Source organism: Pagrus major, chromosome 7, assembly GCF_040436345.1.
Source record: "Pagrus major chromosome 7, Pma_NU_1.0".
NCBI classification, from domain to species: Eukaryota; Metazoa; Chordata; class Actinopteri; order Spariformes; family Sparidae; genus Pagrus; species Pagrus major.
The window spans coordinates 17,477,850-17,609,981 of NC_133221.1; the positions used below are offsets into that span (position 1 = coordinate 17,477,850).

At 42.2% G+C, this 132,132-nt stretch overlaps 6 protein-coding genes across 6 annotated transcripts in view; 3 read left to right on the forward strand and 3 right to left on the reverse strand.

Moving 5' to 3' along the window:
* The window catches only part of c1ql4a (complement component 1, q subcomponent-like 4), a 9,534-nt gene extending 4,745 nt beyond the window's left edge, over positions 1-4,789 (reverse strand). Inside the window, exon 1 of the mRNA XM_073470702.1 lies at positions 4,247-4,789. Within this exon, the coding sequence (XP_073326803.1) occupies positions 4,247-4,783 (537 nt within the window). The 5' untranslated portion in view covers positions 4,784-4,789. The remainder of the gene's footprint in view (positions 1-4,246) is intronic.
* Positions 4,790-25,163: 20,374 nt separating this feature from the next.
* Positions 25,164-29,062, forward strand: tmem9 (transmembrane protein 9). Its single transcript, XM_073470863.1, has 6 exons — positions 25,164-25,276; positions 25,455-25,600; positions 26,279-26,370; positions 26,751-26,859; positions 27,211-27,342; positions 27,431-29,062. The coding sequence occupies exons 2-6, from the start codon at positions 25,508-25,510 to the stop codon at positions 27,566-27,568; spliced, it is 564 nt and encodes a 187-aa protein (XP_073326964.1). The 5' UTR covers positions 25,164-25,276; positions 25,455-25,507; the 3' UTR covers positions 27,569-29,062.
* Positions 29,063-30,998: 1,936 nt separating this feature from the next.
* On the forward strand, positions 30,999-55,592 carry LOC140999426 (dihydropyridine-sensitive L-type skeletal muscle calcium channel subunit alpha-1-like). The gene is made up of 45 exons (XM_073469796.1): positions 30,999-31,180; positions 33,161-33,266; positions 35,641-35,780; positions 36,281-36,414; positions 36,555-36,707; positions 36,817-37,022; positions 37,189-37,292; positions 37,388-37,533; positions 37,618-37,699; positions 37,785-37,945; positions 38,050-38,275; positions 38,373-38,580; positions 38,731-38,851; positions 39,416-39,530; positions 39,622-39,721; positions 39,807-39,876; positions 40,238-40,370; positions 40,472-40,601; positions 40,690-40,749; positions 41,384-41,490; positions 41,623-41,710; positions 46,195-46,302; positions 46,428-46,480; positions 46,566-46,712; positions 46,961-47,162; positions 47,264-47,422; positions 48,921-49,031; positions 49,119-49,202; positions 49,897-49,944; positions 50,457-50,483; positions 50,577-50,702; positions 50,789-50,854; positions 50,976-51,067; positions 51,146-51,305; positions 51,414-51,541; positions 51,676-51,772; positions 52,027-52,129; positions 52,242-52,343; positions 52,427-52,560; positions 52,872-52,997; positions 53,185-53,396; positions 53,478-53,536; positions 53,639-53,685; positions 54,216-54,290; positions 55,109-55,592. The coding sequence occupies exons 1-45, from the start codon at positions 30,999-31,001 to the stop codon at positions 55,418-55,420; spliced, it is 5,550 nt and encodes a 1,849-aa protein (XP_073325897.1). The 3' UTR covers positions 55,421-55,592.
* Positions 55,593-57,055: 1,463 nt separating this feature from the next.
* On the reverse strand, positions 57,056-67,693 carry smc1a (structural maintenance of chromosomes 1A). The gene is made up of 26 exons (XM_073469846.1): positions 67,293-67,693; positions 66,468-66,656; positions 65,888-66,000; positions 65,231-65,434; positions 64,610-64,848; positions 64,258-64,516; positions 63,969-64,109; positions 63,790-63,872; positions 63,584-63,683; positions 63,110-63,217; positions 62,786-62,971; positions 62,132-62,311; positions 61,875-62,021; positions 61,626-61,763; positions 61,414-61,530; positions 61,221-61,327; positions 60,989-61,130; positions 60,739-60,884; positions 60,474-60,627; positions 60,274-60,381; positions 59,914-60,070; positions 59,638-59,792; positions 59,323-59,474; positions 59,143-59,212; positions 58,926-59,036; positions 57,056-57,927 (listed from the first exon to the last, which is right to left on the reverse strand). Exons 1-26 carry the CDS (start codon positions 67,399-67,401, stop codon positions 57,847-57,849), a joined length of 3,696 nt encoding a protein of 1,231 aa, XP_073325947.1. The 5' UTR covers positions 67,402-67,693; the 3' UTR covers positions 57,056-57,846.
* An 800-nt stretch (positions 67,694-68,493) lies between these two features.
* Positions 68,494-72,667, forward strand: ribc1 (RIB43A domain with coiled-coils 1). Its single transcript, XM_073469413.1, has 7 exons — positions 68,494-68,692; positions 68,829-69,046; positions 69,162-69,276; positions 69,557-69,675; positions 70,265-70,501; positions 72,252-72,418; positions 72,586-72,667. Exons 1-7 carry the CDS (start codon positions 68,494-68,496, stop codon positions 72,665-72,667), a joined length of 1,137 nt encoding a protein of 378 aa, XP_073325514.1.
* A 1,344-nt stretch (positions 72,668-74,011) lies between these two features.
* l1cama (L1 cell adhesion molecule, paralog a) lies at positions 74,012-93,467 on the reverse strand. Its single transcript, XM_073470382.1, has 26 exons — positions 93,288-93,467; positions 90,265-90,376; positions 89,570-89,772; positions 88,469-88,591; positions 87,878-88,048; positions 86,220-86,334; positions 85,691-85,875; positions 85,224-85,355; positions 84,980-85,126; positions 84,770-84,881; positions 82,866-83,026; positions 82,612-82,771; positions 82,076-82,200; positions 81,841-81,942; positions 81,246-81,443; positions 81,088-81,158; positions 80,772-80,997; positions 80,559-80,674; positions 79,296-79,512; positions 78,838-78,960; positions 78,392-78,568; positions 78,188-78,301; positions 77,933-78,082; positions 77,409-77,540; positions 76,383-76,455; positions 74,012-75,789 (listed from the first exon to the last, which is right to left on the reverse strand). Exons 1-26 carry the CDS (start codon positions 93,415-93,417, stop codon positions 75,546-75,548), a joined length of 3,819 nt encoding a protein of 1,272 aa, XP_073326483.1. The 5' UTR covers positions 93,418-93,467; the 3' UTR covers positions 74,012-75,545.
* Between the last annotated feature and the right edge of the window lie 38,665 nt (positions 93,468-132,132).

The window sequence follows — 132,132 nt, forward strand, 5'->3', positions numbered from 1 at the left end:
AACCGTACCTTAGATTGCTATTACCTGCCATTCAGTATTACAGTCTGTAGTCTGCTGCACTGTAATGGTGAAAGGGATGAACCTTTTTTAATTTCTGGTTCATCAGAGGCGCAATATGATATCTTATTTTGATCTCTTACGGACTAAAAATACAACATTTGACTTGTCTTCACCGAGCACATTCTGCCATGTATCTAGCTCTTTCTTTCCCCTCGCTCTGAGGCTAATTATATTTCACCTGTAGCATATCTATGTCTCCAAACTGGGGGAGTTAATACAGGTACTGGTCATTACAGCAAGTGATGACATTTTAACACCACAGTGTGAAAGAGCTTGACCTTTAAATGAGCTATTAAAATAGTCTATGACAGGTAAAAAAAAAACAAGGGAGAGATTAAATGGGAGCTGAGCCAGGATCTATTTGTCTACACTGTATTGAGATTACATATATACATATACAGCTCACATAATACTTAATGAGGGTAAAGGGGGAAGTTCTGTGGGGTGTACATGCATGACGTATTACCACCCTTCAACGCATAGAGCATGCCGCCATTAGCAGACTGTGTTATTAACATTTGAAGCTGGAATATTAAGTAGGACACAGCTCATATATCCTCGACAGTGAATTAAGTATAGAGTAATTACACACATTTATAAGAGCAGTGACACAGATGAGAAGTGCATTTATAATCATTTATATTTAAAGAAATCAATATTCAATCATTAAAATTGTAATATGTTACATTTCTGCATTAAAATGTCCAAAAAAATGACTTTCGTTGTATATTTTGTTGACTTGTGTATTTAGATTATCCTAAACATTACTAACAGTGTTCAAAGCGAGAGAAACCAGTAATTTTGCCCACGGTTGCCTTTCGCTTTAACTTCTGGGAGAGAGTCAGAGTGTGAGAAAGAACGTCAGCGAACGAGACTAAACACAACGTGAAACAACATGTTCTCACTTCTAACTCGTCAAATTCAATAGCTTGGTCAGTGGCCTCAAGCGTCAAACTGTGACACTGATCTACCCCTCTAGCTTCTGTTTTGCACCTGACAAGCTCCGCAGTCAAGTTAGCACTTATACTTTATATGCAATATTTCAGTGAGACTTTCAAAATAAATGCTCTGTGGTCAAGTAAGCTACGATATATAATAAACAATGTCAGGTTAGACTTTTAATATAAAGTGTCCTGACAAACAGTTTGCATAATATGACATATCATGACTTTTTAAATGTTATTAACATTGTCAAAAGGTCGCAGTTTAGTAAAAAACCCAACAGATAACTATTGGGTTAGGCTGAGGCAAAATCAACTACTTGATTAGGATTAAAGGGGCACTATGTTGTTTTGGAGAAGAAATTCAAACTCGGAATTTTAGTATTTACAATTTTAACTGAAATGAACAAGCTTTTCTCAGAGGAAACAAATGTCCCCAGAACTCCCTTTGAAGCTAGAATGTATTTAGTTTGTTAGGCATAAATCCATCAATAAAGATTTTTCTCTTCTGATTAAAATCTCTACCCCAAAACTACAAAATGCATCTTCAAGCAAAATAAACATTACTTGGTAAGGATTAGTCGAAATAAACTACTTAGTTAGGATTAAGCAAAATAAACTACTTGGGTAGGGTAATGCAAAAACAAAAAATGCTTGGTTAGGGTTATGAAAAGGGCAAAAGTGGTGTAACATATGTAACGTGACATCACCTATGACATCAGTTATGTAATTTACTAATGTTCATTTACTTATGTAACATACAAGTTAAACATTTTCTTCACTGGTGGTCATAAACACGACATAAACCCCAGTTTCTGGAGGGAAAGCCCCATGATTAATAATAATACATAATATTTACATATTGTGTCTTTAAGAATCATAAGAATATAATATGGATTCATCATCTTATCAAATTTGGCAACCTGTGCCTTGTGTTTCATAACAAGAAAATGGTGTCACAGCGTTGAGCAATCATTCGCATCATACATTGTGATTGTACTGTAAGTCCATTACAGTCTTATTACAAATATGGAAGCAACTGAAGTGTGACCCCCTTCAATCACAAATCCTGACTGAAGCCCTGTCATGCGGCAATGATTTGTGAAAGTTAGATTGAGGTGTGAGCAGGTAGGCTTTACAGAGAGGGGATTTAGTGAAGGTAATAGGTATCGGATCTATAGGAATCCCATGGAAGCCCTGTCACAGTCAGCACATCCTCCTGAGATCTTATACCACACTCGTCACATGACACAGTCACAGTCCAACAGCCGATGCAGTGTTAACAAGGACTTACACATCAGAAACTCCCAGAGGAAATCAACTGGTGTCCACGATTAATTCATTTACTGCTTTCAAACCGTTTCTCTCTGCACTTTGGTGCAGTCTATAAACCAGTTTTGTCTCTCTTTCTGGCCAGCCTTGATCACTTGTCAAGCCGAGACGTTTTGAGTAGGTGTCCATTGGTCATCGCGCCTGATCTCATCCTGGCCTTCACCAGCAGCCTCCCTGATGCCTCGTCTACCAGCCCACTGTCTCCACACCTCCATTAAGTCATCCATCTTCCTCCGCTCCACCCCTGATCTCCCCATCAACTCACTTGTCTTGTTTTGCTCCCCCACTTTCACTGTCTCTCCAAGTGGACGTCTCGGTATGCCCCCGTCATGTCGAGTCTCTTGTGTTTCATTCATTCTCGCTGAATCTGTCTGCGAGTCCTGAATCTTTTTGGACTGGCTGCCTAACAAAACCAAGGTTACAAATGACCTTATCTGTTGAGGTGTAAAAGTTACAACACAAGCGTAAAAGAGAAAGTGGCAAATTTGTGGCTGTGGCTTAAGAAAAACCCAACAGGCAGAGAAAATCTCCAATAAAGCCTCAGCACCTACGGCGAGGGTAAAACAGCCCATTTGGTTCTACAATCAGGAATGCAACTTGTGCGACATACTGCCCATTTAGTAAACTCCAGCCACTGACTGACAGATAGAGTGCTCACCTGCCTCAGGGCTTCAATAACTCCAAATATGATCAGGCATTCGGCAGCACTTCATTTACACTCCACTTTCATCTAACATAAGCTCTGTTTGGGTACATCCCTGTGAGGTGAGAGCTCTATCTACCACAACTTTAAGGAGGCCACCTGACAGGCGTCAGACGGACCTGGGTGAAGTTAAATGATTGAGTTGAGTGAAAAGATAATTAATGGAGAATCAATGAACAAGCTTGGGAGGGGTTAGGAGAGGAAAGTAAGGCGGGTGTTCAGGGATCTAATCTAAGGTGTGTAAATTATTAAGCAGACTAAGATGACTTGAATGACAATATAGGACATTAGGCTGGCAGCCTTAAACACATATTCACCAAGCATAAGCAATCAAACGATAATTAGTGAAGAACGACTTTAAACATTTCATCTAAACTCGCCATCTAAATCAACCGTATTTGCGGTCGTGTTGATGAACCAGCACAGCATGTCTGAGCCTACATTAGCCAGTGTGCACTTGTTTAGACAGTCCTTGGCGCACTGCATGTCTGGAGAGTAAGGTCTGAGACGAGAGCATTTGCATTTAAGGTCCTTGATGAATGAATGAATGCGAAAAGCAACTTGAAGAATGTTTCCTGAATTTGGAGTCCTCTGATGAAATCCCTGTGATTTATCCCACCTCTCCTCTTCCACTTCCCCCCATCAGCCCCTCTGTCTTTAATTAGTGTCTGGGGAATGAGGGAGTGGATGAGTGGACTGTCAATTTTACATTCATTATTTATTTAGCTGAGGTGTAAACTGACTGGTCCGCGCACTGACAGACATTTCTCCGGTGCTCTTTTGCACTTGTGTTTAGGCGATAATCAAGCTCTGTGTATGATACTTACTAATTAGACTGTTCCTTTTGGTGGCAGCGGCGGCGATGGCTGCATTCTGCCACTTGTCATTTAGCGACAGCACATGTGGAAATGCAAATATCTGTAGCTGTGATTTTGGGCTGTATAGCATGAATATCCCTTAATGAGGAGAAAGAGTGCTATTTCATTCTTTGGTTGTCATGTTGCCACATGCTAAGTGGAATGTGCTCTGAATCTGAAGAGCTCAATGCAACAGAGGTGAGTGTGAGTCAATGGTAGCACAGAATGGTTAAAAAAAAAGATCCGTTGCATGGTCGTGTGTGCGCATACATACAAACACATACATACAGTACAGACCCTCCTCTGTCGGCACATGTTCATGCATGCACATACTCACACATACGTTTACTTACCAGTCCGTTCTTCTTCAGGTCTGCCCACATGCTGGTCCCATCACCCCCTCTCATTAGAACATGGTAGGTGAAGAAGTAGATGCCAGGCAGAGGACAGGTGAACTTGCCAGTGCTGGGCTCGTAGTAGTTACCTACATTGGTCACCACATCATCAAATTTCAGTATTTCACTCCCCTCGTGCTGCTTACGTAGGCCCGCATAAAAGGCGATTTTGGGAGTGTAGAGCGAGGGAGAATAGCCACCAGGACCTGGACCTGGGGGCCCCTGTGGCCCTGGTTTGCCAGGAGGTCCCTGTTCTCCTTGAGGGCCAGGGCTCCCTGGAGGCCCACGTATCCCTGACTTTATCTTCTTCCCAGAAGGATCCTGGGGCAGTGGAGATACAGCTGTCAACTCCTGGCCAGGCTGAGACGTACTGTGGGGGTCACATACCATCCTGCAGGTTCCCAGCATTTCGTAATGGCTCCCTGCATTTCCGGTGTTCCTCCCTTTGGTTGTGTGGACCAGCAAGGGAATGGCCACCAACAGTATTAGAACCATGGCCACACCTACAGCAGCTCCAATGACACGTTTCCTGCGGCTGAGCCGCGAGGCGGCCAGCGTCAGGAAGTCCTCTTCCCCCTTGGCTGGAATAGTGCCGGCCAGGATGAAGCTTCTCAGAGAACCAGTATGGTATGAAAAGGTGAAGAGGGATGTGGGGAGGAGTGGAGGGAAAACAGTGTATCACTGGGCTAAGTATGAGAGAGAGAACGAAAATGGCAGTAAGGTAGCCAGGAGGGAAATAACTGGATCCTAGAGAAACAATAAAGATGTCCAACGGACCAGGAGCAAGATTTAAAATGAGGCCTTTACACACCACAGCGTTTAAGAAAATAAACACAAAAATCTGGACGTGTCAGATTTGTGGTGACACACTACAAAAAACATAATCTATCTGAGCAGTTAGATCCGTTCACCTTTTTGACTTCCTCTGTTGTCCTCCAGTCAGTTTAATTTTCAGCATCAGACAGAAACCATGACTGGCACTGAGAGGGCTGGTGTGAGAGCAGAGCTTATTAAAAGTGTGCTGGAATGGGGGCTGATGTCAAATTCAGCTCATTGAGGGGAAAGTGGAGGGGTTGTTTGTTTGCTTGCAGAGTGATTTACAGCTTTTTCAAAGAGAAAAATCTTTTTTCGCGTCCCCCCCTTCGAAGCACAGGACCTCACTTCATGTGGACGTCTCACTTAAACCCATGACTGCAAGTGACAAAAGTTCATCAGAGATCTTATCCTGACACAACCATGTTATGACTCCACACTTCTATCTTGTTTCCACCGTCCACAATAAAAATGAACCGTTTTCAGGAACACTGTTAACCTGGATGTGCTTTTGATAGATTCCTCCACCTCTTTATATCTGGAAAGATGAGCAAAGAGAGCAAAGGCACTCAATTACTGATTTGGCTTATTTACCACTATTATATACTATGTAACTGTAGTGTTAAGGTAGAGAGGATTTATTGAAATGAAATTATAAAGATAAATATTGAACGAATATTTGCACAAATAAATAATATAATATTTTTTTCTAAAAATAAGATAAATAATTATTTACATTTTTTCACAGGTGACACACGTAAATTGCGTAAAACGTGTATCTACAGTGCGCCAAAAGCATGTTTCTGCTTAAATTAGATCCGTTACAAGAAACAGAAAAAGTCAAATAAAAACTCACCATCGCCTCTTTATAATCCGAATTATTTTTTGAGAGGATAAAATTCTTCTGTGTATCGGCTCAGTCCGCGTCCCACCAACAAAATGACTGAAGGACTTTGGACCGCCGGAGTGCCAAATGGAGAGACGGGGAGCCGACGGGCGAGCAGGAGATGCCAGGAAAGTGATGAGAGTTTCTTAATCAGCGCTTAATCCCCCTCTTTTCTCTCCAGGTGGTAAATGGAGTTTGAACGGCGCTTACTTCAGAGGAAATGAAGCCTGTTAAAATACCTGCTGGAGCACTTTTTGACGCACTTCCAAATGAGGGACGCGCGGCAGTCTGACGCTCCCATTCAGAGCGGCTGTGTCCACTGTACCGCTTATCGCAGTGTTTGGTCCATGGGCAGTCCTAGTCGACACCTGTTAGAGCTCTCTCTCTCTCCCTCTCCCTCCCCCCACCCCCCTTTTCTCTCTCTCTCTCTCCCCCCTCTCTCTCTCTCACTCCTTTACATCATACAAGCATTTTATTTTTTATGTTTTATTTTGCTGTAATAAAAAACTGCAGTCCAAAGCTAAATTTATAGATTTTGATACTCAGTGACAGCCTATAACGAGGGCTAACATCCACTCCTGACTTTGTATTCTATCAAATTTGTCAGCCACATCAAATAGTGAATGCATTTCACTGTGAGCTGATACAAATTAGGGCCAGACTGCACTGATGCCTCCCATCTGGGTCTTGTTAGCCTGACATTCACCTGTTGTTAGAGGCAAACTCTTTGCAAGCGAAATGTTTGATAAAGCGCTGCGAAACGAAGGCAGATGTTTTCATCTTCGGCTGTGTGTCGGGGAAGAGAGGACAGAGGAGAGTGACTAAGTAAAAGCTGCCTCAGCATGATGTGTGAGGAATGGAGAGGAGACACTAAATGTTCCCCTGACCATTGTCTGTGTGTGTGACTCGCATCCCACAGCTATAAAGCCTCATTAGTGAGACACCCTGCCCCACACATTGTGTTGCTCTTTTCCCTTCACCTAAAACCTCACACACAAACACATCCAAGTCTGAACTCTGGTCTACACACATGCACACAGGCACATGTATAGAGATATGCAGGTGTACATAGACAATGAGTTGTTGCACCGTAATGGGACGCCATGTTTTGTATTCTTGGATCAACGTGTTCTCACTGTCACAATAAGAGAAGGGAAATAATGTGCAGCCATGCTGGCTTCAATTATGCTCCGATTTTTGTCACATTTACTCGTTAACAACTTCCATTTCAGAAACATCTTTAGCTCATATCATTGTTTCCTTGGAGTCACCTGTCTGACAGGCACAATCGCAGATCAGCGTGTTTAAACTTTAATGGCCGAAGCAGTGGGAACAAGGGGAATAGGTCTACATTCACTATTGATGACTCTCTTTTCATCAACCACCACCTCCACGACCTCTCTCTCCTCAGATATGATGACCACCGTCTGGCAATGTAGGGATCATCCGACCTGAGCCCCACCAGACATGGAAGAGACGGATAATCACCGAGTTTTAAGGTGGTTTTCCAAGGATGGCTTGGATTTAGAGGGAAATTGAGGCGGAGAGGAGCGTGAGGTTTGGGGACCTGTGATATTTCCGTTGGGAGATGTTGGTGAAGCTGAGCAGGGCGGGGACGAGTTTAAGTGCTGTGTCAGTCCCAGTTTGCAGGTCAGTCTGTCTGGCCCTCTAGAACAGTGCTCAGAGGTCCCGAGCAGCATGGGGCAGATAATCATTGCCAACAGTCAGAGGCAATATGCTCAGGATTGGATTTTTAAAGCCTGTTAAAATATTACTGAGGTGATTAATATTGAAATATGCGCATGTCTTTCAGCTGTCTGTCTCCCTCTCTCCCTATTATCTTCTTGATTTGTTCCCCTTAGTATTCACTCTAAACTTAAACTCCACTCTGACGCATTATGTTGATGAAATGTGTCTTTTTATTCAGTATAATTGCTTTATCATGTCACTTGCTCTGACTTCACTGTGAATCACAGACTCCACTGTCACCATAGGAGAATCAGTACTGGGCTGTTTGAGTTATTAGTTTGTTCAATAATTAATTTCATATATTATGATACACCAAGAATAAATCTCTGTCTTTTTTGCACACGGCTGCATATTCGAGCTTGAGCTTTTCTCTCCTCTGTTCTGTGTAAACAAGCAAGAGAGGAGCAGGAACTTATTTATGGCTACATTACTCATGTTATATTTCTCTTCTGCTGTGGCTGGTTGGTCTGCATAGATTCTTAAAGACAAACTAATTCTTCAGTTCAGCCGTTCACAGCAACATTTTAAGGTGCACCGTGTAGTTCTGGGGAAGACATTTTAATCAGAAATGAAAGATCTTCATTGACTGATTTTTTTTATGCCGAAACAAACTAAATAAACAAACAAACTCTCTTTGTTTTTAATCCATGAACTGACCTTAAGGGACAACACTGTTTCATACAGTTTAATTTTGTTTATATGTGGCGGGCCTTTTTTGGCTTCAAACTGTGTTCTGGGGACCTTATTTTCCTCAGATCAGAGATCAGCTTGTTTATTCAGTTATAGAAAAAATGAATATTTCTGAGTTTGTATTATTACCTCATTAATATTGTAAGGATTAAAATTCTGAGTTGAAATTTCTTCTCCAAAACTACACAGTGCCCCTTTAAATAACTTATATGTATTTTCTTTTACATTATTAAAAGTGAAATATGTAAGAATTGGGCACCTTGAATTCATACTGCCAATAAATAGGGGCGACATATCGCCAGAATAACTGCTAACTGCTGCTACCTGTGTTCTTTTTATACATCCATGACTGTAGCTACTGTTAGCTTGTTAGCTCAGTTAGCGAAACAGCTAGCCGGACTACCAGGGCAGTGTTGGTTTTTACACCACTAGCACAGGAGCATTGGACCACTGGGAGAAATAGGTTTTCAGGCCCAGGGCTAGCTGATTAGCATGCTAACTTCAGTAGATATCTCTTCAACACAATACATAGACGTCTTTGGAATAAAGTCAAAATTGTTATTTCTTCACAGTCAGTTAATATGTTTGTTAATTTTTGGATGTTTTGGACTAAAATTCTTACAAGTCGCTGCTTTGAATGCCTGGCACAAAGTAAACCAAGAGTGTCTTGCAAGCAGAGCAGTAATTGGTGGAACAATCTCTGCTATCTTAGTCAGTGACATCTGTCACGTGTCATATACTTCTATAATGTGACATATTGTGTTTTGTTTTGAGATAGTGGCGCCGTCACACAATCCACACCAGTGCAGGGAGTGTGACCAACACATACTACTGAGCATCAGCTCTGAGGGATGATGACATATCGTCCCCAGGAGGCACGTAGCAGCCGGAGGGCCGTCACTCCCCAGGGACCTCTGCTCACGTCTTCCACAGTTAACACTGACAGGAATCGAGCTATCAAGCTCCCATTCTTTGCCATGTAGATTACTCTCTTGTAAATCAATTTGGAGGTCATTAGGGATATAAAGAGGTGATTTGGAGCAAGTCTTAAACCCAAACAGATGCTGGAGGAAGATACCCTCACTGCTACATTTACAGTCATGTCTGTACATGAAAATTATCATGTGAATGTAAAGCAGTGATACAGCCGTGCTTGTATTTGGTTTGACCCTTGAAAATAAGGCTGCTGTCGGATATATCATGCAGTAAACAGGAAAAGAAATGGAGGTCTTGTATCACAGAGAATATTTCACATTTTTGGCGAGATAACTCAAAGATGAAAATGAAGTTTGTTTATTCAGGCTCACTAGCCCATGTGTCATATTGTTGTTGCACTCTGACATGAAATGCATTATTTTTCCTCTGACTTACCTGAGCATGTGTGTTTACTGTACTGTGTAGATTTGTAAGCAGAGTGCACTGGTGTGGATGTGTCTACATCCTGGTGCTGTGCTGTTTCATTAGGCTCTGATTATGGGGCCTGATGCAGAGTGACAGTGTGCAGATTGAGTTGCACAGCCACTCTAATTCTCTCTATTAATAACAACCCTCCACACTGCTGTCCTGAACCACGTTTATTAATCACAATTTGTCATCTGTCCGATGCTCCACCCTCTCCTTCTCCCCCTCTCTCAGCCTCCCTCTCTGTAGCTGTGTTCTCCTCCTCCTCCCTCCCTCCCAGCAGGGCCAGTTATCCTCTGCACCTCCTCCCACCCCTCACCCCGGCTCCGTTCGCCTTCAGCTCAGAGACATGGTCCAGCATACAGAGGGATGTTCTCGCTCTCCTCCCTCACACACTCTCTCCTGCTCGCTCACTTTAACTGCACTCTGGAAGGAGTCTGATTAATCAAAAGCTCTCCAGCTTTAATTGGCCAAATAATACTTAACAACTCGGATTGTGTGGACTGTTTTGGTAATAATCTAAAGAAGATTTATTACAATAAATTATAATAAAACAAACATTGATTTGCAATTACAGAATAGTTATGCTTGAACACATATAAACCTTTCACAATGTAATGCATCATTATAGAGATGTTTAACCATTCACTATGATAGCATGCAGTGGCCTTTTGGAACACATTGATTCTTTTTTTTTTTTTTTTTGCATTAATCCAGCCATCCCGAATTTCTATGTACACAAGATGCTGACATTAAATCAATATGTATGCTGGCATATGCACGCCGTATTATTGCATTATTGGTGACAAAATATTCCCATAACTAAAATTACATTTCTGCTCATGTCTCAGTCAAACGGCCCTTGACCCCACTCAGAAAGATGATTTATGAGTCAGCCAGTCCCCTAGGTCCTGTTCTGCCACTCCACTTTCCAAGCTGCGTTAATGCTTATCATATTGACACTTTTAGGATATTCATTTAAACTGAACTGCGATCTCACCTCACAGCAGAACTTTTCCGAGTCTGATTGTTCACTGCTCTAAAAGCCAACTCTCTCCACAGCCCCTATCACACAGAATCAGGGTCCCTCTACTGTTTTCTTTTAGCAGAACGGGTGTTTGGGGGAAACAGAGGCGATTTTCATGTGCAAATGTCAGTCAGTCCGCTCCCAGCAATCACAGGCCCGTCTTCTCCAGAGATCGGGGCTTGAGACACAGCCTGAATAATTTAGCAGCTCTGTGCCACCGTGCTTTAGGGTCGCAACCTTCTAAAGTGATGACAGAAAGATGTTGGCTGACTTCCCCTACCATTCACTCCCATTACCACTTATTTACCGTTCCTGATTCCAGGCAGACAAAGCAGAAGGCCACGCTGGGGGGAGAAAAAATCATCACCGCTGTATAAACTGCGTCATAAAGCAGAGCACAACCAAACAATGACATTTTCACAGCATCCCCCAAGTCGGTGGCGATCCCCTCCTGCCCCGCGCCGTGAAATAAACACACGCCGCACACATGATCACCCAAACCAGCAGTCACAGACAAAAGAGATGATGGACACACACACAGAAGAAAGGTCGAGGAGTGACACACAGCAGGGACAGATGTCAGAGCAAAAACCCTACCGATGTTTGAAAGGTGTGGATTAAGATTCAGATAGTGCTGGAGGGGGAAAAAAACAGATCTTCTATTTCAAAGGAGATGAGATTACAGTGGTTTTCAAGGTATGACAAGAGAAAGCACGAAGACCTAGAGGACAGAGTGAAAGAAATTGATCTGTCCTTGCGTACAGACACACTCTACATTTCTATCATTCAGAGGGAGACAGACAGCGCTTGCTTGGTCTGACAAGGGTGGTCATCACTCGTCTGCAGCGGGGCTCTGACAGCAACATGACGAGGATGAATGGACTGGCCAGCTATCCCAACCAAGACACATGCTGCTGGAGAAATTATACATTAATCTGGCTCATAATTTCTTTCAGTCATGATCAAGTACTTCACTTCTCTCACACATGTATTTTTTTGGCCAGATATCAAGCAATCCAGAACATGTATGTCAAATGTCACTGATCCACATAGTATCACAGCAGTTTGTGAAGTTGACACGACATAAAAACAAGTCCCCATCTACTTCAGCTGTTTAGCAGAATGCTGCAACGCTGTTTGGCCGTGAAGCTCCAGAAATGTTTTGTGGACTACAAAACTTTACCTGACTTTCCATCCACATCGGGGGGGAGTAGATAATGTCTGAATTTCCATATTTGGGTGAACTTTTCCTTTAAGTTGTCTGCGAGACTAGAAAAGCTCTGTATAAATGCAGTCCAATTACCATTTGTGACTCTCAGCACGACTATCTTTGGTGAATGAAAAAAACTACATATATAAAAGGCGCTAGAGTTGCAGGGAGCTCCAGGACTGTCACAATGGAATCCAAAGGTTTACATCCGGTCTGTAGTTAGGTTTAGGCAACAAAAGCTAGATTTTTTCAGTTTGTGAAGTAGTGAGGAAATTTAATCTTAAGGATGCGTGCACATGGACATGACTTTTATACTTGTTCTGACTGTCATGAAAAAAATTGACAATGCACCCAATTCCTATAGATCACATCACGTCAGTATCTCACAAACTGCTGTGATACTGGTTTGTTTATTTCTAATGTCACTCATATGTAACCTTTACACCAATAATGTGACATTTTTTCATCCTGCAGAATTCATATCCAGCGAAAAAAATGGCATTGATCTGTGGTCTTTATAAAATGGCACAGGTGGCAATCCAAGACACAGAGTCTCCAGAGTAGCTACAGGAGGATATTATTGGAATGTAAGGAAACAGCAGTGAATTGTGTATTAGTGATGCAGTGGGACGTTCCCATGGAGATGTCAATTCGGATAGCCTATTAGCGCCGCCGGTGAGATGCAGCATCGCTAAGAAACACTGGGAGGAATGAACGACACGTCCTGTTCTTCCCCTCAACCTGTCCCTCTAACCTCTTGTCATGCATCGCAGAGATACAGTCAGTCAAGACAAACCTGGTCTGGTCAAACTGCATTTATGAAGAGTGTCAGTGGGCATGTGGTTTGACCTCGAGTCACAGGAATGCATTACAAGGGCAGGTAGAGGGGAAGGGAGGACGCGAGAGATCCCTCTGAATTATTAAGAGTGATTATTTGGTGACTTATGGTTGGTGGCTGTCAGCTACGGCATGATAAATTGTGCCAAGCAAGAATTACACTTTCTCATTTCTCCGCTGTCTATTTATCTGCCTTTCTCCGCCTGACCACCTCTTCTCTACCGTACACTCATCCCTCTACCTCCCCTGTCCTTGTACTGGCAGGTTCTCAGACTAACTTTTGGGGCAGCATGTCCTCAAAAGTCCTGTAATGAAGCAGCGTTTATGATGATTATAGTGTTGATTGTATGCTTTTTAAGCAGTGCTGGTGGCATGGCTCTGTGGATGGAACACAGGTCTAAGTCTAAATTTCTTTGTCACCATCATTTACAGGAAAGCAAGAATCAGGACTATGTACCCTGACTATACTGTCTAACTTGATGAGCCACTTCATCGTACAACAGTCTGTAAGGGAAAAGAAACACAATCAGAGCAAATAAGTGAAATCAAAGGGTTATTTTTTGAGAAATCAGAAAAAAATGATTCACCGGAGATATGGAGATGCTTGAAAACATGAGTTTTCAGTAAATGATGGACGACAGGAGGCCAGGGAGGTAAGGTCATTCCACCTTCAGGGACCCAGCAGGAAGAAGAGTGGTGACCATGTGGAAAGATGTGCAGGCAAAGGAGAACTAAATGGCCGGCAGTGACCAGTGCATAGCCCTGGCCTTGAGGTACAGGAGTTTGGGCTCTCAGTATTTTAAGTCTAACCACAAACAGCCTGCAGCAGCCAGTGAAGAGGCTGCAAGAGGAGGGGGAACGAGGGTAATTTGGTGAGGATGAAAATGAGGCAGCAGCATCATTCTGAATGAGCAGCGGGGGCTGGAAGAAGTGTTTTGGAAGGAGTAGGAGGAGGGAGTTGCAAGGGAAATGATTAAAGCTTGAACGTGGAGCTGGGTTGAGTGTAGTGCACATTGTAGGTGGAGATCACTTAGAGAATACATAAACTGATGGATGATGAGTGGACACACGGCGCGGGGACAATCTTGACTTTGGTTGAGCCCATTAAAGCTTAGAACTCGTCTCTCAAAGAATAACAATCTCTCAAGAACATGAAGTTTGGGGTTCTTCAAGACTTGTCATGGTGCATCTTATCGTCTTGTGTGGCTTTGTTTTCCTTTTTGTTGTGCACGTACCAGGAGACCCATTTCCCCATTTCTAATTGACATTCCCAGTTGCATAATGTTTCTAACTGACTGATCAGGTATCAGAGATGGAGTTCTTTGTGTAAATGCAGTTTGAATAATTCATACAGGGCTGTCAGAGAGAGAGAGAAGGGGCATTTTGGAAATCAGCTCGCTAGGCCCCTGACCATGAATAATTGATCTGAACTGATTAAAATTTGCCGTGATTACCCCTCACCTCCCCAACAGATAAACTGTGCCACACCTGTGTTTGCTGTCTCTTCACTTATTCTCCCCTTTCTTCCCCTTCTTCTCACTCAAACATGTTTCAATTAACCGCTCGCTGTCTCACAGTGTGGAGGAAGGTACGACGCTTCGACTTTGTTTGCCATTTCATATTGTCAATTGGATTTCCAGCAACAAGCTGAATTTCGTCTCTTTCATGTGCATTCACAGGCGCGCTCAAGCCGAATTCAGTTCATTAAATGCTCTGTTTGTATTCAGAAAACAGTATTGTGCTACTGTTCTCCATGTCCCCGATGAAAAATACAATTAATCTATGCTCTTACTGCTATTCCAAATATTAGACCTTGATTAGCTGATATTGCTGCAAAACATTGCTTCTCCTGTTCACGCCTCAGGCATCCTCAGACAGCGGTAGACTCAAACACAACTGCAATTGCAAACAGAATACTGTCTGATAAGTTGCATCACTTTAGGAAACTGTGCTACCTTAACCAACCTGTCCCCACTCACTGCACATTTGCACATCAGATAACACGCATGCACACACACACAAAGCGGGCTCGTTCTGCATTGAGATCGCTTCTCACTTCTCTTAACCTTCAAAGTCCAACTAAGGATGGCACTTAGACCTGTGCTCCAGAGCCGGAGAAAGAAAAGCGTGACAGAGAGCGACTTGAAGGAAGGGAGAGGGAAGGAGCGGGAGGAAGTGCGGGAGAGTGACAGCTAATGACAGTAGCTACAAGCTGTGACCTTTAGAGCGATCACACAAGCATGACGAACCAGGCTCAAGGTGACAGAGAAGCGGGCTACTTTGGAAGAGGATGTTACGGACAACAAAGCTTTGTGTGTCTCTGGTTTAGCAGCCATGGTGCAGCAGTGGTAATGGAGATTATAGGTACACAGGTGATCAATACTACTGTCATTTCTGTCACAGAACAGTGGTTAACTATGTAACCATGTGCAGTTAAGATAGTGTGTAAGTGCACTTAAAGATAATAGGGTCACTCAGCAGTAACATTATTTACCTTTTTAACCATTAAATATCCAGGAAGGTCAAATGTGAACACTCATGCTTTGCATCACTATCCACATATACAGTCTTTTTCTGTTCGCCTCGCTCAAGAGTACATTGACAGCAGTTGCAGAGCAGAAAATGTTTTGTCATTAGATTTGCCTTCGAATCAGAAACTTTGCATTTTCTAAGATCTGAATGAGTGGTTTTGCATGTTTAATGTCTTTGGCCACTAGACCCCATTGTGACGTCATCTTAATGGCACAGTGATGCCATGGCTTTTACAGAGAAACCCACTGATGGAGTCTCAACACTGGTGGTGGCGAAGGAGTGAAGAGTGATGCTAACCAGGATTTCTGATGAGCACAATGTAAGGACCCCTGCACGCTGGATGTGATGACGACTGGAGGTGAATGGTGTGGAGGAGGGTCTGTCGATTTGTTTGAAATTACAGCTGACAGCAGCAAAATGAAGAACATCAACACATTACAGACAATAAAACAGGTTGCTCATTACATTTTGAATGTTTAACCCAGCTACCCCTAAACTCCCATTCCTACCCCCACACCCCTCTCTTCATCTCTCTCTCATTCACCAACCAACAGGACAGTGATACCTACACAGGCAGAGCATCCTTGGATTGAATATCTTTCTAGTTAGATATCAGTCTGTCCACATTCAAATTTTGTTTAGTTGTTCATAATTGACTTGATAATTGACTCCAAAGTCAGTGAATACTTGAGATATCATGAGGAGGTTTCCAATGCTGTGCTACAGTAGACTGGAACAGTTTTAAACTTTGACAGCAATAAAATGATCATGGGGGTCATGGCAAAATATGACAGCTTTAACTGAAAGAGGGGAATGCCTAAGGTCAGCTTGGAGCAATAAGTGAGCATGAAGATTCAACTTCATCCTGATTCAACTTCCAATAAGCTGCATATAGCATAGTTTACAATATTTCTGACCATTTTCTAAAGATTTTTTGGATTGATCTTTCCAGGCACCCATTGTTTTCCACAAATATCATTATTCTACAAAAAATATCGATGTGCTGAATCTTTAGATTTGCATCATATGGAAATCCATCACTGTGGGCCACCTGTCACCCCTCTTTTTTATCAGAGGTATTGTTGTGTAGAGATACATCTGCATGTAAGGACTCTACAGCCCAATAGCAGCTCTGTACTTAGGCACAGGGGTGCTTTAGGCTAAACGCTAATGTCAGCATGCTAACAAGCTCACAATGACAATGCTAGCAAATGACGCAAAGCAGGTGTAATGTTAATCACGTTTGGTAGGATTAATAGGACAGATTACACTAGGCAGACTGCATTTTGGGGCCCCTCATACATACAATTTTTACAAAAATGTATTTAACTGCCACATGATTATTATGCTCATTAATTTGGTTAGGTTGTATTTTACCTTGTCTATTATTATCTTTATTTCAGTATTCAAGCACAGTTGGTTAGTCATGCCTTTTTAGAAATGTATGGATGGCATTGCTTAGAATGCCTGTGTTTAGATCCATCCAACACTGACAAACTTTTGATGTAGGACATGACCAAGTGTAAACCCACCATGACATCACCCATTAGTTTGTAGACTATTGTTTTGTAGCCTCAGGTTTGACATTATGGCCGCCACCATCTTGTTTTGTTTTGGAACCAGAAATGACCATATTTGGTAAAGAGGCTGGAGATGGGGAGGACTTCCTGTTTTGATCTGACTGAGAATGTGAAGTCATGCCTGGTAGCAACTTGTCAACCACAAGGTAGCCGCGCCCTCATGCAAGCCCTGCTTTATCGTCTCTTGTACTCAAAATGGGAGATCAATTTACAAAATGAACATCATGTTGTTTTAGAGAAGACGTAAAATTAGCAATTGAGGCCATAAAGTCATTAAGAAAATATTTACTCAGTTAATGAATGAGTAGGGTCATCTTCTCATAAGCTTATTTTAAATTGGGCTCCTTTTTGCCAGCAGTGGAGGCGATTAGGAAGAATGCAGGTTTAAGGCAGTTCAGCAATGGCTTCATTTTATTTTATACAGTCATGGACATTACCAAATTTTCCATTTTCTCCTACACACCAGACTTATTCATTAATATTACCTCTGTCAGAAAAGTAAGTTTTTCAAGTCGAAGTTTGTAAAACAATCACAAAATGTATGGCATGCTTTAGAAATGCTTGGCATTGATGTAAATTACTGTATATTCAATATGTAGTTAATGGTGTAATACACAAAAAGGTGGTCCTCTTGTGTTCAGTCAGTCCACATGTCACAGTGGACTCACATCAGCAGGTCTAGGTCATGTTTAGGTCAACACATGACTATGAGAATTAATGCTTCAGCCTCAAGAAGAAGTCATCAGTACTCTCAGGTCCAGTCTGAGAATAGGCGGTGCACACAGTAAACCCATTGATCTACAGGTTTTTTGAAAAAAAATGTGGGGGGAGGGAAAAAGGAGGTGTACTGGGAGGATGTGTCCAGTCCAGGTCCCTGGTGGAGGTTTTCAAGTGGCTGGCCGCTGTGTCTGTCCTGTCAGCCCTGAGCAAACACCCCAGCCTAAAAAGGAAGAAGGGGAAAAAAACTCGCAGCTAGCATCACACACGGCTGGCCAGGGCCTCACTAGCAGTCCACTTGTCTGCTCTCCCCTCCGCAGAGCCTTCACAAGAGATGGGAGGAATACTAAGAGAGCAGGCATAGATTTTCTGCTGGGGGGAGTGGAGGAAGAGAGGGAAGGCTGTTGGAGGGTGGTGGGGTTGACTGCCCACATCAAACTCCCCTCCTTTTCTCTCACCCCTCTCCCTTTCTCCTCCTCTCCTTCTCATCTGCCTGGCTCTGGAGGGACCCTCTGTTTGTCAGCCAGGCAGTGGAGCGTCTCCCTCTAACCCCACCTCCTCCTGGTTTTCTGTCTTTTTCCTTTTCTTTCTCGGTTTCTCTCTTTCTCAAAACGTCCACCTCTCTCCTGCTCTGTTTTCCTTATCTTTTCACAATCCCTGTTTCTCCCTTTACTCAGGTCTGTTAAACAGTATCTTCTGTCTTTAAGGGAGAGTCTATTGATGAAGACAATAAAGGCCCGAGACACGCATATGATTGAGTGTGTGGGGTAGCTTTGCTCTACAAAGCAGTGGGAGAGATGACGGGATTAATATGATTCAAAGAAATTTACCAACGATGTTGTTAAGAAAAATGTTGTGAATTACTGATAGCAAGTCGGCGAATGAGAGAAACTGAGATTGACTCGCCGTAAAAAATCAATTCAAGGTCTGTGCAGCATTTCAAACATTATATGATTTTAAATGTTGCTTCATTATACTAATATATTGCACTGCAATGCACTGCAGGTGTGTCCTTGTGTAGCCTTGTAGCTTTTGTGAATTCCTACTTAAAGGGGAATTCCATCGATTTTATACATCAAAGTCTGTTTACTTGTCTCGGGGAGGACTATGTGAGAAAAGTTGTATAAAGCTTTTTGTGGCACCAGAGGGAGAAGTGTGAAATCTGATAAAGTGCCTCAAAAGAAGTCACTTGAGTCGCACTAGTTGGGGACTGCAAGTCTAAAAATGAGAGAAATCTAGAGTTGTACCAGACCTCTGCAGCCTTGAGGCTACATCAGCCACTACTAGCATAACACAGCCAAATCTCCGACCACACTGTCAATGGTCAAGTTGCATTGTGGGTAATGTAAGCAGTGGGTTTTTCACAAAGAAGATGACTGTATGAAGTAAAACTTTGGTACCGTTGCATTTATTTTATATATTTTCAATGCTGAATTGGTGGTGGGGTCCAGTGTGTAGGATGTAGAGGGGGATAATTGGAATATAATATTCATTATTATGTTTTCATTCATGTATAATGAATCTGAAACTAAGAACCGTTGTGTTTTCCCTGCATCAGTCTGAACCTCTTTCATCTACAGAGGGAGCAGGTCCTCTTTCAAATATATTCAGCTGCAGCACAAACGTAAAGAACGAACATGAAGGAAGTAGGAGAAAGTTAAACTTCTAAATATGGTGTTTTGCAGGGGTCACAAAAATGTCATTTTCCAAAACAAAACAATCTACAATATGCCATCACACCGCTAATGACGCATTTTGTTATTTAGCCCTGGTGGCATCTTGCCATGCAGATAGTTTTTGTTGAATTTCCCCAGCTTTTGAGATATTTGTCGTTCAGTTTTCTGCTGCTACCCCGGGACAACTGAGGTGAATGGAATTTTGTTTGTGATGCACTCAGTGTTAAAAAACAGTCGCTGTCACTGCAGATGAGCCACAGACCGATCAACTGTTTTTTTTAAAGGACTATTTCTTCAATGCGAAGTAATTCTGAGGAAAACTGTTTATTTTTTTATTATTACATTTTATTAGCACCAAAAACAAAATGTATTTTTCTTCCACTTTAGAAGGGGGAGCCAGAAGATGGATAGCTAAAATCCTAAAAATAGAGGAAACTGAGAGAATATGTTGTTTTTTCATAATTTGGGTAAAACAATTCTTCTAATTTCAGCCTCTTTTCATTTCCTAATCTGAACTAAAACCTCATTATCTCCCAGGAAGACATCCCTTCCCTCAGTCCACCCTCACCTTTCTTCCTCTCTTTCTTCACTGCCCACCCCCTTTACTCTTCTTTCTGCTCCCCTGCCTCCTTTTTGCTCCAGACGTGTGCCAAGATTAGAGGCAGAACGTAGGGCTTTATTGATTTCTGAAGCTGTGAGATGACAAGTTTGGTCTCAGATCTCCCTGTTTACATCTGATTCCCTGCAAGCTGCTTGTGGTCTCAGAGAAAGGGAGACAATAAGAGACAAAAAGCACCAATATTCCCCTCGCCTGAAGGAGATGGTGTCATGTTATTCTGCACTGCTGCATGTACGGGCATGTACACTCTATATCTTCTGTGTCTTCAACGTAAAATTCTTTAGGGTTGTGTTTGTGAAAGTGCCAGGGGCGAGTCCATTGTGGCACACCACCGAGCTGCCAGGTCAGATTGTAGCAAACGCTGAAATGGACGACGGTGAGTTGCAGTGGCGTTTGGAGGAGGAGGTCCCTGCTGATAGAATCCATCACGCCTGCAGATGTGGCCTGCAGCTGGGGCAGGTGGATCAGAAACTGCCACAACAATGGCAGATAAGAGTGAGGAGGTGTTCATCGACTAGATCACCGCGACTCAACACCATCCCATTAAAGAAAAGCCCCTCCACCCTCACTATAGACAGGAGAAACTGTGGCTGAGGTCCGTCTCAGAGGGATTAGATTTGACAACGTTTACAGATCCGTCATCATTTTGTCAGACAAACCCCTGAATCCGTGTGACCTTTGACCACTGAGCTCGTTTCCCCTTATTCTTTGAGACATCCGACATGCAAAGACGTGTCACATACATTACAACGGTTATATGGGCCTGTTTTGGTGCGACATACACGACAAGCGTGCATCGGTTTTGTTCTGCTCACCGTGTCGATCAGCCAGGTGTGTGGCATTTTTCTCCTTAAGGATTCTATGCATCACTGGATGTATAAATCAGCCTTACATCAGACGCTGGTGTCACTGAAATGTGGACATTAACGGCTGACAGTCTATTGACTGGCCTGCCAAGCCTTGTTAAACCAACTGGCAGCTTTTTCCGAGACCAAAGCACACAACGCATCCTTTTATACCAACAACAAGCTTCCTTCCTCCCCTGCAGCTATTTATCTACCTTTCAATTCATGTCACCTTTCATTTCTCGCTATTGTTTTCAGCTGTCTTCTCTCATGACCCCTGGTCTCTCTTGAAAGAAGCATGTGGATTTCTGGCAGCTGACTGGCGTTTTTTTTCCCCCTACCAATATGCCACGATTCTATGATTAGCCTATTAAGGTCTCTTTGAAGCCTTCCTGCATCTCTCTAAACATCTGGGGCAACATCAAAGATCACACATTACAGGGGGGCAGAGTTCAACTGGGAGCCACTGCGATTCAAGCATCATCTCTTCTTTTCCCTTTTCCCCTCTTCTTCAGGGGTCTTGTTTCTGCACAGTGCGACTAAAGGAGAAGGATAGTGAGCAGGGATGGGGGAAACGGGAGGAGGAGGAGGAGGAGGCAGCTTCTCTTCCTGCGTTTGTGTCCATCATGTGTCATGGCCGCTCTTGGCTTTCATGTTCTGTCTGGCTGAGTCTCCTGCTCCAGCAGTCTCTGTTTCCTCGCTGAAAATCTGTGTCCCTCAGAGGCAGGAGACGCGCTCTCTCCTCTGCATCCATTTCAGCTCAGCTCAGCTCAGTGTAGCTGGGCTCTGCGCTCACCTTGCTGACACCAGCTCCTCAGCAGACACCTCTTCCCTGCATGGGCTCAGCTGGCTGACAGGCAGCTGTCCGTCTGGATAAAGCCGGAGAGGACACACACACTGTAGTATGCAGTCACCATCACTGCCTACTTTCCTAACACCTTTGCTATTGCCCCCTCTTTGATTTACACTCTTCTTTTGGAGGCATCTCGCGCTACCTCCCCAAAAGAAACTGTACCTAAAGTGACATCAGGTGATGTTTTTCTTACACAGGTTATACTTTTTATGTATTTTGTAGTTTCATTCTTGTTCATTGTTTGTTTTTTACTTTACAAAATACCCTCTTCACCCTTTCATCCTGCTTTATGCTAACGTAGAATAATTATCCTCGCTACATCTCAAGTGTGGCTAATTGTTGAGTCTAATATAGCAGACTTTGACTCAAAAAACACTCGAGTCTGTGTTTGATTACCACGGGAAGGAAAATTCAGTCGCAGGGGCCCAAAACAAGCCAGCAGCTGATGAAGACAAATGTGCAAACACATGTTGGCAGAATTGCTTTTTGGTTGAGCGTGATCGGCTACGCTCAGGAGGGCGGAACCAGGAGTTGTGATTTATAGTTTTGTGCTGTCCCTGGACCACCACTGTCTGCTGCCTCCCACTACTGTAATTACCATGTGTGTCTATTAGAATAGTCCTGCTGCCCACAATGCATCACCTCAGCCGAGAGGAGAGGAGAGTTAGCACTCGCCCAGAGATAGTCTTGTTATTCAAACGGTGTTCTCTACAAAAGCATGATACACAGGCAGAGTGGAAAGCAAAAATACACTGCAGATGATGTGATAAAGGTCAAAAAGAACAATGCTGAAAGGTTGAGGGGTGTATTGAAAGAGGGTGTCTTCCTTCAAGAGGACATGTATGACTTTATTTGGATGCTTAACCATATAAAAATGTTAGCTATAGTATAAATCCACAATCATTCATACTTAAAGCCGTCCAGCCTTTTTGTACTCTGTCATGAATGGAATTGACTTAATAATTTCAACAAACAAGTTGTTTTTATATGTTTTTTTAAGCAGCCTCACCTGTGGATTTCACAACATATTCAACCATGTTTTACATCACATGTCCTCCTACATCCCTGCTGACCGCTTCAAAGTCTGCTGGTCTGGATTCAGTTTGCTTTGCCTTGGGCTTAATAGCATCTCCTAGTGGGCAAACTGCCCGCTGTTTTCAGTCCCATGAAAATTAATGCTTTGAATAATGCGATTCAGTCAATACCTTCAGGTAACCTGACAAATAAGAGAACTTGACATCTTCTGAGCTTGTTTATAAGTTGGATTTCTCTGCAGTGTTTCCATTATGGATCATTTTCCTTCGCTGTTTTGTAGTCAGAATGTGTACTCAGTCCACTTCCCACAGACTTTGTCAAAACATTTGTAGCCGTCTGCATCAATTACAGTTTTGTTTAGAGCTAATAACCCGTTTTCCATAAGATAACTCAGATCCTTTTCTTTCTCAAATGAATAATATTTGTTTTGTCTACCTAAGAGGAACTGTATCACCTTTTTTTCTTCTTCATGCGAGCTCTGAACCGATAATGAGACCTGGCACTGAGCTCTGGCCAGTGTCATTTATGCTGTAATTGGCCTGAGGGTGTAAAGGGCAGCCATGCATCAGAGAAGGCAGAAAACTAAGTGGCTTACAATGACAGGACTGAGAGGATGAAATACAAGTAGAGGACTCGCATAAGTCACAAACTGGGAGAGTTTATGAGCTGGTTTATGATAAGGCACGCATTATGGCTACAAATATACATGATGATTATTACATAGATTAATAAATGCATGATTGACTTTTTTCATGCCATACCATCAAAGTGCTATTCCACAAGGGACACACTCACTCACACTCACACTTTCTTAATGTACTTGTTTTAACTAAATAATCTCAATGCAAAAGTTTATTTCTTATTTTGAAAAATGTAATTATTAAATTACTAGTCTTATTTTTCTTCTATGATGTGCACATCATTTTAAGATTTCAATATCACTGCAAGAGCTGCTTAAGAGGTATTGGCGGACTCAGGATGTTTGAGGGGCAGGGGCGAAAAAAATAAAAAAGGGCACCAGCTGTACGCGGTGGGGCACCAGCAAGTAGAAAGGTCACTGAGGGCACCCTAGAGGGCACTTTATCATGTCTTATCTGCCATAGGGGCATCCAAGAGGAACATGAACATAGGCGCACCAGAGGGTACAAAAAAAAGCATCTTATATCCAGATGTAAGAGAAAAGTACAAACTAAACTCCTATTACTAAATAACAAAATCTATATTTATCCCATTATTGAAGTTTCCTTTCAAAATTCAAAGCATGTTTTTCCATATGTATTGTTGATATAGTCTGGCGAAAGGTAGTTTGTTTGAACCAATAAATATCTTATATACCTCAATGGAATCTGCTCACATATTTTGTAAACTTGTAATCCCGATATATTACTCCAGAACATATATACAATAAATAAGATGTTGTTTAACATGGTTGAATCAAGGGTCACGGGAATGATTGAGGTTACACGGAGGATGGGGTTGTGTTGTTCACACTGATATCATCGCTCATTAGAGAAATAAACATGGTCTCAATTGATCTCTGTGACCACAAGCTCAAGTGGTTTCAGCTGAATTTGTGAGCCATTGATTTCTATGGCTTATTAAAGGTACGAGTATCTTATTGTACAGAAAGATGTGAAAGCAGGATTACCGGGAAATAGAGGTATTGATTGGGTCAAGAAGCTGCAGGCATTTCAAATTCCACCAGAGAGACAGGATTTGACATAAGAATGGTGTTGACTGAAAGATATGGGAAAATATTCTGATGAGTCATTCCTGTGTTTAAAGATGTGTTAAAAACACAGGATATTGATGTTTTGTTATTGTAAATAAATGGGGTTGTTCAGACCACAGCCAGCAGTGTAGCACATAAATCTGGGCCTTGTACATACTGCATGGGGCCTCAGTGAGACCCCTTCTCCTTCTAACACCTTTTCAAGTCTGCACAAAAAAACTGAATCAACACGTGTATCTGCAGTGGTTATAAATTGAATCAGTAATGAAGCATTTATAACACATCTAAGACAGTCTGCATAATCTAAAATCACATCATCTTACTTTATAATTACTTCTGTCATGTTTTTTTAGGTCTTAGGTCCTAGCCATAAGACAAAGAAGGAATATCATTTTATTTATATTTTATTGTATTTCCAGTACTACCTATGTCGGGACCACTGTTCCCCTCACTGCTACGCCTCTTCATATAACAATACATCATACTTTATTGCGTTATCATATGTTGTGTATGTAAACTATCAGTCTGTAAAGTTACTTGTGACTATAGCTGTGAAATAACATGGAGTAAAAGGTTTTAATTTAAATTCTTATCTCTGTTTCTGTTTTTTTGTCCAGTAGGTGGCAGTGTCGCTACATGCTCCGTCCTGCATCATGACGTGTGACAACCCGGAAGTTGGAAGCCCAATATTCATATGTGCGATCTTTTATCCCTAAAACAGCTAGCTGGTGCGCAGCTACATCCTGCATGCATAGCAAAAACAAACATTTGACCTACTATTACAACGTACGTAAAGTATTCTGCTTGTTTTGTATTACCAAAAGGCTCGTTTTTAGTTTTAGTGTTGTCGCAGTGAAGTTTTTTGTGTCGCTTGTTTCCTTGCTAGCTAGCTAGCTAGCTAACCGCTATCTCTGTTATTAAACTGAGAGACGTAACGTTACTTGTTGTTGTTGTGTCTTGACAGAGCATTGCGGGTGGCCTTGCATCCGTCGAGCAGATCTTCTTGCCAGAGGGAAAATGTCGTCTGGCAGGGGAGGATCATGGACCTTTGCTGGAGCTGCAGTAGTGGCCTTGTTGCTGCTGGATGTTGTTGATTTTGCCCAGACGAAGGTAAAACATACACGCAGCCCAAAACCTGATAGATACAGGCATTTGTCCTATAACTGAATCCCTTTGTCAAAGGAACTTAAAAATTAAGTTATAAATCTGTCTGAAAGACTGGACTAACACTTCTTGTCATTGTAATACATTTACTTGTTTGATTTGTGTAAAGATTAGCAGTAACTTTGTAGGTGTTTATTTCTATTTTCTTTTTTTTTTGGGTGTGTTTATGAATACGAAATTTGTTTGATTTAATTTGAATTGAGTAAAACTGAGAGCAAGAGTTCTTATTGTATCGAAACATTAATGTAAACTGAGGTTTGATATTATCAGAAATAAGTTTCTACAGTTTCATACGCAGACCAAAACAAATGCACCAACTTTCCTCTGCAGTTCCCTGCAAAAAGTACCCTTCATATTTAAGTCTTTTTTAAGTTTCTGTCAGTGATAATTGGCTTGATTTAAATGGATATATATTTCTAAAACCGTGTCCTTTCAGAGCTGTTGTGTTTTTTTAAGCTGGAATAACTGGAACTTTATGTACATGCCTTGTTTTTGTTGTATAACTCAGTTTTTTTAATAAGGAGGAAATAAAGGTTGATGCCATTGGACAATGGATAGCTGAGCTATAATATTAAATCAGCAGTTGGTCTCACATCGATGCCATTTATTTTTTTACTATTACAGAACTTTGAGGATGTTCGCTGCAAGTGCATCTGCCCGCCATACAGAAACATCTCTGGCCACATATATAACAGAAATGTCTCCCAGAAGGATTGGTAAGAGAAACACGTTATCTAGACTTTAAGTCAGCTTCATCTTGTTTTTGCCTTGTAAAGTAGCATAAGTAATAATTCATCAATTATTGCGGGTCATGAGGGGAGTGTAGCCAATCCCAGCTGACATTGTGCATGAGTCACATAGAGACGGACAACCATTCATGCTGACATTCACACCTACAGGCAATTTAGGGTTACCAATTAACCTAACCCGCATGTCTTTGGACTTTGGTAGAAACCTATGCAGGGGAAGGGAAGCTGGTCAGCAGGTTCAAACCCAGAACTTTCTTGCTATGAACAGTGCCACCCACCTGTGACTGTGTAGAAGTAAAGACCTTGTATTTGTGAAAACATGTCTAACCCACTGATGTATTTTCCAGTAACTGCCTCCATGTAGTGGAGCCCATGCCGGTGCCCGGCCATGATGTGGAAGCGTACTGCCTGTTGTGTGAGTGCAAGTACGAGGAACGGAGTAGCAACACCATCAAGGTACTACTGACTTTATTTGGGTTTTAGTCTGACTTTTGGCAGCGTATGTTATTCAGTCTTATATGAGTCACACTAAACAAGATTAACAGGGTTGCTGTAATTTGAGTCATCATGAAATCTCTAAAGTTTGTCTGCTCAATCAAAAGAAATATAAACTGTGAGAGAAATGTATAACAGTGTCAGTGTTAACAGTTGATGTAACATTTGCTTCTTCCGGCACACATTACTGAAGAAATAGAGAAATTGACTTTCTGTTAATATTTTCACAATCTTTCATATCTAGAATTTTTAGTTTTAACATCCAACAATTTTAGTATTTCTAAATGTTTTTTTTTCCATTCTGTGTCCCAGGTAACCATTATCATTTACCTGTCTGTTGTTGGCGCACTGCTGCTCTACATGCTGTTCCTGCTCCTGGTAGATCCTCTAATCCGCAAACATGACCCGTACACGCAGCCACTGCACAATGAGGAGGACTCTGAGGTAACCATTCAAACACATGCATTTATTTAATTTCATATGAATGTGATGTCCTTGAATTAATTTTTAGTTTTTGTATGTGTGTGTTCAGGAGATGCGTCCGCCAGTGGACCCCCAGGCCAGAGGAAACACAGTGCTGGAGCGGGTCGAGGGAGCACAGCAGCGCTGGAAAAAGCAGGTCCAGGAACAGCGCAAGACTGTTTTTGACCGCCACAAGATGCTTAGTTAAACCTTACGGGTGACCTCAGACCAGGGTTAGAGTAGTTACCTTCTCTGGGCTCAGTGCACTTACACTGTCACCAGCTGCACTATCACTAACCTCTTCGTCACTGCTGTGCACTGCACCCTCTGAATAAATATTTCCTCACTAAGAAACATTTAAACATTTTGATCTAACAAGCAGATGTTTTTAATTTATCATATGTAAGACTTGAGGCTTAGTTGCAGTTGTGAAAGAAACTGCATGTTTTCACACTATTAACTGCTAAAAATCATCTCAATCATTTCAGCAATTTTCAATGCAACAGATTTTGAATGTCTTGATACAATTAGAACCCTTTTCATCAATTAGTCAGACTGTGAATAGCTTTTACGCTTCTGTGTGACAGTTTTTCCTGTTTGCTTTTGCAAAATTGGTATAATATTAAGTTGTTTTTTTTGTGATATAATTTATAACGTTGCCTCAGGACAGGTAAACTTTATGTATGTGAATTGTCAATTTAGGTTAGAAATGGTACCCTACCTGTGCTATTGCCAAGCATTGCACCTCTTTACAAGTTTAGATCTAATAATAATTTATTTCTAATAATTATTATTATCATGTATTTTTCCCCCTAATGCTGTGAATAGTAACCTGGGCATAATTAGTATCATTTGCACTCGTAGAGATATTAAAGGATTATACATTTTGTTTTTTGTCATTTTAAAGCTTTTACATTGCTTCCTTTAAGATAGCCCAAACATGTGCCTTCTACTGTTTCTCTCCTTGTGTTGGCTAAATGTGTTACAACAAACTTCAGTGCAAAACTTGGCTCTTAAGTGTTAAAGATTCAGAGCTTGTAAAACATAACCCATACTTACAGAAAGGTCTACCAATACATTTTGGCAAGAATATTGTATATCAATTAGTAGCTGTAAATTAACTGAAATCTTTTATCTTGAATCTGATCAGTGGAAGCTGATTGGAAAACAGTTCTGTGAGGTAGGCACAAGGCCACATTTGTGTCCAGTACTTTGCAGTTTGATGGAACATACTTTCCCATGCAAAGAGAGAAATGGAGAACGGGGCATTAACAGAGCTTTAAAGCTGTCCTCAGTTGAGTCCAATCTCTGCCACTGGAGAATGTCCTAAATCAGTAAAGCTGCTGATAATGCGGTTAAGTGTGGCAGGATCGGGATGCCTCATGGCTTTGAAGTGCAGTGTGCGTCGTTATATGTCAGTGAGTGTTCCCCCTCACATCCGACTACTGAAGCTCCAGTTATTAATACGATAAAGAGAGGATCACTGACTCACATTACCTCATGCACAACATGAAGTACTGAATTTTATTTGTCCGTAATGGATCGTTTTTATCACTGAAGTGTTTTTGATTGATTTATAAATATAATTTGATATCACTGGTATCAATGTTTTGTAATTATATTTAACTCCAGGCTAACTGGAGTTTTGCACTGCACGTGTCTGTACATTCAGCTTGATGTGAAATAAAAAGACCAAAATATTCTGGTTGAGTACAAAATGTTTTTTTTTTCATTCCTTCGGATGTTTGGGAGTATTATTTTGTTTGGCACTAGGGGGCGACAGAGTACACAGTATGTAGGCTCACAGTTTGCACACAGAAACGCCTCATCAAAGTTATCCTCACGTTTGATGTGGTGTTCAGCTTGTGGGAAAACCTTTCAACAATTTCACCTCTGTCCTATGGAAGATTATGTTGTTCATATGAAAAGTCTTAAACTGTTGGTTCCCTTACACTTCACACTATCCACCTTAATCTGTTTAGGGCTAGTTCATTTTTTTTAATTTCTTGACTTTGATTTGCATTTTGTAGTGATCATGTGAGCGTATTGTGCTATCGTTTTCTAAAAATCAGTGGTACATAGGAATGATTCTATGCACATTTTAACAAAGCCCCAAATCCGATATTAATTTAATTAAATATCAGTTGGATTAATTTGGAATTTTTGTATTTTCTATATTGTGACGCACACTGGAAACACTTAACTTCCATACCTTCTATTTAACTTGAAATAGCACTACATAAACGTTTAACAAATGATTTATAATGCATTATAATGTTTTTACCAGACGTGGACATATTTAAAGGTGTATTGTGAAGGATTTAAGGGGCTCTATTGGCCCAAATTGAATTCAATATTCATGAACATGTTTTCATGAGTGTATAATCACTTGTGTTTTTGTTGCCTTAGAATGAACCTTTGATATCTAGAGAGGGAGCGGGCCCTTTTCCACAGAGGCAGCCATTTTACACCGCCATCTTTCTACTGTAGCCCAGAACAAACCAACCAAACACTGGCTCTAGAGAGGGCTATTTGCGTTTTTCGTTGTTGTTGTTGTCGTTTTGTTTTGTTAGCGCCCACCACAGGGGAGGGTGAGATGAGGGGTGTCCAGTTGGTTAGCTATACATGCCACAAAATCTTACACACTGGACCTTTAACTGTTTATTAATATACACTGTTTATCAGCAGTTATAGCTTCTGCTATGAAAACATATTTTATAATTACAACAGTGTTTTACTAATTGTCATTCAACACAGGAGTTATAGGCAGTATTAAATACATAAATACTTATATCTGCTTACAACTACATAATAGTGTGTTATAGACCATTTAACTAATGTTTATATACTGCCTCTAAATGTGTAATTGGAGAAGTTACTGTGAAGTGTTACCAACCACCTCACCCTGCCTTAAATTTCTTTCATGAAGGATTCACATGGAGAAAAATGCCCCACATGTAAACACACTGTGAAGGTTTGCTCCTGCAGTGAATATTTCCACCTGCACAATGTCACAACGAAGGCAGACACAGCAGTGTGTCTTCTCTGCTCCTTATTTTGACACAGTTTAGGTTTCAACACCAGTGTGCAGCAGCAGAGCAGCTGAGTCTGTTTTGAAAGGAACTGCAGGTTCAGGGGCTTAGTGGTGATATTCTACTAGTGTAAGACCCCCAAACTGTTTCTCTCACCTTCTTTGTGCTCTCATATGCCACTGCTGCCCTGCCCCAACCCCCCTTTGATCCCATTTACTCCCATCTTCAACCTTCTACTCCCCCCCTCTTAACCATCCCCAAGCATGGCCTGTCACTGGTACACAATCTAAATTTAAACTGCAGCAGGGCCAACTGCTCCTCTAGCTTCTCTGGGCTCCTGTTATTTTTCCCTACTGAGGGGGCTTTTTCTGTCAGAGGCCCTCAGCCAGGAGGAGAGGCCTGTGGCTCTGTGTGTGTGGGACTGAGTCAGAGGAAGAGGAGCAGAGGGGAGAGAGGGTGGCGAAGGAGCGCATGAGGGATCAGCAGGTCTGGAACCTAGAGAGGGCCTTCACAACGGGGAGCTATACCTTGCCTCAGTTTGGGATTATACAGTGAGAGGACACATTTCTACAGGACTGGGAGCTTGTCTCAGGTGGAGGCTTCGAGATGGCGTCCAACGCAGAAGCCAAGCCGGTCATCATGAATGAGGAGGAACTGAAGAGGAAGCAGAGGGAGAAGCTGAAGAAGCTGCAGGCCACAGGGGGCAACCCTCGACCTGCGAGATCCCTCTTCTTCTTCACCCTGAAAAATCCCTTCCGCAAGGCTTGCATCAACATTGTGGAGTGGAAGTATCCTTTATATTACACAAACACTCCTACATTACACTTTGATCTATTAAGTGTTCCTCAAAACATGCCCTTTAAGAAGTACTTTACTCTTAAAGGAAGGTATTATACAGTTATTACAGCAGCTGGCCTCTGGTTAAGACAGCTACAGAAATAAGGTGTCTGCAGGCCTGTAAATTATCAGCCATGTAGTTCACCTGTGGCAGGCTAAGTCTCTTTTAAATCTGTTGTAAGGCGATCCCTGTAGTGTTAAGACATTTGTTATGTATTTGGCAGCCCTGTGTCAAAGTCAGTCATGTCAGTTTGTAGCCTTCATATTTTCACCTGTGGAGCTTCTTAAGCTTATCTGTGTACATCTGGCCAACAGAAACAATTAATGGAGCCACCTCCTGGCATCCTGATAGCTGACATTCTGCTTTTAATGTGGAAAGAGCCACGCTGAAATGCTGTCACTCTTTGAGGCTTGACGCATGAACACAAGGCAGGCTGCTGAGTGATGTTATGGAACCTATGGGGAGTTTCCTGCTTTTAGCCTGACGTCCATTCCTAGATAATATACATATGTTACACCCAAAGAACCATCTAGGCATATCTATCCAGTGACAACAGACATATCTTCACAAAATGGTTACAGAGTTGAACAGTGAATGAGAATTTTATAACGTTATTGTAGTTTTACTGAACAGTTGTGTCCATATGCTCTGGCAGGTCATGGGTTTTTTTACTGCAGCAGTTTAATCACATTGGTATGTGATTCTGTAACACGGGGGATGTGTGCTGTATTTAGAGCCAAATTAGAGAAAAATGGACAGAACCTCTTTAATCCTCCTTATTTTACTTATTTTAATTCTACCAGTGCTCACAAATTGTAGAATTAAAAAAAAAATATCCAAGCATCTTTTTTTCCTGATGAGCGGTCTGTGTTTAAATGGTTTGGTCATATTCTTGGGCCGTGCAGCTGTCCCGCGGCATCACAGGGAGACATGATGCTGACCAGGCAGGGGAATTTCTTTGAGAGAGCCCCCTATGGATGAGAATGAAGCAGCACAGCAGACAAGATTACATTCAGTGTGACTGCTTTGCTGGCTACCCAATGGGCTGTTATAGGGATGATGTTTCAGGCAGCATTAACAGGCACTGACCAATGTTAGCTTTGTAGAGCTGTGTGATTTATTCAATTGATTTTATCACAAGAAGAGGCACGGATAAAGAAATTGACAAATGATTTAAGTGTTTCTTACCCTTCTATTGTTAATATTAACTAGACATGTACTCAGTGTTGTAAAAAGTACCCAAAAGTCATACTTGAGTAAAAGTAAAGATATCGTGTTAAAATATTACTTTGGTAAAAGTGAAAGTCACCCACACGAATAGTACTCAAGTTAAACTGCCTGATATGACATGTACTTAAGTATTAAAAGTAATTTTCTGGCAATAAGTGTACAACTGTAAAAGTAAATTATACATGTGTTGACCTGTACGTATAAATTGTACACTTAGTGTTGACTTGCCGTTGGCGTTACCATCAGTGGCCTTTTCAATTTTGCCAATTATCGGATCTAATATTCAGCATTTTTCTGATTATCAGAATCAATGTTTTTTTTTGTTGTCAGATTGCAGATAAAATCATTTAAAAATGTCTCTGCTTTGGCTCTAATGCAGCATGCAAACTGTAAAGTAACTAGTAACTAAAGATATCAAGTAAATTTAGTGAAAAGTACAACATTTACCTCCAAAATGTAGTGAAGTGGAAGTATAAAGTGACTTCAAAGTTAGAATGCTGTTGTACAAGTACCTCAAAGCTGTACTTAAGTACAGTACTTGAGTAAATGTTCTTAGTTACGTTCTGTCACTGCATGTACTGCTACATGATAACTCAGATATTATCATCATAAATTATTCCAGGTTGATTAATGTTTCGTTTGGGGGTAACTGCATCAGTCCTCCTCATGTGTTGTTATGATCCTGAGTTTCCTTGTCCAGAACCTTTGAGATCATCATCTTATTGACCATCTTTGCAAATTGTATCGCTTTGGCTGTGTTCCTGCCCATGCCTGAGGAAGACAGTAATAACACCAACACTAACTTGGTGAGTATAAACACATACCTTTTTTTTTTTTTTATGTATGACTCAGAATGTGGTATTGGCATTTGTTGGTCATGCTTGGTCTTTTGTTTCAACATGACCAGGCAATAGACAACTGTGCAGCTCTGTCCAATGAATTAATGTGACTGCTTTGAGCCAGCAACGTCAGTCACTTTATAGCTAAGTGTTTCAGCTGGTCAGCCGAGTGCCAAGCCCCATTTAAATACCTCCAGACACAACTCAGTTCTTTATTTGGAGTCCCATCTGTGTCTGCAGAGGAACAGTCTGTCAAACAATGTGCTATTAGTTTATCCTCTAACTGTTATAAGTTTATCCTTCTCTGACCAGCAACTGGCTGTTAGGGAAGATAACTGTACAAAAGCATGATATGATGTGTGTAAATTACAAAGATGTTAAATCAGAAATGTCTTTAATGGCTAAAATCGCTTTAAAGCAACACTATGTAACTTCCTTTAGAATGATGGTTTTTTGTTGAGTCTCTTTCTATCCATCCATCCATCCATTACCCATATATCATCTGCAGGGGTGGAGTCAATCAAAGCTAACATTATGCGAGGGGCGGGGTCCATTAGTCTCAGGGTCTTTGGCTTTCGGACCCGAACGTGAACCCACAGTGTTGGTATTTGACGATGTGGGAATGAGACTCAACAATAAACTACCTTCCTCCAGTTACGTAGCGTTGCTTTAATGTCTGTTTTTATGAATTTGTGCTTGGATTGAAATGCCTCTCAAACAGGTTGAAATATACAAGCTACTGAAACTGAGCTCTTTTTTGCTACATCAAAAATTGAGTAGGGTTTCATGACTCCTTTCAGTCTAGATAGCAGATGATTCACAATCTCTCTCCGGTGCAGATGTTCGACCCCTGGATGCTTCTGCTATTATATTTCAGCCTCACAGGTGGTGCGTGTTTACACTGCTGTGAGGACGTGGATAGGAGAGTGTGTTATAGCTTGGGGACCAAATGAAACGACTCAGGGATTGTCAAACTGTGAACTTGTGGTGTAGTGAGAAACAGATATGTTTGCTCTTGCAGAGTGTACACATCCTGCCAATGTCTAGATATTTGAGGTTGTATTGACATTGGGTGTTATGATATTGAGGAGGCTCGTTGTGTGAGACTTGATATGTGGATCTCTGACAACTCAAATGTCAATATATAACACCATCTGTAGCTAGCCATCGCCTGCTTTCCAACATTCAGTCAATAAACTCAACACATCAGTAGGTTAAAGCTATCAGTCTTGTTGGTGCCCAGCTGATTGACCTGCACCCCGCAGAATTTGATCAAGTCAGTTCAGGTATCTGGACCTGAAACTGACCCCATTTGTGTGATATCTTTGCTTTGGCCATGCTCACCAGCCTCCCAGCCAAATCCTTCTTACTTCTCACTGCACCATTCCTCAGAGGTGAGCAGTGTAAGAAGAGCAGGTCAGCTTCGCCCCCCTTCCCCCGTTGCTGTTAGAAGTAGGTCGGCACAGAGAGCGTCACTCACCCGACTGACGCAGGTGGATGCATGTCGCCTCATGTAACCACTCATAGGTTCATAAAATATGATGGTTTGTAACATTGATACGCTGCAACGTTGTTGCCCCACTTAGTTTCATTTCATTTCTTCTTACTTGCAAGTTTGGCCTTGGAGGTTGTAATTGATCAGCGGTTTTGAGTCTGCTGCTGGATGGTTGAGCCAAACATTACTGACCTGATTTGTTCAAAAGGACCAAACAGCCAATCAGATATAATCTATAGTATACTACGCCTCAAATGAACTCTCTCGATGATACCTGTGACTCCATCATATTGTCCTCATATTACAGCCTCTACTCGTACATCATCTGTATTTACAACTGTAATTAAGAGCGAAAGCAGAAGTAGTCTCTCTATTGATGACAATTTCAAGCTGCTTTTGTATGCAAATATGTGCGTTGGACTGTTTTGATGGCACCTCATGTTTTCTCTGAAAATATCAACACTGATTATAAAAACACAGATTCAACCACACTGATCTTTATATGTTTACCACCTCTGAAATAATTACATTTTCTGCAAACGTCTGCGTCGTACAGTGTGACAAGGCTCTTACTTGTTCAATTGTGGCTCAATTTATTTCATTAATCACAATGTGACTCATGGGCCACCCATCTGTTCAAACCTTATGAGGTCATGTTTAATCTGCAAGAGGTTGTAAAAGCTAATGAGTTCATCTAATACCAGCAACATCTGTTGCTTTTCCCCAGAGGGGCTGCTTAAATGCCAAAGTTGTCATTTACTCCAATTATTCCATATTCTACTAGAGAATCAAACCTGAAGGTGGTGAGGTTTAAAAAATGAAATTTGTTTGTTTGTCTTTCTGCAGGAGAGCTTGGAGTACATCTTCCTGATCATATTCACGTTAGAGTGCTTTCTGAAGATAGTGGCGTACGGGCTCGTGTTCCATGAAGGCGCCTATTTACGGAACTGTTGGAACATATTGGACTTTGTCATCGTCTTCATGGGGTAAGACGAGCTCAGAGCTGCAGCAAAGGACACAGCTTCCCACTGAGCACATCTAAGAAATGACCACTGACACTTAAAGGTTCATCATGTAGCAATCTACATAATTAGCAGTTAACAGTTTGGACATTATGCTAATCAGCTAGCCCCGGCCCATCCTGGTCCAAAGCTCTAATTTTAGCGGTGTAAACACCAACACTCCCCTGGTGCCCCAAGCTCCCAGTCTGAACTGCTAGCTGCATGATAAACTGAGCTAACCGCAGCTAGAGTTAGCAACTGTTATTGTTATTCTGGTGATATGCTGGCCCCTTATTTGTTTTATGTATGAATTCAACGGGATGCCAATTCTTACATATTGCACCTTTACATTTTAAGTGTTGAAAATGTAATATCTGACAATCGTATCAAAACTGGAATAGTGTTCTGCTGAATGCCCATTTTGAAATGCTCAGTTAAGCTATTGTGGGGGTAGACAGTTATGGTTCTCTAATCTTTTCCTACAGTCTCTTCACCTTTGCCTTGGATACCATCAATAAGATAGCAGGAGTGCCAATGGAGAAAGGTGGAGGGTTTGACATGAAGGCACTGAGAGCCTTCAGAGTGCTGCGGCCCTTACGTCTTGTCTCTGGAGTCCCCAGTAAGAGCCTAAAAAACCCTGTATTTATGTTACACTGGAAATATTGTACAGTATATGTCAAGAACGCTTTCTGGAGACGCCGCTGAGAAAATGTTTGCCAGGTTTTTGTTGTAATGTTTGGTTTTACTGTTCCTGTTCAGGCCTGCAGGTGGTGATGAACTCCATCCTCAAAGCCATGCTGCCGCTGCTGCACATCGCCCTGCTGGTCTTTCTGCTGGTCACCATCTATGCCATCATGGGACTGGAGCTCTTCAAGTGCAAAATGCACAAGACCTGCTATTACACTGGCACAAGTATGCATAAATATGTTGTCAGTTATAGTCATACCTAATATATTATCTGTTATAAATCCCTTAAGCTAAATTCAAAAAATGATATTCATCTCTTCTCTTTGGCCCACAGATATCTACTCCACAGCAGAAGGTGAGCTGCCCGCTCCCTGCGCTCAGGCTGGTAACGGACGTCGCTGCTTGATCAACGGCTCTGAGTGTCGGCCAAACTGGGAAGGTCCCAACAACGGCATCACCCACTTTGATAACATTGGCTTTGCCATGCTGACAGTCTACCAGTGTATCACCATGGAGGGCTGGACCAAAGTGCTCTATTGGGTCAGTGACTGCCTGAACATCACCTCAGTTGTTTTTCAGTTTCAGGGTTGGGGAATTGTGCTCATGCCATCAAAACCTTTACATTTGTCTACATTTAAGGTATTTATTGTATATTTATTGTGAGTATATAGTACACTTAATATAATACATTGTTTCTGTCTCTCAGGTTAATGATGCTATAGGAAATGAATGGCCCTGGATCTACTTTGTTCCCCTCATTCTGATCGGCTCCTTCTTCGTGCTCAATCTCGTTCTGGGTGTGCTCAGTGGGTAAGACAACTAAAATCTTCTGTTCCTTCACCTATCTCTTAACATGAACAAACTTAAAAAATAATCACATGTGCTATGTAACTCTTTGCCCTCAGAGAGTTTACCAAAGAGCGAGAGAAGGCCAGGTCACGTGGAGAGTTCCAGAAGTTGCGAGAGCGTCAGCAGCTGGATGAAGACCTGCACGGCTACATGGAGTGGATCACTCACGCTGAAGTCCTGGATGCCGACCGAGAGGGCAAAGGTCAGCGCTGTGAAGTGGTCACCTCAGCACCGAACCAATGTGGAGATACTGTTGACTTACACCTGTTATTCTCTTGTATAACAGGACTCCTGCCTTTGACCAGTGGAGATTCAGACACAGACAGCCTGTATGACCTGGAAGGCAAGAGTCGAATTGTCTACTACTAGTGAGTCTGCTGTAAATGCGTAAATGTTTACATGCAATATTCACCGCCACTTGGCACATTAAGGCAGGGTTATTTTTCTGTTTAGCCGCCTGGCCCGTCGCTGGAACCGTTTCTTCAGGATGAAGTGTCTGGTGTATGTGAAAACAAAGGGCTTTTACTGGCTAGTCATGTTCCTCGTCTTCCTCAACACCCTGACCATAGCAACAGAGCACCACCATCAGTCTGACGCGCTCACTTCCCTACAAGGTTGGTGATGAATACATATATAACTGTAACCATTGTTGTTTATACATTAAATTATTTCACTCCCAACTTCATCCATTCATCTCTCTCCTCTCATATCTTCACAGATGTGGCCAGTCGTGTCCTGCTGGTGCTGTTTATCATAGAGATGTTTGTGAAGATGTATGCGCTGGGTCCCAGAGCATATTTCATGTCTCTGTTTAACCGTTTTGACTTCTTTGTGGTCCTGTGCGGCATCCTGGAGATGATTATGTTTTCTGCAGGAGCCGTGGCTCCCCTGGGTTTCTCTGTTCTCAGGTGTATCCGACTGCTGAGGATCCTCAAAGTCACAAAGTAAGTCATGTCCCCGTCAAAGGATCATGTCGTATGAAATTAGTTGTAGTATGATTTAATGTCATTTAACAGCTCTCTTCTTCCAACCGTTTTGCAGGTACTGGACCTCCTTGAGTAATCTTGTGGCCTCTCTCCTCAACTCTGTGCGCTCCATCGCCTCCCTGCTCCTTCTTCTCTTCCTCTTCATTGTCATTTTCTCGCTCCTGGGCATGCAGGTGTTTGGGGGGAAATTCAACTTTTCTGACCACAGACCCAGACGCAGTAACTTTGACAACTTCCCTCAGGCCCTCATCAGTGTGTTTCAGGTGAGGCTGGACACGGATTCATAAATACAGCACTATCAGCAATGTCTGTTTTGAGTTTTTTCCTGATTTTCTGGATCTATGCAGCATATCTACCCCATCCTTTTATAGCTCACATGAATGAATCATTTTTAACACTTGACTATCTCTCAGATCCTAACAGGAGAGGACTGGACCGCCATCATGTACAATGGCATTATGGCTTATGGAGGGCCTGAGATTCCTGGCATCCTGGTCTCCATCTACTTTATTGTCCTCTTTGTTTGTGGAAACTGTATCCTTCAAATACACTTATAATGTCATCAAGGATTCAACAAGGTAACGAGTTTAAAGCCTTGTTAGCTGCTCTAGGATTTAGATAGTCCATCAGATCTGCTGTTTTAATTTCTTTTTTGTTTTGAAGTACTTGTTTAGGTGTACCGTTTATGTTTGTATGATTTATTCTTTCTGCATTTTGTTTGGTATTTGTATGTAAAGAGTGTGAATAATGTAATTTTTTTTATTTCTGATATTTTTTAAAAAAAGCAGCTCTGCACATCCGGACCACATAGGCACAGCTGTACTTTCAATTAAATGCTAATATCACCGTGCTCACATGCTAGCAACAACAATGCTAACACCCTGATTTTTAGCAGGTATAATGTTTATCCTGTTTACCATCTCAGATTAGCATGTTAGCAAGCTAACATTTGCTAATTGGCACAACATAATGTACAGTTGAGGCTAATTGAAGTGGATTTTAATCTGATAATAATAATCAAATTTGTACAAAAGAAAAATTGTAAACATAACAATAATGTTTAATAAAACTTAAAGTTTTCCTGAGCTCGGACGTCAGACATCCTCCTCAATGTCTTCTTGGCGATCGCCGTCGACAACCTGGCAGAGGCTGAGAGTCTGACTTCAGCTCAGAAGGAAAAGGCGGAAGAGAAGATGAGGAGAAAGCTACTTCGGTAATGAAAAAAATGCCAAAAGTCTGAGATGATCTACTCTGTCTCCTCATATTTAAACTCTACTCCATTCCCTGCCTCTCTTACCCTCCAGGTCCAAAATGCCTGACAAGACTGATGAGGAGAGGGAGAGGATAGCTAAGAAACTGGCAGAGCAAAGAGCCAAGGTGGAGAACATGCCCACCACAGCCAAGGTTAGCTTTGTTTCTGATTACATATCACACTCAGTAAAGTTTCAGGAAAGTCGCTATGATACATTTATATTGTTTTCTTTTTCAGCTTAAAATTGACGAGTTTGAGTCCAATGTCAATGAAGTGAAAGACCCATTCCCACCTGATGACTTCCCAGGTAACACAAAAACTGTCCAAACCTGAACTTTCCTCGAACATCTCCAACTCTTAAACCTCCCACATTTATCAGTTGAAGCAGAAGGAGGTCTCTGATTGCAGGAGTTCATATTCATTACACTGGCTTACCAGGGCGGCTGTGTTGGATATGTTACAGTATAAGTATAGTGACCCCTTATTATTATTAGACTCAGCCGATTACCTGAGCCAAGTTTATAACAGAGTCTAAAGTTAGGCTGTTTTCACACTACTCTGGTGACTACCATATAAAGTCTACAACAGGAGATTTCATGCTCTAACATAACTACTAGCAGTGAATAAATCTGTCATTACACTATAGTATTTTCCCCCCCACATCATAGGTGATGATGAGGAGGAAGAGCCTGAAATCCCCATCAGCCCTCGGCCCCGACCAATGGCCGACCTGCAGCTGAAAGAAGAAGCCGTTCCTTTGCCTGAAGCCAGCTCCTTTTTCATTTTTGGCCCTCAGAACAAGTAGGAACCAGACATACCAGTGTGTGTTTCAGTGTTTTCTCATACTGTGTCATGATAACGTAACAGTGACGGTATCTCCTTGCATATCCATCTGTATTCAGGTTCCGTAAGCTGTGCTACAAGATCATCAACGCCTCATCCTTCACCAACTTAATCCTTCTCTTCATCCTGCTCTCCTCCATCTCCCTGGCAGCTGAGGACCCCATCGACCCCAAGTCCTACAGAAACCAGGTGACAACCATGTCTACCACTTCACATTGGACATTAACTGTTGACAGAAGGCCACATTTGATAACAACTCTTTGTGCTTTTCCTGCAGATCTTGGCCTATGCTGACATCGTCTTCACAACTGTGTTCACCATTGAGATTGTACTGAAGGTAATGTGCTGTTTTGCCATAATTGGGTTTGTCAAGATACTAGATAACAGATATTGGTATTTTTGTCCTGAAGCTAATGATAAACATTGTTTTCTGATATTTTATGTTTTTAGATTTGATCATTTTATAGCAGATATGACATAAAACTAAACAACTCAGTCTCTAATGTTATTGTTGGCAGAGAAAATGCCTCTGAAACAGCATTATGAGGAACAGGCAACTAAAGTCTTTGCTCATAATAATGAAAATGTTTTATGAGGGGTAGAAGTATGCCTGAGCAGGACGTGACAGGTTTTCTTTGCAGGTCTTACATATTTCCACTGAGAACATCAAGGAATTGCTGCAAGCCTCCTTAATTTGCATTGATAGTAGCTATTGCCCTGCTACATTACAAACACTAAACTTAGTGATATGTGTTTCAGCACTGCTGGAAGAAAAGTCATGACATTTAGGGCTGCAACTAGCAATTATTTTTTAATGATTGATCTGTCCGTCATCTTCTTGGTTAACAGACGAATCATTTGGTCAAAAAATGTCAGAAAAAAGTAAAAAATGTCCGTCATAGTTTTTTGTTTTTTCTGAAGATATTCGGTTTAAACGTGCACTATGTACTCTTGTTGTATCTCACTGACAGATGACAGTATATGGAGCATTCATGCACGAGGGCTCCTTCTGCCGTAACTCCTTCAACATCCTGGATCTGATTGTGGTTGGAGTCTCGCTGCTTTCTATGGGAATGGAGTGAGTGAACATTTTGAGATTGCCGTATCAGATGTAGAACATCCCTAATCTTATTTTTTGTCCAAAATTGCAAAAAACACTGTTTTTCCAGATGCTCATATCAGGACTGCTTTTGTCATGTGTTACATGCAGATCCAGTGCTATCTCCGTGGTGAAGATTCTCAGGGTGCTGAGGGTGCTGAGGCCTCTCAGGGCCATCAACAGAGCCAAGGGGTTAAAGGTACAAAATAGGCATGAATACAGTTATACCCCCTCCACTGAGGAGGAAGTAAACAGATCGTTTACTTAAGTAAAACTATCGATACAATATGTTGGACATGTTTCAGTTTCTTGAAGATGTTTCACCTCTCATCCAAGAAGCCTCTTGAAACGCATCCAGTTGCCTACGATACAGCACTTGGTATTGATATAATAATGTACAAATATTTAATTACCAGGCATTAGCAGGCATACCTGTAGTCAAAGACCTACCTAGGTAAAACAAAAAAAGTATTATGAGCAAAATTACTCAAGTGTCCTGGAGCAAAAATGTCCTCCTTAACTGGATTGTAAATACTGATGCATTAATGTTTTGATGTTGTAGCTTGTTGATGTGAAGGAAGTTTACCTTGTACTACTTAAGTTTATTTGTTCCCAACCAGGGAGTCGGGCCCCTCCAAAGGGTGACAAGATAAATCTGAGGGGTTGTGATATGATACATGGGAGAGGAAAGAAAAACTACACAAATGTGTGTTCATTTTTCATATTTTTTATGTAGGGAAGAGTGTAATGTCCATGACCCTCTTTTGATTCCTAAAGTCTGGAACGAGAACTGAAATCAAAAAGTCTCAGAGGACTATGTATCACCTTTAAAGTCCTTGTAAACTTGTCCTTTCAAGAAAGAGAAATAAGGAATGTGAATCTCCTTAGGCTTGTGTTCTGGAGAAATTAGATTAATGTCAATTTAAAGTGTCCAAATGTATCAGTCTGTTAATATAACTCATTTGAACAATCCGACTTCAGTTAAATTCGGCATGGTTTAGGCCATTATTAGAGTTACTGACAGTTCTTGGCTGCGGCAGAGACGGCTGCTCTGTGGCCCTGGTTGAAAACAGGATGATGTTGCTTCTGGGCTTATTCAATATCTTTGTACAAGGACGGTGGACTGTGTCTATAACTTTGGGTAGGCACTTCTTGTTTTGTGGTAAAACAGCCTGACATATTTTGACCACCTCCATTTGCACCTGCTGGCTCTCTATCTTCTCTAGTTCACCATTAAGCCAGAGATTCAGCATCAAGAGCACCTCTTCGGATATGTAATGAATTTCCAGGATGTCAGAGTGCTTTTTCTTTCTGTGTAAAGTTGCTCAAAATTAGTTTTTCGTGGAGTTGATTTCCTCACAGACTGAGCGGATTTGCCTTGGATGAGTAATTCCAAGTGTTGAGAAGTCGCACAAGAGTGGAAACAAAGTCAGGAGAGTTGTCAGTATTGGGTTTTCCCTTCTTGCTCGGGGGTGGCAGAGTTGGATCACACTGAACTTCAGTTCATCACTTGCAGTATAGTCATGGCAGTTGTCCATTAGGGCATTGCAGCTAGCTCCTGAATTCCTACTAGAGAGGGATGTAGCATTCTTAGCAAACTTTTCTGCGTTGGGTCAGGGTTAGGGGTTAGGCTTGGCTTCGGGAGTGTGTTCACAGTGCCATCTTGGGATCTGCCCCCCTTTTCTCAGATACAGTTCTCCCATTCAAGTGTAACTACCTTTTCTTTAAAATTTCACGCTAAGGCTGCGACAGATATAGGAGCAAGTTCATGCGAGGGGCAGCAGTAAAGTCCTTGTAGAGCGTACACGGGGAGGTTTGTTAGAGGTCTCATAACACAAAGCTGATAAGCTGTGACACAAACTGAAAATCTTTGTGATTATTGGAATAACAATAGTTTCATGCAATGATACATTTATTTACAGGGCAATGCAGCACACAGTCAGATAGATAACTGCACTCCATCCTAATCCCATCCTCCATCCTCATTGGAGAATTGTAGAGATGGACGAGGGGCAGCATACTCTGCCATATTGGGGAGTCCAGACACCACACAGCAGCTCAAGGCACTGCGTGATATCGCCATGTCACAAACATCAGTCGACATCGTAGCACTCGACGCCATGGGTGGTGGTGCAGCCGTTGAAGCCCCCGACCACAAACAGGCAGTCATTGATCACTGCAATACCGAAGTTACTGTGGGGGTTCAACACTTGACTTCACCAGTTTGTTGTCAGTGACACTGTCCATGATGTATCCTGGACTCATCAAAGCGAGCCTGACCTACACAGAGACATGAAGGTTAGAATTAAATTGTCTAAAATGCAGCTCAAGAGAATTGTTCATCACTCACTTACTTTGGACAAAAGCAGAGAGATGTATTCTCTGCGTTCCTCAGGTTTGTAGGCGATCCACTGAATGATAGCTTCAAATACCTCCTTCTCCTGTTTCACATTCTCAATGATTTTAGCAAGGTCCTGCATAGAGAGCAGCAGGAACTCCTCGGAGGTGGCAGCAACCTCCTTAAAGTGATCGAGCATGAAGCGGTAGGCCTTGTGTTTCAGTTCGGGGTTGTAGTAGACGTCTGTGAACCACCAGATGCCGATGCAGTTCTGTGGGGCCAGCTGCTCCTCCAGGAAGTCACTGCAGACTTGCATGATGCCCTCTACATTGAATTGGTCAGCTGCAATAAAAAGCTCCTGTATATTCTCTTGTGTCACAGGAACAAAGCCAGTGTAGGCAAACTCGATGATGAGCTTCATCATTTCAGGTGACACGTTGGGAATGTCAAAGACCTGACAGTCTGTGGTTGACCTGCAGGCGAAGAGTGCTCTGTGGGCCAGGAAGGAGGCACAGAGAAGGGATTTCTACAGTTGTGCTCAACGTGTGCAGAAAGTGAACTTAGTGCAACATCATTGTAAAATGTATCTTGGTTCATACAACTTTGTTTCACCAACTGGTTTCTCCATGAATCAGTTTGTCTCATTAATATTGGGTTATGTTGCAGGTTTTAACCCCTTCAGCTGTTTTTCTACTTATTCAAAGAGTGTAAATTCATTAACACTTGATAATAAGCGGCTCACCTGAAGTACGGACTGCAGTCACAGAGGATGGTCTTGTGTGCTTGAAATTCAACGCCGTCCACTCTGATCACCGTGTCACAAAGATGCTGGAGCTCATGAAGCGCAGACTCCATCTTTGCTCTTCAATATGAGATCTTGAAATCTTGAAATCTTGGGTGCAGGTGTCTCTCCTGACTCTCAGTATGTGTCTCTAGTTGTCTGTGAGGGTTGTCAACAAGTTATTGTCATGACAACAGTCCAGAATTGTTATGTTATGTTGTGTTATGTTGTGTAATGTTATGTTATTAGATATTGATTGACAGCTGGGGTCGGTACGTCTGAAAAACCGTCAAGTCCAGGTTAGATTTTGAAAGTATCCAGCCAGTAAGCCCCGCCCCCCGCACTCAGGCCTCTCTCCAACGCCGCTCCCCCCGAACCGAACGCGCACTTTCCGAAAACTGCCGACGGAGTCCGAGTCGTCACGAAGCGGTGCATCGTTTTCATCACAGCCTCTAACTACAAGTCACTACCTCATGATTCAATCACCTGTAAGTAAACACCTCATATTATCATATAGAACGTAAACAACCAACACAGCCATTGCTAGCACTGACAGCTGTCAAGCTAGCTTTGTTAGCATTCAGACATTGTTTTGAAAGTGTGTTTTGATGTTGTAACTTGATATGATACTATGATAACGTTAGACATGGCAAAGCTAAAACATCAAGATTAGTGGTGGGACTGCTACAAGTGATTTTTGTTACCCTCAGTGGTTCACAGACGAACATGAATATTGTATTGGACTCATGATGATACATGTTTTGCATGTTAGAGCTTCCACAATGAGAGCATCCTTGACTCTGATGACGAGGACACGCCAGAGCGGAGCACGTCATCACGTCAGAGAGGACGACAGGAGAGAGACCAGCAGTGGACGTGGGAGAGCGACAGGTCAAGGAGCAGGTGTTCATTTTGTGTTTTGGTGCATAACAACAAACACAGTAAGGAGAAAAATGTAAAGAAAGATAAAAAGCTGAAAAAAAGGTCATATAAACTGGGACATCTGTAGAGTTTTGTCCAGGAATGTCTAAAGTATTGACCATTGAAAGTGTATATGTTCACAGTATGCTGAGGACAGTCTGACAGACTGCCGTTCTGTATTTACTCCTTGTTTTGTATTATCTCTAACTTGTTTGAATAAAGTCTTGAAAATGACAAACGCCTTTTCTTTACACTTCCAGCATAAACACCCGACCCATTACAGCTCTTACACTTTACGTGCTGCACTAATAATAACAACTGAATTAGATAAGACTCTGTTTATTAAATTTTTTGGAACATGTGTAAATAAATAACACAACAAAAATAGTATACCTTTTATCGTTTAGACAATATACAGTACAATTAGCATAAACAACTATATACTGGAAGGATGTCCAGAGGTTTCTTGGCTGATTATAAACACAGGTCAGTGTTGGCCAACAGGTCAGGCTGTTGATGTCGGTGCTGTCTCAATCCTCTACTGATCCTCTACTGATGTAGTCAAGTAAAAATATAAAGTCGCGAAAAATGGAAATTCTCACAGTATTAAGTGGCCATTTGTTTTGTTTGTCTTTACCGACAGCACGTGGTCCAGTGTGTGTTTGTGGCCATCAAAACCATCGGCAACATCGTCCTGGTCACCATGCTGCTGAATTTCATGTTTGCCTGTATAGGAGTGCAACTCTTCAAGGTGAGTTTTGATGTTGACACCATATGTAGTGTGATACTTTAATATTTCCAGATGAATCTGCTGTAACATAGAGGCCTTGCTACTAAAGCATTAAATGTGTCACTGATCCTTCCCCCCTCCTACAGGGTAAATTCTACAGCTGCACAGATGTGTCCAAAACGACTGAGGAGGAATGCCAGTAAGACAAGCGTCATTCACACGTCATAGATTTGAATCCATCAAAAAGGTGTTTTAAAGTGACCGTTCTCTGGGTCTGCTTTCAGGGGATACTTCTGGAAGCACATGGATAATTCTCTACAAGACACAGTGTTGGCGAGGAGAGAATGGCTCAACAGTGACTTCAACTTTGACAATGTGCTCTATGGCATGCTGGCTCTCTTCACTGTTTCCACATTTGAGGGCTGGCCAAAGTAAGCAATCAATTTTGATTTGATAAATTGCATTTTTGTCATCCTGTCTGTCTGATTGAGTTAAAAGACAGAACATCTTATTATGTGGATATTGAGTCGGCAAGTAATTACATTATTTTGAGCCAGAGATGGTAAAAGAGGCAATATATCCTTTTTAATCTGCTGAATTATACTTTTCATCTCTACAAATTAGCCTTATTGTATCTCTGATCTTTGATCTTTGTCCTGCCAATTTCCCAATTTCCCAGACTGCTATACAAAGCCATTGATTCAGATGAAGAAGACCAAGGTCCTGTCTTCAACAACCGCGTGGATGTCTCCATCTTCTTCATCATCTACATCATCCTCATCGCCTTCTTCATGATGAACATCTTTGTGGGCTTTGTCATCGTCACTTTCCAGGAGCAGGGCGAGGAGGAGTATAAGGACTGTGAGCTGGACAAGAACCAGGTACATGGAGACCCTTAGTGAATCTAAATCTAAAACATGTCGCTCAAATGCAGAATGACTCATCATTATGTTTTTTAACCCACTGTCTGCCTCCCTTTCAGCGTCAGTGTGTGCAGTACGCTCTGAAGGCTCGTCCTCTGAGGTGCTACATCCCCAAAAACCCCTACCAGTACAGAGTCTGGTACATTGTCACATCCTGCTACTTCGAGTACCTCATGTTCTTCCTAATTATGCTCAACACCTTGTGTCTGGGGATGCAGGTATGCAAATTAAAGCCGTCTTGTAATTTAAAGACACTGAGATTGTATTGAGGCCGCTGACGGACAAATTCAGTGTCAATATTCAGTATCTTTTGAGAGAAGAAGAGTTCAGTGTTTGTCACAGCATTTAATTAACGATCAAGTGGAAACTTTGAAACTTTATTTAAAATACGGGACATTATGACTTTCTGGCAAAATCCCAGACTAATTAATGTTGGTGAGGATTAGGAGCGCATTAATGCAGGGTGCCCTACATAATTCTTTGTCACTTAATTTACTAAACTTAACTTTGCATATAAATTTTAGCTATGGTAAGAGAGGACTGGACAATACATTTAGTGGATGAGATCCAATTGTTAAGTGTCAATATTGGCTGGATTTGATTATTATTGAGGGCTAATCTGTTTTATTACAATTTGGATCTTACAACCCCGATTCCCAAAAAGTTGGGACACTGTGTAAGTCAAACATAATGTGATCATTTTATCATCCGTGTGAACATATACTCAATTGAAAATAGTACAAATACAGTATATTTAATTAAATTTACCTCATCAACTTTATTGAATACTAATACAGACTAGAGCAAAGCATCTGATGAACACATGTTTGTAATACTCACCAAGGTAATTGTGACTTAAAAGTTTGATAATGGGCCAAAGCTACAACCAAAATAAGACCTAAATTATAATAAACAGGCCCTTTTCTTTATCAACTTCTTACTTTAAGTGCTGGGATCCTACATAAGCAAACTGATCTCTGCCAAAGTTAGAGCAGTTTTTGTTATTTCACATAAAAAAGAATTCTGTATTCCTTCTTTTTTTATTTTTAAGTTTGTGCTCTCTTCATTGGTTTGAAGTGGGTGGGTGCGACATCATGCATTTCAACACATGAATCGGGTTCAGCAACATTTGAATCAGAATGTGATGACAGTTGGTGGGTTTGTTTTGTCTCCGTCAATCAGATCTTATCAAAACACACCCACACAGCCGCGATGAAGGAGAATAGTGAATTTCTGGGTGGTTAAACTCTTCATAAATAATAGCTACAGATGTTGTTTTGACTCTGAAGTTGCGTCTTCGGTCATGAATATTTAACATTATGGGGGAAAACTTGAGACTTGGGTCTTCAAGGGCTTTAAGTCAGTAAATTACTCGACTGTTTAAGATAAGATAAGATAAGATAAACCTTTATTGATCCCCTGGAGGAGAAATTCATTTTGACACAAGGGAACAAAACAGTGTGCAAACAAAACAAAAAGTAGCAGCACGAGGTAGGAATTGACTAAGAGAAACATAAAATTGAATATAATACAAATATACTCAAATAAATAAGATTAATATAGAATAGAAATGCTAAATATACTAGATGAATCTGTGTGCATATACCTTTTGCAAAGTTCATGTTATATGTAATTATCCTTCTTAAAACTACATCTTCTAATAATACTACAGTTGTAACATGTTGAGATTAATATTCACTTTCCACTTCGAAACAGCACTGCAACCAGTCGGACCACGTGACCAAGCTGTCAGACACTCTGAACTTGATCTTCACCGTGCTCTTCACTGTGGAGATGATTCTCAAGCTCATGGCCTTCAAAGCGAGGGTAAGCACTCTAATGTTTGCTTTTCAAGCGGTTCTCCATCCAGTCTAGCGTCCTCTTGTCGCAGCAATGCTTTACCTCTCTGTGCAGGGCTACTTTGGGGACCCTTGGAACGTGTTTGACTTCATTATCGTCATCGGTAGCGTTGTTGATGTGATCCTGAGTGAAGTCGATGTGAGTACATATCATTAAACATTATTTAAATCAATCCGAATGAATTCCTGAGATATCAGATTATCATTGCAGGTGCTGTGTATGGAAGTCCATGGCGTTGTCTTAATGAGACATTCCCAATCGATAGTGTGATTTTAACTGAAGTGATTACATGTGTTTATTCAATGCTCTGACCCAGAAGCATACAATCGTGGCCCAACAGCTGATTGGTGCTAGCTCACAGGACATGGTCAGTACTGTTGTTGGCCCTCTCTCACCCTCCTCAGTGCTTTGTCCAATCTCAGACGAGCCATTTTCATCAACAAACCACCAAACTGTTCATTATTCCAACAATGATCCATAACAATATTTCAGTAATATTCTATTATGTTCTGTTTTCTGCGTGTTGTCCAAGCACTTTTAAAAAGAGCACTATATTAATTAAGGATTTTGGGTTTTTTTATGCTAAAGCTACACAAACTCAATATTTTCTCTTTGTCAGTGACAGTTTCTTTCCTGACATTGTTGCACTGCATTGTCCTCATCCTTTTCATCCATAAACACAAGCTTTTAGCAAATTCAGTTTTCTCCGTCCAAAGCCTATTTCACTCATATTCTTCTTCTTCTTCTTTTGCCTCCTTTTCTTCTTCTTAATCCCTCTCAACTCCTCCGTCCTCCATGCACCTCACCTCACTCATCTGTCTACTCTCCACAGACTGCCCTGGCCTCCAGTGGAGGACTGTACTGTCTCCATGGCTGTGCTGTAAATATCTGATCTCCACTGCACTGCACTGCTGCATGAGCCTTGCTGTGAGAGCACTCCACTATGTTCTCTACTAACCTTGTAGCGCTGCTGTACTGAACCGTGTGTGGCCTTAAACTGCTGGAGAAACATCCGTGTTTCTACTGTCTGATCTTATAGAGCGAGTGTAAGATTACAAATTACACTACTTGACTTAATGGTGGCTGGATTGGCTGAAAAATGTTAATGTTAGATGTTGTCTATTAAGTGTGTTTATATTGTTTATTTGGCATGAGTTATAAATAGCAGCTGTTCTTCTAGTTTTCAGCAACTAAGACCTGGAGGCTTTGTAACTCAAAGGTGGAACAATGTCTCTAATATTAACCCTATTTTGTGATTTAAATCAAACCTTAATAACATTTAACAGCTGATCAATGTTATGTCTGCTATGTGCCCCTTGTTAGTGATATGGTAACTTCGGTCATATACAGCTCATGTAACCACACTATCATCTTTTCATGTTCTTTGTGCAGGAGACGAATCCTATGCAAGCAATTGCGGTAAGACTTAAACATTCCCAGGATTAAAACCGGCAGTGTTTTTATTATTTTAAGTTTTATTGTCCTCAAATCCTCCGGTTCTTTTCGCTGTAGGCGTCTGAAAATGCCTCAGTTTCCATCACGTTCTTCCGACTCTTCCGTGTCATGCGTCTGGTCAAGCTGCTGAACCGTTCTGAGGGCATCCGTAACCTGCTGTGGACCTTTATCAAGTCCTTCCAGGTCTGTCGCACATCATCATTTTCACTCTTTTTATCCTGACTTTTTACACACTTTGAATGAGTTGACTGTTTGGTTTGTTTCTACAGGCTCTTCCTCACGTGGCTCTGCTCATCGTGATGCTTTTCTTTATCTATGCTGTCATCGGGATGCAGGTACAGTATTTAATACATTTTCTGTATTAAAACATTGTAAACTCTTGAAGATTGTAATTTGTTTCTGCTGAGACTAAGTTTTTGTATTTGTATTTTGACTGAGATTGTAACAACCTTTCAGATCTTTGGAAAGGTAGCATTAGTGGACGGCACCCAAATCAACCGCAACAACAACTTCCAGACATTCCCTCAGGCTGTTCTGATGTTATTCCGGTGAGTCTCTGAGCCAGGATCATTGGTCAAAATTACTGGTTGCAAAAACTGAGCTAAGATCTCCCTTTACGTATCCAGATGTGCTACTGGAGAGGCATGGCAGGAGGTCATGATGGCTTCGATGTATGGGAAGAAGTGTGACCCCAAGTCTGACTTCCTGCCAGGAGAGGAGTTTACCTGCGGGTCCAACTTTGCTGTCTTCTACTTCCTCAGCTTCTACTGTCTCTGTGCCTTCCTGGTGAGCAGCATCAGGAAGTCGAAATTTATTCTTTAGCTGCATTATTATCTGTTGTTAAATTCCAGTGATCATCATACGACAAAATTAATTTTTCTCTGCCTACTTCAGATCCTCAACCTGTTCGTAGCTGTCATCATGGACAACTTTGATTATCTGACCCGTGATTGGTCTCTTCTTGGTCCGCACCATCTGGATGAGTTTAAGAAGATCTGGGCTGAATATGACCCTGAAGCCACGTAAGCCTAAGCACCGCTCATGAAACTTTACTCCCTCTATTTTATTTATGCTCATACCACACAGGAACTAGGTCAGATTTAAGTGGGTGCCCTCAGACATATTATGAGTATAAGATGTTTCTCTGATCTAACAGGGGGAGAATTAAACATCTGGACGTGGTGACGCTGCTGCGAAGCCTCCAGCCTCCACTGGGCTTTGGCAAGTTCTGTCCTCATCGTGCTGCGTGCAAGGTACATAAACAGGGTCAATGACATTGACAAAAATATATACATATATATATATATATATATATATATATATATATATATATATATATATATATATATATATATATATATATACATATATATATATATATATATATATATATATATATATATATATACACACATATATATAAATACAGATGATGATAAAAGACAGAGAATGCCCTAAAAAGGGCAAAAAAATAAAAACTCAATTTCTCTCTGCTTCCCGTCCGTAGCGTTTGGTCGGTATGAACATGCCTCTCAACAGTGACGGCACTGTCACCTTCAATGCCACCCTGTTTGCTCTGGTCAGGACAGCCCTCAAGATCAAAACAGAAGGTGCAGACATTCAAAACTTGCATGGATTACAAGTCATATTGTGACATTTGAGTTTGCTTCAACGTTATGATACTGTAATTCCATTAAAATCTTAATTAACTTCTCTGACCAGGTAACTTTGAGCAGGCCAACGAGGAGCTGAGAGCCATTATAAAGCAAATCTGGAAACGCACCAGTATGAAACTGTTGGACCAGGTCATCCCCCCTATAGGAGGTGAGTCTAGTAGTTGAATTGTACCTTTGTAAAATAATCAGTTTTTTCTCCCACTGAGAGCGTTGTGACACGTCTGGTTATAGATGATGAAGTGACTGTGGGGAAGTTCTACTCCACCTTCCTGCTCCAGGACCACTTCCGTAAGTTCTTGAAGCGTCAGGAGGAGTACTATGGCTACCGGCCCTCTAAGAAGAGCGCCTCGGGCCCGGAGATCCAGGTGAGCAGTCAGAATGGGGTCAAAACCAAATGATGTTAAAATTATAGCATAATAATTTGATCGCTCAGAAATACTCCAGAGGGATGTCGAGCATTTTTCATAATAACTAATATAATAATAATACTCTTATTACGTAAATAAATCAATGTGTATCAGCAAGTTTAACAAAATCACATAACTTACTTTTCCCTAAGTGTAACACCTCCTGCATTTCTTACACCAGTACTCAGCTTCATCTTTCCTCTCCTTGTGAACACGGCGCTATGGTGCCTTTGCGCTACATTTTTTTCACACTTACTGTCTTTTTTCAGGCGGGCCTGAGGAGCATAGATGAAGAGGCGGCTCCGGAGATGCACAGAGCCATTTCAGGAGACCTGCAGAACGAGGAAGAGATGGACAGAGCTATGGAGGAGAGTGGAGAGGAAATCATTTACCATGTGAGAACCACTTTGTGTAAATTGAAATAACAGATAAAAACAAACAAACAGCGTATTCATGCACATATTCTGCGTTATCATTGTTAGGAAATCTTGTCACTCTAGTTTAATTGAAACTTATTTTTGGATTGAATGAGTAGGAGTGATTGGTCAATATGTAGACTAATACTGGACTCTACATTTCCAGCGTACACATGGTCTGTTTGGTAACCGGGTGGACTCCTTCACCAGCGAGCCCGCCAACGCGCAGTCCCAACAGATGGCCCAACAGCGGCCCCTCCAGTTCTCTGAGAGCCAGCCTGAGTCTCCACCAAACTCCTCCGGCTTGGAGCCCACGACTGAATTTTTCCCCACAGTCCCGCCAAGAAGTAACACTAACAACAACGCCTTCGCCTTCGAGTGAGAGCCCAACGCACACCTATTTATAAAGGACATGTGTGTGAACATAGGTGATGGGTGACAGTTGTTATTGTCTTTCAGGTTTGACAGAGAAGGCAGTCCTGGAGAGTTTTATAATTCCAGTGAGGATGCAGAGCCAGGTAATCAATCAATCAATCAATCAATCAAACTTTATTTGTGTAACACCTTTTATACAGATTAGTGCAACTTCATTATTGTATTCTTTATTGACCCTTGTTTAGGCAACATGCGCTCCTGGAACTTCACAGTGAGAACAGACAAAACACAGGTAATATTTTATCAGAATCAGAATCAGAATCAGAAATCCTTTATTTGTCCCGCAAATGGGGAAATTCCTTAGTCACAGCAGCCAAAGGACAGTATCACACTTAAACAATAATAAAAAGTAAAAAATAAACAATATAATAGAGATAAGAAATAGAATTAACTCGTATATACATAGTATTTACAATATGAACTTGGTATTTACAATATGACATAGTATTTATAATATGAACAGTGTAAGTATAAGCAGTTTGGTATTTTTATTTACAAACATTAAATAATAAATATGGGTATTAAAAAATTGTCCAATTAGTGCAAACCAGAAAGTGTGTGGATATGTGTAGAGTTTAGTATTGCACAGTGCACATGTGAGGTCTACTGGGAGCAGTGCTGGTTGTACAGTCTGACAGCAGCAGGAAGGAAGGACCTGCGATACCTCTCATCTCACTCTCACTCTCACTCATCCAGTGAAAATGATGCTAAAAAAAACAAACATGTACAGACAAGACATGGAGGCTTATCTTTTCTTTGCAGTTCCCTTATGACCCTGACTACGGTGACAATCAGAGTCAGAGCTCCCATACTGCAGCCGACCAGCTCGTCCATGAGGTAAGCAAGAAGGATCTCAGACCGTCCACCTCTTTAATCACACACTAATTAATTCCGACCTCTATCAGCAGGAAATGTCCTGATGGCCACTGTCAGATCTGTCATAGAGGGTGATAATAAACAGAACTCCTTCACCAATACCAGGCTCATTTCCTGGACACAAATTAAGCCTGCCCTGAATTGAACCGCATTAATTTGTCCTGAAAGAGTGAACACAGTTAGGTTCTAGTTTTGCTTTGTTTGAGAACTGAGTGCATTAAATTTGAGAGCTACAACATCACATAATTAGCTGCTGTATGAACACTGATTTATGACTGAATCTGTGGATTTCTTAGTGTTTTTCCAATACTTTCAAACTCACTTTGGCCACTTGCTGATGCCGATACAGATATATGCACATGTATTTTTCCACCTAATTGCAGATAAACACTAAGTCTCTACGGAAACCCTGAGGGGCAAGTAAGAATAGTTTTTTTCTGGTGATCCATTATCCAAGTCCAACCAGAAAATAATTTGGATCAGACTTAGAAAAATGGACCACCACAAAAAAAAAACATTCATGATTAGGTCTAGTCTTATCGTGATGGTCCTGCTGGTAGATGCAGACATACAATGCTTGTCAAGATCAATATATTCTTTGGGCAAAATAAATCATGTTTAATCATGTTAAAGCCTGTCATATCGGCCGAAATGTTCATTTGGGGGTCATTTTAAAGACTTTATTGGCTGATATTGATGATGTGCCGATATTATCGTACATCCCTAATAACAAGAAACTCTACTATTTGTGATGAACTGCATGTTGTTTTCTTTTCCAGGCTCTAGTAACAGGCGGTATGGCCTCCCTGGCCAGAGACCCCGGCTTTGTCTCAGTGGCTAAAGAGCAAATGGCTGATGCCATTCGCACATCTGTGGACGATTTGGAGAGCGTGGCTCAGGGCATCCTCGGTGAACGCCCCGACAGTGTCGCCTCTGTGAAGAAGAGACGTCCCATCCCAGTCCCTCCTCCCGTCTCTGCCGCGGCAGCACCACAATCAGGCCAGCCAGATCCGGCCGTGAGGAGAAAGAGACGTCCAATCCCAAAGATTCCCTCCGTACAGGAGGCGGCTGAGGCCGACTCCAAAGTTTAGAGGTTGAGTTTACATTACTGTGATATTTTTTTGACACTTGCAGGTGGCTCCACCTCACCTCACTTTACCAAGCTTGTGACAATCTGTATCTACTAGCCTGTCTCAAGGCAGGTTGGCTCAGGTTTAATATATTGTCAAGTGTGGTTGAAACTTAACCAAGGAGAAACAATACATCTGATGATGAAACATCCTCTTAATCTTCAGATTTATCGAAACTAATAAAAACACAAACTCGTCTCATAGCCAACAGATTGACGCACTTCTTTCTTTGTAGCGTTTGTTGAGGTTATGCATTCCATATGACTTATGGGACAACCATGTGAGTGAGCTGAGTGTCTTACTGAAGCCTCACTGAAGGAGGCAGGAAAGTGACTGAAATGACTCACTGAACATACGAGGCAGGCAGCTGTCGTTAGTGTGCTGCTGTTCAGTGAGGACAATGAGAAAGGACTCCACTTTGAGGAGACGATGACTGAGTTTCTGTGTATCCAGGCCCAGAAAAGTTCAACTGAGTATTCAGTTCACACTCTTAAAAGGGCTCTGGTGCTATGATGAGAATGAAAGTTCAAGCATTTATTTCTTTGTTGGTAAAGCAGCGTCCTCTGACAGTTCGGACCTGCTGTCTTTATTACTGAGGTTTCCTCCTGCTCACCCTCTGCTCCCATGTGCAGTTGGTATCAGCATTTTTTTTTAAAGAGGAAACGTCTTTTTTTTTATTTTGGACAGGTGACCTATAAAATAATGATCTAATGATTTAGCTTTGTTCAATTTAGTCATACTGTAGTCAAGCAGTGCATGTGATCTTTTACCAAGTCACTTTAAGTCATGCTGCTGCTGCAGGTTTTATGTGTTTTTCATTTACATGAAGATGTCAAACCTTTTGAGTTAGGGACACTTTGCTCGACCCGTACAGTTTATGTCTCTTCAGCATACCTGGAGTATGGTGGATTTAGCTTTATAGCTCACCTGGGCTTAAAAGAAATTGTATTCATAACTGCACAGGCATAATTAATTGCAAATGGTTTCATGTTTTGTGCCTGAATGCAAACAGTGACAGGCCTTTTTTTTTTTTTTTACATTATCTTCTGATCAGCCTGTTGCTGTCATACAAACATTATGTTCCAAGGTTTCTGAGATAGTTTGAGCAAACTTTATAGCTCAACCTCTCACCTCGAGCCACTTCTGAATCTGTGCCATTATGGCTGTCACAGTGGTGTTTTCACCATGGCAAAAGAAATAAATCATCCAAACATTCATTTTTCTGTGTTAGTTTTCTTTCTGCTGGTAAACCACAGGTGGACATCCGACAACACAGGTGAGTTTGCTGCAGGAAATAATCCAAACTAATGATAGAAATGCCTGGAAAGTTGGGGCAGACGGAGCCTTGATGAGAGGGTAGATGCATGCTTCAGATGCTCCCCCCTGCAGGAGTTAGTGTGAAAACTGAGAGCCTCTATAAATAGTCTTGCCTAGCAAAGCACAGACTCCCCCTTATGGAATGGAAACTAAAGCAGCAACATACATGCTGCATTAGAAGTTTAAACTAAAGGGAAGGAAGTGCCTTAAAACTGATGCACAGAGGGGACAGAGCATTCTTTAGTTACTAATTAATAAAAGTAAACAAAATAAAGGAGCTTAAATAATTCAGATTTTATTTATTGAAGCAGAGCAATCAATAAAACAGACTTGACAGAAAAGTCTCATGTTGAGTTTTTGATTCACCTAATGCCGATTCAGAATATCACTCCACGAATATAAAGAGACGGTCGTTATTGAAATAGAAATAATTTCCTGATGACAGTTTTGACAAAGCTCCATGATCTCATTTTAGCACCGCCAGCTGCAGCTAACTAGTGGCTTTATTTAGCTATCACACATGGGAATGTATCCACCATACTGTAACAACAGTGCCCTGATTAAGCTTTTAAAAAAAAAAGGTAGCACATGAAAATTGCAAATACATTTTTAGTACACACAACAGAGGACAAGCAAAGGCTTTAAAGCACACCAGGAGGACCATGAACAGTATAAAAGCTCTGAGAATACTTGCTTCGACACATTTCATCATGTGATACAAATTCTACAGTCTGTTAAAAAGGTTGGATTCCCTCTCATCTTCACGATTAAAATTATTTTTTATTGATTATTATAATCACTCTTAAATGGCCAAATTGAGAAAGGGCTGGTTTATATAAATGTACATACATCCTTGGTTGTCGCAGTCTATAAAGAACAACCCCCCACAACTAAAAAAGAAATCTCACTAATCCACTACTCTAGCATATTCAAAAAAATACATAATCATTAAAAAACAATAGGAAAAAATAACATGTGGGACCTACTGAGTACATGACCTGTGACTACAGAATACGTTAGCAATCAAGAGAGAGTCACTGATGAACTTTCCAGTGTTTGGAGTGCTCGTCTTATTCGTTTGGATTTGGATTGGCATCAGGATACTGAGAGAGGTCAAACGTGAGCACTTTGCTGATGACACAATCTCCTTGCTGTGAGTGGAAAAAGAAAGAGAGAAAGAAAATCACTTAATACTTTAATCTTACGTACAGCAGATGTGCATTTATTTAACAGCTCAAGACGCTTTGTTGTTACTAGCAAGTTTCTGATGGATTCTGACAGGATCAGGCATGTTTGAAATTAGATCTTCCAAATAGGACTTAAAACTTAAAACCTATTCTAAAAGTTTTCTGCAGAATTAAAAGGTAGTTTTTCCTCACAACTTTGGGTCTCTGTTTATTAAAGCGTATGATCTTCACCTGCTCTATATGAGAAGCGTCAGGAAATAACTTTTGTTGTGATTCGGCACAACATAAATAAAACTGACTTGACTATTCTAAGACTAGATTTTTATTACCACATAGAATTCAATTTAATACCCTTTCCAAAGTCATATCCATCATGGAATGAAAGGAAATAAAACGAAATAAGACCCATTACTTATTAAAACTATATGAATATATTAACATTTACATCATTTACATTACTTCCCAGCTGTCTATAACAACATAAGTTATATAATAATCAATTAACAAGACCTCGACCCAAAGAAGTGTCAGAAATTTGATGGAGGGATTAACCTATTTAAAAATCCTTAATTAAAGTTAATTTAAGTTTTGGCTGAAAACAGCTACGCTACAGTAGGTCTGGTGATGCTGACAGAACACAAAAAGGATTTAACACCCTTCTGCAAGCAAAAATCCACCGTCACACCAGTCTCATTTATACTTATAGCCTGCAACTACATAAAAAAAAAAAAAAACCCTCATGACTAATGTTACTGCCTGTTACAGGCAAGAAAATATATTGATATAATAAACAATAAATGCATTAAAATATTCAAGACTTTGTAAACGTTAACATCGTTTTAATACCCTCAGAGACCTGCAGATATCCTAACATATACACTCGTCAAAGCTTCATGGCTGCAACTTATTGAGTTATTTTTTTTTTTTGGCTGTATTTTGTATGACAATATTAAGAAACACACCTCTGGATAAACACCGATGAGCGAGTCTGCCTTGGTGTAGAATTCCTCCTTCAGAGAGATGACAATGGCCTGGAAGTTCTGCACTGACTGGTCTTTGATGTAATTGGCCACCTTGAGGGTACAGAGGGATGTATGAGTTGTAGTTTGTTTGTATTTAATGTGCAGCGTTGACTAAAAAAGCACAAGACACTGAATCAAACATCATCTGTGAACGGACCTTGCCAATGTTAGTGTTGTCCAGAGCAGCGTCAATCTCATCCAGGACAAAGAAGGGGGCGGGTTTGTAGCTAGAGATGACAATAAACAATATTTAAACATTGAATAACTTTAAAGCAATGCAAATAAACACTTCTGTGACTTCTCTTGAGACTTTTTTTTATTTACTCAGTTGTTTTACCTGTGAATAGCAAAGAGCAGTGCCAGAGCTGCAACAGTCTTCTCTCCTCCAGATAAGTTGTCCATGGGTCTAAACCTCTTTCCTGGAGCCACACAGTTATAGTTGATGCCGTCCAGATACGGCTCCTCTGGGTTTTCTGGGCCCAGGAAAGCCTACAGGGGAGGGACACATTAAATGTAAAAGGTTTCGCTCTTGATAAATAAAAGCATTATTTTTAATACTTTAAAAATAAAGTTGGTACATGAGCTATGAACGCACTGAAATGGACTGAATTTATGCAGATTATTGAAAAAGGAAAAAAACACTGAGGGATACCTGAGCACTGCTGTTGCGTGAGAGGGCCTTGTAGATCTCATCAATGTTGGTGGCCACAGACTCGAAGCAGGTATTGAAACGATCGAACCTCTCCTTCTTGATCTGCTCAAAGGCCTGTTTCGCCTTCTTGGCTCTCTTACGAGCGGCCTCGAACTCTGAGGGAAGACAGAAACAAATCCATGAGATTATTACAAATGTAGAAAGGTGCTGTAAAACTGCATCCCTTCCTTTATTCCTCATTTAATCCCAGCCTCTACCATTATTCTGTCATCTCACCGTCACTGGTCTCTTGGAACTTGTCTCTGACACTCTCGAGCTTCTCCATGGCTTTCATGTTGGGTGCGCTGATCCTCTGCAGGATACTCTGCTGCTCGTTCAGACGCTGCTGCAGTGTGTTTGTCTCCGCCTTGATCTCTTCTTCTGACAGTGCATCCTTTAGGAAGTCAAACAGGATTATATACGTTTTAAGTGTACTTCATAAGCATATTTTAACCATAGATGTCATATCTTTGCTGAAAATGTCTCTTCTTCTGCTTTTGTGTATTGTTTAACATTTCCAACTCTAAAAAAAATGATGGGAGGATGTCAAGTTGGACTGTTTAAATGTAAGGCATTGGTGCGCTGTGTTCAAACTACCTTAAGGTCTTCAGACAGGTTGCTGTAGTCGATCTCTATGAGAGCCTCTTTAGCGAGAACAGTGCTGGACGTCCTCTGGCTGCTCGACTCATCATTCTGGGAGCTCCCCTGGAAAGACAAAACAAAAGAAGGATGATTATTTTCGGTTTCAGTCCCACTGGTATAAAAGTTGGACCCTGTATTAGCGTGTTTGTGTGTACCTCTCCCTGGCTGATATCATCCATTGTTCCAGAGCGTAGAGGCAACCTGATGTCCTGCATTTTGCAGGCTTGCAGCAAGTTGTGACGGTCACTGCGCTTCTGCTCCAGTTTGGTCTCGATGGCTGTCACCTCTTTCTGGAGCTGAGTCAACTCTCTGGAACGTAGAAAAATATTTTTTTTTAGTACAAAACAACTCTTTGGTAATATTTAGATTTACATGTCATGAGAATTATTGAAGTTTGTGTGTGTATTTGCAGCCACTGACTTGTTGGCACCACCCAGTTTTTTGCGGATCTCCTCCATCTCGTGGTTCTTATCATTGACTTCTGATTTCTTGGTGAGGTGCTGGTTCTTTAGGTCCTGTAGCTGGGCCATCGTCTCATCAATGATCTTCATGTGTCTGTGCTCCTCCTACAGGAAGAAAGATGACAAAAAGACAAAAAAGTGAGCGATAACTTGATGTGAAAACGGAGGACAAAATACATACGTTTTTATCCTTCACTTGATGGTTTCACCTTCTTGAGTCGCTCTATTTCAGCCTCGTCCTTCTTGACAGTCTGCTCCCACATCATGACTTTCTCCTGGTCCTCCTTCAGCTGATTCTTCTCATAGTCTACCTGGATACCCAGACGGGTCTTCTGGGTCTCGAACTCAAGACTGCAGCAAAAAGAGGCATGTCCTGTTAGACTACACCTGCAACAAGTTAACTAACAATGTGTATAAGAACTGACTTATTGCTAAACTCACCGCTTCTTGGCGATCTCATTCTGCCTCTTGACCTTCTCCTCCTCAAACTCTCTGATGTTCCTCACTCCAATCTCCTTACAGAACTCAATAAACACCTCATCCTCCACCTTGAAAACAAACACATTTATATCAATATTACTGAAATGCAACATAGAAGTGCTTCTAAATGGACCTCGCTTTGTGTCAGTCTCACCAGGTTCATGCGGTCTCGCAGGTCAGTGATCTCCCTCTCGCGGGACTGGATGATCCTCTTGATGTCGTTGATGCGAGGGCCAAAGTTCGCCAACTCGCTCTCTAGCTTAGATTTCTCCTGCATGACACAAATGAAACAGGTTTTAGAGCAACAGTCGCCACAGAAATAATGAACAGAGAAGAGGACAACACTGAGGTGTAACCAGGCTGTACCTGCATGTTGAGGGAGAGGTGGCGGGTTTTTGTCTGTTCAAGATCACTCTGGGAGTACTTGAGTCTCATCTGAAGACCATGGGCCTGAGACTGCACCTGACGCAGCTCAGCCTCCTTCCTCTTGGCTTTCATTTGCTCCTACAAAGAAAAACAAGTAGACGTGGTTGTGAGTTTTCCTTGATTGACAATCCATCAAAGTTTAGCCAAAACCACAATCTGCTTAATCGAGGTATTTGTAATTTAAGTTACCTTGAGCTCTTCTGTGAGTTTTTCTTTCTTTTCCTTGAGCTTGTCTACTGCCTTCTCATCCCAGCGCCTGGCCTTGGCCTTCAGGTCACTGGCTCCTCCAGAGATGACACCAGACTTCTGGAACAAAGTGCCGTCCAGGGCTACCGTCTAGACACAAGGACAAAAGGAGAGGTTAGGTGGGGAAATAGACAAAATTCACACCTACCAAATATCCAATCCTTCCATCTTCAGTCAATGACCTAAATGAAGTGAAGTACCTTGTGTCTGTATGGCCCTCCAAAAGCAATCCTTCGTGCATCCTCCACGTTCTCACAGACCAGGGCGTTGCCACATGCATATTGGAGGGCTTTCTTGATGTGGGGAGGTTCATAGCGAATGACATCGATGACCAGTTTGGCTCCTCGCAGCTCTCTCAGTTTCTCGTCTGTTGGTTTCACCTTTGATAAGACAAAAAAACAATTAGGGAATATTTTAAAATAAAGCTATTTAAAATTCCCTTTGAGTTTACATTTTTTGTGTGTGTGTGTGTGTGTGCTGCATTACAGCAGAAAAACTGCTGCCTGATATTGAGCAAGAAATTAATAGCTTAAGATAAGTGGCTGTCAAAGCTTGTTAACAAACACTCAAATTGCTGGTATTTCAATTAGTAGCTCTGAAATGGACTAATACAAATTATGTGGATGTTCATCAGCAGTGACAGACTGATTAAAGATGCTTTAAGGCAAATTCAATCTTGCTGTTATTGTAATTGACAAATGTAGTTCCACTTGAATGGAACACTTCTGACATAAACCTCTTCTTTATGGAGTTTGTTTAAATTTGACATTTTCATTTTTCATTTAGTGATAGTCAAGACTAACACTCCAAAAGACTTTCAAGTAGTGCTTGTATCTATACTTTCTATTATTCACCTCGAGATAGTCGAGAGGAAGGAAGGTCTCAGGCTCTCCTCTCTGCTCCTTGATGTACTGAATACAATCTCTGCCAGTCTTCTCCGAGTCGACAATGATGGCATCCATGTTTTTGCCCAACACTTTGGTCACAGCGATCTGATACTTCTTCTGAGTGGGCTGGCACAGGTCGATTAGACGGCCATACTGAAGAAAGAGAGAGCAGCATTTTTTTTTTTTTTTTTACTCATCCAAAATTCTGAGTTTATTGAATACATTTACTAAATGTAGCGAGCATAAGAACGTTAGACACTATTGCACTGAATACTGCCACCGTTGCCTTACCACAGAGCCAGGGTAGAGTCTTTTGATGCTCTCCATGATCTCGGCCTTGCGCTGCTGGCGACTGTTCTCCTGCCTGTCGATTCTGGCATCTCCCAGCTGCTCCATTACCTACAGCAAAAGCCAATAATAATGGGATTCGTTATGGACTATTTCACAGCTGACATTTTCACTTGTCAAACACTAATAACATTAACAACAGGGAGTGCCAAAGCCATTCCCCAGTATTGTGCATGCTGGCCCACTGGCATGGATTACTGGCACACCTACCCATCATTTATTTTATTAGTCACGCGGGTGCTTTTCCCCGATATGTGACATTTTCTGCAAATGTCTATTGATTCACATGAAGAAATTTAGTTTTCAGCTTCTCACTTCCAGGAACAGGTTAGCTATAGATGCTCCATGCAAACATAAACTCAAGTACTTCCAGAGAAGCATCTCTAACAACTACAGCACACAGATACTATTGAGTACCTGGTTTAGCTCCATGTTGATTTCATCAATTCTCCTCTTGGCCATTTCCACCTCCTCCGTCAGCTCCTCCTCCATGCGCTTCTGCTCATCAAGTGACTGCCTGAGGGATAACAAGACAAAAGTGTGTGAATATAGTGAGAGTATAATGGAGATCAATAAGCTCAACACAGGTCTGTACAAACAGTGCAAAGATGAGAGCAGCATACCTGCTGGTGGAAATATAATCCTCTAACTTCTCAATACGTTTCTGGTTTTCCTCAATTTCACGGATCTTCTGTTTGATTTTGGCCTGGAGAGAAACGACAGGATAAATGGTTGTATGAATTCACATCAGTTAGAATCGATTTATTGGCACAGGCAGACTTGCCATGATTATCTTATTTACCTCCGTCTCTACTTTCTTCCTCTCCTCCAAGTCGAGGCGATCCTGGTCGGCCTTCTGGTCGCGGTTGAACTTCTCCAGCTCCTGTGCCAGTGTGGCAGCACGTTTACTGGCCTCCTCCTTCAAACGATGGTACTGCTTGACCTGGAGACAAAGATGACACATGTACATTTACATTTTTGTTCACATGCCAGTATTTCAGTTTGATCAACGAAATCAAATCCTGTAAATAATATATTACTCAAAATGAATAGAGGAGCTCTTAAATGTGTACAATATTCTGACATCAGACCTGGTTTTCCTCCAGGGTGAGGTCCTGGCCCTGGCTCTGTGCCTCCTCCTCCATGCGCTCCTCAAACTCCTGCTTGGCTAACTCCACCGCCTTCATCTCTTTATCCAGCTCATCCATGTCCCCCTTACGTTTCTTGTACATCTTCTGGGCATTTTGCAATGATTTACGCGCTGCCTCAAGCTTCTTGATCTTGTGTGAGGTGTTCTCTTTAGCCTTGATGTACTGCGGCCTCTTCTGGTTCAACTCAGAGTCTTTTTCTCTGTGGGCAGAGTCAAGTGTTTAACAAAGCGCTCAGTTTTAAAAAGCATTAGCTTCACAGCAGGTCAGTAAGTGAGCTGTGATTGTCTCTTACTTGATTTCTTTCTCAATGGTCTGCTGCTCCCTCATCAGTCTACCCAGCTCCTTTTTCTTGTCCTTCAGCTCCTCCTCCACATGGTCCATCTTTTTACGATCCTTATCAATCTCCTTGTTCCGCTGTCCCAGCTCTTTGTTCAGCTTCTCGATCTCAGTCTCGTTGTGGTACAGCTTGAAGAGCTGCAACTGAACGCTGGCCCTGGCCACTTCGTCTTTCAGACGCTGGTAACGCTCCGCCTGGTGGAATAATCGGAAGAGAGAGAAAGATAGCGTGATGAAGTACACTTTTTTGTATACTGGTCTTTATTTACCCAGGAAAGTTTCAAAACAATAAAAATAAGTAACAGACAAATACTGCATTTCATTGTCTCAGTACAGTGCAGTGACAGTGAAGGTGAATCTAATATACTAACATAAAAATAACACAAAATATGCAGTAAGTCATGTTTTTTGTAGGATCCTGCTGCAGACCATTACCCTGTGAGGCACAATGAATATACTTTAAACTTAAGGAGCAAAAGTTATATGAAAGCACTTAATTTCGAATCCAAACAGGACACAAGTAGATAGAAATGTAATTCCAGAGATACTGTATTTAGACTGAGCGCAGAGTACATACCTCCTCTTTCTCTTGCTTGGCTTCTTTTCGCTCAGCAGCAATGTTTTTCTTACGATGGTAATTGAACTGCGTGTCCTCCTCTGCTTTCACCATCTCCTTCTTCCTGCGGTCGTACTCCTGGGCCAGCTCTCCAGAACGAGAGATTTCCTCAAACAGAGCGGTACGCTCCTTTGGGTTCTTCATGGCGATAGACTCCACAGCTCCCTAGTGGGAAAATAAGCAGAGAATAAAACAGGGGGTGCCAATAGGGACTGCAAACAGCATCTTACCAGATTTTAATTTAATTGCACCAGGAAAGTGATATTTTCGGTCTCTGCTCTAACTGGCTGAGTCACATTTCCATCTGTGATGCCCACTGAAGGCACCTATATGGATACAATAACCACACTCCAAAGTGTACTGGCATAAGAGAAAACAAAGCAAGCCTTAATTGTCAGTGATTCATATTTTCAATTTGACATTAAGCCTTTATTACATTTGTGCAATTTTCATTTAACACATGCAATAGCACAGTAAAATCATGCAGAACAACACCTCTAAACTGTACTGAGATTACTGCAAAGCAAAATCGTCTACCCTGTGGCCTAGTACAGAAGCATTAAAGAACATTAATGAATACATTTCTCTTAGAAGAGATTATTAGGATTTCAGTCTCACCTGGAAGACCAAGAAGTTCCTAGCCTTGATCAAAATACCAAGTTTTTCGAGCTCTTCACTGTATTCTGGCAAGCTCACCACCTTGCTGTTGATGCGGTACTCAGAAGAGGAACCTGAAACACACAATGTATGCACATTAAAAGAGATAAAACATTATAAACATATGATTATCAAAACCACATACAAGATGCTGCATGGCTGTATGGTTTATTGTCATTACAAAATACAGGGTTGTACGATGAAATCCATGTAAAGATGCCTCATTTTCAAAACAAGAGTACTTGCAGGGTTTTAAGGCAATGTTTAAAAATATTTAACACTCGTGATTGTGCAGCTATACTTGAAAATATGAGCTTACAGGAGCACTCACTGACATTAGAACAATTTATTATGTGTTGCATTACTTCCAATTCAATTCCCTGAACTTAGATAAACTGGAAAGCACACTGGATACATGAACAGCAAAGTTAATGCCTTTTAATTGCTGATTCAAGTGACAGAAGTTAATAGAACAATATTTACGAGTTAATACAGTAACTGAATCATATAATGTAGTATGACTTTGAATGGCTGTTCATACCAATGATGACCCTTGTGAAGGAGCGCTCCTCTCCGTTATCCTCCTGGTACACCATGCTGACAAAGGCTCTGTTGGCAGCTGGCTTCCCTACGGGTGCTCCATGGATTAGATCCTTCAGAGTCTTCACACGCAGGTTGCTGGTCTTCTCTGCCAGCACGAAGCTGATGGCATCCATAAGGTTGGACTTTCCTATAACAACAGCATTCAGATTTATATTAGATTTCTATGCAACTTTAACATGAGACTACAGCATACAGGTTTAAGTTATCAGTTTATCGAGTGCACTGTACAATCTAAGTTGAACTTCATGACCTTTATAATGAATAGGTTTCAGTTAAATTCATTGTTTGTTCAGTTTGTTCTTTGGTCAAAGTGGTGCCGGTTCACATCAGATCATTTAAAGGGTGTCGTTAGTTGTGACGTTTCATTGTAAAGCACGTTGGACATAACCCATCTGTGATTACCTGGATGATAAACTATAACTTTGCTCGAAAAAAAGAAGCTGTGTGATATTAAACCTTTACTCAAAGTCATGTGCACAACAAATCATTTGATCTGCACACATACAACATTGCTGGTTTATAGTCACAAACCATAACACAACTAACATTGAAATAAATATCAGAATTCAGAACGGTAACGTTGCATTATTCTTGGAGTAGGTTGTCAAAACGCTGTCAGATGCACCACAAACATAAACTGCATGTGTAAAGTCAAATGTGTCTAGACAGCGGAGCATTGCTGTACTGTTTACCGCTAGGCACTGCTAGCAAGCAGCCTGCATTTTCCTTTAGCCGTGAGCTAATATTTGCAATCATAACATACCAGATCCATTGGGTCCGATGATTGCAGTAAACTTATGAAAAGGTCCAATGATCTGTCTTCCCTTATATGACTTGAAGTTTTCGATCTCTATCAGCTTTAAATACCCCATCTTCGTTTCGTTGTGCAGCTGTTTTGCAAAGAAAACTGCACTGAATATTAGCCAGCTAGTAAAATTTTAGCTAGCTAATGCTAACAACCGATGTCTACCGGACAAGCTAGCTCAAAGACGAAGCATGCACGCAAAGGAATGAACCCCTCTGTTCAGTCTGTTGCTGGCCTATGCACAAGTAACATTATGAAGTGCATATTTAGTTTAATAATCTAAGTATCTTCATAATCGTAATCAGAAAAATGCGATGCGGCGGTGACAACAATGCGCCATTTTACAATCCGACAGGAAGACCTTCGAGCGCGCGAGACACGAAACCCCACGGTTTATCGCGAGAACTCATGGAGGGTTAGGCTTTTTTTTACGAGCCCCCCTCGTTTGTGCCCCATATTTCATCAATAACATTAAAGTATGTATGTAAACAATACATTATTTTCATTTCAAGAGCCTTTTTAGACATGTGCACCACTCGCTGTTGGGATTTATGTTAAATAAATCCTGCAGCGGCAAATTGAGATGTTGCCATGGTTACCAAGGGCCTTCAAACACAACAGGACTCGAATAGCGACACAGCTTCATTGACTGAAGTGATACTTGGACCGAAAACCCCCCAAATAAAGTGATATCATTTATCCACATCTAACGTCAGAGGTAAGTGCTGCTTTGAAAAACCTCCATCCCTTTTTTCTATCATCTTTCATTGTTTATTCATCATCTTGTTGCCTGTAGAGTTGATTTCACTGTCATTTGCTTTGATTATACTTTCTGCCAGTTGTTTATTTTCTCTGTAAAAAGGACGAAATAAAAATTAAATCATCCATCAAGTCAGTCGCTTTAAGAGTCAGTGCAGCCTCGCCAGGTTTTGGTGTGATGTTGTCAGGTCATGATAGGATCAAATTTTCCAATAACTGAATAAACAAGCTGTTCTCAGAGGAAAAAAAGGTCCCAGACCAAACCAAAACAGTATGAAATTGTGTTGTCCTTTAAGGTCAGTTTGTTTATTATTTATAGAATAATTTCTTTCCACAAGCCATAATAACCAGGGCTGTTATGTTGTGTCTCCCCTCTTTAGGCTCATTTGAACTTGAGAAAATGTACAAATTGGATTTGCCTGTAGACCAGACCGAAGAGAAGGCTGTGGAGAGGCGAAGGTCTGCAGAGACTACGCGGAAGGCCCGGATCTTCAACACCCGGCATCGTGTGATGGGCATTGACGTTGATGCTCTCAACCAACAGGTCCAGGAGAAAAAGCATCAGCAGAACATGGAGATGCAACGGGACAAAGCTTTTGGTAACCTACATGAGATGAGAGCCAGGGAGGGGTCAGAATTAACAGGGAATACTGAGTCCCCTATGAGAATACTGTCTCCATTTATGAAATTACCTTTAATGAGCATTGATTTCTATTTATTTTCTTTAAATCGCAGATAAGCTGCGAAAGTATCACAATGATGTTCTGCTGCAGCAACACATTAATGAAGAAGAGAAGAGGGCAGCTTTGCACACTGACCTGACCCAGTATTGGGCCACTCATCAGCATGTGGAGGACTCTCGAGATGCTGATCTCAAGTGTGGCCTGAAGGGGGCATTCAGCATCACGATTCCAGAGGGCGAGCTGGGGCCTGCCAGTATGCAGATCTTTCAGGTAGGCATGGTGCAACGGGCAGGTGCATCAAAGACCAGTGAAACAAAATCTAGCGAATGGTTGAAATGAATATTCACACCACCTCCTGAGCACTGTGTCTTTGTTTCATGTACAGGGAGAGGGAACTGGAGAGGAGCAAAAGAGGAGAGAACAAATGGAGATAACAGAAAGAGATCTGCGAGCACAGAAGGAATTAAATGAGAGAAAGCACATGGGAGACAAGCACAGAGGTGAAAAGAGACGGGCACACACACCATGATCGCTGATGAGCTAACATGCTGTACCCTATAGCCTCTGTAAATCACACACATGCTTCATGCTTCCCTGCACAAACAATCACACACTCCTACGCACAGCCCTTACTGCCAGGTGGCATTGATGGATGCTCATCCCTGAGAACCGTTATGCATGTGCGAGTGTGTCGTTGAAGAGCTTTGTACAATGGGTAATGGCTGTTGCAGGTGTGAAAAACACACAGTAGCTGATTTCCAACACGTGTGTGTGTTACAGAGGTGCTTGTGAGCAAAGAGCTGGTGCTTCAGGACCTTAGGGGGGTTCAGCTGCAGGCACTCGAGGAGGATTGTAAGAAGGCTGCCCTCATCGCGCTCGCCAACTACAATCGAGCTCTGGTACAGTACATGCATGTGCACACACAGATGGACACTCAGATGCACACACATGCCACCCGCTGATGTGGAGGCTCAAAGCAAAATCCAATGGGGGTTGGAGCTCTCACGTGGTGTTCTCAGGTGGGACTGTGGAATTAAAATCGCTAATTGAAAATGTTAAGTGATGCGTGCACACACACTTGCTGCAGGAAGGCAGCCATCATATTAGTTGGTACCAAGCAACTGGATGGTTAAACTGCTTTGATGTATGCGTGGGCCCTGTCTGTTTTTTAGAAGCAGCCATTTAGCTCTCCCTTTCATTTGCCTGAATGCACTCAGCTGAAGCCTCCACTGGGAGGCATCATTATAAATCCTTCAGGTCATGCTATTTTTCATGACAATTATGTGGTTTCTCTAATAACCACTCACATGCGCAATGCACAAGCAAATAACACTGAGTGAGTGGATCTCTCAGGGGGACGTTCACCATATGGCTGAGTCTTGCCTCTATGCTAGAAGTAACATATTAGAGAATACTTTTCTAATCATCGAGGGCATGTTCAATCAACTGTCTGTGGATCAGTGTAACCACTTCCTGTCCCCCCCACAGGCTACAGAGCAGGCAGAGACACTGAAGGAGCAGCGCAGGAGGGAGGAAAGGGAGAATGTTGCGGAACTGCTGCACACACTGACGTCCGACATGATGACAGAGTGTGCAGAGGCAGCGGAGAGAGAGGTGGGAGGAGGGAGGCCGCCCCGGGTCCTCATAGACAGGTGGAAGGGGATGAGTCCTGAACAGCTGAGCGCCATCCACAGGGAGAGAGAAGAACAGCGTCTTCAGAGACAGGTACTGGTGTCACTTTATAAAAGACAATGCAACTTCCACACACTCACCTCTCACTCTGCTTTACTTCAGTTCTTCCTTTTTTGCCAATTTCCTTTCAAACTCACAATAAGGGATGTTAAAGGTGCAATATGTAAGAATTTAAGTGTTAAATGTTCAAAAATTGACTAAAAACTACTGACAGAATGTGAAGAAATAAGTGGTTTGACATTATGTCAAAAGACGTCTGTTGTTTTGTAGAGATATTTACTGAATTTAGCATGCTAACCAGCTAGCCCCAGCCCGTCTTTTCTCGTAATAACACTCCCTGCTCCCAGTCCAGACCAAAAGCTGCACAGCTAACTGAGCTAACTGAGCTAACTAGCCAACAGCAGCTACAGTTAGCATCAGTTAGTGGTTAATCTGGTATTATGCTGCCCCATACTTGTTTGGAGTATGAATTCAAGAGGTGGACGATTATACATATTGGCCTTTTAATGATCAATCATTAATCAATTAATTGCTGTAAAGAATTGAACCAATTTAAAATGTTTTAACTGACGATCGTGACGGGAGAAAATATTAATTAAAATTCAAGCGATTTGTCATTTTAAAAATACAGAAAACATTCTATACAAACTAATACTATGACATTTGAGCCATTTAGTAGCCTCCATATGGGTTGGATTTTGTTGGCAGTTGTGAATAGCGACAGATGGCATCATTATTTTGTGTAATTTATTTAATCATTCAATTAACTTCTTGTTTACTTAATCTGTTCTTTTAACTCCCAATGTAGCCTACTCTGATTTCCCATCAGAGATCATGTCAGTGGTTAAAACAGTTTTCTAATGGAAAATATGAACATAATTCATATGTTATTAACAATTAACCCAAAAGGGATTTTTATGGCAGCTGACTATCAATTAAAGAAACTGCTAAAAATTTGTATCCCTACATGCAACTACTCAAAATTGGAGCATAAATTGGTGACAAATTAAAGGACAAACTAGCAAACAGTGTCTTAGCAAGGTGTAAGGCCAGAACAGCTTCAGTGCAGCATTCACTGACCTGTATGGATCTGAATGTATTTTGTGTCTCCACTAATTTATTCAGGTTTTTCCTTCAATTTGTCATCCATGTCTATGATTATTTGTGAAACTGTCCTCACAGGTTGCATACGTCTAAAGGTTGTGACCAAAGGGGTATTATGGATGCACAATATTGGATTTTTGCCAATGCTGATACTGATATATGCACATTTTTTTACACCTAATTGATAACAGAACATCAAGTCTGCATTGCTATTCAAAATGTTAACATTCACTGGCAAAATAAGAAAACTATTTAGTTTAACGGTTTGCAACACATGCTCATAATTAAAGTTTCATCTTGTAGGCCTGTCCTACATGTATGAGTAGCAATGTTCATTTCTGGCCATTGCCGCTATCTCATTTTGAAGCCTTTATTGGCCATTACTGACACCATGCCAATATTATTGTGCATCCCTAGTATTATCCCCTCTTAGATTGTTTTAAAGGTTTTTTTTCTTCTTCTTTTTTTTACTGAAGTACCAGAAAAAATAGTTTTGTGTTGCAGAAATATGATTCATCCTATTAACCATGTTGGCACCCCTCAACTTTATCATGCAACCTTTTTGCCAGGTCCGTGGGTTTGGAAGAAAACTTTTAAAAATATTTTTTAAACCCGGTATCCCACATGACAAATCTTCTCAGGTTTTGTATTGAGACCTTTTTTATTTTTGCATCTTCAGAGACAACGTGATGCTGAGAAGGCTCAGGATGCAGCCAGGGAACTCCAGCTTCTGAGGCTGACCAGAGAAGCAGAGGAGGAGGAGAGGAGAGCAGCAGAGCTCAGGAGAGAGAAGAGGATTCAGACAGACCGTTATAACGTGCAGCTGGCCAGAGAGCAGCAGGCATAGTGAGTACAGCACACAGACATACTTACACCAACTATTCAGGCAGTAGTCAGCACATGTATTTTGGGAGAAGGTGATTTAGTACTCTTCGGTAGAATTCAGTTTCAAATAAGCATTTTTTGGAAATAGTTACTCACCATGTGTTTATTTGTGTCTCTGTCTGCCCCAGTCAGGAGTACCTGAACAAGAAGCTCTACACCAACAAACCCACCAAGAGCTACTTTAATCAATTTAACACCAGCTCCCGCTGACCACCGCAAACCTTACACAGGCTTATCCTCCTGTGACAATGTGCTAATAAAATCTATTGATTGTTGTACTCACACGGAATGTGAATTGAATCCTGAGTGATCAATACTTCCTGCTTACAACAGGCACATATGCATTGATTTTATTGGCGGATACTGATGACAACAAAGTAACCCTTTTTGATACAGATTGTTCCACGTACTTTATTTTTCAGTCATATATCCAGTTACAGTGGTAGAATCATAATGCAGTTACAGTTATATTGGCCCCATGTGTGGTATAAATCCACCCAACGACATCCGACATGTTGTTCACCCCATGATACATATAGATACCACCAGTTCCATTGTGCTAATTGTGCACCCCACACACCACCCACACCATCTACACTCCGGCAGTGACAATCACTCCCTTCCTCCCCTATGTTCTCTCCCTCCCGTCCCATTCAGGCATTGTTGTTTTAAATCTGCTTGTCTGAGTTCTGAAGAAGCTTCTCTAAACAAACCAATCCACTTTTTTAATAGGTTTTTATCTTTTCACTATAAAAGGGGGGGGGGGGGGGGGGGCAGCAGTGGAAAAGCAAAGGCCAGCATCCTCAGCTTTCCCCTCGACACATGAAAAGCAAAGAGTGAGTGGCAGTCGAGTGAGTATCTGTGTGTGTGCACTCATTCCTCATTCAAAGCTAACATTTGCCCCGAACACTGACAAACACAGATGTTTAGCAGCAGATAGTCAAGTTAGAATATTGGCATATTTTGTGTCATTCACCGCTCCTGTATGAAAATAGATTTATTTTTTTAAAAGCTTTATTTGTCCTGAGTGTGTCTGAATAACCAACAACAGGGAGCTTACACACACCTGCTTCACTGCCATCGGCCTTTTTAGACGTCCCGTATACTTTACCTCAGGGACTGTCAGGTGATGTTTGGCCAGTGTCAAGCTTTTATTTGAACAGAGAGAACTGAGGCAGCAACGTTGCATATAGGTACTCCCTGTGGTATGCACAAACTGACCTGCTGCATCCCCGCCTCTCATGACTGCATCAGACAAAAACTCCACAGATATTCACTGCGCTGCAATGCATCGCTGGATGGTTATGGGCATGAACGCAATCTTAGCTTTCATTGTAATGTAACTACTACTATCACTAAATGACACTAATGTACAAGTTTTTTTTTTCTTCAAATGTTTGCAAACATCTACAGAACAAATGTGGATTTTTTTTCTCCCTTTTTTATTTTATTTTTTCCTCAACTATGAACTATTTTTGCTAAAACAGCCAAATCTCACTGCAATCGTTAGTCAAAAACGGAAAGTTTGAATTCATAGCAACAGTACAAAGAAGAAAAATGCAACATTTTTAAATTAGGTGGTTTCAAACCTGCACATTTTCACATTTTTTATATCAAACATGGTTGGGTTCATCAAAACAACTGTAAGGGTTGTATTTACATTCTGTGGGGGGGAAAACGGGCCTTACAGGTCTTTTCATAACCACTGTTATCTCTCCGGTACCTTGAAGCTCAAAATTGTGTTAATCAGTAGCATGTAAATACAATTTACATGCCCATCTTTAAAAAGAATACATTCTCTGTGTTTGATGTAAATACCAACTGCTTGTCTTTATTATACATCATCACGCCTGTCTGCAGTATACACTTGCATTGATGAGTGTCTGAAAATAAAACCATGAGAGTTTCCACTCTCTGATCTGTAAATATACATAAATACTGCTCCCTCAAACAGTTTGTGTGGTATGAGATGGACAGGTATGAAAAGATTGTTAATTAGAGACAACAATGTTTTTAATACAGTGTAGAAAGAGACAAGGACAGATACAGAAAGCTACACATAGGTCTCGACACAAAAAATTACAATATCATCTCCAATAATGACATTACACTTCTGGTGGGAAGGCGAGAGAGTAATGACATCGATCTGGTGCTCTATGCAGACCCAGCAGGCACAGGAACTTAGAAGGAGCATGTACATATCTATAATACTGTATTATGGCTAAATAGATAGATGTAGATGCAGCTATATACACCAGATGCTACTCAGCATTTTCACAGCAAGTTCCCATAATGCATCCAATGTTATAGTAAGAAACTTGGCTTCACTTAGTTTCAATTAAAACAACTTTTATCTATGAAATGTGTCAATAAAGAGAAGGTTTTTTCCAATAAATGGTGTAGAAAACAATATGAAAAAGTGATGATATAAATAAAAGATAACAAAAGGATGTTTTGTATTCAAACTCATTTGTAAAAAATAATAAAAAATGTCACTGGCGAGTACAATCTTAGACATCGAATGGCGTTAGACGTACAAAACACGTGCGAAATCATATAAGGCATGATAAATATCTAAGATTCAAGACTTTTTACAGCAGCGTGTGCCGCCTGTTTCCCCACACTAGGCTCTACCATCATCCTCCTCCTTCAATGCACGACTCTGCATCTCTATAGGACCACACCTACGATCCCTCCGATATGTCTACCTGTACAACATTCTGTCTTTATCTTTCTATAGAGTTGTTAGCGGAGAGAGAAACAAAAGAGAGGAAAGGGAGAGAAATGAATGTTAGTCATTAAGCTCTGCTGTAAACCACACAGGTAAAGGAGGGTGAGGGGGGTCAAAGGACATCATCAGGTCAGTCAGACTTGTATCACATTGTCCACTACTTTGGACACTCCTTTGGTCAAAAAAGTCCGGTCGATCAGATGACGGCCAGGTCCATCTGAATAGTCAATATATTGATTGTGTATTGGTCGTTAAACTACGGATCAGCGAGTCAGTAGGGAACAGGAGCATATGGGCACGTATGTGTTGACATGTTTTGGTCTGATGGTTCCCCGGCGGATGGTGGGGGTTAGGGGGTTAATCGAGGATGGTGACTGAGTTGGGCATGCCATTGGTGGCTGGAGTGATGGTGGTGGGGTTGAGCGGGGAGTTGTCTCCTGGCCCCTCGCTGGGCCGACTGAACTGGCTGGCCAGGGACTCGTCCATGTTGAGCTCCGTGGTGATGGCGCTGCTGCCGTTGTAGTCCAGGTTGTCCTCGCTGCATAGCTTGCTCTCCTCGCCCAGGGACGGCAGGCTGGCAGTGCGCTTCTCCTCGAGGTCACTGAGAGCACGGAAGGGGTCAAAGCAAGACATATTATGAAAAGGCATGCTAGAATATGAGAACGGCAACAGTTTTAACAGTATAATTGCAACTTTGAAGTCATTTTTAAGTTTTAGAATGTGAAAAATTACTGATTTTCTTGATTCTTACATTATAATTAAATTGATTATTTTTGGGTTTGGCAAAATAAGACTTTTCATGACAGCACGTTGAGCTACAGGATATTTTGATTGCCATTTTTCAGTTTCTAATGTTCTATAGACAAATCGTTTACAGCAGATTAATCAATAACAAAAGTAACACATTTCACCATGATTATACCAACTGATACAGGGGAGTCAGACGGTACGTTAGGCTTTGGGATAATAAATGAGCTGGTTTGGGATAGCAAATCACAGCACAGCATACCTTTCTAGAGATCTGCAAAGCAGGGGCAGGCATTGGGGAGAAGAGGGACAATGAAAGGAACACAAAGGGTTAGGAAAACCAAACAGTGCCGAGGGAGTCAGGGCTGTGCTAGGAATCAGAATAGAAATGATCCGCAGAAACATAATGTAACACTGAAAGAGACGACGTGCATTCAGATGACAAACCTGTACTCTCCAAAAGTCTCATCCTTCATAGGCCGCGCTTCTGAGTCCATCGGCCCCTCTTCTTTATCTTTCACTGAGGAGGAGATTATTGGATTTTATTATCAGGAAGATCTCATCCATGTTTCTCTCTAAGCCACTGTCTCAGACATGGATAATGACATTCTGTCGCACGGCGAGATAACACCAAGTGGAAAAAAGAAGATAAAAAGATTTGGCCTGATCTGTAGACAGAACCTGTTGAGCGTAATAACTACAGCTATGAAAATTACTGTTAAAATACAAAACAATTTAATAATTAATTAGTCAGAATGGTCGTATTTATTATTCAATTAATCCTTGCTTTTAGCACAGACAATAAGGTTTACTTTAAAAGGAGCCAGCCACGTGTTTCTCTCTCAGGAGGAAAGAGATAAAAGGCTGGTGCTTTTCTCTGACCAGGCAGACGGTGGCCTGCAGGCTGCAGTTTCTCCTGTGGTTTGTGATTAATATTTTGAAGTCCTTTTCGGGGCAAAGCCTCTCTTTTTTATTATCACAGTAAGGAAGAGCAGGCTTCGAGGTATGTTTCACTACATGTTTGATGTGACGGCTGCAAGGAGGAAAGTTGGGCCAGTGAAAACCGGCCAATTATTTGAAGTTGAAGCCACTGTATGGATCACACCGGGAGCTGTTTGGGCAGAATTTTAAACATGGTGCAATCTTATTTAATTCTTTCCAGTAATAATAATCTTGTTTACTGCGGTGCATTACTGTAAGTGCTTGGCTTCTATTTCTACCGCAGTGTCGTTTTCATTATCAGACAGCTTTATGGCTCCAGACAGCCCAATGTTACCCACAGAGCTTGTTTAGAGCGTGACTCAGCAGTAGTCTAACATTGTATTGTTCCTGGAAACAGCCTTAGAAGGACGACCGGGTATAGGACATTCATAAAAAGAAAAAAAAGAAAGCTGTATAAGGCCTCAGCCATTTTGTATTCATCAACAGTTGAGTAATCTCTACTGATGAATGCTTAACATTCATAGCACTTGCCTGAATATTTCCCCCCTTTACTCCTCTTGATGAAGCAGAGGATGAGGAGTATAAGCAGCAGCAGCACGATGGCGCTCACAACACCAATGAACCAGCCCTGCGTGGCAAAGCTTGGCTGCATCTCTGTCACACCTTCAGTGGGGAAAAAAAAGAGGGAGAAGGAAAGAAGAGCGGGTACATTTTTTGTTTTGGTGGAAACAGGATGAAAAGGGTAGGATAAAAAAAGGAGTAGAATCTGGAGCAAAGAGACAGCGCATTATGCAGCCTGACAGGGTGGCATTTCACTTGGGAACCAAAGAATACAGCACAATACGGCAAACAAACACGAGTAATGGATCATTTCATATGGCTAACCAAGCTCTCTTTTTTTACATAAGTCTTTGAAAGCACTTCACAGGCAGTGGAGAGAACTGCAAGACACTCTCAGTAGGATCAGGCTTTATATTTAGAAGTGGGAAGCCCAGAGGAGAGAGCAGAGAAGATGAAAGGAGAGAAGTTGAATGAAGGCAGAGTGCTCGGAGTACCTGTTCCGTCTGTCTTGATGTTGGTGTCCCAGAAGGTGTTGTTGTTGTAGGTGAAGCGTAGATGATAATGAGAGCCCGGAGTCAGGCCCTGGAGTTCGTAGAAAGACTGTGAGGAGTTCACCTTCTCCGTCATCTTCCATTTACTGCCATCTGCAGAGACATGAACCATGATTGACTTTTCATCGTTTAGGATCGTTAAACTATTCCCATGATGGACTAAAAGATTGAATGTAATGAGGTTTTAGTGTACCGTACCATCTTTCTTGAGGTAGTGCACCTGGAAGCTAACATTCCTGTGTCTCTTCTTAGCCACCCAGCTGAGGTTGACTGAGTTTTCCCCCACAGACAGGCTGATGTTGGCAGGAGGCGCTGCAAGAAATTCAGTCAGAGCAATCAAACTCTTGATTTAGTGTGACTTGGTCCTCTAGGTGTCAGATCTGTGATGGTGAAGCTTTGTACCTCCGTCAAGTGTGGTGGCACCCTCCCTCTTGATGGGCTCTCCATCCCCTGCAGCAGTGCGGCCCCTCAGGTAGAAGCGGTAGTGGCTGTTGCGGTCCAGGCCCTTCAGGGTGAGGTGGGTGACCACGTGGTCGTCTATTGTCTCCACCTGCATGGGGCTGTCATCACTCTCCACAACTGACCACAGCACCGCCAAAAAAACACTCAATCACTACTTGATCTTCAACACATCGTTATGGGTGACATATGACTGACTGATGAGCATCATTAGGAGGCTTTGCTTTTGACATTTTTCTAGTCTTATTGATTTAGCTGGAAATGTATCGTGTGGTGTCATTCGCACTACTGATGTTTCTACTGATGTCTTTGTTGACACACTTATTAAAGAGAAGAATTTATGTGCCCGATATTATATTTTTTGGGATGAGGGTGTAAACGATGCTCACTCTGTTGGTACTGCAGAAGATATCCAATGAGGAGTCCATTGGGCTCGCCAGGAGGCGTCCAGACGAGGGTCATTTCTGTCTCTGAGGGGCTGTCCAGCATCAGGGACATAGGAGGACCAGGAACTAGCAGAAAACAACAGGCCTGATTAAAATGCTCTTGGCTTAAAAAATCACTACTGTCACCCATATTCCCCCAACATCTGGCTGCTCAATATTATCTAGCTCTGCCTCAATTTCACCCTCCTTCCATTTACTGCCATTCTCTGGATCTCAGTGTCATTTCCTCTGTTGTAACCCACCATCCACCCCTCCTCCCTCCCTCCCTCCCATCTTGCTCCATCTTTGTCTCTTCCTGTCTCTAATTAAATCTCTTCACCCACTTTATCTATCACCTCCCACCATTTGTCGCCCACATCCCTCTTCCACTCACGATTTTTCCCACTCTTTCTCATTCTCACCTCCCTCATGAGTCTTGAAGGACAGCGTCTCAGAGGGGGGTCCCTCTCCCTTGCTGTTGAATACAGTGACGGCCAGGGCATAGTGGGAGTATGGTCTGAGATCGCTGATCACCTTCCTCTCCTCATTGGCTCCAGTCTCAACCACCACGGTGCTCTCCGGCTCCCTGGCCCTCCGGTTTCTGTGGTGGGCCCTTGAGCCGGTTCTGGTCAAGTAGATCTGGAACAGAGAAAGCATTTGAAATTTTAAACATGTTTCCTACAAGTCTTACACTTAAATGCCCAATATGTCATTTCTGCCTCTAGGGGTCTCGAGTCAGGTGCAGAACCAGACCTTCTGGAGGAATAAACACCCGGAATCACACCGGACTCTGCTCTGATCCAGAGCCATTTACCAATGGGAGGAGAACTGAGAGAAGACTTTTATAGACTAAAAAGTGAATTAATCTTCAATCCCATTTATCAACCTGACTGCAGCAGCAATCCGCCGCGGTGACCTCCATTGCCGGGTGTTTATGTACAGTGATGTTGACTGCCGACTGCAGCTGAAGGGGAAATGTACTACACGAACGAAATCAACACCCTCTGCGTGTGCCGTTGCTTGCTAGATAGTGGCTAGTGTACAGTAAAGTAATCTGGCTGTTTGGGGCAAGTGAACACTCACACGAGGCCGCTCTGCTGGTGGTGAACACACCATTTAACAACCAAATGTATCTGTTGTGATTCAGGCAGACATTTTCAGAGGAGGGGTGATATAAAATTTATTCATGTTTAGTCTCGTTCTCGTTCGACTCTTGGTGGAAGTTATAGTGACAAGAAACCGAATGAAACACGTGATCTTGAGTAAACTGGATTTCTCTGAGTTTGAACAATGCTGGAAACATTTAGTATAATGTAAGCACACATGTCAACAATATATATAACTAAGGTCTGGTCGTTTTAATGCAGAATTGTTGAGTGATGTAGTCACACGTGAACCAACATTTTCCTATGATTGCATTAAAACTGAGTTTGCTAAAAGCTGTTTGAAAGGTATATAGAGTATGGTTTTGAATGGAACATGCATCAAAGAGAAGAGAAGCGGTAGGACTGGAGTATGGTGAGATCATCTAAAATGAAAGAAGGCTTTATTCTTCACAACCTTGAAACTAGAGAGAACTCTGAACCTCGCTTCTGCCTCTGCTCCAAACCCAGCGTATGTATTATTCATGAAGACAGGGGCTGAATATGTTATTCAAAACAACAGAGGAGATACAGCATCAGTACCTTGTACCCCTGCAGGTGTCCTCTGACCGTCTCTTTCTCCACTGCTGCCCAGGTCACTCTGATGGTAGTGCTGTTTATAAGTACAACACCCACGTCCATGGGAGCCTCCAATGGAACTGAGAGACAATGACAGACAGGATGAGTGAGATGTGAGAAAGAATACCAAGCGAAATATTTCCAGAAAAAGAAGAAGAGGAGATGTTTTTATTTTACCATCTTCTCCTGAGTAGCCAATGACGGGGTCTGGCTCAGGTCCCTCCCCTTTCTCATTGACAGCCTGAACTTTGATCTCAAAGGCAGAAAAGTTGCCGATGTCACTGACTGTGAATGGTGGTGCTGTTGTGTAGTTGGTGTGCCAGTTAGGCCCGCTGCCCACCACTCGCCTCCACAGCACCCGGTACTTGAAGTCAGGTCCATTGAAGTTACGTTTGTCCATTTCCTGCAGAGATGGGAAGAGCACCCAATAAGGTCCAAAAACATTTTATAAATATATTTTTTGATGAATTGTACATTCAGGTAACAGATGTACCTCCCAGGTGATGACCAGAGTGTCTGGGTCTGTGGACTCACTCCTCACATCTTCAGGGTTACTGTCTGGAACTGTGATTGGAAACAAGTTCAGTGTAGAGCATTGTTTGTGCATTCATTGAGACTGAAAGCTTGTGGTTACGAAACACTAGCTCTTACCTTCAGCAGGTGTGTTGTGGGTTTCAGATGGCTTGCTAGGGTCACTCTTGCCCACATCATTGATGGCAATGACCCGGAAACGGTAGGACATGTAGGGCCACAGAGGGAGGCTAGCACGCTTCTTATTTCCTGCGACTCTCTTCAGCTCTTCCCAGCCTCTCTCCTTTGAACCTTGGTCCTCAAACTCGACCACATACTCTGTGGAGAAAGAAAGAGAGAGTCAGGGAGGGATGGGGGAGAGAGGAGGTAAACAAAAACGAAGCAAGCGAAACATAAATAAATAATGGGTGACACTTTGAGCTTTACGAAGGTCTGATGCTGCAGATCAAATTATAAAACAGAGCAGCCTTTCATTTTGCCAGAGGGAGATAAATGATATGGGTTTGTTGCTCTGAGTGTTGGAATTAGACGAAGATGAAAAGTTCTGTGTTTGCATTTATGTGTGTGTCAGTGAATATCCTCCTCACTTCTTGGCACCAGTGTAAAAGTCCAGAGAAATTAAACATTTTCTCAAAAATCAAATCCATCTCAAAGCATGAAGCAGACAGGTGTGTGCAGATTTGTGGGTATCTATGTTTCTGTGTCTGTACTGAACCTAGCACGGCGCTGTTGTGGTCGTCTCCAGGAGTCCAGCTGAGGGTGACTGCACGATGCTTAGCATCAGTGATCTGGAGGAGGGCGGGAGGGTCTGGACGATCTGAAGGAGACGAGAATGACATTGTTACTACGACAACATGCACATTACAAGTTTAAACAAGTATAATTTTTAGAAAAAAATACAAAAAAAATGACTGAACAGTTTTGCAAAAATTCCGTTTTTGTGATCTTACCACATAAAGTGAGGGTGTTGCTGGCTTCAGCCATGTCCAGCTTAGTGATGACCTGACATGTGTACACGCCCTCATCATTTTCGCCCACATTGGCTATTATCAGGTCCGGTCCTTCAAATGTGTATCTGAGGACAAAGGGTCATCATTGTTATCCTCATAAATTGTGATCATCTTCCTTCATCGTGTTTGCTTTCTTATATATGTTACCACAACTATTTATGTAATTGTTTGTTTATGTAATATGGATAATATAGATAAATATTGTTACATGGGAAATGTGACAGATGCGATGTATACATGGTGTCTAGCTAAAGCTCATTTAGACACTGCTCCTTGAAAACTGGCCAATACATTGGAGTTGGAGCAACGACAGGGAGAAAACAGCTGTCTGTGTTGAACCTCGAACCTCGTTAGGCTTTGAGATTCAGAGTAAAATAAAAAACAAACAAATGGATAAAATTATAATCATCCTGTCAGTGAATTCTAACACTATCATTATTATTGTCAGCGCTCTAATGCATTGAATTCAGTCTTACTTTTCATCACTGTGGGACTCAAAGAGCTTCTGATCGTTCTTTCTCCACTGAATGAGCGGAGTGCCGAGTTTGGGGTCAACAAGGGACAGACAGGTGAAGATGGCCGTGTTCCCAGGCTGCACTTTCAGAGCCTGAGGAGGTGACAGGATCACTGTCCTGTCTGGAGGAGAAAGCAAGGAGACATATGATGCTGAGAAAAGGCTACATGAGGTGCAAATAACATCAGCTGCTAAGGGACACGGTGTCTCACTCACTGAGCACTTCCAGCTCGGCGCTGATAGACAAGTTGCTGTACTGCACGGAGCAGGTGTAGATGCCCTCGTCGTCGTGGGTGATATTCGAGATCTCGAGCCCCCCGTTGGTGAGCAGGTTCACTCTTGGGTCCGCCAGTAGGGAAGTCAGGCTGGCGCTCTCCCTGGAAAAGACAAACACACATGTATCCGAAAACTCACATTAGTATTATGACGTTTTTTTTTAGCATTGTATCTAACTTGTTATTACAGCTTAATTTATCCACTTATCTCAATAAGATTTTCCTAATCCAAAAGACATTTTTGAGAATGACTAGCTTTGCTAAAAGATGAAAATTACAGACATAACGTTCTATGTAAATTGTACATTTATATCAATTTATTAATTACTGGTAAGTCTTGAAAATTGGATGATTTACAAAATCTATATTTGTTTGTATAACTATTGATATTTATATAGGGGAAGTATCTTCATGAGCCACTTTTTCCTCTCAGAGGGGTCCAAAAGTCTCAGTCAGAATACTTTTATTTTGCATTTGTTTCTAATGCGATTCTATTTTTTAAACATTTTTTTAACAAATGATAATATGATATAGGTGAAAATTTGAACCTTTGAAAAATGTCCATTTCAATTTCAGAATATCTTGACAGCATGCACTGGAGCGGGCATCGACTCAACAAGTTTGTGTAAAACCTGATGACTCATGTTATCCCAGCAAGATTTGATAGAGATCCAAAGAGCTTGGAGGAAAGTCCATGACAGTCAGGACTCCTTGGTCTTCTTTGGTCCTCAAGTAGTTCTGTCAAAGCTTTGAGGTGTGTTTGCAATGATTATCCTGCTGCAGTATGAATCATTCCCCACAAAGATCAAACCAGAGGGTGTTGCACGCCTCTGAAGAATGGAGTGGTACTTCTCCTTTGTTAGGGACGGAGTCAATCCTGTCCAGAGTCAAGAGAAGGCAAAACAGCCCCCAACTTGAATCTTCCCACCACCATGTTTCACTTTTGGTTTGTTTCACTGGGGTATTATTCTCTCTCCTGTTCATCTCCTTACATACACCCTTCTGTTGCTGGCATAAATCTCTAACTTGGATTCATCAGTAAATAGGACTTTTTCCATCCACAGTGAAATTCTGGTATTTCTTAGCCCATCTCAAGTGTGCGGCCTTGTTTTAGAAACTGCTACTCCTCCTCTGAGACCACTACATGACAGCCTTCTTTTGACAGGACTTTTGATGATTGGGGTTCGGTGTTGTTTATTTAGCAAAGTCTGTATCTGTGATGAAGTTGCTTTTGTGTTTCTGTAAGCGTGAAGTATTGAGCTTCTGATGGTGTGGTCCCCTTGTGTCTGCCTGATCGTGCTTGGAATAATACTGATCCAGTTTCGGTAAAGCATTTTAGAGCTCCATGCACTGCCCCCTTGGAAACCTTGAGTCTAGTCATGATTTGACGCTGAGAAAGCCCCTCTTTGCTTAGAAGAACTATTCAACTTCTGATACTTTCTCCTACTTTCTGCATCCTTAGACTTTCTTATTATTTCTAGGTTTACGTGACAATATTAGAGATTTTCAATGTGGTCTCAGACTGTTGCAAATAAACTAAAAATAAACTTAGAAACTTGGCAAGCAGAGTTAGAAATAAACCTTCTCGGCTACTGAAGGTGCTGATGAATTCATCAGTTCAATTTGGCTTTTTCACCAGAAAGAACAGAGCCTGGTTGGATACCCACCACACTGACAAAATCCACAGTCACAGCCCAGATGTAACAGCATTTGGCTGTTAATTTATGCATATGAAGAGCTACCTACGCAAAAATACCACCTCTGTGAAATATGAAAATCTGCCAGACAGCACACTAGAATACACAATATAATACAACACAGTTAAACAGAATAAGAGGGTCTCACCATATGACTTTAGGTTTGGGAGAGCCAAAGGTCTCACAGTCCAGTGAAGCCTTCGACCCCTCTGTAAATGTGTACATATTCATGTCCTCAGTCAGGATCTGGGGAGCCAGCTCTGAAACAACACACGCAAAAAGATGTGAGACACACACACACAGAAGTACACATAGAAAAAACTGTTAAATAAGTGACATGTACAAAGCAAACATTCACCGATGACATAGACATTAGCGTTGGTCAGGATGTTCCCATGCTTGTTGGAGGCCTGGCACTGGTAGATGGCAGTGTCTCCGTAGTTGACGTCCTTTAGGATTAGAGATCCGCTCGCTGTCAGGGAACGTCTGGGTTCCGCGTCAGTCGCTGTTAAAAAAAAACAAAAAACACACAGTCAAAACACACACACAGTGTTTGAGGTTGTGTGTTGTGCATTCGCAGGGGGGGGGGTCTGTGCACCGACCTGAGAGGGCTTTCCCGTTCCTGGTCCAGCTGATGATAGGAGAGGGGATGCCGTCCGCCTGGCAGTCTAGTTTGACAGTCTCGCCTGGGGCATATAACTGACTGACTGGTTCGTTGGTCCAGTAGGGAGCCGCTAAAAGGGACAGGATATTTAATTACAAACAGGCAAACAAGCAAAACATTATCAAACCTTTGCAATTCTCAGTAAGACTGATGTGTTGAGATTCACAGGTCTACAAGATGTCAAAGCCTCATAAATGTGGCGACTAATCACAAAACTGTGATTTTGTCATCGACTCTTGCAAGCGCCCTAACTTTGTTAAATTGCAAAGTACTTTTTAACCTAAAGAATAAAGGTGACAGACAATTTTGCACATTCATATGTAAGATCACAATACATAATTCTCAAAATATCCTTACTTCACATGCAATTTAGCGTATGCATGGGCAGGAGCGTGTGTGACGTACCTTCCACAGTCACAGTATAAGTGTGTGTGGCCTTCCCCTGGGAGTTCTCAGCGATACACTGGTACTCGCCCCCATCGCTCTCAGAGATATTACTGAAGCGCAGGCGGCGGTCGAACATATCTTTGTTGGTCCGAGTTTCAGATAGCTCGCCGTCCTTTCTCAGCCACGACACTTTGGGAGTTGGACTGAAGAGGAGGAGAAAAGGGGGATGTGAATGAGGAAAGGACACATGGAACAGAGAGAGGAGAAATAAAAGTGAAGTATGTTGTTTGAAAGTGAGACATGAAATGAATAAGGCAGGCAGAGAGAGAAAGAGACATGCAGGGTGAGAAGAGAAGAAATGAAATGAGAAGGCAGTGAGAGGCAGAGTCAGCAGGAGACAGCAGAAGACAGATAATGGAATGTAGAGAGTGTAGGGAGGCAGGAGGAGGGGGAGAGATGGATGAGAGGCAGGTAAGATTGATTAAAAGGAGTGGCTCAAGTTTTGTGATTGATGGGGGCACACACATATGCACACGCAGACACTCACAGGCCTTGGACGATGCACTCAAGCTCAATGGTCTGGCCCCTGAGGGCATGGTAAGAGCTGTGACTTCCAGTAGGTCTCATCATGTGGGGCCTCCTGTTCCGCAGTACGGAGTTGGCTGAAGAAAGAGAGGTGGAAACACAAAGAGGATGCAGAGAGAGATTCATACATATGTATGGGTAATTTTCAAATTGCCGTGCTGCTGACACAGCAGCCACTTTAGAGACTCGGACACAAACACACACACAGATGCAGGGTGTGGAATCCTGTGGAGAAGACTTTAGCTTTCTAACATCGCATCATCATACAGATTTTCTAGGCACACACACATACAGAGAGGTCTCATGTTAACATGTGCTCATCTTTCTGACCTCTAGTTGGGCCACAGATGCTGGCAGCCACATCTCAGTGTGAGCTGCATCTCATTACCGCTGGACTGAGGAGGTGATGGGCCCCCTGCCGGCTCTGGGACCGTCTACTGGATACGGTGCTGCTTCGGTCAGCACTACATGTCACCACATGGGGGTGAGTTGACTTTGGTTTAACTATGTGGCCTCTTGTGGCCTCAGTGGCTCTTAAACTGTCATTCTGAATATTTATCACACTGCATCCCATGTGCTAATTTCATGTACAGCCCTAAACAGTATTTTACTGTAAAAGATTTATCTTAAATAAAGAAAATGAGTAAGACAACTGGTTGCTGTCAAATTGTCCAGACTATTTTTCAAAATTACTGTACTTTATGTAATCACAATACATGTAATGAGAACAGTGAAAACAAATATAATATATGTAGCCATGCTGGCAGCGCGGTGATCGTCTGACTTTTCCTCGCTCCACCAAGACACCAAGTATGTAGTTTTATAAAAAAATGTTTCAACAGCCATTAGATGGATTGCCATGAAATCTGGCACGGACATTAATATTGCCCTCGGGTTGAATTGTAATCACCGTGGTGGGTTTTTTTATCGAGCACCATCATCAGGTCAAAATCGTAATCTGTTTATGATCAAATACCTGCCAATTAATGACATTCCTGTCAACCTCAGCTGTGCTTTGTGTTCAGTGCAGATTAGCAAATGTAAGCATGTCAACACACTAAAGATGGTGAGCATTATACCTGCTAAACATTTTAACATAGCTATTGTAAACATTTTATCATTCTGTCTTTAGCATTTGGCTGTAATCAGCACTGTGCCTAACTGCAGCGTCACAGATCTGCATTGAACCTATTTTACACCGAAGAAAACTGTTGACAGGGTGTTAACTTCTTCTCGACAGAGATGTTGCTGTTGCATTTATAAACTGTAATTTCTGTCAGTGAGGTGGCAGCAGAAATCTCAACTGCAGGAATATTGAAACCCATTCCTATCTGCTTGTCTAGAAACGACTAGAGGCGTAGGTGAGAAAATATCTTTTTGTAATTTAAGTGACTCTAAATTGTTTAAGAATACATTAGGAGATGTGGGGCCGTTTTGTTTGACATTTACATATAGGCCCTAATATACTGTAGCCTGGCCTTTCCATAGAATTAAATTTTTGGAAAAAGTTTTGAACACTTGTAATGTAATGAATAAAAGCAGTCTTAGCTCAAAGATGCATCTCTGTCACTCAGTTCAGTTCAGGTCAGTTTATATTAGATCATCCCGAGCAAAACTCACAGGGGTTGACAGTAAGAGTGATGGGTTCCTTGGCCAGAATGGTGCGCGTTGCCAGGTACTGGACGTTGCAGGTGTAGTCATCCCTGCTGTCCTCAGTTGTCAAATGGGCAAAGTATAGGTTGCCATCCTTCCCCACCACCACCCGATCACTGAGCTCGATATGATGCAGCCCTGCAGAAAAAGGAGACGATAACAGATAGAGGCAGCGGAAAAAAACGGGAGAGAGAAAGAGGAGCTTAACAGCAGAATAAAATAGTGAGATGAAATATCAGAGGGAGCCATTGAGATACAATGAGATGAGAGAAATAGAGAAAATGATGATAAAGAGACGTGGGAGAAAAGGGGTAAGAATAGACTCTGCTCAGTCTACAAAAGGTACTGAAGAGGTTTTCAGAAAAGTAAAACATCCAGGGATAGATACATTCATGGAAGGTTATTCTGGACATTTCATGAGAAATAAATAATCAACTACCTCTCTATGATGTGAAAAGAGTAGACAACGAAAGGATGGATAGAGTGTCTAAGTGGCGGATTTATCTAGGAGACAGGAAGGATGTAATGAAAGGAGAGATGGAGAGGTAATGTACTCACTCCAGTCCATCCAGTGGATGATAGGCTGCATAGAGCTCTGTGGGGGGTTGCACTTCAGAACAATACTGTTTCCCTCGTCAGACTTCATGTTGACCTTCTTTTCTTTCTGCTGGGATGGGGGAGCTAAAGGGAGGCAAGAGAGGGAAAACACACACCTGTTAGTGTGTACACAAACATGTATACAGCCACCTGTGCACACATTTCCTGCGTCATGTCAAGATTGCCTTAGGCAATTCACATCGTGTGTTGACTTCACGCACACAATGCAGTGGATGAGGAGTTTTATCTATAAAATCCCAGTTTGAGGAACTTTAAAATTTAGGGAGAGGTGCATTCAGAGAAGGCGCCAGGTTCTTTTGTCTTGCAGAAGCGGAATGACGCGGTTTGTGAGTCATATGTGTTTGCCCCCCTCCCCACCCCTTTTCTCATTGTTGATAACCCAACAGGAGCTACTGAAGAGTGCTTCACATGAAACCGTTGTCAGGGAAACTGTGAAGGAAGGAGGTCGCCCAGGAGAGAGGCAGTCACACAGGTGGATGGATACACAGAGGTGCTCTTTACTTTTGCCCAGGGGCCCATGTGTGTTAGTGTGTGTGTGTGTGTGTACGTGAGTGTATGCTGATTATCATGTTATTGCATGTAATTATATTCTGGGTGGCGGTATACTGGGAGCGCTCGGTGTGAGCCTCCATCTGCTAACAAATGAGCTCTCTATAAAGCAGGGCAAGGGAAAGGTTTATACGCAGGCGCCTCTCCGCTTTCACAGCTTTGTAAATCACTCTGTTATTGCTGATAAAACCGACAACAAGAACACAGCTCGCTTCTAATCTGGACCTTGAAGGCATTCACAGGAGCGCTAACGCTGAAACTGGCATCTATAAAGGACATGTAGCTCCTCTGATGTGATGCAGTGTGTTTGAAGACATACCAGAGGATGTTTGATTAGTCTGATGCTATTTCAGCTGGTGTTATTCATGTCTCAGATCATTACAAATCAGCAAATACTCACTGAGCATGACAGAATCTGAGTATTTAACCATCAAATTTTAATGACTGGTCAGCGGTTGCTTTAGGATTAATAAGCTGTCAGCGCGCTCTTACCATCAGTGTTGAGTATGGCCTCATTAGAGACAGCAGTCCCCAGATTGTTGGTGGCGTAGCAGACGTATTTGCCTTGGTACTGCTTCAGGGTGTCCATGGTATTACTGAGTGTGTAGAACGCAGATGAGCCAGTGCGCTCAGAAACCTTCAGCTCCGGGTCGCTGCCTGGGTCAAACTCCTGTCCATCCTTGGTCCATCGGAAACTTGAGCGAAGAAAAAGAAAATCTGTAAAAAAACTGATGGTGCTGTGCTCACTCAAGTATCAAAGTCAGAAAAATCATTTCCATGCCTTTGAAGAAAACAGTTTTAACACATACAAGATGTCCTTACATGTCAGTGGCTTTAATGAATTACTGCAAAATTTACACGAGATGCCCCAGTGGGACTCATAAGCTTGTGCTGTGTAATTGCGATATTCATCTTTTCCTCGCCAGTTGGAGCACTTTTCCACTTCAGAGCAGCTAAGACACTCTGAAAAGATTGCTCCAGGGCTTAATGACATTTATCCCTTGTTGGAATGAGAAGTCTGACTGGGAGAATCTGTGCTCTCATGTAATACTAATATGTAGATGTCAGCTGAACAAGGAGAGGGAAGGTCACTGTTCTCACTTGTCTAAAAAAGAAAACCTGTGGCGAGGCTCCTCCATGAGTAATATAGCTTCTTTTTTAGTTTGTGCGTGTGTGAGAGGACTAACGTGGGTGAAGGGTTGCCGTTGGCTTCGCAGCTCATGACGAGGTCCTCGACACTAAAGACGGTGACAGACTCCGGCTGTGTGGTGATCGTCGGAGGTTTCTTGACTTCTTGGACTAAACACAGTTAAACGAGTTAAAAAGCAGGCTTGTGTGCTGTTACACACCTGTATGGTTTGAACAGATTGAGACACATGCACACACTGCAGTCTTCCTCTGCATGACCTGCTTTCATTCTGCTGTAATAACTCTAACTATGACACAGACACATATATCACACACATCTCTACGGCTGTTGGTAGGCTCAGCAAACAGCACAGAATAATCAGAGATACCACTTTCATACTTTAACAACTGCCGATAAGTATATTCAGTCAATATCACTTAAAAAGACTCCCCAGAGGAAGAGATGAAATGTAGGACGAGGGAAATGGTGAGAGTAAGAAAGCAGGCAGGAGAAAATGGGTTGAGATGAGAGGAAATTGATATGGCGTAATGTAAAAGGGAGAGTTCATGTAAAAGAGATATACAGTGCAGCGCTCCTGGTGAGACTGAGAGACAGGAATGAGTCTGCGGGGAAATGAAGCAGGGATTTCGAAGGGGGAAAAAGTAATGACGGCCAGAAGAGGTTTCTCTTTCTCTGTCACCACTGTCCATAACAGCCATAAAGCAAAGCCTCGATAACAGACTCATAAAAACCTACATGCTGGGATTTGGTGCCACTGCTGTATTGAACCAGCGTGTTTGATTTCTTCGCATGCTTTATGGCCCATGTCATGTTTTTATGTTCTGCTATTCAATACTTATAGACAGAAATTTAAATCTTTTTTTCCTCCACAGAGCTTCGGTGACTACACACACAGCCTCGAATGGAGGTCACAGCTTGTTGGTAGAGTCTTTAATTTGACTCAAACGGAAAGAGACAGGGCCCGAGTCAGAGTTGAATTTACATTATGTAGGTAAATGAGTAAAGGAGGACACAGAGACGGAGGGTGGGGGAGAAGAAGGCGGTGGAGATGAGAGCTAAGCGGACAGGGGAGGTGGATGGAGGAGCACATGCAACAGAGGAAACAGAGCAAAGAGAGATGGAGATAAAAGGGCGGAAAACAAACAAGGGGTAGATTCACAGAGATTTAGGAGGAGACGGATAGGACGAGTGAGAGAATTTAATGAAAGAATTCCCACTGATACAGGAAATAAGCCCATTTCCTCAGCTGATCAAATTGAAGTTCGGGCTGCAGGCGCTGCTCCATTATTGGCAGAGGAGGAGGAGAGGAGCCGGTGCTTAGTGCTTTAACTCCTCTTTATTTCCCCGCGTCTTTGATCTGACAGCCCTGCTGTCTCCTCACAGACAGCAGCTCCTCACACTTCCTCCTCCCTGCTCCTAAAGGGAACTCACCTATTGGGAGCCAATGAGGCTAAACACACACCCACGCACAGAAAAGAGCGCACAGAAACGGGCGCATACGCACACCACAGCACAAACACACATCCACACAATGCAAACACTCATGCACGATAACAGATGCGTAAACATGGACACTCGCACAGAAGCATAACACTGCAAATGCACACTAATGCCAGATTCATTAAAGTGCAGCACACAGTGCAACAGGACTTTTACTGTGTGCTGGATGGAAAATAACCTCTCCGGCATAATGAAAGTGTTTACAATAAGGTTTGCCAGCGCCTGCATTAAGACAGATGGACGTCAATAAAGTCAAAAGCACTTACGATCACTTATGTGGTCTGTTAGTCCACAGTGGAGGCAAGAGTAAAGACAAGGAGGAAAAAATATTTTAGTGTCAGTGAACAAGAAGAAGAAAGGGAAAAACAGATAGATAGATAGATAGATAGATAGATAGATAGATAGATGGATAGATGGATAGATAGATAGATAGATAGATAGATAGATAGATAGATAGATAGATAGATAGATAGATAGATAGATAGATAGATAGATCGATAGAGATAGTTTTACTGATAATTGAACAACAATTATGATACATGGACAATAAAGCAGTGTAATGTCTCCTGTAATGGGGCGTAGCTTTTAACCCCAGCCTCCTTGACACACACATTCTAGCCCATCTCCTTTATTGATCCCGATCGTGACTCTCATTGACATGGCCGAGGCTCACTAATTGAAAGGCAGGGGACACCTTGACCTTTTACATCTTTGACCTGCTCCTCCTTCCTCCTCCTCATCATCTTCCCTTCATCCTCCTCCGCCCTTTCGGCCCCCGTGTCACCCCGACCCTTCTGGGATTCAATCGGGAGATTTACTGCATCTCATCATCATTTACAGAGTCATGCGCGTGAGAGCGCATGTGCGGTTGCTTGTTTGTACACACACACTTTTGAATGCTGCGTGGGCGGTGAAGGACTGACTCACTGCAAGTAGTCTTAGATAAAGAATGCACAACAGAAGCAGCAGTGGAAACAATATTCCCTCCCTCCCTCCCTCTCCCTCCATTGGAGCTCTGTGGGCAGGCCGGCAGCAGCAGAGGAGATGAAGATCAATTTCCCTGCAGGGCCACAAGCTCAGCTGTATGTCTAATGCCCACATATTGCATCGAGGAGGAGGAAGAAATGAGGGCGAGTGAGGAGAAACCTTGCTGGATTTTTGTTGTGTAACTCAATTGTTGATTAAATTACTCCCCAATCAGATTCTGGTTTGCACCAAGGAAACCAGATCAATACTGGGACTAATCCATGCAGTATGAGGGGATCAATTACAAAGTAATTAGACGCACCACCGGCACAGATGAGTGCGAACCAAAGAAACCTCAGACAGGGTTGAATTTCGAGCATAATAGCGCAATTCAACCCTGAACATTTGAGGTTACCGAAAGAGAAAACACATGTTCATGTCTCCTCATTTGCACTAATTAATCATGATGAAAGATCATTATTAGAGTGCTTTGATGAATCAACAATGTAATTAACACAACAAACAGATCTTTGAACCTCATGGAAGCATTCAGCTACCATTGTTATGAATGGTACGGCACAAATCTGTACTCACAGTTGGGGGGTATGTGTATGACTGCTCGGCTGGGCTGGGCAGCGAGGGAGAGGAGGAAGAGGAGGAGGGGGAGGAGGCGTGAGGAGCACTGCCCCCTACTGCCAACCTGCTGTCGCTGCGTTTGAGGCATTGCTCACTGTCCCATCAAAGTCCCACCTGCTCACACACACGTGCAGTAAAATGCACACAGAGGGCAACCTCACACGCACACACTTGTGCAGAGCAAGTGTGAGGCTGTGTTTCTTTTCCAGGAGGCCTTGGCTTTGCCTCGTCTGTCTTTGGTCCCCCTTGTCTTCTCTCTTTTTTTCCCACTGTCTTCTTTAAGTCACGTCCACGCCCTCCTGCTGGTCTCCGCTCTGAAAGATAAAAGAGAGAGGGGGGGAGAGGGGGGTGTGAGGGGAGGACAAGAGGAGAAGCGAGAGGGAGGGGCAGAGAGGGGGCCATGTGTCAGAATGGGAGAAAAATTACCCTGCACCATGTGGTCAGACCTATACACAGGCCGAGGCGTGCAGTTAACACGCCAATCAAGAGCCGACAATCGCACATCCCAACAAAAAACACCAACAATGCCTATCACCGAACCTGTTCCTGTAAAACAAATCTCCATTTGGTTAATTATGTGACCAGTGGCCCATATGGAAGGGCCAGTCAGCAGGACAGATGGACAGAATACCACAACAAGAAGCTGAACAGAACCTCCCAGCTCCCAGATGGGCTGTGGACAGACAAATGCAGATTGATGAAGTGTCAAATCAGATAATACGCAAGACAGACAAACAAATAGTTGATAATTAGGTTGACTGCTCATGGCTGCGTCACCAGAACTGAACAGTTCTCGGTGTACTTGGGCGACGACGGTGCTGTGATAAGTGTGCGATAAAGATGCTATCAGTTGCGGTGTGCGAGGCGAGCCACCCCTGCTAGGAGTCTATCCGTTCTCCATCTGTACCCTTGGATCCGGTCCTCGCCACAACATGCAGGCTGTCCTCCCCCGCGGCACCACGTGGCGCAGCCCGCTGACTGTTTACACTACTCAGTATCACACACAAAGAACTGTTACAGCACACCATGATTAAGACGTGCATGTGAGACAAAAGAAAATGGCGATAATAGAGAGAGGATGCGTCTTTGGCAGCTCTGCGGTAATGGCAGCCTGATTGAAAGAATCTTGGCTCCACACAGAGCTGTTTTGTTGGCAGTGCCACAACGGAGTGATGGGTGACCTTGGAGAGAGGGGGAAGGTCAGGGAGGAGAGGAGATGAGAATGATGGAGAAGAGTGGGAGTGATAAGAGGGTGGAGAGACGTCATTATCATTCATTTTCCAGTGGAAGGTTGATTACTATACTGTGGGTATCTCCATGCCACTCGTTGAAGAATGTATTGAACAATATCTCAGAAAGAGAAGCAGGGATGTGGGGTTTGTCTACATCAATAGAGCCAAATTAGATTAAATTAAAGACCAAACAAGAGCTGAGCTCTTAATAAGGCAGTTTAAACTAAGCATTAGGATTAAATGAGCCATTACACTAACTTGCTTTCCTTGTCAGAAGAATGGAACAACAAGCGCACAGACAGGGAGAGGAAGGAGGGGTGAAGTGGGAGGACTTTAGGGGAAGATAAAGAGGAAAAGTGGAATTGAAGAGGAAAGTGGAGAGGGAGAGGCGGAGGTGAGGGAGGAGAGAGGCAGAGTGAAGGAGGGAGGGTGAGAGGTGATGGGAGGAGTGGAGGGATGTGGAGGAGGAGGGATGACAAAGGGTGACAGCTGTGACGCTAATCCTTTCCATCTACTCGCGCACATACACACACATGTGCAAGCTCTCCCAATCAGTGCGCATCAATTGTTCACTTGCTTCTTGTTTCTCTTCTTTTTCCTGTCCTCATCTTTAGTTGGTTGTTGTTCTCTGGAGACGGGGGGCCAATTACAGTGATCCCTAAACCGGCCTTTTCCGAAATGCCATTAGAGGCAGATGAATGAAGCGAGGCTAGTCAGGGTATTAGTACTGGTGTTAATGCGATCTAAGGTGGGAGCTTGCCTATCAGTGCCCCCTCCGAAGAGACGGAGAGGGAGAGCCGAGTTGAGCAAAGCAGGACGCTGATTAACGATGTGGCATGTCGTAGCTTGTCCTGACGCCAATCACAATTCACCAAGGGAGTGTGCCGCATGTGCACAGACACACACACACACACACACACACACACACACACACACACACACACACACACACACACACATTCAGAGACACACAGGCATACAAAGAAGCTTGTAATGCATGGATAGACTGACAGAAAGGAAGGCAGACAGACAGACACACACCTCCAGTGGCCTGACAGAAGAGATCAGACAAATAAAAGTGCATGGTCCAGTGGGCTCCAGTCAGGAGGCAGACCTTGCCAAAGAATATTCCAGTCATGTTGAGTAGGAGCAGTAAAGGGGAACACTATAATGGGTTGGGAGGGGTGTGTAAAGGAGGGACTGTGGGCGAGAGAAAGACTGAGACAGACAGAAGGAGAGTGGCATGGAAGGTTGCCATGTAACAAGGCTAACCCAGCCACCACAAACATGCTGAGAGCACAGGCTGATGTGGCCTGACACACTCACATACACACACACACTTCCAAGCTGTGTGCACGGCATGCAGCCTTGTGGCGCTCCATTATCACAGGGGTGAGAGATACTGACATGGAAGCAGATGCCTGATTTCACTTCTTCAGGGTGGCCGCTGTGCAGCTGTCAGAGATCCAATCCCGGCCCTGTTACCTGCTTCATTGGACAGGGTCAAAGATCACTCCTGGGATGGCTGCTTGCAGCTGGGCTGAGATGACCCGTCGCAGTGTTTCTGAGTGCTTTTAAAAACTATTATCACCGCTGGGATGTCAACTGGCGCCATCAGAAGTCGTTCAATCACGGGGTGATTGCAGAGCGAGCAGCACTGTGTGGAGATGTGAGGGCGTGGTCGTTTCTTTTTTTCCAGAAGAAAGCCCAATTGGAGAAAATTAGCTGCCAACAGGCCACATATCAAACACGGCAAATCGACCAAATCAATTTTGCAACTCCTTCAATTATTCATGAATTCCTGCTTTGAGGCGTTTTGCTCACAAAAACACAACTATGTTGTATTATGCTGTTAGTGTTGCTATCATTAGAGGAATTTAATTGCTGCAGACTATTGTGTTGTTTACCCCCCATGTCATCCATTAGACAGAAAATTGCACCCTTCCATGCTCTGCAAAACAGTAGCAATTAGGATTAAGTAGACATGTTGGGCGTTGTCAGTGCTGAATAGGCTCTCTTATCTGTGGAGGAGGGGGCAAAACACACACCAGATCAAACCTCAAGAGTCAAATCATGTTGAGAGTTTCACGCATGTTCTGAAACCCATCGTGCCAAACGCCCACATGTACATGAGAGACTTTTACTGTTTACTTCACATCCTCACGTATCCGTGTGAGGAGCTGCTATGTTGCTGAGTGCAGCCTGGTGTGTTTTCTCTCAACACAAGTGAGTAATGCAAATATCAACTCTGAAAGCTTCTCTGTACTTTGATCAGATGTGTTGCGCTACCGCATTTGTGTATGAGCATGTGTGTGTGTGTCTGTGTGTGTGTCTGTGTGTGTGCGTGCATGTTCAAACATGTGTGCAGGTCTTGTGTCCTGTCATGCCTTGCTTTTAAATATTAACTACCTCCAGCTGTGAAGATGTGTAGGGGGAGAGGATGCGGGACGGAAGGAGGAGGGAGAGAAAAATAAATGAATACATGCCCCCCTTTACCCCTTATTCTTCCCCCCAGGGTTTGTCTGTCTGGTGAAACATCAAGCTGAAAAGAGACAGAGGAAGAGAGACGGAGAAAGAGACAGGAAGAAGATTGAGCAATTTAGACATAAACAAAGAGAGCACTCACTAAGACTAACGGACTGATGGGCATTACAGCAAAAAAGACAGGGAGAGATTATAAGGGTCAATGGATAGTAAAAGTGAGGAGGGGGTCTGAGAGACAAGGTGATGCTGACGGGGGTTAGATGATCAGGCCCCCTACAGAGTGAATTATTCATAGAAATCCCCTTCCTGTCGGCAAAATTTGCCCCAAATTCACCCAAATTAATAATTCATCCACACCCCTTCGCCATACATTTGGTTTGGCCCCAGACTGATGCCGTCCATACCTGGCTGTGCGGCCGTCTGACTCTCTCCTCCACTCCCTCCCCTCTTCCTCTCTCTGGCAGGGTCATACTTAATGCATGAGCCTGTTGCAGTGAGACAAGTCTCGGGCCCACTTTGTCGCTACAGCAGAAAAATACCACAAATCATGTGAAATAATACTGGCTACCTGTTTCCGCTCTGCTCTACGATTCACTTTTCAGCGCAGACGTGTCTTTCATCATTCACCGCAGTGAAGATTGCGTTTCTTACAAGCTCCTCTCACATTTTCTCAAAGCGAGGAGCCGAGCCTTATAATAGGGACTGTCCAAGAACGATGAGTGCCCATTTTGCTGTCACCTTTTTATCAGTCGTCTCCTGCTCCTCTCTCAGCCCCCCCGGTAGCTGACACTAAAAGCTTTCCTCAATTCCCCTCCGATCACTTTTCACAGTACATTTCCCAGTCCCTCCTCCTCTCTTCTTCCCCTCTTCTTTCTATATTCAACACCTTCTCTCTCTCCATCAATTTAATAAACTGCTTGCGGTAGCACTCTGGCCTGGACAATGGGCAACGCAGCTAACTAATTCAATATTTGCAACTTTAATGGAAAAGGGGCTTTAAAGCACAGTGGGAAAACCAATATCTCCCTCATGCCAGTACTCTTTGTTTAAAAGGCCAAGTAGCATGTGTTCTGCGACCGATGATCCATGGTCAACTCTAAATGGAAATTTACCAAGCTGCAGAGCCACAGCTTATCTGGAATCAGGGTGAACAGACAGCACATTTATCAATACCACTATTAGCATAAGCTTGGTCATTAAATACTTTGCTACTCCCACTAGTGTCAGACGCAGCTACAGAATGCACACCATGTTTTCCAAACGCCTGCACCGCTTTCGAAGACCCCGCCCCCCCTCCACCCCCCCATCGGTTGTGTCAAGGGTTAGGGGTTAATATTGGAGTGACACAAAGCTGGAGAAAATAAAGGTTGTCAGAGGAGACGTGAGGGCAACCGCCCACTTTCTTCCTCCCTCGATCTCTCTTTCTCTCTCCATCCTGGTTGCCATGACAACAGGGTCTCCACACAGCATCCCCCCTTGTACATACAAATTCAGTTATTCACACACATGGACACTACCAGGTTTGCGGTATCACTTACGTATGCGCACACACGTACGCATGCACACTCATTTGCTGGCGCACATCGACAGGCCGTCCCTCAAACACACGCACGTTCAGGTGTAGGTACAAATACTAAATGTCTTCACAGCACATCCACATACTTGAACAGACCAACAGACACAACACACAGGCTTGGCCGTGAGTGTTTAAGTTGCTCAAAGATTTATAAGGTAAAATCATTCGCAGGCTTATCCAAGAGAAAGTTAAAATACAAAACTGAAGTACAAGATTCCCAAAGTCCTCAACAAATCTCTCCCCGCCCTCTTTCTCTCCTCTGTACACCAACAAACATGCACACACTCATCCCTCCTATTGCCAAGACTGCAAAAGCAGCTACCTCTGGCGTGATTTATTCATTGATGTTTTTCCCCTGAAGACACAATGGGAATGGTAGAATAAAAGAAGTGGTGAATAATTCAAGGAGAAGGGAGTGGACTCATTAAGACATCCGTGAGGGCTGGAGAAAGAGAGGAGAGGTGGAAGGATGGAAGTAGGGGACGGAGGGAGGTAAACTGACAAAGAAAGAGAAGAGAAAGGGGGCAACACCGGTGGGAGATCAAAGAGTGGGGGGGTATCAACAAAGTCGACAACAAAAAGTCTGAAAAATTAATAAAGAGTGAAAACAAAGGGAGTGAGAGAGTAGACGGGGATGGAAAGAACTAAAGGAAAAAAAGACGGGGTGTAAATGACAGATGTGGCTGCGGGATCACTGACCAGTAAAAGCTCTGTAACGATCAAAAAAAAGGGGTGTTACCCTAATGTAATAGTGTATCAGATTTCCTCTATGTGTGTGTTTGTGTGCACACTTGACTCCATGTGTGTTGGCGCGCGTATCAGTAAAGATCAGCCTGTGTGTCAGCAGGTCAGCTAATCTCTCTTGTCAGCTAATGGAGCCGGTCTTGCAGATGGAGTGCTGCCTCTGGTGCTCTCTGCTTCTAGCATGTTAGCTGCGGCTGCTCACTTCAGTCCACAACTGATAAGGTAATTTGCTTAAGGCTCAGTCAGTCAGTCAGTCAGTCAGTCAGTCAGTCAGTCACGGGGAAATGGAGCGGTATGGTATCAACAAACAAAAAGAAAACTGAATGGGAGCAGACTGGTAGGCGTGTGTTCAGGTAGATAAAATCAGGACTGTAGGATTTTTTATGTAATGGTTTAAGGGACAGTTCACCCCAAGATCAAAATTATATATTTCTCCTTTTACCTGTAGCGCTTTTTATCCATCTAGATTGTTTTGGTGTGAGTTGTCGACTTTTGGAGATATGGTAGAGATGTCTTCCTTCTCTTGAATATAATGGAACTAGAGTGTAGGAACTATTTTCATCTACTGAACTACAACGTATCACTGCGCTGAAGGGAGTGGCAACCCAATCATGGACGAAAGGCTCGTGCTCCTGACAGCATGGGATGTTTTAACATTAATGGCTGAGCTGTAATGCTAACTAGCTTAGTTAGCTTAGTCAACTAGCTGCATGTCTATGAGTAGCTGATGCTTCAATCTGCGTGTTGACACGTTGCAATGCGATAGAAAGAAAATAATTCCTGCATGAAACTGCTCACAACAAAGTCTGTGGATTATATTGAGTAACTGGGTCATGACTTCTGAAAAGCAGCATTGCTGTTGAGTTCTATTATTTTTGATTTTGGGGTGAACTGTCCCTTTAAATGGGCATAACATGTAGGCATTGTTGTAATATTTCCATTTCTTCTCAGTTCATCTGCAATCTAAAGGCAACAGATATGGGGGTAAAAAACAGACTATTTAGTCTCAGTGGGGGGAAAAAAACACAGACAAGGAAACAAATAAAATCTTTTCCGTGCGCTTAATGAGGAACATATGTATTCTGTATGTACACACACATGCATAAACTCTCCTTACACTGCTGCACTGCTGCCTGCAGGCGTCATTTGCTTCATTAGCAGCAGCATCAGTCAGATTCTGCGCCTGCAGCACAAAGCGCAGTAATTACGGACACACCCTGCGTGTCAGGCAGAAGATATAAGATGCGATGCATACAAACGCCCTCCGTGCACACCACACACCCTCACAGGCACATTGTTATGCACTCTATGTACAGCAAGAAGGAACATGCAACAATGAATGCGTGAAGCTCATGTGGATACTTCTTTTTTTTTAATGGCAGAATGTTTTAGTGTCCATACAGTAGACAGTTAATGGCGTTAGAGGGAGTAAATAGGGGCAATCATGACATTATGAAATTACGTGGAAGAGCTATTAGGAATGACCTTCCCTCTTTCCCCTTTTATGTCTCCTGCTCCGTCCTACAGCCCCTGCTTTCTCTCGCTCTTTATCTCTCCCAGTCAGCCGCTCCCCCTTCCTCCTGTTCCTCTGGAGCAGCCTCGCTTGTGTTTTATTTATTTATTTATTTATTTTTTGACGAGCATTTTTTGACCTTCAATGCCACTTCCTGTTTTTTCTCTCTACCTTTCTGATGTGCTGTTTGGAGAAGTGAAGCTCGGCGGAGATCCTTCAGTAAACGTGTTTGTATGCAGCCATTCATCCCTCAGAGAGACAAATTAGAGGGAGATCAGACGGGTGAGAAGGAGATTTTATGAGAGTGTGCGAGTAAAGCCTTTGGGGATCGAACTGGAGCCAGGCGGGCGAGTCAAAAGAAGCTGACATCAGTATAGTATCTGTCAGTGTTTGCCCTGAAACCAGATGCAGCAGCTTAACACTGTTGGAGATGACAAACCAGCTAACAACAACACAAACAGTGTGCAACGGCACCAGAGGGAAATCAGCCACTGAAGCAGATGCTTGAATATCCAAGCCACGGCATATATAAAAGGGCACAAAACATAAGCATTTATGTGACTTTATGGTGAATTTTCCATACAGGTCACGTTGTTACTCAGTCAGTCATGCATAAATACAGTACTGAGCAGCAGAAGAAGAAGCTGTGTGAGCTTCAAAGAGAAGGCAACAGTGTTAAGGTTATCTGATAAGCCTCAGGTGCAAATTGGAAGCATATGTGTGCACTTGTGCGTGTGTGTGTGTCCGGGTTGCATCAAGTGGAATGTGAGGGTGGGGGCAGGTTGGTGTTGGCTGTTGCAGGTACTGATGTCTGAGGAGGGGCTGTGCAGTCAGTCATACAGTAGACAGAGAGGAGGAGGTGGAGGAGGAGGAGGAGGAGGAGGAGGAGGAGGAGGGAGTGGTCCCTTGGGTCAGGTGATAAGTGGTCCATACAGCTCTGGAGGACACAGCTGCAGGAGGCTCGTGTGACATGCAAGGACACGTGGCCGCCTCCGCAGGGAGAATCGGCACGCCACACCCTGAGGAGTGGAGAGAGGCGGAGTGTGTGTGTGTGACCTACGACCTCCATCACAACAGGTTAGACATTTGAGGTGCTTTTGTCTCTAAATGAAGAACACTCTCACTGAAGATTACATTTGCCTGATGTGAAACTGTGACATGTCTTAACCACGTGTACAATGTCTTCATTTAAAGGTAATTCCTGTTCTTAAGCTTCCCTTCAGAAAGCTTACTGCTAAGATTGAGACTTTGCCAGCAACATTTGACAGGGTCTCCTTAGGTTGGATGTAATCCTGTCTTTTCCACCACTTCAGGGAAATGAGCTGTTGGCAGGGCAAGGTCACACAAAGTGCTTTGCTGACACATTTGCATAGACGGGCCCCAGTGGTTCAACGACTGTGGGAGAGTGGCCAGTTTTTTTTTAAATTTTATTCTAGGCCAAAACTGGACTTGTGAAGACAAGAAATTCCAGTAAGTCTGTGAATAAAAAACATAAATCAGACATGCTTGCGCCCATGCAGAGAGAGTACAAACACTATCAAAGCAATGCAAATGAGAGAAATACAAACAATTGCAAATCTTGTAACAACAGAATCAAACCAGAACAACTCGAGCATAACCACTCATAGTATCAGGTGAACTGACTACAGCAGAGGTGAGCAGAACAGCTCACAGGACCTGGTGATTCGCGTTTTCAAGACGTTTAACCAGGTCAGACAACGGCTTCTTGGCAATCCCATTAACTTTGTTAAAAGTTGCAAAAGCAGCACTTCCCCTTAAGTGCTCCACATCTAATCAAATACAAGGTCTTCTGGGGATGAGGAGGGAGAGGTAAACAGCTAGTAAATGTCTTCTGAGTGGAAACGGAAGGGGGTGATGGTGTGTGTGAATGAAAAGAAAGGAAAGCACGGGCAAAGTGAAAATAACTGATATTATAGCTCTCTTCTCCAAAGCTCAGACTAAAATGTAAAAAATGATGACAGTCCCATAAACTGTGGGACAATTTGTCTACCCTAACTGCACCTTCCAGCACTCTGTTTTCTGTGAGAACACAACTAAAACCACATCTTATATAAGTGCTAACATTCTGACTGAGCAATTTTATCGATTTGTTTGTCGTCCAATAAGAAAATCTCTTTTTCTTCCTGCTGTGTTTGCACTTTGCTGTGTTTCTTTTGTGCTTGGCGTTTCTCGCCACACTGCAATGACAAGTCAATCTGTCAGATTCTGAAAGATATTTCCAGCCAGACATGCAGAACTTCTAGCTTTTAATGAAGTCGTCATTTTTTAAGCCAAGTTTAATCCATTTTGAAGGTAAAAAAATCTTTGTTTTCATCTTAGTAAATTGATGTTCTCTATAAACAAGCTCTCCAGTAGTTCAGAGTAATGACCCTATATTCAGTTCATGTAAACATCAGCTGTTCTAAACACTCTAGAGATCCTATGATGCAAGAAAGTGAATGTTTTGCAGTTAAAGGATGGAAATGTGCTTATATGCAGCATTTTTAGTCCATATAAGTTTTGTTTTTTGAAAAAGTCAATATACACGTCATTATTATATAAGTGTGTGCACTGGCTCAGAAAAACCGTGCCCCACTGAAGCTGCTGCTTGTCTCAACATCAGCTTGTTTCTGCCTCTCTCATCTGTCTGTGTCATCAACACACAAAGCAAAACAGCACAGCTCAGACATGTGAACACTCGCACACACAGACTCACACACGTGCGCAGCAGCAGACTGAGGGGTTGGTTTAGGTAATTGTCCGTCAGTTTGAGGGGATTTGCCTGCCATTCAAATAAGGCTGAGTGAGGATGAAGGGCAGCGGAGAGATAGGAAACAGGGTTTGCATGGTGACATGACTGCTGAGCTTCACACATGGTCTCAGCTTACTTGTGCGCACCACCTGTGTGAGCCCGTGCATGTGTGTGAGAAAGTGTGAGGTGTGTGTTTACTTAGGATGTGGCAGGTCAGTGTTGTTATGCATGACTCATTTTGTGTGTTGCACTGTGTGTCCACATATGTGTGTGTGTCTAGGTGTCAATACCCCTGCCTCCCTTTTCCTTTTCTCACCCTGCTATCACCATGACAACCTCCTGACTCCAGCTCAGCCGCACACAGCAAATATTTCTCTCCCCTCCCCCTCCGACATGTTCGTCTTCCTCACCCCATCCCCCCATCCCCTCCCTCCCTCCCTCCCTCCCTCTCTCTCTCTCATCTATCTGTACTTTATACGCCACCTTCATCTCCCGTCTCCAGTGTCTCCATCTCTTGCTCTTTCCCCATCCCTGACTTTCTCCATCTCCCCTGTTATGTCTACATGCTACCCACACTTGAAAGAGTTCTTCCTTCCTGACTGTCGTCTTTGCAGAAAATATATCTTTTATTTGCGCTGCTCTATCTCTTTCACTTCAGTTCTTTATTCTCTGCTCCCTGCTGATTGCCTCTGACTCCATATATCGGTTTGAAACTTCCCCCTTTCTCTCCCTGAACTTCTTTACCCCGCCCCTCCCTCACAGTCTTCTCCTTCTCCTTCCTATAGAAGGAAGCTTATGGAGTACCGGCTTCCGTCTGTCCTGCACTACATCTTCATTACAACCACCCGGCCATGATCATACACAATGCAATTACAGGTAGCATTCTATCAACCTCTGCCATCAACTTTTATCAAGCCTGAGCGAGACTATCCAGTCCAAGGGGAAATATGCAGGCTGGCGCAGCATCGATACACTCCCCACGACCCTAAGTGGCTGACTAACTCCCACCGCATCTGTTATCATTATCATCAGCAAACCATTTCTGCTCTGTAACTAAATCCAATCATTACCATTGGAGTCCGCGGCGGAGATCTATTCAAGGCGGAGCCGCTTGTGCTCTCCAACAGAGGAGGCCCGGGCTCCATCAAAAGCTGCAGTGTTATCTGAGGCGCACAGGCCCGTCTCTGCTGCAGACCCCCGTCTCTGCAAATCCCCCTCCCCACGTCGGCTCCAGCCCCTCCAACGCACCACCAGTGTGTAGTGGTGCAAAGAGATCAAGGACATGACATTTTCCGGAACGCGCAGCAATTTTCAGCAAGGCGCGAAATGAAAGAGTAAACAGACAACCTGTTCCATCCCGCCAGTGTTTGCATCTGTGTGTGTGTGAGTGTGTGTGTGTGCCTCGTCTCCCGTCAGACAGTTAAAGGGAGTGACAAGTATATCTGGTGTTATATTATCTATTCCAGGAGGCAGACAGAGTGAATAAGCAAACAAGAAAAAGTGAGGATGCTGTTTCATCTCTTCTCTATTTATATTGTTTCGCAGAGCTTCACTGCTCCTCTCCCTCCTCCTGCCTGCATCTTCTTTTCTTTCCCCCCTCCTCTTCCTCCCGGGGTATTGCCCCGTACGCTGAAGCCCCAGCTGTGGCCGCAACACCGCCGCACTCCCTCATCTCTCTTTCCTTCCCGTTTTGCCTCGGTTATGAGAGATGACAGAAAGGGTTCGGCCCCAATTCCAGGGAGAGAGAAAGCGAGAAGGGGAGAGGAAAAAATACAGATAGAAACAAAGAGAGAGAGGCCACGGGGAAGCGGAGGAAGCTGTGGTGACCTTTCCCTGCGGCTAAACAACCAGTTGATGAGCTTTTCATAGAGAGTTAGGCCAACAAGGTCTGACAATCCGCATCTATACTGTAGACACACACAAAACAAAGACGCTTGCGGCCAGCTGTTGATTCTCTAGTGTATACACCCACAGCTAAACATATAGTAACAGATACACACCTTCTCAAGGAGAAAATAGACCAGTGGCAATGTTTTAATAAGCTAAATCCCCTGCTACAGTGGCAGAAATCTAAATCATCTCCATCCCATGATAGCATAGCTTAAAACATGCTGATGGTGCAGGTTCCTATATAGGACACCCACCTAGCTCGTCAGCACCTCCTGCCCGCCAGCAACAGCCCAACAAACACAGCTTTTTGCATGACAACAGTTCTCAGACATCTCAGACACTTCTCCCCTTTATTCAAACTGAAAGGTGAAACCAGCTTTTCTGACACTTGTGGAGGCCGAAGGGCCAAAAAAACACTGGGAACAGGGAGCACGGCGAGTAACAGCCCTGTCACTAACATTTACCGTTGGATTGTTTGTCCCTCTGTGAACCACAGGCTGGTCAAAACAGTGCTGTCATAAATAAAACACAGACTGTCTGGACCGCTGGATGGAGGGGAGACTGAAGGAGAAATTGAAAGACAGAAGGGATGGGGGGAGTGAAAAACAAGAGTTACGAGGACATATAAAGATGGATGATGTATGAGAATTGAGAATGAAGTCATTGCGGCTGATTTCATCCCGTCAGTTCAGTCTTCTACTATTTGTGTTTGGGGTTGTGCTCCTCTTATCTAATTAGTGTCACAGAGTCAATCTGTACACAGCCTGCGAAGATGCAGGTGAGCTGCATGTGTGTGTGTGTGTGTGTGTGTGTGTGTGTGTGTTGTGCTTGGCAGGTGTGCATCTGCCTCTGCACACACTGACATTTTAATCGCTACAGGATCCCATGTCCTTTACTCTCCCATCTCTCCCTGCTCCCCACATCTCTCCCCTCTTTATCTTCCCACATTGTCCTCCCATCTTAACCTCCACACCCTCACACTTCCTGCTCGTCGCCCCGAGCTGGATCACACTTTAATGCTACAATCAACATTATTAAAAGGTTACTGATAATAAACGTTCTTTCTTTCTCCCCCTGTGTTCCACACTCTCTCCTGCTTCCTCTGCCCCACCCAGCTGTGTAAGGCCTCGAGGATGAGGTCTTTGCTTATAATTACCTCGTTAAGCTCGTTAACAATGTCCGGGCCCTCTGTCTGTCTCTCTCCAGCATGTCTCTTTATCTCCATGTGGTTTATTTTCTGCTCTGCGTCTTCTCTCTCCTCATCTCCCTCCTTCCCCCGATGTGACATCTGCACCCCTGAATAAATCTATTTTTCCTTCTTGTTGCTCCTGTGTTTTCTCTTGGGAACCGGGCCTTTTATCTTCTCCTCTTATTAACAAGAAGCCTCACCCCATGTCTCCTTATCACTTCCCGCTGCATCGCTCAGTCCTCTCTTCAGCAGATTTCAACAAATGGTTTACAAAAATGGTTACACCAAAGCGCGCACTGCAAGTTTGGCCACAAAAACACGATTGCTCAATTCTCCCCGCTGTGCAACAGAGCATGATGGCTGATGTAAACAGACAGTTTTATAGCTAAATTTAGAGTCTCATTATTGCGGCTCGGGCACTGTGCGAGGCTCAGTGTAGCGCCATGCCCAATTACCCCTGATCAATTCAGAGAACAAACTCCAACGACTCCAACACAAACCTGATTTAAAAACAAACAAAGTCTGCATTTAGAAGAGGCTAACAAGAACAGATCCTGAGACATCCACCTCCTCAGGTAGTGTGTAGCAGGCTAGCATGGCCTAATTTATTCAGGCTATGAGAAGATGAGGAGGGATGACGAGAGGGATGTAGGTCATAAATGGTAAAGAAAACAGCAGAATAGGTTATGTAAACCTCTACTTCACAGTTTTAAGTCTCCTGAGCATGCAAATTATTTGCAACTTGGCCAAATAAATTTAATGAGATGAGGAAGCATCCCAAAATAGTCAAAAGGCACACTGGACAGGTTGCCAAACTGAAATAGGTTCTTTTTTCAACCCAATACTGATGAATTTGTGTGATAGAAGGCTGAGACCGTGTTTTAAAATGTGACAAAACAGGTCACATAAAATACACAACGTGCAATGTCAATTATTATGATTTAGATGGTGTTGGTGGTGTTAATGAGAAGGCTATAGGCTATAATATTTTTGGTGCATGTCATATTTTATTAGTTCAATTTCTATTGGCTATCTTCATCACCAGCTGAGGCTACAGTTGTGCATGGTTTGAGAAAATGTAGTCATCTATAAGGCTGAATCAGGGCCTTTTCATCGCTCTTCTTAGAGTATGAGAAGTTGGGTATCTTGGTGGCCGCTTGGTTAAACTGTCAGTAGATTAGATTTTGGCTTTATCATTATGAAGAAAAGTTGATTAAACAATGTAATGGTTGGATAGAATAATGACACCATCAGCATTTAGATTGGTTCCCTATAAAATTTGCTATTTTGTCTGCTAACATGCACGAAATCTCTTGCATGAAGGCTGACTGGTGATGAAGTCAGGCTGGCAGCCTGGCACTATTTCTATCTGCTTTCATGTCTCCATTATAGCCTGAATGAATGAATAAACTCACATTTTGTCCTGTGTTGTTGTTATTTGTGACTGAGAAAAAAAGAAACAACCCAGTTCTCCTTTTGACAGCGACGCCATCTATAATACTACTTGGAAACGTGAGGGGGTGGAAATTGTCTGTTTCCGCTTTAAATAGCAACTTGCAGGTTGGAAACCCCAGTGAATCAATGTGTCAGGAAATGATGTATGAACTACATTTCCCATAAATACACACACATATATATATAAATATACATTACAGTGACTTCTGAAATCACTTTTGTGGGAGAATTTTGCTTCCGCAAATCTTAAAAAGTCAACCTAAAACAGGAGCGACATTACTCAATGCCAACTTTCACACTAAAGAGGTTGTATATGTATATTCATAGGCGCATGATGGATCATTAACTTATAATAATGAGCCTGTAGATGTCCAAGATACCAGGAACAGACAAGGAATAGAAAATATCAAGAAATAATGGGAAAGAAATGGAGCTGTGGTGTGAGAAGCCCCAGCGGGGAACTGGCCGTCTGGATGATTGCCCAGTGTTTATACAGTTTATCTCTGACCGTTAGCTAACGATATCTAATGCTGTGTTGACTTCGCAACATCGTAAAATGTACTATCAAGTATCAGGCTATAACAAGAGTAGTATTGGTTGTCTAATACTGGTGGGAGTATTGATAAAACAAGGTGGTCTTTAAGACACACACCATATATAATGACAAAACATCTCTCGATGTTCCTTGTCTATCTCTACCGTCAATCTCAATGCAGGCAACATACGAAATCGACAAAAAAACCTAAACATGTGGGACATACTTTCCTGCATTTCTTTTCTACATATGTGTAAAGGAAATGAGTTTCTGTACATAAAAGAAGTGTCCTCACATGCATTCTGAAAGGCGAATGGAAAGAAACAAGCCAACACGCCTGTTGTTACTCACAAAAACAAACTTAAAGATCACCCTTCTCTAAATCCCATCTATCTCCACTTTTGTCTCTGACATTTCTTCACTCCTTGACATTTTGTTTCTTTCTCTGTCTCTCTCCTGCTGCTCATAATCAATTTCCCTCCTCTGTAGCTCTTTTCTCACAACCCTCCCTCCTTGTCTCCACGCCTCTTGTCTGACATTACCCTGTTTTAACCTTCCGTGCCCCTCATCTGCTCCTCCTCTAGCCAACGCCTGCGTGCGCGTGGTGGATGCAGTGTGTAATAGGATGGCACAGTAGGTGAGATTAAATTAGGCCAGTGTATGGGGATTACAACCCACTCAAAAACCTGATCCCCTCCCACTCTCTGTAATCCAACCCTAATGAATATATCATGGCTGACACAGCAGATAAAGCGCCTGCAACAAAACTACAGTCACAACATCACCGAGACACACCATGGAGACAAATACAGACAGCCTGTTTACTTAGATTACCTGCAGTACTCGAGGACACTGTGTCTGTTTAAGTGTGTGTGGATGCTCTTGTTCCATGCCCCATCTATTTCGATTATGGTTAACTCAAATGAAGTGTAGTTATAGAGTCGGGAAGAGCCTAGTGAAACAAAATCAATACACTTCAATGTAAACAGCACAAATAAATAAGCCTTTGAGATGGATTCACTAAATTATAAAACACTATCAAACCACACAGCGTTTCACCTGATGATGCGTGCCAGCCACAGTCACATTCAGCTCAGCACACTCACTCTGATGCCTCGAAAAAACCAAGATGCGTCACTTGGCTGCAACATACCAGACACTGCCTCCGATATTATCACTGCAATTAATCAGGCTTAATTAATCTACGACTGAAGCAAACAGTTCCCAGACTCAATTTTTCAGAGTTCCAGGGAACATTATTGAGAACTCTTGGATGTGCTTCTGTGTTGCTTTAAAGCACCCGATACGCTCCGAAATAAGCCTCAGTGCAGTCGAGTCCGTGATTTCAGGGAAAAGAGACATGTCAACACGTCAGCTTCTTCAACTTTGTCAAATCCTACCTGTGCAACAGCTGCACCAGTGAGTATGAATGGTGGCTGAACACAGCTATTCCACTGACAGTTTACTGGCTGTCGGAATTAACCATTTTTGCTAAGCTGAAGTATCAGCAAAGGCAAAAAAAAAACTGGGCTACAATGAAAGTCATGCCAAGGACATTAAGAAGCACTGGTGAGAGGAAACGGATGAAAAAAACATAGAGCACAAGTGAGAATTAATTCGGATTGAAAGAGCCTGTGAAAAGTTTACCAAAAGAGTATGATTCAACTTAAATGAAGGGAACAGTGCTGAAGTAGCCTACAGTACTGAGATACAACATGCCCCCAAGTTTCATTAAAAATGCAGCTGGCCTCTCAGCAACAAATCAATAAATTAGTAAACCAATGCTGTCTTGTCCCCTTCATAAACAGTCTGTGCAATGCAATCAAAGCCAGGATGGTACAATGACAGTAATTCCCCAAGGTATCACAATATGGTCACAGTGGTCTGAGATATTGTCCTTAGTAAATAAACCTATTAGCTTATAATGCTATTTGCGCTAAATTTGCTATAATGGAATATCCAAAAGCACTCGAAGGCAGCATATCCACCATTAGATGGCACTGCTAACTTACCGCTAGCTAGCAACTTTTAACCGACATCTGTCGTCCTACCCTCTGCAGGTTTTCTCACAGCGAAAGATGTAGGAAAAAACTGAAGCTCAATATTTTGATTCTGAAACAATACTTTCCTCAATGGACATATTGAATACAATCATCGAACAACACACAAAGTGGATATTTTTGTCAAAAAGTAGGCTGTTATCTTGCTGCTGTGAGTCATTCTGTTTATAGCTACTAAACTAGCTAAGGCTAAGATCTCCTTATCTTATCTTATCTCATAACAATAGATACATTGTATAAATATGGCTGGTTTACCAGTTAAGCTCAGGAATTTTGATTAAGAAGTATTATGGCAGGAGGCTAACCAATAACTGTTTATTGATCCAACCAAATACTATACAACTGGAGGCTGATTGTACCACCACTTCTACTACTACTACAGTTACTACTCCTATCCTAATCCTACTGATAATAATAATAATATTAGTAATAATAATGTAGTTTTCTTTTATGGTTAAATTAGTGTCTTATTTAGGCTTGTTTCTGATTAAATCTTTAGGGACTCTTTAGGGAATCTTTAAGATAAATTGTAGTCTAAATCATGAAAAAGATTTTGAAAAGATTAGCGGATTAGCAACTCAAAGCTCCTGTATTTTAATTAAAAACAAGCTTTAAGGTGGAAAGAACGAGAGGAGAAATAAAAGCATTAATAACTTTGTGTGAGGGTAAAAGGTAGGCTATTACACAATCTGTTATTTAACTATTTTAAACCAGAAACCATAAAACACGTTCTGATCCTCGGCACTGTAGCCATCAGACTCTTGACTTTATCTTGCACAAATGAAAAGCAATTCATCCGCATTGTATTTGATGTACAGATAATTAATTCATGGAGACATCACATACTGGCCACTGTTCATGATGAGTCAGGCACGCACATAAATGCACAGAGAGACATCTTTGACAATCAACAGACCACTTCATGGATGCAACTGGGGAAAACACTGGACAGAGGGTCAATTCAGTCCAATTATAGTCACTGATGTGGACAATAAAGCCTTTTTAATAAAGCTGACTGGGGTCCAGATGAAGTGACGCGAAGGGGATTTCTCTGTTAAGCTGAGACAAAGACATAATTTAGTCGGAGACAGAAAAAAAGATGAGGAAGGCATCAAGGAGACACAGAGGTCAGATATGGAGGCTCATATCTCCCCTAATTTGTATTCGATCCTGCTTTTCTTCTGCCTTCTAGTCTGGTTCTTTATTTTGTGCATTGAAGAAATTTAAATCACAGACTGTTTTGCTCTGTGATAATTACAAATTGATAAAAAAAACAAAAACTTTTTTAAGATATTTTTCTACAATATCTGGTGCCTCAAATTGCGTTATTGGTTTGGCCGTGATTAATTTTTCTCCTGATTTGAAGTAATATCCACGGTGGGCTTCCAGTTTTGCAATTTTAACAGCCAATATCATATTTCCTACCCAAGGGAATTCTACAATTTCTCCTCTCTCATACCATCACTTCAGCAGGCTGTAATAAGGTAATTCACTCTGCCAAATTAAATTCATTTCCATACATGACGCCTCTATTTGTGCCCTAGTCTCCATCACAGGTTCAATTGTATAATAGGGTTGGATTTATGAGTCTTTGTCTGAGAGCATCTTTCCGGGAAGGCTAATAGGAGTCTTAGTCATTATTTTGATTAAGAACCCGATGTGGGTTTCTCTGTCCAACACTGCATGAATACTGATATGACAAGTGAAACCAAAGAACTGCACCGCGGGAAGAGAAGGGGAAAGAGATAGAGAGGCAGTAAAAGAAAAATGGATTACCCAGGTGGAAGGGTTTGCTCTGGCTGTCTAATAAGAGAGAACATGACTCTTAAGTGATGACTGGAACAAGGTGGTTCAGAGAAATTGCCATGACAATCCTCTTCCACTTTGTCTCGTCTTCCGTAACAGCCTTTATCGCTCCGCCATCTCCGTACCGTCCTGCTGTCTTCTAAATCAATCCCTTCCATCTTTAGGTTTTCCTCCCTGCCTGCCTCATTTCACCTCTGCAAATTTCATTCTCCCCTTTTTGCAGGCCTCCTTCCCTCCTCCTCAATTCTCTATAATCATATACCCGTGGCTGGCCTGTCAATCCATCTGACCCTTAGCTCCCTAAATCACCACAATGTATTCTCCACCAAACCCTGACAGCATGTCTACACGATCCCCCACTTGACACCCAGTGGGCTGACTCCCATCTGCACAGTCTAAATCAAACAGCCTCCAAGCTGCAACCAGGGAGGGTGTGTGTGTGTGTGTATGTGTGGGAAGGGGTGTAGGGGATGAGGGGGGGTTGACTCTCCATCTCGACAGCATCCTGAAGGTGCACATGCAACCGCTCGCACACAAGCGCAAGCAGGGCATCGAAAAGACGCACACTCTCTTGAAGATAACTCAAGGGAGAGAGTTCGCTCACAAGCCTTTGAATGTGCGATTTTGTGAGTTTGTAACTTTACAACTACGACTCTCAGAGGAGGATGAAAAGGAAGCCAGAGATGAAACAGTTATTGTTGACACTTCAGTCTAAGAGATATTTCCTTGCTCTTAACCCGTATTTTACCCCGTCGCTGTTTTAATGGTTGAATCCCCCAGAAAGTGGCGAGTGCGGTCTTTGATCACTAGCAGACGCTTAAGCAATCAGGCCAGGGAGGCAACATTAGAGAATCGTTAATTTGGCGCACTGCAACAGGATCTATGCAGTTTGTATTTGTGTTTGTTTGTGTGTGGTGTGCCTGTGAAGAATCAGATGTGTTTATGCGTGTAGATGTGTGTTTGGTGACTGGCAAAGGTGCCCCGAGGCTATAACAGGTTGCTGAGGAGCGAAGGGCCAGTGCAGCGCTGCTCTTCCCTGGAGTTGCTCCTAACTGGCAGATTGAGAGCAGATCACTCCTCTCCTCCTACACAACACCAGCTCTCCACTTCAACTGCAGGACTAAAGGCATTTGGAAAAAGGCCAGCCTCTGACATTATCATCCCACAAAAATTAATACAGAAAAAACATAAGTATCTGAGCAACCATTGCAGGGCTTTTCTCTCCCAATTAACTGTAAATATAATGTGTAGAAATCCTCCTTTAAATCTTCTCCTCCTCATTTGAATGCTTCTCTCTTTCGCCACAGCCCATCCTCCCTTGTGACCTTGCCCTTTTCTATATCCAAGTTGATCCCTCTTTCCTCCTCTCTCTCTTCTCTCTTCGATACCTATAGCAGTGATCATGCATTAAAGGATGCAAAGTGCTTTGCCTTTCAAAAGGAAGTCCACTTTCTTCTCCTTTGTCTTCTTTATGTTGCTTACACCATCCTCCCCTGCCTGTTCTCTCTCCTTTCATTGCAGATCCCTCTGGTCTCTCTGTCCCTCTCTCCTCACATAAATCCCTGTTTCCATCCATCCCTTTGATGGAACAGCTCAATTAACCAGCCAGCGTCATAGGGGAGATTACATTCTGCACCATACTGTAGCGAGGGTAATCATATACTCCCAAGTCTAGCCAGCTACTCCGACAACATCCGTGCAACACCAGCAGCTCCCAACACCGACTAGAGATCCTGCTGCCGCTGCCATACGAACCCCACTGCATTAAATAGTATGATAATGTGACCAGCAGTGGGTCTCTGGAGCATTGCTGCCATGGAGAAGATGCACACACACACACGCATAGACTCATTCCCTCCAACACGCCCTCTTCAGCAGCAGCTGTATCTCGATCTATTGTGTGAATGTGTGCAGTGCAGTGTGTTTATGGATGTTGTACAGATGGTAACAAGTCATTGTCAGGCGCAGCGCCTTCCCTCCCCTCCAGTCCCTTGACTGGGTTCATCTGGGACGAGCTGCAGGCTACTGAGGCATGGAGGGAGGGAGAGAGAGAGAGAGAGAGAGCAGGTTCGCTACACCACCAGCACACACAAGCACTTGCATGATCTGAGCAGAAGCACATAGACATGTACACCTGTATATCTGTGCACATTTTGTGACATTCTTGTGAATCTGGTTGGATCTATATGATGTGAGCAGATGCAGAAGACACCATTACCAACAAAACACCACACATACAACCTACAGACGAAACCAGCTCACAGCCTTCAGCAGCTGCTTCTGGCAATACAGTTTTCTACATCATTAACACAACTGCTGGAACATTGTCTTTTTTCCGCCGTTGGGTGGAACAGATGTGTAACAGGCTGTAGAGGGTGACAGCAGGCAGCCGGATGGCATACAGCCAGGTGAGTGCCTCCTTTTCATGGGCACACCTCCACAGTCTGCTGCGAACGCTGCCCCACCCTTATTTGTACATCCCCTGATGTACATCCTCCTTCCGTATACATATCTCTCTCACGCTCTATTTCCTGTTGATATCTTAATCTTTCTTCTCTTCCTCTTCCAGTTCTATTTAGATTCCTTCTCGTTTTTGTTTCTTTCCTCCAAGGTCTTTAGTTTCAGGTTACCCAGCTCTGGCACTGCCCTTGCAAAACAGACCCACTGCAGCTGCAGGAGATAAGATTGGTAGACTAGAAAATTGTTGTAGTCTGCTGCGCTGTGCTGTGCTGTTCACCATACAGCTGAGTCTCATCCTCCACATCATTGAAAATTGTAGCTGCACATTGCAATCATGGGCAGTACTTAACATTAAGCCACTCAGCTATTAGCTGGGGGAGGGGAATGTTGAGAGAAAACGAATATTCATAATAAAGTAGCGAGGTAGAAGGAGAGGCAACGCGTACAATTAGCCCGAGAAATTACCTGCAGTTTGCAGAAAAATGCACAATGAAACATGAACTGCACAGGAGAAGATTTAAAGCATATTTGCATCATATATTTTTCACATTTGTTAGGAAAAAGTACATTTTTGCTACAAATATATATTAATGCAATAGATGTGTGTGAAGTTCAATAGACTTTGCAGTTGCTAAAAATCACATTTCTTCTTTCTACAAACACCAATCACAGCATATATCAGATCATCATATCAGATGTGAAATTTTAGATAGTAAATCTCGTAATCTGATCAGTCAAGTCTTCCGTGAGGCGGTGCAATGGCACACAGCACTGCTGAATATTCAATATTAATGTCAGAGGAGACCCTGTTGCATGCAACGCACTGAATGTTCAATCAGCAAGATAAACACATAAAAACAAAAGAAGCAAACATTTCTCTAAAAGTAATCTGCACCAACAGGTTATCCATGACACCTGACTTTAATACTCCGAATTTCTTTTGACAGTTCAAAGTAATGCAGCACTACAGTTTAGTGTAATTAATCACAACCCCCTGCTACCACTGGGAAAAAAAGAAATGCTTTGAAATGTGTCTAATTATCATTTTTTTCAAAGTGGCTTGAAATTTCATAGTTTTCCCAAACATCAACACACCTGATGAGAATAAAAGAAATTGCCAAAGAGAATACATTTAAATGTTAAAGTGTTTTACATGAACCAGAATCATCTTTTACTGCCAGTGCAAGACGAGGCGAAGGTGCGATTCCATAACAAGCCACCTCCACCTAACAGTCTAATTAACCCGCTCACCAGCTCCCTCCCGCTCTCTTTCTGTCTAATGACAAACTGTCCATCTCTTCACAAAAACATCCTCTTACCTTCACAGTGATGTCCCTGTCCTCTGGCAACTCCTTGCGTCCCTTTTTTACCTCCCTCTCTTCCTTATCTACTTGTGCCTTTTCTTCTTCTTCTCTATGAAATTGATTGTGCCCCTCTCCTCTCTGCTGATGCTGCAGTGATAGAAAAACACACCCTCCTCCGGCCGCTCTCTCTCTCTCCCTCCCTGACTCTCATTGGCTGCCTGTTAGAGGTGACATCACCCTTCTTCTCTGCCTGCCTGCCTCCCTCCCTCCTTCTCTGTTCCCTCCCTCACTCTCTCTTCACCTCACTCTCTGTGGATTCTGACCATTCCTTTATTGTACCCCCCGTTCTTCCTCCTCCTTCCTTCCTGTACTCTGTTGCCTCTGCCCTCCTCGTCCTCCCTATATACAGTCTGGAACCTTGAGGCTGCTCTTATTACTGCTCTTTTAATCAGCCATGCAGTGCCAAGCATAATAATGCATACTGTGCATTAGCATATAGCACACAGCCTATGGCCCCTCAGCACTTCTTCTCCTTCCTCCTCCTGCACCAATGCAGGAGCTTACAGACTACAAAGGTGAAATAATGACAGTATAGGGTTTTGTGTTAGTAATGTCTACGCTTCACTGGGCTCAACTTTCATAAGCTTGTTTAATTCATTCTGCCACGAAGACATCGACGGGGCTTTCAGTTCATTATAGAATAATCAAAGGCATGACTGGGATGATTGTTACGTAACGCTGGTGAATAAAAATGTGTCAGGAATTACTGCCGTCTCTTATCTGAGTCGGGGGGGTGGGGGATCAACGAGATGCAGAGATGCACTGATTTCAGGGTAATAAAGGGTTGGGTAATCCAGGGGTTGTCTGTGTGTGTTTGCTGTTGTTGTGACAAGATAAATGTCATCGGGGGACTGTGATCCAGCACACATGATGATACAGATCAACAGATGCTTTATTTCACATGCTTTGTCTCTTTGCATCTTGATTACTGTGAATTTATATGTCAGTCCGTTGGTATTATTTCCCCGCCAGCTCATCCAAAATCCAGCAATACAAAACTCAATCTTCTTTTATCTGCTTTAAAAGCGCTGCATGGACCGGTGCCAGTTTATATTTTAAACCTCCAAAGTCCCTATTCCACCCCCCAAAAGCCTTAGATCCTCAGAACAATTACTCCCCTCTTCCACCCTTGCAGTTAAATCCAAAACTCTATGAGCTTTTCCCACTGCTGCCTGCAAGCTGTTGAACAGTTTACCCCTCTTTGTTGGAAGGACACTGACATTTTAGAAATAATGTCTTAAGATGATTCCTTTTTTAGCTCCTATCTTTGAAAGGGACGATGTACAAAAACATTCATAAGTAAAGAAATCTCATGATTTGCACCAGACTTAACTACTATGTACTTTCCATCTGCAGTCCCTGAACAAGTAGAAACAAACACTGCAGCAAACAATAAATACCAGCTGCAGAGCTTTTAAGTTTACACAGTTGTTGTTGTTGTTGTGACTACATGATGGCATTTATTCTGTGTTTCTGTTATCTAATGCTCTTTGGTATATATATATTAGCCACACCAGCAGCGTGGCTCTCTTGATGGTAATATTTGCCTGTTGGTTTATTGATCAGTTGGTCCGTCAAGACTGAAATATCTTAACAACAGCTGGATGGATTGCCATGAAATTGTAAATACTTAATTTAACAAAATAAATAAATTACGCTTTAGTGATGAATACTACCGACTCTGTTGATCCTATGAATTTTCCTCTAGTGCCACCATGAGGTTCACATTTGTGTTTTGAATAAAATGTCTAGTACTGGAAGGCTTGCCATGAAATTTGGTGCAGACATTAATGTTGCCCTCAGGATGAATGAACTAATATAATGACATCATCAATTTCCGTTTTTCGGATATTTTTCGTTTATGATCAAATACCTGCAAAACTAGTAACATTCCAACCCACTCAGCTGTACTTTGTGTTTAGAGCTTATGTTTGCATTATAATGAGGTATCTGTGCAACAACACATTCTGAGCGATGATTTAACGGTGACATATTGCTCCTGTTTGTGGGGGCTTAAGGAAGGCGGCTGATGTTGAGAAGATCTGTGAGAAGTCACAGAGTCGTTAATCAGCTCTGTTTGTGCGCAAAGGGTTAGCTGAAGGGTTAGGTACTGAATCAGAGTTAATTCTTATGCCAGATGTGTGGAGCTGGTTCAACGTGAACATGTCCATATAGGGAAAGAGAGACACAGTCAGGTCAGCTTTAGGTTGTAAGGTCAAGAAGTGACATCAGCAGAGTTAGGTAACTTATAGAAGATGAGACAGTCCAGAGGAAGTGGAGGCAGATCAACTCCTCGTTCGCCTATTGGATAGATGGACCCTCAATCCACCAAAGTGACCAATTAAGAGAAGTAGGTAGGTGCAGGCGAAAGGGATCTAAAAAGGCCCGCGCATACATAGAAAGTTAGGTGGGTACTTAAAGATTTCCTAGATCTGAGAGGATTTCTGGTAGAGCAGAGGGCAAAGCTTTAGGCAGAACTTTGTCAGATATTGGGAACACCGGGTGTGGCCACACTGGTTCGGACGCAGGCTTGAAAACTGTTTCAATAAAGATTGTTCTATCCATCCACCCAGCTTTGCCCCCGCAGATTCTTTTATCATCAAACTACATGCCGACACCTTTGATGGAGACAGCCCAGAAACAACAATAACACATTAAACTTAATGGCTAAAATGCTAAACTAAATGGTTTACATGCTAAACTAAATGGTTTACATTCTAAACTAAATGATTAACATGCTAAACTAAGTGGTTAACATGCTAAACTAATGATTAACATGCTAAAGTCCCTAGTTGACATGCTAAAGTAAATGGTTAACATGGTAAACATTATACCTGCTAAATATCAGCATGTTAGCATTGTCATGTTGAGCTGTTAGCATGGCTGAATAACACTGACTGTTTAAAATATGGATGGAGCATCTGGGTCTGAAGGTGAAGCTACTGTGGAAGTGCCTTAAACTTGTATTTTTTTCTAATAGAATAGAATAGATAGAATAGATATACTTTATCGATCCCAAGCTGGGAAATTAAGGAATTGCCAGCAGGGGGCGACTGCACTGGTTTCAAAGTATGTATGCAATGTATGACCGTACTTATTACCTTAGTAAACAGTTTTCTAATGATTTTATGGTCTCAATCACTGGTTTCAGGTCTTTTTCAATATAGCGTGACGTTTGTTCTGTTAAATTATGGTCCTAATTAGGGTAAAATAGACGATAAAGCAGGGTATGCTTTAAGGCGTGGCTACCTTTTGATTGACAAGTTGCTACCATAGCGTGTCCTTCAGTTCTCGGTCAGATCCAGTCAGGATATCCTCACCAGCTCCAACCCCTCACTCAAATGGCCACTGGTCACTTCTGGCTCCAAAAAATTAAGATGGCAACAGGCGCAATGACAAACTGAAGGCTTTCTCCAGAAACCGGTGGGTGACGTCACAGTTGCTTTACACTTGCTGAAGACTCTCAGTCTTGCAAGAATATATCAAATGATTTGTTTTAATTCTGAACATCTAATTGTATTTTTAACATTATTGTTGAGCTTTTTTGACAGCTTTTGTTTTTCAGCGAGGTAATTACATGATACTCATCTGTTGTAGACTGGGTAGCACTGAACCTTCCAAAAAGTACACAACCACTGATATTCAGATGAATTTGGATCTTGTCCTGAAGCGAATGAAGAGAAAGAGAAATGAAGACAAATGTTGGCGTGAGGACATAAGGACACACATATACACACTCATTTAACACTTGTTCCTAAAAATAAAGTACTCAGAACAATCCAGGTAATTGGGGCAGCACCACGTCCAGTCAGAAAACCCCATTCCCACTGAGCTGCTGTAGTTTGTCTTTGTGCCTCTCCAACCTAAGCATGCCAGCGTGCCCATCTGCCATTGGTGCCCGAGGATATGCCAGGCATGCAGACAAAAGCTGCTACGGGAGCAGACAGCATGGGAATAATGATTGATGAGGCCAGTTAAGGTAGGCGAGAACCTCTGCCACTATCCTCAGGAGAGGTTGGATGGCTGGAGAACGGCTGAGAGTTCAGGGTCAAAACTGTGGCTGGATGAAGGCCAGGAGAGGAGACAGAAACTGGATGGGGGATTGGAGAAGAGCACAGGATGGACTTTATATTAAGGTCCTTGAAACAAGCATTAGTTTATAGGTAATAAGGCCATTATATGTCCTTATAAGATGCTTATTAACATTAATAAGACTATATAAGCGATAATGAAAGCATCATTTACATGTGTATTGTTACATTACAAGACATTTTTAAGTACTTGTGAGAAGCATACGTTTATAGATTGCTTAAGAACACGGATAAAAGTTTCTTGTAATTGTTTATAATAGCATTATAAACACATTCATTGAGTTTAACTGACGCATCTATAATCGCATTGTTAAACCTTTACTCAGATTTTTCATTGCTTTATCAAGATTAATACATATTTTACATACATAAGTTTTTATATTTTTCTTTAGTTTTTTCTTGGATTCTTCTTTGGCTGTCTTTATGTTGCCAGTATTTTGTTTTTTTGGTTTTCAGTTTTGTTAATAAAGATTACCTTTTGTTTTTTTAACCTGCCTTCCTTGGGTCCTTTTTTGACAAACCACAGCAATATCATATTAGAACTACAATCTTTTGTAAAATGTTCTCATTTTATCTTTCATTTAAAGTTATTCTTCTAATGTTATCATTACTAATTTCTGTTTTTATGCTGCTGCAACAACCGAATCTCCTCTCTGGTAAATCAAAAAAGGATTATCTTATCTTACCACAACCTTGCAGAGACAGGGGACAGTTGTGTTCATGCCCCTAAAAATGTTTAACTACTGCAACAGTCATTTTTTTGATGTCCTTATTCTACCCTGAGAAGATGGATCACTTAATCAACAGGAAGCTATTAGGATTTAACAGTCAGTGTGATTCTCGTAACCGCTGCCTGAGCCATTTCATCACCACGAGCTATTAGAAGCAAAACAAACACTGTAATATTTAGAAGGTAGTAGCAAGTAGATGATGGAGGGAAAGCCTGTAGGAAGTCTCAGTTAGACCAATCAATACAGATACTGTCTCTCCTGTCTGTTCTTTTTACCTGCTCATAGCCAGAGTTTCATGTTAAAGAGACCCAAGCTGGAGAGAAATCCTTTTCCCTGACTTCTGACGTATAAATTTATCTGTAAGGAGACATTCACCTCAGCCGTCACTCCTTCATACAGCACCCACCGGCCGGGGCCTTCACTCAAAACCAGTCATCTGTGAGAGACTTCTTACTTGCCCTTGCAGAAGCTCCTGCTCATTTTCCTTCCTCCCGACTCGACTGTAAGTGAGTCAGCTGGCAGACTGGCGGGAGAGATGGAATGATATATGGGGAGGAAGACGGGAGCGTGGAGAGGGAGAGAGAGGGAGGAGGGAAGGCTATGAATGAACAACTTAAAGTCTGGAGTTGCAGGAAAAACAGATGCAGTCAGCAAAATACAGAGAGAGAGAGACAATTCCATCAGCTTAAAAAGCGAAGGGGATGGAGCCAATATAGTAAATGGCTGCAGTATGGGTGTGGAGGTTGAGAGAGTGAGAGAGAGAGAGGGAGAGAAGTATTGAGGTGGAGCGCATGCCAGATTAAATTAGAGATAGACACTGTGAGGCGGACACGTAAATATGCAAGACAAGTGCCAAAAAAAGACGCCACAAAACCAGACTTTTTATGTCATGTCCTCAATAGGAAGGAGGGCTGGTGATATGGTCTATACATAGTAATGCAATATTTTCAGGCTATATCGCGATAAACAATAAATATCTTGATAAGGGATGTCAGTTTCGGTTCATTTTGCTTTCGAAAAGCCAACATCCATCAACTGATAACTAAAAGGTAATACAATTAACTCAGTGAGCTCTGGCGCACCATGTCAGCCCTCGGCAAGGCTGCCTGACATGTGAGAGCTGTCCGGCAGCCGCTAGTCAGAGAGATGTTGTGATATGAGACTATATATTGTTTTAGAGTTTGGATATTGTCATATCGTGATATGGTCTTAGTGTTGTCTTTTCCTGGTTTTAAAGGCTGAACTACAGTAAAGTGATGCAATTTTCTGTACTCACCAGACTGTTGTACTTGTTCTAATATCTACCTTTACCCACTTAGTCATTATATCCACATAACTGATGATTATTTATTGGAAATATCATTGTGTTAATATTTTGTAAAAGGTTCATACATCAATATCAATAATAATCAATATATTGCTCAGCCCTAATAGAAAGTAAGCCATAAGCAAAAGGGGAAAAGAGAAAAGTCACAGCAGGTCAGCTCTGTACAACAGCTGCAGAAGTTGAGGAAAAACAATTGAGGCAAACTGACAGAAGTAATTAGATAATAATGAAATATTTAATCTTAAAAAAAAAGTGCATGAGAAAAAAGAGTGAAGAAAGAAATGGAGAAGGAAGCGACGTGGACACAGATGGTCGAACACAAAAAGAGGAATACATTTTCTAGTTTATGAGAAATCAGTGATCAGTCAAGTCTTGGCCAATAATGATGGCAGAAACATGAGGTGCATTACAAAAACGGTTCCAGAGAAAAAGGACAGTGAAGGGAAAAACAGGAAATGAGAAGTTTAGAGTTAGTTACACCACCTGTTGCTCCACTTAACTAACTGCTTATAAAGCAGAACTCGAATGAACAGTTTCCCTCTATGTTTTCATGACTCTATGTTTTCATGACTTTTCTTACTGAGTGATGAAGCAGAGAACCAGAGGCAAGATACGAGTGGGAACAGTGGGGATCCAGAGACAGAAAGACAATATTCTGTATGATTTTTCTTTTTTTACTTTGTGGTTTGTATGTTTTGTTTAAACAACAAAAACAACATGAGCACGGGAATAAACACAAACATCAAAATGCTCCCCTTCCAACACAAATACACTCAGTCAGACGAATAACGAGAGAAAAAGATAAACAACGTATACAACCACAGAAACCAAACACAGAAATCACAATAATATTCAGCAAAATGGAGCGAGACAAACGAACGACAAAAAATAGATAGAAAGAAGAAAAATAGAGAAATGTTGTCATACGACCAGTTTATCACAGATGGTTCGATTACTGCATCTGTAATAACTAAAGTAATAGATGCATATAGCCTGTAACCATAATTTGGCATAAAACATACTTTTATCAATAATGGATCAATAAAGCTGACCTTTCGGTTTATCTCTGTCTTCCATACTCCATTTAAAATCTAATTAAAAATCCAACCCCGACATAAGACGTCAAACATTTCAAACTCAATCTCCAAATAAGCTAATAATGCTATCAGAAGATGGTTTTCACACATTTATGTGATTTTTTAGCACTTTTACCTGCTACAACTGCTTTGATACTTTTTAATGTTTAATCCATTTTTATTGTTTTCTAATGTCTGCTTCTACATTATTGAATAAAGCACATGACCTGTATTTAAAGCTGCCTGGCATTATTTATAACAGAGTAAAAGGGTTCCCATTAAAGAGCTAATATCTTCTCATCAGTGTTGTAAAAATTAAATATGTGTCTAAGCCAGAGATAAAGACACTTAGTGGTTTTTCTAAGATGCTTAAAATTAACAGTCCCTCTGGAATAAAAGGTATATTTGCAGCAATAACCTTCAACAACTGTTTCACGTCGCAAGATGCTGTCATTAAATAAGTGGTGTGACAGTGAATGTAAGGACAGAGGCTGTGCTGGTGAGGCCCTTGTGCCTTTAGGAGGACTAATAATTTGTTATTTATTAATAAACTAGAATTATCGAAATGCGGTTGTATGGCCCTGCGCACCAGGCATGTTGCTGTTGGCCTGAACATTTTTTTTTAATGAAAGAAAATAAAGAATATTATGATGTCACGGTGAAGTTGACCTTTTTGGATATAAAATGACTTCACTTGCTCATTTTATCCTACTAGACATTTGTGTATAAATGTCATAGTTGTCGTATAAATTGTTGAGTAATGGCCAAAAATGTGTTTTGCGAGGTCACAGCGACCTTGATCTTTGACCTTTGACCACTCAGAGATAATCAGTTGGACATTGGACAGTGCTTCCAAATTCTCTCAAGTCGTTTCTGAGATAGGCCATGAGCTCACAGTGACCTTGACCTTTGACCTTTGGCCACCAAAATCTAATCAGTTCATTCTTGAGTCCAAGTAGACATTTGTGCCAAATTCACGTTCACAAGAATGGGACGGACAGATGGACAACCCAAAACCATTTTATGCTTAACATTAGCAGGCTCCTGCCACACAAATACAGTATTTCCTGTTTTTCTCTGTTTTATATTGTGAACATTTTTCACCATGACATTATTTATTTGAGTATTTTAGATAGATTGGATTGTTTGTTGGACAGAGCAAAAGGGATGAGCACCCTCTCCATCTGTATCTGTTTAATCAACTGAATGATCTGTATCTGTATCTGTATCTGTATCTGTGTCTGTACGTAGAATGGGTGAGGCTTAAACTGGTGGGTGGTGCTGAAAACCAGACCCGGATATGACCAACCGGAAGTTGTTAATTTATCGATCTAAAATCTGAAAAAATCCATCTTTAACTTTGTTTACTGTTTGTTTTGTCTCCTTTTCCTAAATGATTTAGACTCAAAATGCAAGTGTAGGGAGGTACAGAGTGAGTCTGTAAACATAATTACACTGAATTAATTTTTCAGTTTTATCGTGGGTGGTATTAAGCTGCATTACGAGCACCTACTATGACGAAGCAAGAACGGAAAGAAATGGAAATTATTGAAGAGGTTCTTGATTATTTGCACGATATTATCATGTGTGCATTATCATGGTATAACAGTAATTGTCAATTCCGGTATATTGCAACACCTCTTGGTTGATCAGAAGTTGCTATATTTATAATTAATTAAAAAATATTTACAGAACAGCATCAGAATTAAACTTCTGATCAACGTTTTTGATCACATATGTAAAAGAATGATGTTTGTTTGTTAAATGACTGATCTTTAGTCAGCTACCCAACAAGGATTTACCTTCATTATCAGTATTGCCTGAGACACATGACACGCGTACATTATCTGCACCCCACATTAGTTTCAGCTGAGTGCTCGGTCAGCCCTACAGACCGAGCTATTGCAAGACATCACTCTAGGCTTTTTTGGCAGAAGACATCTCAGTGGGAACACCTGTGCCTTTCCTTCTCTAATAGGTCAAAATGTCTGCTGTGAAAGTGGCACATTTGCTCTGAGAAACTGTGATGGGCATTTTTAGTATTTTTCAATGATCAAATAATTCAATTAAAAAACAAAATAATTAGTCGATGTTGAAAATAATCATGTGTTGCAGCCCCGGTCTAGAGAGTGCAGGTAACACAGCGTTAAAAGAAAAGCATAGCACAGTGAGAACGTGTTGAGAGTGTCGAGGAGGTGCTCGGAGCCACAGAGAGTGACAGAAAAAGATTAAAAAGATAGCAGTGAGCCAACAGTACGAGGGGGAAAAAAGAGGAATTGATGTGACAATTTTAGAGAGAGAAACAGAGAGGTGACAGACAACGGAGCCAAACAGAGAAAACAATAGTGAGAAATGGGCAGTCAGAGGTAGCTTCAACAACTCCCCTTTCCTACAGGGTACACTGACTGCACAGTTCCTGGGTAGCTGATGTGGCAGGCGTTTGGAGATCCATTGATCCGGTTAAAGTCATTAGGTGGCCAGAAGGTCAGCCAGTCGTCTCTGACCTGGCGTTAATCACTCGCTAATTGAAGGGAAATGACTCTGATTTAGTTTCCTGCCATTCTCAGAGAGTGGCCCGGCTGCCAGATATGACCAGCACTCTGCTTACCAGAACACATCTCATTAAGCATGTTAACTGCATGTAAGCAGCTATGAGTCAGCCTCAGACAAATGCACAGTGGTGCACCAAAGGTTAGAGCACCATCAAAGATAAGTTGTTGTTGTTGTTGTTGCCAGATAAGCAAAATGAGGGCAGCCAGTCAGAGGGGAAATGGCAATTTGCAGCTTATTTATACTCAAATTTCCATCATTGATATTCAAATTAAGGTTTTGCATGGACTTTGGTAGTGCGCAGACCACATTGTTAATGTTAAGGATGACGTTTGCTAGTTTACTGCCTTCACTTCCAAGGCGCCTCCCCTCCTAAAATAGAAACGACCCTTTGCCGTCCTTTAGCCTGTATTACAATGCACCGTGTGGGAATTACATCATACCATGATTTGCATCTTTTTAACGCGGCGTAATGAGGTAGCCATGAAAATGTCACCCACAGGAGATTGAGATTTTTTCTTATCTACAGATGAATAAACTGTTTATTTCAGAGGGTGCCCCTGTATCGCGCTGCAGTTATTGCCTCCTGCTATATTACACCTCTCTCAGCGGCTCAACATTATTACTTCCCCAAACGATAACCTTCAGTAGTTGACCACATTGCATGATCTGCAATATGACAGGGCTGAATTTCATGCAGTGGCTCGTCTCCTGTAAAATGTCACAAGGTGCCCACTGCTGTGCCACTGAGGGGAGGTGAGGGAGAAGCTGAAAGAGGAGGGGTCTGCAGATGCAGTGTGGTAAAGAGATAGTGACCACATATAGTTGGAAGCTCAGAGGTAATAAAGACTATGACCTTTACAGTAGATGGGCTGTCAGTCCTGGTTTGGGTCTGGACTCATGCGGTCCCGGCGTGTGTGTCGGTGACCAAAGGCCAGCCTACGTGCACCCATCTGAGCCAGACTTTTTTTCCACTTCTCCCTAAAAAACGCACACAGACACACAATTATATCAGCACTTGCAGGACAATGTGAAGCTACGCGGGGATCAGCTCCTCACTCATTTCGTTTTCTGCAGCTCTCCTCCCCGACACCTCGTCCTCACAGGAGGCGCAGAGGCAGCAGCCTAATCAGGAGGTGATGACAAACCTGACGGATTCACAACAGCACATAACACCCTCCCCAACCCGTCTCACTGCTGTCAAAACGAGGGCTGCTCCTGTCCACCTTGATATGTCAAGCTACTCCTCTCTATACATTTGGTGAACAGGCTTCAAAACAACATTTTGCAGCAAGAGATTCTGAGAAGAAGAAAGAGAAATGTGAGGAAGAAAAGCACAAAATTATGCCAGCTGTATGAGTCTGATTAGCAAGTTTCCACTGGGATACTTTATATTTGGAACATCTATCATGAATAAACCACACTGAATTAATGTGGAGAAACAATGACAAGCTGTCAGCGTGGTGCTCACACCCTGCAAATAGCAACACTGCTAACTGGTTCCTGCTGCAAATGAAGCCAGTGTACACTAATTATGAATACTCATCAAGCCTCACCTCTATGCTCGTGATTCTTTGCAGGATCAGGGAACAGGGAAGGTGTAGACATGGAGGATGAATTCTGCAAAGAAAGGGTTAAGCACCATCATCAATTTTCTCCAGTATAAACAGCTCTCTAGCTAATTAGAAACATTAAACCAATTACTCTAATGAACTGATTTTGTCCCCGTGCCCGTTTGGGCTCTGTGCAAAAGAAGCCTTTTATCATTTTGCAATGTGAGCGTGGCTGTAATATTGTGATTTATTCCAGAGACACTGAGGACGGCAGCGGTGAAATGTATTAGGCTGAGAGCTTTCTGGGCTCATACACAAAGTAGTCATTATTAATGAACTCCACCGGCCTTCATTTCCTCCTCAGCTCCACCATCACTGATGAGGAGGGATCACTGTTATCGGCGCACTTTGTTGACTGTCAACAAGTTTTAAATTCCCTTGTAGTCGTCACGCAGTCTCGTAGGTATCGGCCTGTCTTTTAAGCAATTGGCCATTGATGTTTCACAGTGTAGTGTGAAAAAAAGCTCAGTTACCGTGGTATGAAAAATTCTGACTTTGTCACACTGTTACTCACATGCAGGCTACAGACATCAGTGGCGCCAAAACACACAAATCATTTCAATTCCCACAACAGTCACCCCAAAATTGTTCCCAGAGCATGAAATGGAAGACATCACTGAGTGACTTTGCTGGAAGCCAGAATGCACTGACATGGAGAAAGCGTGACAGGGAACATCCTGTTCACTTGGTGTAGTCTAATGATCCCCACCCAGTGGAGGGGCTGGCACGGTGCACTTTGCTACAGCTCAATTTCCACAGCACTACTGATATCTCCATCTCTGACTGACAGTCACAGGAAGCCAAAGTTGCAATGTAATTTCTTCAACAGGACATCTACAATCCCTTGAGTGGCAGAGAGGTTAACCCATTTGTGAGGAAATGTATTGTGAAATCTTTTTTCCCTGCATGAGTTAATTATTTTTCTTCTTTAATTGCAAATCAAAGCCCCCACACAGCAACAGATGCTTACACAGAACATGTAAATCAAGCGTGGAAAACAGAAAATTGCATCTGTGCTTCATACGCGAAGGGGCGGGTTGAGGGGGCAAAAACCTGGCTGGCCAATGTGCTGTGAAACCAGGGCTTACTGTGAGGTCTAAAATCCCTGCATGACAGCGCTGTAATTTCATTTATCATGCCTCAGCACACACCAAATCAGACATGGACGCTCCCTATTCTGCAACCTGTGTGAAGGTTTTCCGTGGGGGTGGGGGAGGGTTACAGAAGCAGCAGGGGAACACTGGCAGTGGTGGTGGGGGTTCGATTTCTACTGTTGTAGTGGTCCCTCATGTGGAACAAATTCTGCATGCAAGAGCAGGTAGAAGAAGACGGATACACAGGGGAGGATGGAGAGGAAAAGAGGGGACGACAGGTGAAAAAGTGTGGACATGCGAGGGCTTAAGTATAGCGGCAAAGGGCCAAAGAGGGGAAGAAACCCAGAGAGGCAGAACAAACAAATGTATGGGTGAGGTGGCTACACAGAGCACATTAACTTATTAGTCTTTAATCTCTGCTGACATTTTTCTCGATGAAAACAAGGAGTGCAACAGTGTGTGGGCAGGTTTCTGTTTAACTGCAGTGAAAATGGAGCGGTTCCCAGTAAAGTTTGGATTTAAATCTATTTCCAAGAAGCACGTGAACTGTTTGCAGGTAGTGGGTTGTGATTATCTAAGAGTGCACGCTGCTTCTTTATTTTCATTTCTAACGTTTTTCTTCATCCACAGTATGTAGTTGACCTTTCAACCACAGATGGTGTTGTTCAGGCAAAAGACCATGTAGAGGTGAACTCTACATGGTCAGTACAGTTTTTTGTGTGAAAAAGAAAAATCTGATATTTTTGCCATTCTTACGGAAGCTAAAGTACGGAAGCCCTAAAGGGCCATGCATTCATACATTTTATTTCCTCTGTTTTCCCGTGATAACGAGTTAATTTCATTTGTTTTCTCGAGATCTCGAGTTATTATCTCGAAATAACAACTGCTGTTTTCCCGAGATAACGGGATAATTTTCTGGTTATAGCTGACCAGCTATGTAGTTAATGACGAGATCTCGAATTAATTATATTGTTATCTCGGGAAAACAAAGTTTCGTTATCTCGAGATCTCGAAAAAATTATCTCGTTATCTCGGGAAAATGGCAGTTGTTATTTCGAGATAATAACTCGAGATCTCGAAACACATATGAAATTAACTCGTTATCACGGGAAAACGGAGGAAATAAAATGTATGAATGCATGGCCCTTTAGGGCTTCCGTACTAAAGGGCCATGCATTCATACACTTTATTTCCTCCGTGTTTTCTCGAGATCTTGAGTTATTATCTCGAAATAACAACTGCCGTTTTCCCGAAATAACGATATAATTAATTCGAGATCTCGAGATAATGACAGTGATATGATAGGCCTGAGACTATGGAGACGCCCGGGACCTCGTAGCTGGTCAGCTATGTAGTTAACGACGACATCAGGCTCACTTAGATTGCGCCGCCAAGATAGCTGAAGCCTTGCTAACGTCTTTTTAAATTACGCACATTAATGTGTATACTATCTATAATAGCAAGGCATAATGCTATTTCAACGATATAATTAATTTGAGATCTTGAGAAAACAAAATGATAGTGTAGTATATTAAATCATTGCAGGAAACATCATTCAGTGAAGCAATGTCAGAGGAGCAGGAGCATATCGATCACCACGTCACATATCTTTTCAATCAAGGCCTGACACAGGCTGAAATAGCATTATCTCGAGATCTCAAATTAATTATATCATTATCTCGGGAAAACAAAGTTTCGTTATCTCAAGATCTCGAGAAAATGATCCCGTTATCTCGGGAAAACAGCAGTTGTTATTTCGAGATAATAACTCGAGATCTCAAGAAAACAAATGAAATTAACTCGTTATCACGGGAAAACGGAGGAAATAAAGTGTATGAATGCATGGCCCTTCAGGGCTTCCGTATATATTTAAACATTTGCAATGTTTTGTATATAGTAAAATGTGTTATTTCTTTTATTTTCATCTCTATATCTTAGTACTATTTTCTTTTTTCTTTCAGTATTACCAGCTATAATTAAAAGCTAAACTGTGGAGGGCCTGAAGTCCACTTAATATAGGTATAATGTGTTTACTGTGCTAAGTGCAGATTTAAGCATCACCAAAGTAAAGTGGGTTGCATCACACACTCTCTCTTATGTAACTGGAGAGATGTGGCTAAATGTTTACACCTCCTACCATTAACAGACAGGCGTTACTGTTACATAAGTTAGCAACTGACAAAGCTAACATTAGCTAGCTTGTAAATCTCCCCCCCTTAGATTGAGGAGTAGCCTACAAGGTAAAATGGAAACTAATATAAAAGTGACCTGTTACTTCACAAAATTCTGGTTAATGATGTAAAGTTGGAGGATTTTTATGTTACATTCTTCAAGAATAACACAATATACCTCACCTTGCAAGATGTCACCATAAATGGCTAGCTAGTTAGCAGCAGTATTGGAAATGTCCCCGTTATCTAAACTGCATGAATTCTACAAACTCTGAAACAAGTATGTAGCCTACATATAAATAAAATAAAATCATTACATTACAGTTTGCAATTGGCATCACGATAAGTAAATCTCATTTTAACTCTTCTGGAAGTTACACTCTGGTTACTTTACCAACCTGCTGTGCCAGATGTTCAGGAGTCCAGCTGCCTTGCAAGGGAACTACTTTACCTTCTGTTAACTTCCTTTTGTTTGGACATGGCTTCAGATGTTTCCTTGCAACCTTTTTACACATTATAACTATTACTAGTGAAGATATTTTTTTTATATATATAAATCTTTAATGGTGCAACCCAAATTAGTAACTCATTAAGTTAGTAAGAACCAATTAAGGACTTTAACAATTCACACAAACTTAGTAATGGGTTTACAAAGAGTCTATGAATCCATCCAGACTTCAAATTTGGAAACGAAGGCAAGTCACAGCATCATCTTTGATCTTCTTCTGGTCAAAACTGAGACGATTAATGGCCCTTTTTTACAGTAGACTTTAAAACTTGTCATAAAGGGAAAGCACAGGTGAAACACATTCAGTTGTTCGATTAAATCTTCCATCATCATCATGTACCTAAATGGAATGCATTTGTTTTTGATGTTATCAAATACACCTGTAGTCTTCCATCCGACATGTCAAAATGTCTACTGTAAAATCTATTTCCATATACGATGCTTTACATGAACAGGAGAAGACGAAATCTGAGACATCACCCTCATCTGTCAAAACACACTTTGTGGCCCACACCATGATAAGAAAATTCAATCAGTGTGCTCTGTCATCTTCAGATAAGTCAATAATGAAAAGGCAGGGGG

Excerpts from the sequence above, each read along its gene's own strand:
- tmem9 (XM_073470863.1), top strand. The coding sequence starts at position 25,508 with ATGTCGTCTGGCAGGGGAGGATCATGGACCTTTGCTGGAGCTGCAGTA. Across the intron at positions 25,601-26,278 it reads TTGATTTTGCCCAGACGAAG|AACTTTGAGGATGTTCGCTG; the intron begins GTAAAACATACA and ends TTACTATTACAG. Across the intron at positions 26,371-26,750 it reads AATGTCTCCCAGAAGGATTG|TAACTGCCTCCATGTAGTGG; the intron begins GTAAGAGAAACA and ends TGTATTTTCCAG.
- LOC140999426 (XM_073469796.1), top strand. The coding sequence starts at position 30,999 with ATGGCGTCCAACGCAGAAGCCAAGCCGGTCATCATGAATGAGGAGGAA. Across the intron at positions 46,481-46,565 it reads ACGACTGAGGAGGAATGCCA|GGGATACTTCTGGAAGCACA; the intron begins GTAAGACAAGCG and ends GTCTGCTTTCAG. Across the intron at positions 50,855-50,975 it reads ATGCTGTCATCGGGATGCAG|ATCTTTGGAAAGGTAGCATT; the intron begins GTACAGTATTTA and ends ACAACCTTTCAG.
- smc1a (XM_073469846.1), bottom strand. The coding sequence starts at position 67,401 with ATGGGGTATTTAAAGCTGATAGAGATCGAAAACTTCAAGTCATATAAG. Across the intron at positions 66,657-67,292 it reads CATCGGACCCAATGGATCTG|GAAAGTCCAACCTTATGGAT; the intron begins GTATGTTATGAT and ends CTGTTGTTATAG. Across the intron at positions 60,071-60,273 it reads ACCTGTCTGAAGACCTTAAG|GATGCACTGTCAGAAGAAGA; the intron begins GTAGTTTGAACA and ends GACTTCCTAAAG.
- ribc1 (XM_073469413.1), top strand. The coding sequence starts at position 68,494 with ATGTACAAATTGGATTTGCCTGTAGACCAGACCGAAGAGAAGGCTGTG. Across the intron at positions 69,047-69,161 it reads CCAGTATGCAGATCTTTCAG|GGAGAGGGAACTGGAGAGGA; the intron begins GTAGGCATGGTG and ends TTTCATGTACAG. Across the intron at positions 69,277-69,556 it reads CATGGGAGACAAGCACAGAG|AGGTGCTTGTGAGCAAAGAG; the intron begins GTGAAAAGAGAC and ends TGTGTGTTACAG.
- l1cama (XM_073470382.1), bottom strand. The coding sequence starts at position 93,417 with ATGCCTCAAACGCAGCGACAGCAGGTTGGCAGTAGGGGGCAGTGCTCC. Across the intron at positions 90,377-93,287 it reads CATACACATACCCCCCAACT|TCCAAGAAGTCAAGAAACCT; the intron begins GTGAGTACAGAT and ends AACTGTGTTTAG. Across the intron at positions 86,335-87,877 it reads CACTCTTACTGTCAACCCCT|CCAACTCCGTACTGCGGAAC; the intron begins GTGAGTTTTGCT and ends CTCTTTCTTCAG.